The 144,179-nt window shown below is 44.2% G+C and overlaps 1 protein-coding gene across 1 annotated transcript; it reads right to left on the bottom strand.

The window, feature by feature from the left end:
• Window positions 1-37,489: 37,489 nt before the first annotated feature.
• Window positions 37,490-137,056, bottom strand: TBX15 (T-box transcription factor 15). Its single transcript, XM_030020884.2, has 8 exons — window positions 136,598-137,056; window positions 77,373-77,586; window positions 68,047-68,148; window positions 66,094-66,265; window positions 65,554-65,721; window positions 62,043-62,107; window positions 54,356-54,453; window positions 37,490-39,674 (listed from the first exon to the last, which is right to left on the bottom strand). The coding sequence occupies exons 1-8, from the start codon at window positions 136,797-136,799 to the stop codon at window positions 38,890-38,892; spliced, it is 1,806 nt and encodes a 601-aa protein (XP_029876744.1). The 5' UTR covers window positions 136,800-137,056; the 3' UTR covers window positions 37,490-38,889.
• Between the last annotated feature and the right edge of the window lie 7,123 nt (window positions 137,057-144,179).

Here is a 144,179-nt window from a genome sequence, read left to right as displayed (position 1 = left end):
ATTTACTTCTTCATTTTAGTTTAGATCCCAGAAACTACGAGCCCGATTTTTGTCCTTCCTAGAAGTCAGCAAGACTTTTGCGAGGACTGAACAGAGCTAGGTCACAAGAAACCGTGGGTCACCTCATTCCCCATCAAGCCTCTCACCTTCCCATGGCGTCAAGGCATTGTACTTCTGCGCAAGAAGTTAAGGACAAGTTGTCCCTGCAGGCTCCTTTCAGAACTCTGAAAATAAGACTTCTCCTAATATATTTCAATACTAATTAAGTTTTTGCTATTCCTCCCACAGAGGGTTATCAACATAGTTTACAAAGTGTCATCTTTTAGCAACTGCTCAAGAGTTGGCTGTTTCCCATCTCACCCCCTCTGACACATTTACATGTTCTCCTTATACTAACACACAGATAAAAAACCTCCCTGGTGTATCTAGAATATTTTCAACCAAAGAGAAAAAAAATCCCTTGCCAAGTTGTTCAGTAGCTGGAAATGACTTGTCACGTCCACAGACCAGTAATTCTTTTTATTTTTAAATGACTAACCACGCTATGATTAATGGCTCACATAAATGGGCTCAAAATAAGTCTGGCACAAATATAGGGAAGGAGGAGGGTAAATGGGATAAGGACTGGATGTGTCTGCAGCAGGACATTGGTGGCGTGAATGGCATAGCGGGCACGAAGGAAGGAAAAAATGTTTCATGCTATTTGTAGCTCAAAATTGCAGCTACAGATGGTGATGCTGTCATGCAGCAAGGGCTCAGGACACTGAGAAAAGGCAACCTGCACTGCACAGACCGGTCTCTCCCTGGATGCCGGTGTCTCTCTGGAAGGTTCACAGGGCCTCATTGCCCCGATGTACATAAAAGCTGATAGTACCCTTGACTGAGTACGGAAGCTACCTCCATATCTCCCAGAAAGTTTTTGCCCGGTGTTTTACAATACAATGTATTTTGCTATTCGTCTTCCAGAGGCAATATTTTCCAGCTTTTTTTGTCAGCTGTTATCCTGTTTATTTTCAGCTCATATTCTACAGCGATACTTTCGAGTGGAAACGCCAGACGTGCGATCTTGGCAAACGGGGACAAGCGTGTCTCTTCAGGATGCTGTGAGAAGTACAAACTCAGCCGATGCAGTTTGCGGGGAAGACAAAGTTGGCGGTGCGGTAAAGGATGGGGAGGAGGGGGCACTCGTTCAGGCTATTGATGCAGTCTTGGTCACCTGGTAGAACAGGACCCTTCGAGCAAAAATAGGCTTGAATAAATCCACATGCCAGGGCATGCATCTAGCGGCACGGAATGGAAAGCTCTCTCCAGCCTGGGGAGGCCGGGCACCCATCCTGGGAAGCAGAGAGCCTGGAAAGGTCACAGGGATGGAGAACTCCGGGCAGACGGCTGAGGCGGAGCAGCCAGTCAGACCCCACAGCTGAATGAGCGAAACGAGTTTTGACCGCGCAGTTTTGTGAAACCCCTTGCTGCTCGCAACGCCCGTGGCTCAGCTGCGTCCCAGAAATATCCGCTCCTACAGGAGCCCTCGCTGTTGCTGGAAGCGGGATCCAGCTGGCAGGGCTGACGTGGCTGTGGGCTCTCTTGCGTCACCGGTCAGGTTAACGCTGCATTTTTTACAGAAACCCCGTTTGCAGCTGCGAGTGGCAAGCCGTGTCACTGTGAGAACAGTTACCATCAATTTCCAAAGCTGCTTTGCCATTATTTTGTGTCTGAAACAGTTTACAATGACTCATGGTTCCTGAAATAAGAATAACAAGAGTGTAATTTCATACTTTTCCCATGGTGAAATCTCATTAAAAACTGTGAGATGTTTGGATTTGATGCTGTTCGCACCTTTCCACCTCTGATGGCACTGGGGATAGGACTCTGCTTTGGGGCATAAACAGAATTTTGGTCTCCAGGAAACAGAAATCCTTTTGAAAAAAAGTGGGAAGTAATTTTTCTGGGAGCCCAAAATGAAAGAACTCGCAGCTCCCTTTAAGTGAAATCTTTCCCAGTAAACAGTGGTGATACAGAAGGTGTACGTAGGCCTTTGTCAGCAATACGTAAACACCAGATTTCTGCCACAATGCTATAGCAGAGCTCTGTCCCAGGGAAATAAATTTCCTCTTGTAAAATGGGAAGCCAGAAAACTGTGCAGAAGTAATGAGATGTTTCCCAGTTGCTGGGAGTATTACAGAATAATAATGAAGCAATAGAGGGCCTGTCAGTGCTGTGAACACATCAAGGCTGAGATGAAATGTATCATCTTTTCCTCTCAGCTCTCTCTCCTTCTTTTCCCAAGAAACTAAGAAAAATAGCTTCTAGTGAGCTGAGCTTGCAACATATAGACTCATCCATATAGGGGTTAGAAAGAAATGCTCTATGACTTCCTCTGACTTGCTACTTGGGTATTATACATCAAACTCTAATTTAAATATCACCAACTGTATATTAAGCACATTAAGCTATATTTAACAGACCTGGCTGGCTTATATTTCTTTATTTGTGAGAATATGTTTATTTATATATTTATATAAATATGGGGAAATTGAGTATGTATTATAGGGGGTCAGATATTTCCCATGAATATCTTTTTCTGAATGGAAATGTAGTCTTTAAGAGCTCTGAATTTCCCCATGGCATTTTGCTGGAGTTTTTTTACTCCCCATTGGGAAAAATAAAATGCTTTGTTTTGAATTAGCTCAGCTTAAATTGAAATACTTTGGTTTGTCAAACTGAATTAAAACATTTCATGATGGGGCAGTTCAGCTTTAATTTATGTCCACAAGAGTTACTATGTGCCTTGTGGACATTTTAATTTATAGACATCATACTCCCATAATGCATCATAATTGTCTCTCTCATTAAATTTTTGCAATGTACTCTGAGAGTCAGATGGCCACAAAACATCACAGGACGCTGGCTGGGAACTTCGTCAACTGAGAAACATGATGTATCACCCTCATGAGGCATCGCAGCAGTTCCAAGGGACGCACAGTTATATGGAACCAAGCTGAAGCTAAACTTTTTCTGAGAAAGGACAAACTTGCTTTCAGTAAAAACATTACTGTTTCAACATTACATCCAGATGTGCATCCAAAATAAATGTTGATATCAGAACTTTCTGTAGAACAAAACATATAAACTTTCACAACCTTACTGTCTAATAAGTCCTACCTTCAAGGTTTTAAGTGCTTTTCCCTCTCTGTTATACAGAAGCAGGCACTATAGTTTTTGATGTAGCACAAGCACCAGTGACCTGCCATCTAGGTAGAATTATTTGCCGTGACTTGGGTCAGGAGCATGAGGGGAATCTGGTGAATTTCAATAAAAGCTTGAAACCTCCTCATCTCCCCAGGGACATGAGAAATGGCAGATCGGAGGAACCAGAGCACAGGAATAGATAGCTTGTCAAAGATGTTTCTAACACTGAAAAAAAACCAAAATTAAAATTATATAGCACGAAAGTTAAGACTTTCATTTCAAAATATTAGGGAATTCAGAGTCGCTATTGCCTGAGCAAGTCTATGCCTGGTAGTTGCATTCTGGTAAGGTCTTTAATTACATCAGCACACAACACAGGACATAAAGCTTGGAAAATATTTACATTACAGCTCTGGATTAAATCTATTCAGGCATAGAAATGTGACATATCTTGGGGTGATGCTGAAAGAAGGCAGAGGCTGTTGTGGAGTGGGTGCTCAGGTGATGATGGAGCATATAGTTTGTTATGAGCTGAGCGTCAGAGTGCATGGCATAAAGCCTTGAGGCAGCACCGAAGAACTTTGACTTTAGTTGACATTGCATGGAACTACAAGAATCCAGTATGCAATTACCTGGGTTGGCCTTCAGCCAGGACACCATGGCTAAGACCTTCTCTTTTATTAAAAATGATAAGGTAGATTTAGGATAAGATTTTCACAATGGCTTCTGCCAAGCCTAGCGCTCCAGCCAGTGCTGCAAGAGAGAAAGGGCAAGAGCAGTCAGCGCTGCCAGTACCGCTATTGAAAATAACAAGTACGAACACAATTTGCAGAGAGCGTGTTGAATAGTACTGAAAGAGCAGAACAGTGATTTTGTCTGGGTTTAGGATTTAGGGGACTTTTCACTTACATGGGTTTCATTTTTCATTAGGCTGTCAAGGGACAGGAGGATTGCGTCCCTGAAATACAGAGATCCAGACTTTGGACAAAACCAGACAGAGCGTTACGCACAACACCCGATTGCCCCTTCCGGAGCAAAACGCTCACATCCTAGGCTGAGAATACCTTAGTCTGCTTTTCTCTGTCCTTGAGGGAACAGTTCTAGCTATAGAGAAGTTATCTACGTGTAACTGAGAAGTGTGTCAGATCAATTGCCCCTTTAAGGTCTCCCTAAGGATTGCTGTGAGGCAGCAGGCCTATGTTTAGAAGACCTTACAGGAGACTTGTTTTGCCAGGAGAAGTGGTGAGGTTTGCTGTATCAAAATTAGTGTGTGCTCTGGATGCTGCCCTCGGCTGGCCCAGAGACAGAGTCCTACCCATGCTGCTCATGACCTTGACGTAAAATACCAGCTGTCTTCCCTTTCTCTCTAACTCTTCAAGGTCATGAGAACATGAGCTCCAAGGAAGTCGAAGTCAATTCAGTGCCATTCCCGCTTTCTCTGGTGATTTATCTAGAGCACCCCAGAGGAGCGTGCCACAGAGATCCCCTCATTCACGCCTTTGTCTTTCATCTCAAAGCCTTTGCTGGTCTGTATCTGTGTTTATTTAAAAGACTGTCTCAACATTGGCATTGACGCCCAAAGCACGTCAATGAAGAATGCTGGAAAACTACCCTCCATATGTCCCCAAACACTGTCACTGCAGAAGAGGGTCATGGAGGGTGCTAACACAGAAAGCCAGTAAGTCAGCTGCATATTCCTAGGTTAAGGGGAGCCCAGTCCTTCCCTGTTTGTACTGTATCATGTGAAAACAAACAGGGGAGATGATCAGTGCTAGAATCAGAAATGACTGCAGGGAAAACTCCCTCCTCCTTCTCAACTTGTTACCACCCTGTAGCAGCCACGGGATGAAACAGGTCTGGATTTTGCATTTTAATACTCACTTTGTATTTTATAGACCTGGAAATGTCAAAAAAGAACACCCGCTAGAGAGATCCTTTTTTATGTGTCACAGTTTGTTCATGAACTCGCACCAACTGGCTCCATGTGTTGCTGTATTTGGCATCTCCACAGAGGAGGAGGAATCTCCCTTCAGTCCTCTCCCAGGAGGTGACCTCCATTCTCGAGAAATACAGGGATTAGCTGAGCTAGCAGAGCATGTGCATCACGCTGCTGGGGAGAATGGAAAGTGCTGCATGGCTTCGGCGGAGTCCTGTTACACACACAGCACCGACAACTGCAAAAAGAAAGGAAGAGGCCGAGAGAGCACGAGACGGACTGAAGCACACGGGGTAGCGTCGTGGCTGGCGAACGTCACCCTCATGGTTAAAAAGGGCACTGCACTTGCTGCTCGACCCTCTCAAAGAAGGAGATGCACCATCTCCTCGGCAAGTTTGCGTGTTTACTATGAAAAAGGCAATTTAAAGAATACTTTCAACAGCTCCTAATTGCCAGGCTTTGAAAAAGGAGGTCTTAAAACCACAGATTTCATATTGACTCAGTTGAGTGGTGTCTTCTCTACATCTTCTTGTTGGGGAAGAGGCCGTGTCTCACAGGGGCCGTCTGGAGTGCCTCCCGATGCAGAGGCACTGGCACGGGCATTGCAGCAGTAACAGATCTTCCAGTCAGAAAAGTGATCTTAACCCAAATTAGCAAGAAGATCCCTGAGGGCTACTGAAGATGAAGACAGCCTGCATAAATGCTTATGTACTGGGTGACATACTTGGTGACAAGGGAGTTAACAAAAAAAATATATATACCTGCTGTTGCCTGCTTTTCCTAGCCAGGCTAGTAAAAAAGTTGGTTCAAATTAAAGGAAGGTTGTTATTATTATTCTTAGATTGGCTGACATGCAGAATCGGTCTCCTAGACTTATGAATAGTGTCTTAGTACTGAAAAAAAAGAAAGGAAAAGATGAAGGACAATGAGAAAATTAAGTTGGCCATGCTGATAATGCAGGCAAAATATATTGATGTCAAATACAGTTTGTATAGACGCACACACACACAGTAGCACATATAGAAAATATACATCCTGGATTATACACAAAATCAGTAAAACTTCAGTTAGCCAGATTGTTTTAATGAAATCCAATGCAGATGAAGTTATTCAGTATTTGTGTTGCTAATGCTAAATGCCCACATGCTGTCAGCTGATTGTAAGCAAAATGTAAATAAATATAAAACACAGAAATAATTAAAAAAAATATTATCTTTAGTTAGCAAAAGCTGAAACATAGCTCACACTCTGATGTGCTGCTAAAGATGTACCTCTCAGAATGTGGACTTTCCTTGGAGAATGTTTGACCTTGTAGCTGTGATTTTGCACAAAAATGACCGTCATGAGAAGAATCTCCATCGAAATGGTCATAACCATCATACCAGGCAGCAAAATGTGGAGAGCTCCAAAAACTAAAAACAATATCTTCCTCTGAAAAGGAGCCAAGAGCCCGTGCAATTCCTGGAGAACAAAACTTGGAAGGTAGCCCAAAAAAAGATCTATTGCATTAGGGTAGTATACTGGTAGATGTGGCACAGTCCAGCGGTAGCTGAGTAAAACAGTAACTATGAAAGTTTAAATATCCTAAAGTTAGAAGATCTGGCTAACTTGCAGTCAGTTTTTTTTAAGTGGATCAGAGAGCTTTCTGAGATATTGGTTTTAATTTCTTAAGTTTTGAAGAACTGGAAGGATTCCAATGAAATATTGAGAAGCTAGCCTGCTGACATTTTAGAGTGATAAATGGCATAACAGGGGAAGTTATAGGTCAGTTAGGGTGATATTGATGCTGGGAAAAAATAACAGTGGGACACAATCAAAAAACAGTTAAAGTACAGAAATTCAATGAGTGTTAGTCAATGAGGTTTCATGGAAAAGTAATTCTGCTAAAATAACTTCACATTGTTCATTGAAAAGATTGTGTTCCTGGCTGACAAAGCTAATCCTGTTAATGTAGAGTTGAATTCCTTCAAAATGTGATTTTAAAATATTTTGCATTCTGATTAAAAACTAGGACTCTGCCAGGACACTATTGCACATATTAAACAAATTAGAAACCAGCCAAGTGACTGAAAACTGTATTTGCTAACAGGGAATCTTCAGTAAAGGGGTGTGTGTTTCTAACGTGGCCCCACAGAGGTCTGGTTTTGGTCTAGCACTGTTGAGTATTTTTGCTGATAATCTGAAAACAAGTAAAAAAAGTATTTCTAATTAAGTTAGCTGATTGCACAAGATTTACGGCATAGTAAATGAGGATGGGAGCCTCTGATGGATGTGAAGAAAACTGGGTTACTTGTTAGGCTGACAACGGTTGAACATATATGTGAATATATCCAAATACACAGTGCACATACAGTAACAAAAAAGTACATATGATGTTTATATGATGGGAAGCCTCATTCTCCAAAAAAAAAAAAAAAAAAAAAAAAAGCTATGAAAAGGACAGTCAAAGAGTGAGGAGATTGAGAAATATGACCAGGTGAGAAGACCTGCACCTAGGGGAATGCATTCGGGGGGGCCACAGAGAGGGCAATGGGTGCCTTATACCTCATGAGAAACAGTTCGGGGTAGTGCCACTGCGAATCCCAAGAGGAATGTGCATGGTAGGGCTGGGAAGTGCTCTCAGAGCAGCTGTACTGGGGCTGTTTCAGGGGGTGCTTTACAATTACACCTCCGGGGAAACCGCTAAGCTGGGAAAGTTCCTGTGTTGTACAAGGTCACGCAGAAATCTCATATCCCTGAAATAAGTTCTTGAACTTGTGTGCTCTGAGCCTCCTGACGAGGTAGGCTGACAAGAGCTCTGCACGGGTTAGTTGGGAAGGAAGCTGTGAGAATGCCTCCCTTGAGAGAGCGTATGCAGTGATAACACCGCCAGACAATTTCTACCTTCTTTAGGAGGAAAGTGGCCTTTGGACGCAGCTCATGTTTTTAGGGAGAAAGCCTGGAAATTCTGGGGGCAGGAAAGGGCAGCATGAATTGAGCAAGGATATTGATTAGGTTGGAAGGCTGGAAAGACTTTGCTTGTGCCTCAGAGAGCATCAGCATGGAAAGGATCTCTCAGACTTATACAGTATATGATGTCCTCTGGAAAGCGGTGAAGTAGGGAGATGAGAATTCAGTGGGTCAGCCACAAGCCACCTTACTCATCCTGGTGATAGCCACTAAAAGGCCAAAAAGGAACAGGCAGGTAGACTATGGGCAAAGACTTAGGAGCAATTTTTTTCTTGTGTGTGGATCTCTGCCTCGTCACCTATGGCAGAGTAGCTAAAGACCCTTAGACCTGGTGTTAGATTTGTGTCGCCGTGCTGATGCAAAGTAGGCATCAGATTTATGAAACAGAAAGGTTTGTTGCTGGCAAGGGCAAGGTAATTCAGTTTCTGATGGGAGCCTGTGTCGTTATGGGCTTTTAGGAAGGAAAAGATGATGATCTTTGATAACCTCACATGAAGGGCCACGTTTTGAGAGTGACCTTGACCTGCCCTTGAAACTTGCACCTGCTGTTCTGCAAATACAGACTTGCTGGGGGAGGGTAAAGATTTAGTCTTTTCCATTTCTATAATTTGATTTTGCAAGCAGAGATACAGCCAGGCCCTTCATGCAAGTCAGTAACAAGTTCACAAACACATAGGCTATACTGCTTGTCTGCACACAAGCTTACTGTGTTTGAATTTTATGGCGTTTGGGCTTGTGATTTCAAAATAGATCATACCCCATACCTGCACATGGCTCAGGCGGGCAAGTGAAAATTCACAAGCCATTTTTGAAACAACTTCCAACGTTTGCATTTCATTCTGTCAAATGAACGATATGAGAATTTGCTGGTAATGGCACAGCTGGCAGAATAGCAGATCCAAATCTGGTAGGATGCTTGGAGTTGCATTCGGGTAGCCTGCACTGCGGCCACACAGATGGAACTGTCCAAGTAAAGAACAACTCCAGCTAACTTCTAGGAAAGGGTTTGTGTCAGATGACAAAAATGGTTGTAAGCATGGCAGACTTCCAGATGAGTGAAAAGACCAAATCTGTTCAGTGTAGAAACGAGAGATGGAGGAGGGGAAGTGTTAACGAGCAAAGGGCATCCCTGAATTTGCACGGCAGTATCACACTAGGTTAACCTAACCTAAGGAGATTTTTTTTTTTTACATAGTTTATAATGAATACATAGTGGTCACAAAAACATCTGAGGACTGTGTCAATAGTTAAATGAGATTCAAAAGTGGGCGTGGTGGAGGAGAATAGTGAAGTTATGGTGGAAAATAATGTTTTTAAAAGCAATAATGCTATTGGATATCAAAAAGAGGAAGAAAATATGGTAAGAGGTCTTTTCCTCTGAGGTGGAGTAAGCCAGAAAGCCTTCTGAAAATGGTCAGAATTTCAGGCAGTAAGCTGTGAATAGAAGGAGAAAACTAGTGTAAGACGAGGAAGAAAATGGCTCAATGCAACGTAAGGAAGAAACAATTTAATGTAAGTAACTTTGCCAAGTGAGGAAACAGTTTCAATACAGTTTTGGAAGAGGAGTGGAAGATATTTATAACTAACATATTTATCTAGGGTGTCTTTTGCTTGTCCCAAATCTGTTTAGGTATCATAGATTGGAGGTGACATTCTATGGAAGTTGGAAATTGAGGTAGAAAATTAATTTGAAAATAAGAAGAACTCTCATCATCTTATGACTAAGAAAATAGTCACATAGAATATGTCCACGTGAACAAAATGGCAGTTATGTGTATCTCTTTCCAAGAAGATCTGTACTTTCTGACTGCACAGTGTGTCGGACAAAGCACCATGAGGAACAGAAGAGCTCCTCATGTTCAGTTTCACCCCTGTAGACTTTAGCTCGCGACGTTATAATGTGTTGCCTCTTGGTTTCACGTGCACACCAACGTCTCCAAATTTCTTGTGGACCTGGATAGCTTTTACTATTGTTGTGTTGGTCCTAGTATAGTAGCATCTTGGTGTCACTTGTAGTGTTTAGGCACTTGCACCTGTAGGGTTAGTGAAGCATGTGCCTTCTGGGGGCTAGACGAAGAGTGGTATTTCTTGGTAATGAACCTACAGCAGGAAAGACATTTCTCCCTGGAAGACTGATTCATTGAATGGTCTATTTCTAGCACCCTGAGATAAGGAGGCATAGAACTGGGTGGTGTACCCCAGCTCAACCCTGGGAATTTGAGACTGCAAGTTGCAAGAATAGGGTTTGTTTGCTTAACAGTGCATAAGCAGCTGTGTTTTACCCTGCGCTTACATGAGTGGACTTGCTTCTTGAAGTCTGGGTGGCAGCAGCCAGCAGTCTGAAAAAAAATGTGGTGTAGACTAGTTGTGTTATGTTAGCTGATGTGATCTGGTTTGGGTGGCCTGTGGCCAATGAAGAGGTTATAGGACAAACAGTTGACTTACAGTGGTGCATTTTCTGCCATCCCTCATGAATATGTTGTCCCTCTTCTTGGCCTTCTGGTGGCATAGAGGCATTGAAAACCTCTCAGAGAGCTGAAGCTCATTCCACAAGGGCAGTAAAGCAGATGGGCTGCCCAGAGGGGTTACACAACGCAGCCGGAGCAAGCCCTGAGCAAACTGGTTTGTTCTCACAGCCAACACTGCTTTGAGCAGAGTCTTGGGCTAGAGACCTCCTTCAGGTTGGCAGGATCCTGTGATTCTAGGTCACGGTCACGTCTTTATCAAGGGATCCCAATTTACCACTTTCCAGGTCCTGACTCCTGGGCATGCTCTGACTATGTCCTGATTGCGTGTCTGGATGACAGCTGGTATTCGCCAACCCCTACCCAGCCTGGTTTCCTTTGGAATGAGGGAGATGTGGTGTGCTTTAGTAGGTCTCCTGGCCCGGATAATGGAGGGGCTTTGGGGACACAGGAGTCTTTTGTGGGGAGAAGCACCCAGAAGTGCTCAGCACCCTCAAAGGACCTTCAGAAAGGCCTTGTGAGCAATCATGGTACCGTCCGGTACACCGTTAACGCCACAGCCGATTCAAGTAAAGGTCATTTGCTGACGCTGAATCTGTCACTCTCACACTTACTGGGTCCCCTGGCAGTTCAGCCTGCAAGGGGAGCAACCTCCGTTGATTTACCAGTGGCAGAAGGCAATTGCTACCTGCGAGTGCTGGTGAAGATTGGGAAGGCCTCACACGTCAAGTGGGAACAGACAATGCTCTGTTCTTTCATCCAAATGACGCTCTCGGGCACCTGAGGCTTATCTCCCGCACATTTTCTTCAGCCCCTGAGCCCCCCACCCCGGCTACCTCCCATCCTCTGGCTGCTGAGCTCCATCGCTCCCGCGCAAAGCTGCAGCCCATTTAAATCAATTCTGACACCCAACACCTCTCTGTTTTCTCAGCCTGCCTGCCCCAAATATTTCCCTCCAGCCTTGACAGAACGGGTATTCACAGGGCAGCTCCAGAATAACAAGTTTCCATTTTTGAGACGGTTGTATGGGGAGCTTTGTGGTGTGGCAGCTGGCCAACGGGTGATCATTTAGCCAGGGGAGCTCACTACTGGGTAGTTAATTTGACATGCAGAACAGAGTGGTTAGGTTCTCTCCGAAGTCCAGTCAGACACTTCTGGGTTCCCAGTATTAAATTATACCTGATGTGCAACTCCAAAATATGGGCACTTGAGTGCAAACCTTGACTTCGGTGAGGCTGATCAGCCCAGCAGCAGCTCATTTGCTCTGACACAATCAATTTTCTCCAGCAGACTCTGGGACCATTAGCTGCTTTAGAGAGAGATGCGAGTTGCACTAGGCTCTCCACAACCTCTGCATCACTAAGCTGCGAAAAATAAAGAGCTGAAGACATAGTGGTGACGAACCCATAGATATGAGGCTGGGAAGAGCAGGACCTCTTGCAGTGGTCACAGCCCAAGACTGAATTCACCCCTTTTCCAGGAAATATAGCAAGTGTAGAAATGAGAGCATGGTTGCAGAGATGGATTCCCACTTTACACATGCGCTTTCTCCATCTCATTTAGAGCTTGGACTGAATAATCGTTATCACCACATGGTAGCTATCAGGGGCTAGCTGACACGTTATAAAAGCCTAATGTAGCCAATGCACATTGGAGTCTTAGCCAGCACCTGAATTGTTTGCCAGAACACTTTTGAGATAGACTGTTCTTGTGGTATTTGTATCACTGGCAAGAAGCAGAAATAGAGGAAATCTGGAAAACATTTCTCAGGGAAAAAAAAAAAAAAAAATCTGTGAAGTGTTGTGGAGTCTAGAGGCAGATAGATGGTACTGAAATTCTGATTGCTTATTCAAACGGCTGTGGAGCTTGGGAGTCTTTTCGGCCCTCAGACCAGTATTTCACACTTTCTGATTGTGTTAGCAGTTGTAATCAGTTGGTTCTTTATTTTCTCTGCAATTCTTTGGCCGCTCATCTTGCCCAAAGCCTGCGCTTTGGCGTTGCTATCCCTCTAAGGAAACAGGAGAATTGTGCGTACTAAACTCAGCTGCTTGGAAATAAGGGGAAAAATATTTAGACTATTAATAAAAAATGTATTCTTCTATTTCATGTGGCACTGGCCTTTCCTGTTCTCAGTGCTGTCCCCAAACTGCATGCAGCATCCTGAGGTCTTTAGGGAGCATTTGCTGTCTGATTAGGCAGTTGCATATTAGGATGACAACTGGAACATAAACCAAAATAGCCATAAAGGAAGCAGAACAGTCCCTCTGGGAGAGATTTCCATTGCCATTCATATACATCTTTCACACAGAGCTAATTGTGAGAAGTGCTACAACATGACTACTAGAGCCCTGTGATGGCAAATGGAGAAAAAAACTGACTCTGCATAAATACAGTTGGAATCTGTAGCACCCATTCACCAGAAAATTCTGATATTTCAAAATATTTTTCATCCTGATGAATGGATGACAAAATACGGTTTTCCACCGCACCAGAAGTAGAGACATCCTGACTGACCTCTGCCTGACATTTCTTACTGAGATGAAGTTTTTCAACAGACCAAAACTGTAGCTGGTTTATGAAAAAAAAACCGAACTGGAATGTTTCCACAGCAAGGGCCAGTTCAGCTTTTTTCCAAGTCCCCAGGCGGCATGACAGACCTCCTGGGACCCTCTGTGTCCCCTGCATCCTTTGTGGGCAAGGATCTGTGTTGAGCTTCCTCTTGTTGTTGCTCTACCATGATTCTCCCAGGCTTTTTCATTTTGGTGAAATAATACTTGATTGATTTGAATTGCTTGTCTTACTTTTGGGAATATTTGCATTTTCTCCCCTGCCTGGGCAAAGAGAAACTCGCCAAACATCTCAAGCAAATTTTGTGGGAAAGCTGATGTAAAATCCCTTTAATCAGTAGTGTGGAAAGGAGTGTATTTATCTTGTAAAACCCTGTGGTCAGATAACTTTCAATGAGAAATATGAGCCTGGCACTCCTTCGAGTTGTGCTTGATAAAAAAGGGTTGAATATATTTTTGTCTTTTTTTCTTTAATTTTTACTCACTTCATTAGAACTTTACAGTAGAAAATTACATCTTTACACCTTTTGCCTGGAAAACCCAATGGACCGCTGGCGAATTAGCCAGACTGTGCCTTTACAAATATGCAAAGAACCTGAGTAAGCGGTAATGGAAGGAACTTCTAATCAGACTGCTAAAAATGCCATGTGGCAGAATATAAGGAGGAAAGAGGGAGGCAAATGCATAAGTCCCAAGAGTAAGAGGATGCCAAGCAAGAATGATGGTGCATCCAGGAGGGAAATACATGTATTGTGCTAGAAGAGTGTCAAGTGCCCTGTGGAGAATTCCCACCACTCAGCCCCTCTTGATCCCACAGAGCACACACAGTTCGGCCACACGGTATCCAGCGATTTTGAATGTTTTGTTGTCATCTCCCCGAAAAGCGATCCCTGAAGTCCCCACTCTCTGGCCCAGGCTTGCACAGCCACATTTATAGCAGAGTTCATGAGGAGTACTGGAGCAGACCCTCATCCCTTTACATGGGGATGTACCCATGGCTTCTTGTACCCATTTTAGGACTTTTTAATAATGTTGTGATCACAACTGCATTATTCTGAGACCAGTGTTTCTCACCATTGTGGGGAGGCTGCTTCAGAATCAATCCTTTCTTCTTGTCTCAGATATTTGAATGGTCTCCTTCAGGTTTCTCTGTCCACTTCCACAGAGACTATCCCATACCTTGGGATCTTCCAGCTGCTATGAAGCCTGAACAGAACTGGATTTCCCCGCAGGACACAGTTAACACCTCTGGTTGGTAACAAAGCTGTACCTGTAAGGTAAGTAAAGAGTAAGAAAGTGATTGATGTTTGGAAGCAGCAATCTTGTTTGTCCCTTGTTTTAAGCTGTGGTGGCAGCTGAAAGTCATCAGAATGGACCTACCTTGTTCTACAACACCCTTTTTTAGGATGTGAATTGAATGCCGTTGTCGGTGGGAGTTGGGCTCTTGGCTTGCAGGACAACTGTTTGTGTTACCAGGCCTGGGAAAAAAAAAAAAAAAAAAAAAGTTTCAGTGGTCAGGAAACCCTTGAGGGAAACAAGAGCTACCTGTGCCCTAAATGACTGTCTGCAAATGCCGCACGGCTCTCCTGCTGGGTGCTAAGTGACCACGGAAATGCACACCATGGTCACACCACGTGGGAGCTGAGGAGTGCTGTGCTGACACGGCCCTTACCCCGTGTGGCTGGAGGCTTTCGGCACCTACTCTTAAAGCTTTTGTTCCGAGCAGATCACCTTTCTGGGAGGTTGCTTTGTCACTGGCAAATATGAGGGGACGTGGTACCAAGGGGTAGACCTCTGTTACCTTTTAATTCCCTGCGATGTGCGTTAAGTCTGTTAGGTTATGGAAGTTAGTAGGAGAGTTGGTGTTCAGATGGCGGTGGAAGAGCTGTCTGTTTTCAGGTGATGTGCTCTTAATGAGAGATTTTTGGAGCTAGCTCTTCTCGGCGTTTCCTATCACCTCGTGACCTACCACTTCCCTTTTCCTCCCAATTAGTTTAATTTGAACATTAGTGTTTGCACCTTAACCTCCCGGTCTGCAGGGAGTGGGGAGAGGACATGCATCCGAGTAAAACGCCAGCAGTGGCTGATGCCATAAATCAGAGGGATTTTAGAATCTGATGACAAACCAAATTCCTGTCAGAAAAGAGCAGAGCTGACCCCTCCCAAACTGTCATCGAAGACGGGTCATAAAAATCACAGCTGTCACCAAAGCATGCCGGGCCTCTGGGGGACATGCCATCCTGGGGACTCATCTGCTGCCTCCACGGCCAAATTCCAAGCCCTCAGGCACATTCCACTTGACATTTTGTCACATCTCTTGCTGGTGCATCTGTTCAGGGGCATTAACTCTTCCTAAATCACTTTATCCCTTTTTTTTTTCCTCAGAAAAAACAAGGCTATGGGAGATGTAGAAGTCCGAGCAGTGGTCTGTGGCACAAAACAGAGTCCAAATGTTTAAAAATTGGCAGCCTTCAGGGTAACTAATCCTGTAGGCCATGTTGTTACAGTAATAGCACCAGAAATAAAACCTGTGTTCACATAAACTTCAAAAAATTATTTTAACTCACACTCATACACCCAAAATGATAGGAAATCTTCCCAGTTGCATCCCCTTGAGCTTTGGCCACAGGCAGAGATCTCTTTCCAAGGGACATGGGTGAGTGTGAAGTCAGACCACGATGGCTATGGTTGACCTGAGATGACTGTACACTCAGTAGTGGCATGTAAAAGCAAAGACATTGAGGCACCTTTCTCAAACCAGTTGATGGGGTCCAAGTTCTAAGATGCTTCCGTGTACATGAATTAAACGAATTTTTCTCTGTTCCTCCTGTGCGCGAGATAATAACCAAACTGCGTGACATCAGTCCCAGAGCCAAAAAACTAGCAGTCCTTACAACTAGGATGGCATAAGTCTTATGACACAGGCATTAAAATTCACAATTACAACTTGTCCAGCAGGGATAGCAGCAGAGAGACCGTGCCTCCAGACATCAGAGGGGCTGTAATGTATTGAAGAGTCACTGTTGTTTCAGAATCACAAAATTTGAATGTATGTGGGCTAAAGGTGTAACTAGTTTCACTGAGGATGGGGAATGACAGACATCTGGCTGAGAAGAACTTGGGGAGTATTTGCTGGACTTTTCATGTTACTAGTGACAAAACTTCTAAGAGTTTCTAAAAATAATAGGTGTAATTTCTTTACAAGCAGTATCCTGCATCTGGGATGAAGTAGCTCACTACCAACTCTTGTGCTGGACAAGGAGTTAATAACTAACGTACGCATCATTGATAACATCACCACCAGTGACAGCAAAAGTGTATTTGTCATGTGCAAACAGAATTGCATGAAACAGTAACTTAATTTTTATTTAAAACTCCAAAGGCCATTTCCCAATGCTTGTAACTATTTCTGACTGGAAAACTTGGAAAAGCTCAGCTAAGCCTGGGAGTCCTTTGTGGATCCCCTACCACATGAATGCTCTCAAGAAATCATTGTTTGCATGTGGAAAATGCTGTTTTGTTCAGTATGGATGGAAATATAGCTGAATGGAAATCACGCTGGTTAAAAGACTATCTGAAAGTAGTGATTAAATAACAAGCTGTCAGATGAAAAAATCGAGAAAGAGAAAGTAGCAGGTGGTTAATATGATTTATAAATCTGAAATACATGCATGAGAAGTCGAAATAAAGCAGTTTTTAAAATAAAAGTGACCAGCGATGCTTTAAAGCAAAGATTTAAAAATACATTAGGAACAAGAGAAAAAAAGCCTTTCTCAGATACAGGTAGCTTTAACAGCAAAATTGTAAAGTCAGAGGTGTTCAGTCCACATTGTATTTCAGTTCTACAGACAAAATAAAGCAGGAGGGTGGGGTTTATTACGTATGATACTATGGATGGAGTAAAAAGTTTGAGGTCTGTAGCAAAGGAAGGTGGAAGACGGAACCTACTTAAATCAAATAACAAAGTTTCTTGAAGTAGTGAAGGGAACTTCCTGAATCATACTCTTTTCACAAATCTCAGAAATCTGGGAAAATCTGGAAGTTTTGGAGGATTCTTACTTTTGTTCTGGGGGTTAACAAAGGATAGAGCTATGGGAAAATCTTGAGGCTCACAAATGCCCGTTCAGTTTCCAGCATGAGAACCCACAGTTTGGAAAGCAATGGTTCAAAGTCACATGCATCGAAGTTCTCAGTAAAATAATGATGTCCCTTTGCCCTCAGTATGCTGAAAAACCCCTTCAGTTCTGTCCGACTCTCTAAATGAGCAACAGCTGAAAGCAAATACAGTTCATCACGATTTCCTCTAGTTGCCTGCAGGTATCAGAAGGGAGGTTTTCTTTGGTGTTTGGCTGACCAGACATGTTCTGGTGAGTTTTCTGGGTTCGGGGGGAAAAGTAATATTTATTTTCTTGCTTTGCTTTTTTCCTGAGGCCTGAGAAATCACCTAAAGTCAAAGACAGCTCGGGCACAGGGCTTGTCGGAAGCTTGTGCCGTGCCTTGCCCTTGGCTTTGGTCAGGCTTTGGTCTTGGAACTTAATGTAAAAGTAGCTGGGCAACATGCGCGTCACAAGTCAGTGATATACAGGAGGTCCCAGCAGACGGCCTGGTGGGCTCTTCTTTCCTGTGAATCTCTGAAAATGCTTTCAAGAGTAACTTGAGAAGGTTCTGAACAATTACTAAAATTAAACATTTTAAGGTCCACAAACCAGGTACATTTTACGAGAGAGCTTAAAAGAGACTTGCTGAAGAGCGCTCTGAGCTATTCCTGTTGATATTTCACATGTCCTGGAACACTGAGACAGTTCCAGATGACTGGAAAAAAAGCTAGTTGTTGTTCCTGTATTCAAGAGGATAAATGGGATTGCTCAAGCAAACACAGGCACATTAGCCTGGCATCAGTCCCAGGGAAAATTATAGAAAAACTCATAGGAGACATGACTGGTAAAGAATTAAAGGATACTGATGCAATTAAAGATCATTGGTGCAATAATATGGAGAGCAGATCCTGTTGGAAAAAATTAAGATCTCTTTTTAGAGAGTGATTACAATGTGTCTGATAAAAGTATGTTTGCTGGCCAAAGCACTTGATTTTGTGCGATGACTTTCTGATGTAAGCGTCAGCTGATACAAATGTCTGGGTTGTGCTTGTTGGTGAAGAATCTTCCACTGAACCTTTTTTTTCCTTCTTTCTTTTTTTTTTTTTTTTTTTAAATAGGAGCTTGTTTTATATAGGATTTTTCCCATTTGGAGAATTGAAACCATATGTTTTGCTTTTCGTGTATATTGAAATATTTCAGTTTGCTAAACGGAAGCAAAGCTGTACTTGCCCATGATACTGCAAAGTCTAATCACAAATGTAGATGTAATATGCTTATGTATTTTCCTATTCCATCCTAGGGGTAGGCTATTCGGTGGGGTACGTCTCCATGAAATGTTCTTGTGTCCATCCTGGGCTGACCGCAGCTCTGTCTGAAATCCCATTCTTCGTGGGGAAACGATGAGGAGTACTTACCTGGACAACTTCAAGTTTATCAAGCTACAATCAAATGACGCAGACTGTGGATTCACTCAGCGGGCCTCTGGAGTTAGAACAGCAAATCTAAAGAGGTAGTCAATAGCTTTGAAAGCTCCAGACCTCGGACGTTGGAGCCTAAACCAACCAAATGGAAAGAAGAAAGACAGGGTTTACAAGGAATTTTCCCCAGTAACACCTTCTTTGCTAAGCCTTCTGCTGCAAAAGCCTCCTTTGAAAGCAGCTGGCTCAGGCGACCAATGCAAAAGTGAGACTACTTGCACTCCTGCTGAATTATGATAGCAGTGCGCAACGCTTCCAAGGCTCCGTAACATCCTCTTTGCTCGCACCCCAGCTTCGTCCTGGCTCAGGCAGCCTCTGCCCTGCATTGCTCTGGAGGTCTCACCTCCGGCAGCACGTGCGGAGTGGTGGACGGGTCGGAGTACTATGGTCCTACAGAGCACAGTGGAAGGAGATCAGCGCAGGCACCCTTCCACATTAGCTTGAAGTTTGGTCTTTAATCGCCTGACGTTTTGTTGCTTTCAAAGGGCAAAACAGAGCATAAGGGTCTTTGTTCCCATTCCTCTCCTTGTCGCCTCTGTGGCTTTCTCGGTCTTCTCCCTGTGCTCAGCAACCCCCGGGGGTTTTTCCTTCCCTGTTCCCTAAGGATCCTCCTTCCCAGACTGTCCTTCCCCTTTTTCTCTCTTCCTTTGGTCCCTTTCATTTTCTTTCCTAGCCACCCCTTGTCTCCAGCCTTCCTACCTCACAGACTCCCAGCTGGCAGCTTTCCACATTCCTCATCCTTGCTCCTGCTAGCCGCTGGGTTTTAACCTCTTGGAAGCAATCTCTTCTCTCCCATATCCTTTAACCCGTTGCATCTGGAAGCTGGTGCTGACACAGCTGCAGCGGCAGAAGGGACTGCCAGCGACCTGCCCACTCCCATGGCTACCACTGCAGCTTCACAGCTGTTATTCTGCTTCCAGCTTCCAGGTTAAAGGGTGGAATTTTTAATTTTTTGGGGGTAGGATGGGGGTACTTTGAATTTTGCATCAATTGCCATTCATTAGTTATTCCTGAACTGCTCCAATCCAAAAGGAAAGGAAATCATATGCAACTGTGTTGATCCTGGATTTGCCACTTTCATCCTTCAAAAGAAATTTGAGAAGTTGCACGCATGTGGCAATGAAGAACCATCACAGAAAGGGATAGCATGTTACAGAGCAAATATTGACAGATATGCAGCAGATATCTGTCCCACTCCTCGCTTTTGCTCTCTCTCTCTTTCCCTCTTCATTCTTCTATCTCAACAGCCAGCCCTGTTTCTGCTTTCTTCCATCTGGCAGCTCTCAGAATAATCTCACCCACCTGTTAAATGAGAGAACGTCAAGTTAAATTTACAGCAGGGCCTGGAAACAGGATGCTACAGAAAAGTATTTTAATTAAAATCCTCTAATTGAATGCATGCTTCCTTGTGAAAAGGGAGCTGCCAAGAAGGGCCTGATGTCACCACCTCTACCCCCATTTGCCACGAAAGGAGAGCAATTGAAACCAGCTCTCAAGGTGGAAAGAGGAAAGGGCATTTCCAGGGAGTTTTCCAGGGTCACCCTTGCGGTGCCGTTGGATGGTTCGCGGGAGGTTTGTCCCTTGACCAGAGTCAGAGCTGAAGATGGTACAACGGCTCTGCTACTTCTGGCCAGGCACTGTGCAGGGTAACAAGCTGCCACGTGTGTGTAAGGACGGGGCAATATCTGCGTGAAACCTGAAATCTGGATAGAAATCCGACAAATATAAAGCCTGCCTCTGACGTGGAGATCGCCATCGCACAAACTCTCCTGGGAATGCTTCGCGCTCCGCTTTGCTAGGCAATCCAGTGGGATTTTAAGACCCGGTTTACTGCGGCTGCTGGAAGAGATGCATGAATGGAGAGCAACATTTTGATACGGAAAGGAAGATGGAAAGACGCAGCAAGAGACAAATGTCTGGGGTTCCCATTTGGAGAGTCTGGATGACCACATCTGGTGCTTGTGGCTGGGGCAGTGGAACCCCATCTGGACGCGCCGTCAGCCTGAGATCTGCTGCAGAATATTAAATGCAGCATTAATACGTTAAACTGCGATTGTCCGGTAACCGCACAGCGCGCGGAGAGAGGAATAACAGACCGGGTATGTTCAAACAAACAAGAGCGGGAGCCAGGAGGAAGTATTTGGGGAGAAGGGGGAATTAGCAAGTGCTGTAGAACTGCGTCACTGCAATGTAACTCTAACTCTTCTAAATACTATGCAAATCCATCGACACTATACACTTCCTGTAAGCATGAAACCTCTGACTTTTATTTCCTTGTTAGACAGTAGTTAACTGTTACGAAAAGAGAGTTACAGAGAATAAAATGCACAGTACATGCCTCTATCTAAAGACATAGTAATACTACTAACAATTCACGACATTCTGCAATATTTACAGGTTTTTCCATTAAGTTGCCCACAACACGCGGGGGGGAAGTTTGGCACCACCACATGCCTGCGCCTCCAAGCTGGTAAAGGTCATTTCCCAAGAGCCTCAGGTCACAGAGGAGAAAAGTTCCCGGCGCCCTCAGGTGTTTGCCAGCCCTCCTTCCTTGACAACAGAGAATCCTTTCATAAAACACATTCATTTTATGTTTCGATATTTTTATGCTTCATTGGCCTATTTAGAAATTGGAAAATCTTACATCCCCTCTTGAGAAATCTGGCAGGCATGTTTGGCTCATGCTGGGAAAGCAAAACCACTGGCAAACCCTCCAGCCTTTGCTAAAATTTAAAACGGACAGTCCAAGCGCTAAAGGCATTTTGAACACCCTTTGGGAATGCTGGGGACTCCAGCATAAAAGAATTAAGACCTCGGGAAGGGTAAATCTTTTTTCCACAGCAAATTCTGGGGTGCAAGAGTGACCTCCAGACCAACGGTACAGCTCCCCAAAATAGTACGTAGGTCAGGTTTTTAGGGTAATGGAGAATAGAGAAGCCAAGACTTTTGTCCTTTCAGCTTTTTGAGTCTCACCTACATCCTTCTCAAATGGAGAGTAAGCCTAGCAGCAGCTCTGAGAAAGCGTGGTTGAGTGCAGTCACAGTTTGCACACCAGGAGCAGTATTTGCCTATTCTTCAGCAATTCATGTCACCAAATGTGCTCTGGAAAATGCTCAAGCATTGCTTTGGTGGTGAGGAGCACAGCTGGTGGACCAGGAGTGCAGGGCCAGTGCTGCAGATGTGGGGAGGCTGAGAGTAGGGACAGGGGTTGGAGAAGCTCGTAGGATGGCTTGGAAGAGAACTGCTGACAGTAAAGATTACTATGCCAGGCAGAGCTCGAAATGAGTATTTGTATACACACAACATCTTATGCAACCCAAGATAATGGAAATGTCCCATACATGCTTACCACTTTTTTTTAAAGAAACACCTGGTGAAGATGCTCCACTGTACGAAGAACAATTCTAGTGTTGAACTTGTGCACAAAAATGGAGAAATGCCCTTGAGAGACTGAAAGTTTCTGTAACACTGCTTTATAGCTGCATTAACCACAGTGCACTATAAAAGGTATTAAATGAGCATGGAAGTAGGGTTCAGCTCCTCAGCTGATGAAACATTTCTGTAGTTTGCAAAATTTGCATTTTTTCTTCCTGCTAAAAAAATCTCAGGAGTTTGCAGGCATACAATGAAATATTAAGATTCTGCCTAAAATCGTCTATGTAATCTACAGCACCACGAGTGTTCAGCCATTCGCTTAATTTGGACCAGATGAATCTCATGAGTCATTTTCAAGCAATCAGAAGGTAACAGTTCAAGAGCAAGAGACAGCAAAATATAGCTAGTGCTGTACTACAAGCCTTGCACAGCATACGCACAGAGTGCCAGGAATATCCAGTCCTGCCCAGTTGTTATCAGGCTGTTAAGCTGATATATAAAAGACAGTGAGAAGTGTTGTCACTTGCAGCGGGGATCAACAAGGCTGACTGAGCTCCAGAGCAGTGACTATAAGTAGGAGAGGCAGTGCCATTTTAAAGAAAGTTTTAAAAACAGAATAGAAGATAGGAAAAGAAAGAGAGAAGAGAGAAAGAGAGAAAGAGAGAAAGAAGGAAGGAAGAAAGAAGGAAAGAAGGAAAGGAAGGAAGGAAGGAAGGAAGGAAGGAAGGAAGGAAGGAAGGAAGGAAAAAGCAGAGGTCAAAGACAGCAAGGCTGAAAGGAACTTCCCTGCAACCATTTAGTCTTTCCCTAATGCTCATGGTAGGGAAAAGCTAAGTGTGAGTAGTCACAGCGACTGTGTAAGACCAGGGTGCTGTTTCGATGAAGCAAACACTCGCCTGGTTCCAGCAGCGCCCAGCTGAGGAACCGTCTGCAAGGGGAGGCGAGTTAGGTCAATGGAGGGTTGTTTTGGGTCTCCTGTTAAAGCTCAGCCCTCTGCTGTGGTTGACCTAGAAAAGCGGGGCGATGGCAATGAAAGGGCTTCCAGTCGGTAGATGCTCGTAAGAGACAAACCCTGCCAGCATGCGGTGATGCTATCTGGCCGCCTTCTTGTGGCTTTTGGCAGCCTCAGTAATTGCAGCCAGCGTCTGAGAAAGTCGTGGCGACTGAGCTCGCCGTTCCCTTCTCGAAGCTGTCACTCCAAGTTGGGTGTGAGGCCAAGCCGTGTGGCCAGAGGCCTGTGTGGGTGTGAGAAGCTGGCCCTGTCTTTTGTCAGCCTACGTCTGCTCTTTGGGGACACAGCTCCAATTTTTAACGCTGCCAGCCTGGTATGTCTCACCGCTCCACTGACCGTTTTTAAGGAAAATGTTAATCACATGTATTAGTTACAAAGAAAAGACCGTAAAGTCCAAACCACTCAGGTTAGTAGCATTGTTACTGGCACACTCTGGAGCTTAAGGCACGTCTGAGTCATTACCATCAACTAAATGAGTGTAATATTTTCAGTGAGGAAACGTTGCATTTTGCAGATGTTAAGGCTTTTAATGGAAGAAGCCATCTAGCGTGAGGGCATCTCGGGGGATACCACGTTGACATGTATGAACTGCAAACCAGAGATATGGGTGCTCCAGGAGACCCTGGTGAGGCGCTGGAAGTCACCCCCGCTGTGAACAATCTGTGTGACACCGCTGAAGGGCTTGTTGGGCGATGAAAGTTTCCAGGCTGCTTCCAGCCGCATACCTAGAAGGTATCAAAGTGCTTGAACACTTTGGGGTGGTTGAGGTCTGGAGAGCGCACCAGCGCTTTCCATTGCTCAGCAGTTGCTTACCCTTCTCCCAGAAGTGGGTGCAAGCTCCAGAGGAGTGTCCTGGACCCATCGTTCCCACCCTGCATCTGTAGCCACCCTTCCTTCTGCCTGTCCAGGACCACGTCCCCGAGGGACTAGTTTTGGAAACCTGATAATGTAAGGGAGAACCCAAGGTGTTGTTCAGAGGAAAGGTTTGACTCTTTCCCTAGCAAAAGAAACACAGAGCTGTAACGAAAGCCTACCTGTGCTGGAAATTCCCAACCTCTCCAAGGCCCTTCCTTTGCCTTTCTCACAATTTTCCTTACTGCTGTACTCCCCTCCTCTCCTCTGCAGCCCTTCACCGTTCACATCCTCACTCTGAACCACTCTGCCCTCTCTTCTTGCTATGCCCCACATTTCTCTGTGCTCCTCAAGCTCACCCGTGTCACCTACGTTGCTTTTGGCCTCTTCCCTCCTGCACCCCGGACTCTCCTGCGTGTCCTCAAGCTGTGACCTTAGCTAATTACAGCTCCCCATGTCGCCCTCGCTCCCTGCCCCTGCTCCCCAGGCTCTCCCTCATTCCCTGTCTGGCTTTCTAAGAAGTTGCCCTTCCCTCTGCTTTTCTAGGTTCATTCTCTTCTAGCTGTAAGGTGCCTGCCAGCCTCTTAGAGGCTTTCATTTCCAGGAGTATCCAGCCGGTGAAAGACTATTGACGTTTTGGCTGAGGACTGGCTCAATCCAAAGTTACTGGGAGTGACTGCTCTGTTGGTCAAGAGCCTGATAGAGAATGTTGGAAGATGGAGCTGGTTTGGATACTGTTGATTTGCGTCAGCAGATCCTGAGGGAAAAATATCAATACCGGATAATTCAAGACTCATTAGACATGGTCCTTTCTCTTGTTCTTTTCTTGGGCTCCCTGCTTTCTCCTGAAAGTTGTTCAGCCTTTCCTCTGTCCTAGATGACTTTTGCTTTTCTTTTTTCTTACCACTTTTTCCTCCCTGGTGTTCAGGTTATAATGAGGGATACATTAATTAAGTTGAAAAGAAATGAAAAATATTGAGTCTCAAAAAACACCCTCAAGACAATGTCCAATCACAAGTATAGAAAAGGCTGATCTTGAAGTGACTGTACAAATCACAGAGAAAGACTCAAACCCAAACTGCATATGAAACTGCAAACGGGGTGGAGAGGGAAGCAAAAGGAAAATGCATGACAAATCCACATGAAGTGTCCCAGACAGCTTTTGTCTGCACAGAAATGGTTTTATGGGATTTGCTGCAGAAAAAAAGGAACAAAAAAATTAAGGAGTTGGGTTCAAAAGATCAAGTTGCATTTTCATTGATCTCAGACTTGTAAGAGCTGCCCCATCAATCACAGTTGCTTAAAAATTCCTATTAATGGCCTCAAGTGCTGGGGCCGCCCATATGGTTCATCTTTGTAACATTTGGGCATCTCCCTGGGAGCAGTGTGAGATCTGTCAGTGTCAGAGCCAGACACTCTGCGCTCATCCCTCCATTCCCACAAGTGGTGTAAGGAAAATAACTATCACTACAAGGCTGAGGAGCTCCATCTGATCCAGGACAAAAGTAGCACCAGAGGATGAGAAAAGAAGAAAAACCAAATTATTTCCCTTTCAGAGATACTGGGGACAACTGCAGACCTGGGTAAAAATCCCAGTGTGTCATCCAGGAGGTGTATGGGACAGCTTCAAGCCAGGGTGCTGCATGGCATTGCACAGAAATAAACGCCTGTTTGCTTTTAAGGAGCTGAGAAGAACATGGTTGGTGGAGGCTTTCAGACTGGAAAGGAAAACTAAGAGGAGAATCCCCTAACATTATAGTGAATGATGTGATTAACACCATGGTAGGCTGGAAGTCTTGTCAGGTACAGCTCGAGCTTGTCTTGTCCTGAGGAACAAAGTCAGCATGATGGTAAATCACTGAATGGTGACTTTTAGCCAGAGCTTTGTAGGAGTACAGTCAGGAGCTGTGCTCCTCACTGGTAGCTGACTCATGCCCATGGGCAGCAGATGTGCTTTTACTGAGCTGAAGACTTTGGCCGCGGGCTTTGGCATATGGACATCCGTATTACTATGGACAGAATACTAGGAATGTGCTTGACGCTGAGCACATGTTTAAGATTTTCCCCTATTCAGAGGACTATCCCATCTAGCCAAACTGACTCCACGCTCTTAATGCCATCAGTTTTCCTTGGAGACTATTCAGATCCAGAGCCAAAATTCAACAAACAAATCTGTCTCTCTGACGGGCACAATTTATTTTTTTTGTGGTAAGTTCTCCTTTCTTGCATTGGGGGAATTGCCATGAGGATACATTTTTGAACTGGATCTTCAACTCAAGTCCACATTGGACTTAAGCAGCAACAAAATAACTCAGAAATGTACACTGAAAATAAGTGTGCTGCAGCCTGACTTTGGCAAGAGTTAGAGCATTCACTTTGCCACTGTTGTCCCAGAAGTTGAGTTGAGTTGTCAGAGGATGGAACACCTCCCCTATGAGAAAAGGCTGAGAGAGTTGGGGTTGTTCAGTCTGGAGAAGAGAAGGCTCCAGGGACACATTTCAGTACTTAAAGGGGGCTTATAAGAAAGACGGGGACAAACTTTTTAGCAGGCTCCGTTGCGATAGGACAAGGGCTAATGGTTTTAAACTAAAAGAGGGTAGATTTAGACTAGATATAAGGAAGAAATTTTTTATGATGAGGGTGGTGAAACAGTGGAACAGGCTGCCCAGAGAGGTGGTAGATGTTCCATCCCTGGAAACATTCAAGATCAGGTTGGACGGGGCTCTGAGCAACCTGATCGAGTTGAAGATGTCCCTGCTCATTGCAGGGGGGGGTTGGACTAGATGATCTTTGGAGGTCCCTTCCAACCCAAACTATTCCATGATAGGTATAGTTGGACAGTTTTTAGAATCTGAAATAAACACCAGGGACCAGCAGAATGCTGCTTTAACAGTTAAGCTTTAAATGTGAGCAGTGTCTGTTAAACATATTTGTTCCCCACTGTACTTTTATTGAAATGGAATGAAGCTGCGTCAGGGGAAGTTCAGACTGGACATTAGGAAAAAGTTCTTCACTAAGAGCATGGTCAGTCACTGGAACAGGCTCCTCAGGGAAGTGGTCACAGCATTAAGCACATCAGAGTTCAAGGAGCGTCTGGACAACACTCTTAGTCATATGGTTTAGTTTTAGGTAGTCCTGAGAGGAGCAGGGAGTTGGACTCGATGATCCTTATGGGTGCCTTCCGTCTCGAAATATTCTACGGTTCTGCTTTGTGACAGAGCAAGTAGGAGCCATCAATACGGCCACGAGGTCCTTTGAGTTTGCAGGGTCTTTCTGCAGAGAAATCTGCAAGGCAAGAAGAATATTCACAACCCCTACTCCCCTCCTGCCCTCGATTTGCCCCCAAATGGGTCACCATTTATTAAAAAGGGGGAAATATCTGTAGCTAAACAAGGCCAACGAAGTGTCAGAGAGTGATCAGCTCCTCTCCAGGTGGGCTGAGAGTTACCTGGGATGCACAGCGTAGGAGCTGCTCACACCAGGCATGGGCTGAACGAAGGTCCCACTCCCGCGGGCTGAGCAGAGGCAGAACGAGTAACGCTGTGAGAAAAGTCTTTGGCCGCAGAAGCGGGAGGAGAGCTGAGATGTCAACGGTGCCAGCCCTCCCTCTTCAGAGAGCCAGCAAGCGAAGGGCTTGCAAGCAGGAGTAAAGTTAAACTTGTTGAGCGGAGGTCTGCCGCATCCTGCGTGGGCAGGGACCGTCTCCTGCTTCTCATCCTTTGTACACACATGCACGCGCATAATTCCATTGCCATCAAGCTGTTTACAAGCAACAATGCTGAATTTCAGTGCACATTCACTATTTCACACATTTTCATCTAGTCTGCTTTTTCTCAAGTGCTTATGCGTCAAATTTTTGAGGGGACAAGAAATGTTGCCTGCATTTTCTGGACATCTTTTTCTTGCCGGTTCTACAAAGTTTCTGTCTTTGTAGCTTCGAGAAGCCACTCCGATTATTTTCTCTTGGCCAGTTTGTGCTTGCAGGAGCAAGAACACTTTTTCTGGTGGCTGCCTCAGGATCCCGGCACAATGCCATAGTCTATGAGATGAGAAATGGTGACCTCATGAATAGGGAGATGGAAAAGAGGGGGCGAGACTGAATTTTTGGTTTTCTACATTTAAATCCCATCAGGCTTTGTGTTTTCATTTCAAATTCTTTCCAAAATACTGTATCTATTTTCCTCCAAGATACTATGACCGAAATGACTTTACGCTTTGCCTCCACTGATTATTTTTCTAAATAGAAAGAAATTATTTGTCTTCAAAAGGATTTAAAACTCATTCAACGAAAAGCACCCAGAAATAAAGAAAAAAAAAAAATGGGAAGATGCGAGTGCTGTAGAAACAGGCAAGTCCCCAAAAAATTAAAGTTCCTTACACGTGGCCAAGTTAAATAAGAACTGGAGAGACACATGGTTCTCCCCCCAGCACCCCTGAACTCTGGGGTGTGGGCTCATGAAATGCCTGGGAGGCAAAGTTGGCCCCCATTGTGTCTTGTTTAATTTGGCTGCTTGAAGTACTCACTTTTTTTTGTAATTTGGCTCTTCCTACAGCTCTCACACCTTCCTTTAATGTAAATGTCCTTTACATTTTCAACGTGCCTTTTCCCCAGCCCTCCATACCATATTATTTGGACAACTGTCTCTTTTTCTCTGTGCACCTACACAAGGCTGCTGGCACAGGGCTGTGTTTATCCGCACACCGAGGGAGAGTAAAACCAAACTGAGGAGCACCGTCGGCACAAGTACTGTCTTTCCAGGGGTGCCCTTTTCAGCTCTGCGTGCTGGTAAGGAGCCGGCAGTTGTGCCCCAGAGATTTCTGCTGGCCAGCAGCAGGAGTGCTCTGGAGCAGCATGCTATGGTCCAGTTTTCCCACCTGTGCAACCCACGGCCTTTGCAGCCTCAGCTGGAAACGTTCACCACCGCCTTGCCGTGGGTCGATGATAAAATACTAAGCCCGGTCCCACTAAGCCTGCATGTCTGGGTGATGTTGCAACAGCGACGCGAGAAATATTGCTCAGACTACCGATGCTTGGTGGTGTCAGTCATCACACAGCATGCTCTTCCTCCCACCTGACCTAAATTTTGAAAGTATAAATCGAGCAACATTACCTTAAATACAGTACCAAACTGGCAAAGATGGGGACTTTGTCATCGCTTCTACCAGTGATTAGTTTTGCAATAAATGGAGCAGAGACTGGTGTAGGGAATGCATGGCCAAGGGCAAGTCTTTTGTTTAGTTTACTGTCTGTAAAATGGGGCTACCCTGCCTTGACCAGCAAGGGAGGTACAGGGATTACACAGTTACTCTCTGCCTTGGCCATGGAAAGCAGAGGATAAATTTTCAAGTACTATCACAAAGAGGAGGTTGTAGGTATTTTTCTGGCTATATAAAGCAGCAAAAGGTCTCTTAAAAATTAATCAACATAAAATAGAACTTAATGGAAAAATCTGAAATTATGTTTTGTTGCTGTATGAAAGTCTTTATTTACACATAAATGCCCAACAAGTTTGCCGAAAAGCAGTCAACTCATTCTCACACTGAAGGAGATTAGTCTTCACTTGCAGCATTAGAAATGTGTTCACCCTAAAGCATGTACCTGCCTGAAGGGGCAAGGCCCGAAGTGGGTGAGAAAAATGCAGAAATGGAAGAAATGCCAGCTGTTGAGACCAGACCAGAAGGTTGTGGGACCGCATCCATCCATGTCACTGCAGAGTCTCTTTCAGGGGCTGCTGGGTCAGGGGACACCGTGCCCATGTCTGGGGACAACATCGAGGACAGAACTTACATTCTTTCTTCTGTACACCACCAAAATAGTCCTAGAAGAGAAGCTCCAGCTGCAACACCTCTTCGGGGATTGAACACCAGCAGCCAATAACATTTTTCTTTCCGTTATTGCTGTGCAAAAAAAAAAAAAAAAAAAAAAAAAAAACAAACCTCGAGAAGGAAATCTGAAAAAGTGCAGTGAGAAGCCGGTGAAACTGAGAAATGGAAATGGATGGCTGGACACTTTGGGATTGTTACAGGCAGCTCTGGTTCAGTGAGATTTGCTGGGCTGCTGCTTTGCTGGTCTGGGAGATACATTAGAAGATGATATTTAGAAATCATAAATAATCTTATTATATTGCAGCTGTTAGCATTCTGGGAAACATGGATAAGTAGTGGAGAACTGAATTAAAGAACGCCCCAGTGGCACAATTGTGGCAACAGCTGAAGGGAGAAAAAAAACATAGATATTATGGATGGATGAACCTAGAGAATTTTTTAGGTTTGGATTCAAGCTCAATTGATTTTGTGAACTCCCTGCTTGCCTTGTAGGGGCAACTCATGGATGCTGTATGTTGCTCCTTCTGTTGTAGAACTGTTGGACTTCTTAGAAATGGAAAATAGCATTAGCACTGGGCATCTAGTCCACAGGCCACCCAGGACTGCTCCTGCAGGACTTTCCCAAGCTTTAGAGCTGTGACTGTTCCAGAGCTAAATTCAGCCTGTCAAGCTACTTTACTTGGTATTCCCCTTGAATTTCCCTTTTCTTGCTGTAACTTCTCTTCACAACTTGTTGTATATGACAAAAAGTAAATCATTGCTGAAACTCAGTGTCAAGGGGTGTCAAACTGCCCTGAACACATTGATTTGTATATGGCTATGGCTGCGTTTCATAGATATTGTTCATTGATGCCAACACAATGAACACTGAATAGTCTACCAGCTTAGGTCTGAAAGAGATGGACATCAGCAGATCCCGTCACATCATCATGGCACGCTCATACACTCACAAGGTGAATATGACCTGGATATGAGAAAGGAGAAGGCAAAGAACTAAGGCCATATGACAGCTAAGCTTTGCTCCCTCTCTCTGCCCCTCTCGCTTTTTACTATTTATAAGCCATAGTTGACAGCTTGAACTATGGTCACGTTAGACAGATGTTTCCAGCCCTACATTTCTCCTCTGCCATTACACAACCTCCGCACCATGTCCTGTGTGGTGGAAAACACAGACCCCAGAATTATTTAGTTTTCCAGTTTGGATTTGTGCGTGAGTAGACCTGAGACAGGAGCCATGGTCTTCATTTATCAACAGAAACCAAGTATGATAAATCAAGAATCACTATTAAACAGGTTTTTAACTCTAGAAGTTCTTTGAATTAGATTGTTTACTTCCCAAATCACAGCAGTGATGGAAAATGCTTCCCAAGTAAGTCTCCTGTTACAGGGACCAACAGCTGAGATAACTCCTAACACTTCATGGTGTTTGTGCCACCCTAAATAAAGAACAAACAATTAGGCATAGCATAAAACCATTTATGTCTGTGTGTAGACAACGTAACCAATTTTATGTGCTTTTAATTGTGAATGTTTAGTGATTAGTTGCCCGATACATTTAGTAGCTATAAACAGTGTATACAATAGTATATACAGTGTAAACAACAAATTTAATACAGCACATTTTATGTTTAAGGAGTGAATAAGTTTCCTTTCAAAGGCTGATTATTTTGTTAATATGTTCTTTATCTTTGTAGTCAGAAGCTAGAACATCATAAGCTCCTTTAGACAAGTTCAAATTCTCCATTCAAGAAGGAGGTCAGTTTATTATTCATTATCCAAAAGTGTCTGAGCTATTCACAGAACATCTTTACAGACTCTATGTTGTCCCTTTTACTATGTGTGCAAGGCCAGTTCTTTCTTATTTTGGATGTGTGCACTTTATTTTTCATTTTTATGTAGGTTTCTTCAGGCTAGCTCAACCTCCTTTTACATAATCTTTTATTCTTTTTACTTTTTTTCCTTCCATTCACCAAATTTTTGTGTTAGTTTCCTCTGGTCTTCTGTAAAACTTGACTTTGTAATGTTCACAGAGTTAGGAGTTGGAGTATTTTATGGGTAATACTACAGCTGTAGGAATTCATGTAAAAAAATGCAAGACTGTATAGAAGTGGAATTGATTTTTATTTAGTTTTCTAAAAAAAAAATTACACTGCCAGTGCGCACATGGCACACACAAGCTCCAAAATATATGTCTCCAAGTATTCTGGGCAGATAACTTGTATGCAATGAGCGATTGCCATCGAACATTCACCTCATCTTCTGGCTTTCTTTTCACTCGTGATAATGCATTGGGTTTTGGACGGGTCTTTTATATGTTTCAGGAGTCACAGATATTGATCTTTCACCTTGGAATCTTGGTTAATCGCCCATTGTAAATCTTGGATGACATTGCTGCGCATTGTTTTCTCCTTCCTCATTTTGGGTAGCTTGCTAGTAAAGCTTGGCTTCTTGTTGGGGTTACAGTAAGAGAAACGGCACGTACAGCGTGCTGACATCTTGCTGCCATTCTCCCATAACTGGATTGCAGGTTTTCTGCCGTTGAGTCATCTGTGCTCTGATTTTGGTGAAAGCAAAACATCCTTCAGCGTTTACCAATTTCACTGCTGTTGATCATGTCCCTGGCTATCAGTACAGGCCGTTCTTTGAATCCTTGCTCTCATGTTCCTCTAGCGTTTTTACACACGCGTCTGCGTTCATACTTTTTTCTAACTAATCTTAATATTTCTGTAGACAGACCTTTGCAGAGCAACGTAATATAAACCATAGAGTACAGCGTGGGCCCTGGTTCGGATGGTTGGCACGCTGTACTTATGTTTATGCTGGGTTAACTGGACTGCAATTTGTTCCAGCTTTACTGGGAGAGGCAGATGCAGGTAATTACAGCACATCTCCAATCACCACATTATCTATTTAATATAACAAACTGACTGCAGTTTTCCTTTACGCCTGTTCCTGGGCCAGCTACACCAGCTTAAAACGCAGCTGTATTAATGTGCGATTACCTGACTGCACGCTAAGGGAAATGTTATAAACCAGCTCAGGCAGGAGAGGGACTCGAAGCCACATCACCCCTCCAGCCACCCCCTGATTCTTACAAAGGAAGCACTGGGAAGGCGGTGGGCGCCGCGGCACGTCCCCGGGGCTGTCATCTGTGTAATCCGGAGGGAAAAGCCATTCCTAGGCGCAGGCACCTTCACTGAGAATGACGACGGGCAGCCGGTCTTTTTGGCCGAAGCAGTGCCACCCTCCCCATCACCCCAAGAGAAGGGCTGATGCTCTCTGCTCACAGCCCCCCTCGGGCCAACTCTGCGTCTCTGCCGTACGGCTGCATCCAGTCACCTGGAAAATAGTGCCCCGAGGTGCGTACGGTGCTGGATGCTCCAGGGGAGACTTGGCCTAGCAGAGCCTAGGACCGCTTCCGAAAGCATCCGAGAGGAGCCCACAGAAGTCACCCTATCTCAGCAGAGAAGGGCATTATCCAGCTGAATGTCAGAGCTTCCAAAATGCTCAACAAATTTAGAACATTACTGGAATAAGAACAGCATCTGTAGGAACTTCAACCGGTGTAAAATTATACAGGCTCCTAATCCTTCTCTCCCACAGCATGCGATGAGTTCCACATTGAGTCAGAAAAACAGACGAGCTCCGTGCTCCGGAGATAGACTGTTGCACAATTAACCCTACCCTGGAGGTTTATTGCTTCTCCCCGAATCTGCCGGTGCCGACCACCATCCAGCAGAGAAGCCATGCTCATCATTGGGCTGTCGCAACACATGAAATGCTCTTTTCCAGTCTAGTCCTCCGTTCAGGCAGGCTAAAATTATTGGGGACTTTTATTGTAAAAAGGAGCTAATATTTAAAGAGGTGTGCTCCATACACCGCTCCTGCCATTTGTCGTCATGGTACTCTTCTGGGGTGATAAGCAACAGTTACCGAGAGAAAAACAACCCTTGAAAAGAGTTCCAGGGCTTTTAACTGTATTCTATACAGTTTCCTAGATAGTAATTACAGACAAATGAGAAGGAGCAGTCAGAAAACGGAGCGAGCCGCTTTTCCAGCAGAATTTTTGTGGGTCGGCAAGAGGCTACACAAACCCCTCCCAGCCGACCAAGAGACAAGATCACAGAAACGGTCCCATCGGTGGACTCCAAAGGCTGGGTTACAGACCTGGCCAAAACGCCCGCTCCTGCAGGCTGCTTCTCTAAAGAAGAAAAAGTGCTGAAGGAGTCAGACATTCCTTGGACGGGAACTGGCTTATTTATAGCAAATTATCCCTCGGCCACACCAGCACCCTCCTCACAAAGTTCTGTCACTGCTTTTAGAGCTGCATTTCTAGTGCATCCATAGCATGTAATTGAGATGTTCAGGCGTTCCTCAGCCCAGTCCTTGGGTGCACTTTCATGTTGTTGTTTTGTTTAGAATGATGCCCAACAAGCAACATCCATCAAAACTCATCTGATAGTGCTAGTCTAACATGGGATGTGTGCTCCGGGTCAATGCGCCTAGCCGTGGTGGGGAAAAAAAAATCTGAAAACTTTTTTTTTTTTTAACGGCAAATGACTGTCAACCCTCACCTACATCAGTAAAGCTTCACCCAGCATGCAATAAATCAGCCACACTAGCAGATCATCTGCTGTAATTTTTGCTGTAGTATATTTAACATAATGTCACAGGCTGTGTACCTTAATTTGTATTTATGTTTCCGCCCCAGGTATTTTGCTACACTATGTCGCACTGGAGTGCAACGTCCTGGTATTGCTGAGCTGCACTGACTGTGGTCACGGTAATATTTATGTCCTATGCCTGTCAGTGTGTTAAGGAATGAAGCTAAATAAACTTTGCAAAGCTGACAAACCTGCTCTGATTATTTTCACCCCTTCCCTTCCATTTGTGTAACAAGTTGCCAGGTTTGCATTTGGAAGAGCTTATGCTGCAAGATGAAGGATCTCCTATCATCAAGACTTCCACTACCCTTTCTGGCATTTGGATCAGGCTTTTAAAAAAAGGTACTTCCTCAAAGAGGTATGTGATGTTTCACCTTTTAAATTTGCAGCATCTAACTGGGAGGTAACAGAGCCTTCTCTGCTCCTGGACTGGAAGCCAGAAGGCTGCACGGGCTAAGAGCAAATGGGTCAGCCCAGCAGTGATGGAGTAAAGACCCCCTGGCTTCTGCAGCTCTTAGTAGATCCTCTGGTGTCTAATAACATGCATATGCCAGATGAAATTTGGTGGAGGGAGCTTGCATGCAGGATACCTGTTCCTTGCTTCGCTTCTTTGAATGAGGAGATGTCACGCGGTAGCCTTCCCTGCACAGGGAAAATGAAGGGCCCCGTCCTCCTCCCTTCTATCTTCTAAAGAAACACATGAGAACTTACATCTTTGCGACTGTGACCACACTATCAAAGTGAGAACTTACATCTTTGCGACTGTGACCACACTATCAAAGTCGCTTAAAGTTGGCCGAGGGGTTCGAATGTTCGTGGGGAAGTGGGGAAGGAAGGAAGGGGAGAGGAACCGCACAACTGCCGCCTCTGCCCCCCACGCACACATGCTTTGCAAATGAGCAATCAAAGGGCTCCTGGATGAGAGCGTGACCATGCCAGGAGGGCTCTCAAGGTTAGGGCAGTCACCCATGGAAAGGGAGACTTCCCGGGGTGGCTGCTGTGTGTACTGGCAACCCGGGCCACCCACCAGGCGAGCTGGTCCCAGGTGGATCTCCCAGACTGGCCCTGGTGCATCTCTCCCATTGCCCATTGCCATCACCTCTTCTCTGGGAAGCCTCAGCAGAAAGTGGCAAATGGCTCGGAGCCTTGTGTCCCTACAGGGGTGGCAGGGGGAGAAGAGCCACTGCGGTACGCAAGATACCTCTGTCGTACCCGGGTCCACTTCAAATTCAAGGCTCACCTCGTGTTTCTGGGGGGGTGTCAAGGCCTTAAGCAGGTTGTGGGCTCAGGGGAGCGTCATCCTGGAAGGATTTCACCCGTGCACCTAACTGAACACTAAAGTAAATCATTTTAACGTGCTTTAGCCTGTTATTTTTGATACTGCCCTCCAAACACTGCTCTACTTTTGCTTTGCACAGTGACAACCTAGGAAAAAGTTTACTATTTTTTTCCCATTTCACTGCTAGTTTGGTTTTAATCCTCATAGACTGTCAGTGTGACTTCCACACCAGTCATATTTGTGTACTTACAACTTTACATCTTGGGACGGGGAAGCCTCTCGCAGGTTTTTTCCTGTTGTTTTTCAGTCTTGATGCTGAATATTCTGATCCTGAATCAACAAAACACTTAAACATATGCTAAGATGAAGGAATAACTATCTAGCTAACTAAGCTCTCTCATTTTATATATGTGCCACAAAAGAGCTAAATAAATAGGTCTATAAATAAGGTCAATAAATGCTCACCCTAAGGTCAATAAGTTTCATACTGAAGGCAATTGGATGGAGTAACGTTATCTCAGTATGCTGAAGAGCTTGGTTGGATCAGGGACAGGGTGCTCAATGCCTTGAAGGATGACATTGCTGAAGAGTCTGGGTGACAATTTCAAAGCTCTTCCCCATGGATTCCTACTAAAATGCATGGAAACTGGGATTCCATTTCTTCACACTAATATTGAAGGTTGTGCCCTACATCTGTCTTTTGCTTTCTTCAAAATTAGAAACGTGTATTTTGATACTGAAAATGATTTTGATTTTGTTGAATCACATTCTCTTAGCGGAAATACAGACTCACTCACAAAGAATGAAATGGAATAAATAAGAAAGAGCAATCTAATGCAAATAGCCAGCAGAAGGAATAAGTGGTTCACACAACATACCGTTAATCTGTAGAAATCACTGCCATAGGATGGAGTCAAACCCAAAAGCACGGCAAACCTCAAAGCACAGACTGAAGAGTATTTCTGAAAGATTCTGAAAGGACTTTAGAAAGGCTATAAAACTCCCTGTTTCAAGATTAAACCACGAATTCATTATTAGGGGTAAACAGAAGATAATAAGGGGAAGGACAGATTCTCTCCCATCCCTAGTTCCTCCAACCCTTTTCAGCAGCATCCATGGCTAGACACAGTAAAAGGCGGAATACAGTCAGACAGACTAGGCACAGAACTGGGAATGGTATTGGGCTATTTATCTTCCCCTGTAAAAATAAGAATGAAGAAATGCTTGCAGAATTTATCTTTCAAGGTCTTTCTACCTTCCTGGCACTTTTTCAACTCAGAAAAAAAAGTTTATTGACACAAGGAAAGCTGTAAACTCTGCAGCCATATCTTACAGTCAGGTTTGCGGGGGTCTTCAGCTTTCCCACTGCTTTCAGTGTTAATGTCTCAATCTCATATTAGAAATGTAGTACAAATGAAAAATTGGCACATACCCCAAAATGAGATTTAAAAATAAGAAACAAATCATACTGTTATTTATAAGTATTATTTTCTATACTGACTGTGAAAAAATATTCTGAGGAGCTTTTTATTAGACTTCAACAATCAAAATAGCAACTCTAGCTGCCTGTAAGGCACACTTCCTGTGAAAGCAAGCACCTTACAGATCCCAAGCAGTCAATTTTTAAAATTTTTTGAGATGGCAGAATTTTTATTTTTATTGTAATATTGCCTGGACTTCCCAATTTAGCACCGTGTCTTCCTTTCCCCTCTTATGCAAACACGCGCGACAGTATTTTGAATATGTCTGTCTCTGGAAGACCACTGAGGAAGCCTCACAGACAGAGAAAAACACAGAGGGAACAATTGCAAAGATTTATTTAGCGCATTCTGTGCTTGGCACTTAGAAACAGAGTTCCGTGCATAGGGCAAATCTTTATACACCTTTTTCTTCATACATATTTTACATACCATTTTTATTGCCCTCTTTTATATTCATAATATTGAATCCCCCACTAGGCATATAAATACATTTATCTACAACACCTCACAACAAATCTCAATAATATCTGTATTCTGTTACTTGGTATTTGCATTTTCACACAACTTAAATGCATAGCTTGCACCAAGCTACAATTGTTTTCTTATTTTTAAAGGATTTGAAGGAAAAAAAAAAAGAGAGAAGAAAAAAAAACAGAAAAGAAACATGTCAAAAGGCAACGATCTATTTGGTTAAACAGAGATCATGTGGCAGGCGGGAGGTTGGCGAATACTCGACCTCACTGTTACTGAAATGCTAATGGTTTTCTACGGCAACTCTTGCATGCAAGGTGAGGGAGGCCGGCTGCACTTCTGCAGAGCAGAGCTCTCCTTTCTCATTGCTCTTCCCCGTGAGCTCAGTCTGGACAGTTTTCTCCCATTGGGTTGAGTGCTATGGGACACGTTCCCCACCAAGGTTGTCATCCGTTTGGTTTGGGCGCGTCACTTCGGGTCACGTCAACAGGAGCTGAGCCCCCCTCTCCCCCGTGCAGCTTTCCAAAGATCAGTCCCTGCTTATGTCTGAGGCTCACTTGTGGGTTAAAACTTTTCTCTCTCTCTCTCCCATCTCCGTCTGCAGGCTGGGTGCTGGTAAGCTCAACCCTTGCAAAGAAAGCGCCGGTCGGGCAGAGAATCCCATCTCCTCCTCCTTTGGGAGGAGAAGTTCCAGCCCAGCAGCACCACTCCCGTGCTACAGTGGGAGAAGGACCCACGGGCCACTGTTGGCTTCAGAAATGGGCTGAGCCGCTCCAGCAGTGAGGAACGGTTTGGGAAGGGAGAGGTCTTTAAAGCTATGGGCAGCGCAGCTTCCGAGGACGAAGCCTTGGGAGACTGCCTTTCTTCGACACCTGGAGGAGACAGCACAGGGGCACGGCTCCCTCCATGCCGAGAGCTCACACTAGCTGAGAGTTAATGCATAAACGGTATATTCGGCTGCTTCTCTCCAGCTTCCCGTTAAAGTCGTGCCCTTCTCTCTGCAATGTCCAGAAAGAGCAGACGCTCCGTACCGGGTCTGGAGGCCCTGGGCTACAACAAGCTGTGATGGCTGTCAGTCGAGGCTTTCCACAAGGTTCTGTGGCGCATACCTAGATGGCTTGTGTTCTTATTTATCATTACAATACTAGTTCCACTATAAGTTTGAAGGCAAAAAGGTACTGGGATGGGTTTACCCCTGGAAACGACGAAGGTCCGGCTGCCTTCGATGCCAAGGAGAGGCCCGGCTTGTTAGACCATGTGCACAGACATCTGTGAGGAGGAGCCCTGAACCGCACCATACTGTCTGTTGTCACAGGCGTTGGCCGTCTGCTGGTTGCTGGAGGGAGGGCTGATCATGTGCATCCCGTGATCCATCCCCGTGGAAAGGTATTGCCTCTCTCCGAAGGCCCCGCTGGACGGGGAAGAGCAGAGTAAAGTGCTTTGGGAGGTGGTGAGTTTCTCCGGGCTCGCCGCCAGCCTGGGGGAAGCAGGGAAATTGTATCCATAGAGGTTGTAGGGATTGTGCAGGGAGAAGGCGTTGTAGGAGCTCTGTTGCATGTGGCCGCCACCGAACATGTGTGAAGAGGAGGAGGTGGAGGCAGGGTTGCCTGCTTGCATGACATACTGAAACTGGGAGCTGGGGAAGGATCCCAGCTGGCTGCTGTACGCCTCCATCTTGCTGTTGCTGGGCAGGGAGGAAGGAGTCGGCATTCCTGAGATCAAGGATGGAGTCCTCTGAGGCATGAAGGTTTCGGAGGGCTGCGAGGCAGAAGCGGTGCTGCTCTGCAGCCGGTTGTAGCCACCGTCGCTCAGCCCCGGGTAGCTCTGCAAGGCGGCCATGTTGCTTCTGGCGCATGGGGGGTAATCAGACAGGTTGAGGTTGCAAAGCTGACTCTCCCGGCAGCCGACGTTGAAAGTGTTGGGGGCCAGATGAAAGGCTGGAGGGGAGCAGGATGGAGAGAGAAGGTGAGAGGAAGCAGAGGGAGATGGGGTCCCTGTGCTGGAGGTGGTCGGGGAGGTGCCTGTGCTGCCTCCTGCAAAACAAAACACATGGGAGGATGTTCAGAGCCCGGGATCACATCTGCAAAACGAGACAGTCTCATTAAAAAACAGCTTAGTTTAATAAAGAAACAAGGGTGGTAAAATGGCCGCTGGAAAATTCAGCCTTTCTTGGCAAGGGCCCTCACTTTATTAATAGCATCCCTTGGTCTTTCCTGCTGCTTTTTTGTTATGACTTTGTTTTTCAACAGAGGTTTTCTTCCCTTTTAAAATAGGAGAGGGAAGCAAGCCTGCCACAGAACAATCCAAGGTAGCAGGAAAAGCTGCGAGGAAGCACCACTCCATCAGTCAAGAGATCTGCCATTTCCAGGCGTCTTTATCTAGTCCTTTTTTGGTGGGGGGGGAAGTCTTTTCTCCTCTCTCCTGGTCTGCAGGAAGACCACCAGTCAGTGAGCGGTATGGCCGCGCTGCAAACATGCTTTATCATCCGCTCAGGGGGCTTGCGGTGGGAAGTAGCTGAAAGCATGTTGGATTTCTGCACCACTCAACGTTTTTTTCAGATGGCTCATGGTGCAGCGGTACTGCTTTAAGCCAGAAGTAACACTAAAATGAAGGGACAGAGTTTCAAGCTATAGCCTGTTCCACAGAGCGGAGAAAGGGGATGTCGCAGGATTTTCAATCATGTGCTTTAACTTTAAAAGCGTTTCCATATGTTGTATCACTGGTGTTAACAAAATATTGATATATATGCATGTCGGTAGTATCAATGTATTATACAGTATTTATACTATGAATGATAGAATTTATTATTTTGCACAGCAGGGATGCTCACATGTTCTGACCTGGGAAAACAATACTGCGTAATACTACCAAGAACAGTAACAAACTGAAAGTAAGTGATATGAAGAAGCTGATGGCACAATTTTGAACTTGAGAAGAGATTATTTATAGGCAAGATTCTGAGTTAGAGGAAGCTTCCTTGGTCAACCAGGAAAATCAGTTCTGTGCTCAAGGGAATGCAATTTTCTGGTGTGAAACTTTTTTTTTTTTTTTTAGTTTGAATGATTCTTTTTCTATGAGATTCCTTTTCTGCATTAGGGCAACTAACACTGAAGACTCTCCTAAAAGGAGCAAAGAGGTGCTGGTGAAGAGATTTGACCAGGGGAGAAGTAGAACCAGAGGAACTAGGAAGACAACTGGTGAGGCAGCATTTTGGACAAGCTAGAATATGATGGGTGAGAGGCAAAGGGACTGGAAAAGAGAGCATTGGAACGGGCAGCTGAAATTTAACCAAGGCAGAGATTGCACACTGAAGACCAAACGTATGGGACAGCTTTCTCTTGTGTCACCTTGTGGAAGAAAAACAGCAGGATTTTGAGACCAGTATAGGTCTGCTGCAAAATGGGGGAGGAACTGAATGCAGTGCTGCTTGATGAAAAGAGAACAGGTGATGCTAATGGTTAAGAGATGCGTTAGAAAGACAGGTTCCGTGTCAGTATATGATGGTGAGAATGTAAGTGAGATTACATCTGACTCTTTCTAACACATCTGAGATGAAACAGAATGGGGCATTAGAGTCAAAATGTAACTTTGAGACATTAATAATATTTGGGATTTTTAAATTTTAAAATTTTTTGAAACAAGAGCCAGAAAAAAGAAGAAAAACAGCCTTGGGTAAGCATAGCCTGGAGTGGCTGTCGTTGACCCAGGCAGCATCAAGAAAATGCAGGTTTCTGTGTTGCTAAGTCAAAGCAGTCATTCCCATTACCAGCCATGGGGAGGAATGCTTATTGCTAAGCCACTGACTCCTTTTGTCATTCATTCAGAAGCATAAAAGAGAAGCATTGCGTCAAATCTCCATTAAAATTAACAAGAACATTTGAAGTTTCAAATGGCATCATGGACTCTCTATATTCCCTTCCTGACAACACTGAAATGCTCAAACTTGCTAGTGCGTTTTAGCTCCAGACTTCAAAGACTTTTTGTGTGAATTTCTAATTTAGCATTTGTTTTAAAAGGTACACTTCCCTGGTTCATTTAAAGCCTCTGACAGTCAGTATCCGGCTAATTTTGTTGTGGTAAGTTAAGACGGTACCTCCTCCAGCCTTTCTCTCTGTCTCTGTTACAGGTTGCCAATCCTGCAGCAGGGTCAGCAGAAGGGAACGTCTGCCTCTACACAAGCAGTTTCATTGCAAAGTCTATTTTAGTTGAGGTCGCCAATACAGGTGAGGTTGAACCCAGGTACACAACTACAGACACACATTTTCCTGTTAGCCCTGCACTAAAGAGGGTAACCTCCGACAGAGAGGACAGGCAGACAGCTGAGTTCATATATCATCACTTAGCTATCAAAGCCCAAAATACAGAGGTCACATAATCACAAAACAAATACAGCACGAAGTGAGATGTATTTAACCCACAGTAATCCCGCACTTGATTCTTTACACCACATATTTCATGAACAAACTTCAGTCGGTGACTTACTTGCTGACAGTGTCTGGAGAATAAGTAAAAATACGTACGTATAGATGTATGAGCATTTAATGATCTGTTTGAAATAAAATACGTAGAATAAATGATTATCTGCAATGTCTTCATTTCAGTCTTCCTTTACCCATAGTTAACCTTTAAAAACTATGCAGGAGAAGAGCACACACACCAGTTACCTCGAGCATTAGGCTTTAAACGTCTGCTAAGGAGTTATGATTGAGTCGTACCCATAACCTGAGGCTCTGGCTCCACAGAGTAAGAGTAAGTGGAGATCTCTGATTAGCAATTGTGAGGGTTGCTTAATGGTTCCAAAGCTGAGAATTGCACATTTCAGGTTATCCCCAAAGAGTGACTGAAGTGATTCTGCTCTGAATTATCCCTATTTGCGGGCCAACAGAAAAACCCTGAAATGACAACACAGCAATTAAGAAACAAAGTAAAAAAGATTTTCTTCTTTTTCTCCGTAACTTTAAAATGATGACGAGGTGAGAGATCTATCAACAGGAGCAAACGCCAAACCTGACGACTCTCTTTCAAGAATGCTTTGCTGCCGATGCCAACCACAAGCACAGGACACGCCACGCTTCTGCTGCAATAGAGCATAACGCAGAAGCCTGAAGTTCCTGATCATTGGCAGAATAATCTTTACACCTTTAAGTGGAATGGGAAAAAATACAAAGCAAGGCTCATCTCGGCTCATTCAGGCAAACAGCTCCACTCTGCTCTGAACGATTTTTCTTATCCATCTTTGCTGGCAGCACTAAGTATGGGCCAAATGCAACCTGGACTTTTGTGAAGTTATAACTTGGACTGTAGTTGTTACAAAGTCAGCCAAATACCCCTAGAGATGGCAGCAAGCCCAGCAAGTATATCCACACCATACTACAGTCTCAGATATGCAGATGTGTATGTCGTTTTAATGGAAGGCATGGATACAAACCAATCTAGTTAAACTGATACACAGGGCTATGTTTAGGTCTGGTTTAAGTCAACTGAAACCACATTTAAGCAAGAACAAAGTGAATCCCTCAATAATTCTCTTTTCCTTTTCTCTACCCACTGTTGCCCCCGGAAATAGCTGCCAACACCAACAGCATTTACCAGTAATGTCACAGTATGTCTCACCTCCACACTTATCACGATTCCCAAGTGATTAGTTACTATTGTGTCCGGTCTCCAGAAGACTGTTTCTGGCCCTGCATACATCAGCCCCACATATGTGCAGTTTACAAGTCACATTTGTATAAAATACAAGGTTCATAACTTCAAAGGCCTCTCCTTTGTATCTGAGGGAGGTGGGAAAAAGAAGAATGAAATCATGGTGGAAGACAGGGAAACCCTGTGGAGAGGGTGGGATGTAAAGGCAAATCTTCTTCCTCATGCCAGTGTTTCCTCTTGTGACACCATATAGAAATGCTGGCTGTGCGCCAATGTCAAATACCTGCCCACAAGGATTAGGGAAGAAACTACAGCTTCTCGTCTGGGTACAAATAAGAACTGCCATTAAAATTTCATTTCAAGTAGCTTATGACCAGTCTTTCCTTCCTGCCACCCGTGTCCTTCTAAGCCTTGGTAACCGTGCTGTCTCTCTATATGTTCCCAATAAACCCTTGCTTTTGCTTTTACCTAGACTGAGTTTGTGTTAACGACAATTTCAGAATAAACTGCAAGCCCAAACATACCCAGTCCACGGGTATGATGTGCCTTAAAATGAGGGGCTGAACTATTCTTGCATGCCAGGGGATCTGAAAGGCAACAGGGACCAGTTCCACACAGGGCAGGTCACGTAGAGGACTTCTAACGCTGCAGTGTAGATGGAAAACACATCTGCCAGCAGCCAGCATTAGCCAAGGGAGCTTTCTGGCAACAGGAAGATAGCGGGGAGAGCATCAGTGCCAAGGGAGTCTGAAGCAATTGTGCATGGAAAATTTTCTGGGATCTCTCTTACAAATGACACCACACTAGTGAGTTGACCCACAACTTATCCCAACCTCCTTTATCTGAAAGGTGCACATAAATCATACTTTGGAATCCGCTCCAGTGTATTTTCATTGCTAATGTTTCCAGGCATTGGTTGCTACCATCACCTGCAGTGCCTCTGTACAAACTTCTCAGTCCTTGAAGTCCTTGCTTAGTGCAGAGGAGGAGAGCAAGCGCAAGCTGAAGCTGCAGTCGGCGCAAGATATCTGAACATGAGTGCCATGCCCTGTGCAACAGCAGAGTCTCATCTGACAGGCAAGAGCTTTAGACTAGTTTGGGCAACTTGATCGCTGCCATTATCTGACTACATCAGCAGCCTGCAGCCGATGGTCACGCTCAGACAGCGATAACCTGGCATTCACTGTCTCGTTAAGAGCAGATGTGGCTGAGGGTCCTCAGAGCTTACGCCTTGACTTTCTAACAAGGATGTGAACCGGGAGGTGATTTGTCTTAAGATTTTACATTTTGATGTGTCAGTCAGCACAAAGTTATTATTCTTTGAGTGCAAACGCTTCCTAAACAGCTCAGCCCACTTCCACCTACAAGCTAGTTTAGCTTATTATGGCCACAGATATGAGCTGCAGGTTCAGCATGGCCAGCCTACGGCCCGGAGGCCGTACTCAACCCAACGGGACAGCGTCTGGCCCACAGCCTCAGCCCAGCCATCTCCTCCCACCTTCAGGTGTGAGCAGGACCTAGCCCAAAGGCCAGATGCTTGGGAGCGATAGGTGCACGGCCTCGCCGATCGGTCTCCTGGAGGAGCCGCAGCCCCTCTTCTGACACGTGCCCAACATATTGGCATCTCCACCACGCAATAGGCATGTGTCCGAGCACCTGAGGGTGCGGGAAAGAGGGGCTGTGGCCACTAGTCATTCGTCTGGCTCATGGCTCTCCTCCTGGCACTTAACTTGAGCGAATAAGCCCTCCTGAGAGGCAGTTTATATGCACTTGGGCACAGAGCCATGCTAATGCAGCTCTCCAGCTTTCCAAATGGAGCTGGCCGGGAGCTGGCATGTGTCTGGCCAGCGTGGAGCGCAGACAGAGGAGCCTGTCCATGCAGACGTACTCTAAGTCACTCCTGAAAGGTCTGATTTTTGTGAAGACTCTACGGACATGTACACACGTATGTAAAGGGACTTTCTAAAGCGTGGGAGAGACCAGCTCTTCACAGTTTTTTGCAATGTTCTACCCCTGGACACAATAGTAAATAAATGTGATGGCATGCACACGGGAAAACAAATTTGAACAAAAAGGTAAAATCCCATTCCTGTTCTGTGCACTCATACATCCATGCACCCTAAGTATGGCTTACGAAACCTACTCACTGTCTTCCAAGTTACTGCACCTTTGGTCTCAGAACAAAAATTAAGTACTTGCCCAAAGATGGAAATCTGAGACAGTAATGAGGGAGGGTTTGTGCAGATTGCCAGGTGATCTGACTGATAGATTATGAGGCCAGAGGGTACCACTGTAATCATCTGATCTCACGTCCTTTAAGGGCCAGGCCTAGCACAAACCCGGATTCATTTCTGCTTCGAGCAGCACATGCCTCGGTCCTGCTTGACGCCTGCTTGCATCTCCAGGCATCTAAATGCCACAAAAATCAGGTGTTACTCCTGCTCTCACATATCATGACAACATTTGCCTTGCAAGTATAACTGACAGCCCAAGGTCTCTCTTACTGTTACTAGCTTTCCAAAACTCAAGCCTAAAACCTTCAGGACTGAAAGATTCTTCATCACATCTTTCCTGCACCATCCCTACCCCTCTGAGTTCCCTCTTCACCACCCTGGGAAACTAAACAGCTTTGATGCCTCTTCCTCATCCTCTCACCAAGCAAGGGCAGGGCCACCTGGTCGGTGACATGCTGGACTCTCTCTTCATTCTTTCCCCATTTCTAGGAATGAAAACTCCATTTTTGTCTTCACCGAATGTAGCTGCCTGTTCTCTCTCTAGAGTCCTTGGCCAATTATCAAATTACGACTCCGCTGGTAAAATCTTTAAAAGGCCCAAATGAGACCCGAAATCTACTGCATGCCAAGTTGCTGGGTTGGTGGAGGAAACATAAAGAGTGCTTTGTAGTTCTTTGAGATACAGCTCACACAGCTCAAAAAAGATGGTTACAGCAATAGATTTAAGGAGGAAAGTATGTACTGTATGGCACAAAAGTGAGGAATGAAAGGAAATTTTATTTAAGGTTGGTAAATTATAGAGAAGGACCTTTTTTATAAGTTTGCCTCAAATTACGAGAATCACTGGAATTAAGGGTAAATCTAGAACAACTCAGAATAACACTTTACTTCCCTTTGGCTTTTACAGATTTCTGCAACACAAACTGAGCAGTCAGAAAGTTAGAGATAAAACTTGCTTCAGCCATCCTCCAAGATAAAATATTTTCAAGATCTAATGGTAAAAAACAAGCCTTTTTTCTAATGTGGACAAAAAGTACAATTCAGGATGTCTGATTTCCATTCCCATCTATATCCAGAGCGCCAAGAGAGCTTTCCCAAAAGTGAGAGACAACATCCCCTTCCCAGTCCCCCCAGACTGTCTTTAATACAAGGGTGTCTGCTCCTTATACAAGCACACGGTATTCTTGGGCCAGCTCCATGCTGTCTCAGGAGAAGGCCTGTTGGACGTGACTTTCCGTCTTGTGTGCAGACAGTTGTAACGCGGCGTACACAACACTTTCGTAAGCTGTACATCAGCTCCTACAGAAATGTCTCCTGTTTCCCTTCTTCAAGTACAGACAGATCAAATCAGCGCAGGCTTGGAGGATGAGGAGCACCCCGCTTTAGTGGAGAAAATTGCTCATCACATTTACAACCATCAGCTGGACGCAGACATTGAAAAGGGGGTCATGTTACAAAAGCTACCCCAGGAGATGACACTGAATGAACACAGGATGTAGAAAAGGACTCCCTGTGGCACAAATCCTTCAGAAAGTTACAACAGAAGCTGCTGCAACTTTGCAGCTGAGATTAACTGAAATTGTGGCCATTTCTTTGGTGGTGACAGAAGTAAACTGAATTGCAAACCTCTCCTGCCAATCTTGATGGAGTCTGCTTTGGGCCAACACAGGCCCTGGAAGCTCCAGCACATTAAACGATAAAAAAATATGATAAACAACTATAAAACCCCAGAGGCACTGTGGTTCAAAATTTCTGAACTGAGGAAAAATGTTGTAGTATTGTGGCAAGCTCAAAGCACATGCCACTTTCTACTCATAACAAAATAATGTGCCGCTCTGAGGAAATTGTGCAAATCTTCAAAGTATCATTGTCCCCCTCCAGTTACTCATGTGAAATCTGATCACCACCCATGAGATAATAGAGATTTAGGCTTCAGTAATTAGACTTTGGGGTAAACACCTCCCTGGAGTAACAGAGTGCTTCGGGCTCCTTTCGGGTCATCAGGGAGCGGCACAGACTTTGACTCTCAGCCCTTCGTGTCACATCTGGGAGGGTATTCTAACTTTTCACTGTGAAAGATGAGAACTTGAAGCACCAGAAATGCCCCTTCCCTAAAGAAAAACTATCTGCAGCTCAACCGAGAAGAAGCTGGAACAGTTTGTTCCCTGTTGCTTCGTTTAAATGAGGCAATCTACGAGCCATTTAAAGTATGCAGCAGAAACCAGCGCTTGATCCCAATAACTCTGGCAACAACTGCTCTGTTTCCAATCTCCTCGTCAAGGTCAAAAGAATCAAGAAGATAATTGAGACCAAACCCAGATATCTGACCTCTGCCAATAGCCTAGACCGTTCACAATTGATTTTGAAAGGGAAGCAGCATCCAGATTATCCTGGTGGCATTGCTGAGAGAACCGATGGCTGCCGTCGGGAGGCAAGTGGCCAAGCAGATGTATTTGTAGGTTGTTCAGCCTCCTTTGACATCAGCAGCTCCGCTCTTCAGCAGACGCTATTTTGGGGATCTGGGATCTCAGATAAAGCCAAAAGGATCTTAACAGTTATTTGCTTCTTTCTGCCTCTAGGTGCCTGTGATGCCTTCAGATGAAGTTCTGGAGAGCTCAGTCTTCCCTCCACTTGACACCAATACACATTTGTGCATTCATGATGTTGTTTTCAGATGAGTGAAATCAGGGCAGGTCTCTGAGCACCACCCCTGACACAGAGAAGAGTATTATAGCAAAGAAGAAATGAGTAACAAGCAGTACAGACAAACTTTGGCAAGACAGAGGTGATGCCTGCCCGAAAAGGGTAATGTTTACAGACAGGAAAGCTGGAAAAGCAGCAACGCCTCAGCTTAGGGTATCTGCCTCCCATCTGCTGATATATCACGCAGCCTTAGGGTCTGTCTGGACTCATCGCTACTACAAGAAAACATTGTTCCTTTCGAGCGGTATATGAGAAGATTGAACTTCTTCCCCACAGAGGAGAGGGAGCCTTTTGTGCATATCCTTGTCAACACAAGACTGCAGGCTTACCACGTTCCCTCTCAGAGGAAGATGGTAGGAACTGTACTCAGTCGCCAGTTTGTACACTCATGCTGCTTTAGAGCATGCCTGCTGCTACCAGAGAGCAACAGCTCTCTTACTGGTGAGGAGCACACCCCTGTTTGCCTCCAGTAGCCTTTTAGGCAAATTTCAAGCTCTTGATGCTAATCTCAACAACCATTAATGACAATTTTGCAGACTCTAACAGGTGGATGCTCTACCTCAAGTCTCCATTCCAAGATCAACGCAGATACTCAAGTTAATGGAAAATGGGTTGAATCTACTGAAAGCAATTAGCGGAATCCTAAGCAAAGGCACTTATTCAAGCAAAGAAACCCCATTTGAAAGGAAAGCTGCCTTGAGAACTCACCAGTCAAAGCTAAGATATTTGATTCTTGTGGATTTTGTATGCATGTATCAAAACAGTAAATTAATGGTGAAGTAAAAGTTTGTGTGCTGCAAACCTGCTGATATACCAGATTGTGTGACTCTCATACTGGTCCTGAAATTCTACTTAGGAGGCAATTCTTTTTACCAGCCACCAGGGTACCTTCGATTTTATTTCTTGCATAAATCATCAGCTTTTGTAGGAAGGATCAGATACTGAACACTATTCTAGTATTGTCACAGTGCCTTTCTAGTCTCTATGTCCTGGCAAAACTTACAGTCACTGATAGTGATCTGCTCATCACAATATCCTGTGGGAAAGTCTATATCACATAGGAGCCAGCAATGGCTCTTTTTACTCTTGGAAAGTGACACAATCCAGAGTTACTGGAACTCTTATTTTCTTTTTCCCCCCTCTCTCCTTTTTTTTTTTTTTTATATTCCCTGTTAAAATCAAGAAACTGAGCCACATATTTTTAATAATGAGAATCTGGATGAGGTTCAATCTAAATTTTGAAAATATATTCCAATTAAAGACTTTAATAGATTCTTGGCTTTCCCCACATCTCATTGCCATGTGCATTCAATAATCCCAAGCCCCCTTTTTCCCTAGTAATAAGTAGACTGCAGAGTGGGTGACATCATTCTCCAGAAGGTCAGCCTCTCCTGGACTGCCATTTTCAGAGCATTTCTTGCAAAGGTTTTGTTCAGGGTGGACTTTTTTTTTCCAAATTGGCTGCAGATCTGCTGTGATTGTGTCAAACGTGGTGCTTGCCCTTGTAAAGCTGCGATGACTTTCGGACTGAGTGCTCCAAAAGAGAGGTTTTGTTCTCAGGCCAGTGGGTTTCACTGTCAGAAACGACATGTTCTTCTCCTTGGTAGGAGAATATGGTGACCACTCAGGTCACAGACCTGCAGAGACTAACTGATGCACTTTACTTCAACAGCAACACGTGCAAATAAAGCCCGTGGACCGCTAGAGTCAGCCACACCAAGCATCTGTGTGACTGGTTGTGTTATCGGGCTCTCCAGTTTGTGTGGCAGCTGAAACCTATCATTGTGTAGATTAGAAAGTTATTTAATCCCTGTATGAAACAGCTGCATCCAGAGCGCCGAGTATCAATTTGGTGTGTCACTGTGGCCCTTGCTCAACATACAGCTTGGGCCAAACAAATGAGCAAAGCACTAGGATGTATGTTGAATGGCAGAAAGGATAATGTGGAAAAAATTATAATACCTTGCGATAATTGTATCATGTGGATGCATCTGGAATACTCTGTGCAGACTTGTTTTTAAAGAAACGATTAAGGACGTGGAAAACTTCCCACTTGAAGAGAAATGAAACGACTAGTGCTATTCATTGTGAGAAGCACAGAAGAGGGACAAAAAAACCTGTGAAACAATTAAATGTATGAAGAAGGTGGATGAGGGGAAACTTCTGTTCTCCTTATCTCTTAACATCCCACAAAAAGGGATGAACAATCAGTTAGAGTAGAAAAATCAGAGCCACTTGAATGAAGCATGTTGTTCCACACAGTTGTGTCATAAAAACATGGAAGTTGCAGTCACAAGAGTCTGCCAAGGATGGGTGACACAAAGCTACCACGTATTCTTCTCTCTGCAAGATAGTTTAGGCCGTAAAGATTTGGTACTTGATCTTTTGATCTTATACCTAACACAAAAACATAGCACTACACCAGCTACTAGGAAGACAATTAACTCTACCCCAGCTGAAACCAGGACAGTGTACAAACTGAGTTTTCATTCTCAGGCATCTTCTCCATCCAACAACTCATTCTACTTTTTTTTTCCTGAACCTTCTTCATTCTCTTTCCATCCTTTAAAAATACATACAGTAGAAGATCATATTGTAATGGCAGTTTGCAGCTAGGAAATTCTCTCCCCACCGCTTACCGCTTTTTTTTCTACACCAATTTTTATCACAGTATTACATACACTATCCCTTGCCTGTGCAGTGGCTTATCCACTGAGACCTCCAAATTCTTATCAGAGCCAACGCTTTGCAGCACATTCAGTGGGTATGTATGTATGTCCTACGTTTTGTTTCTAGACACATGATATTGTAGTTGGCCGAACTAACAGCCACGCTTTGTTTGAGCGCATGCAGGTTACCAAGCAATCTCTATTGCCCTTCATACCTTTGTCCCCATTATTACTGACCACTTTGCAGTCTTTATGAGATTTGTACCTTTTAGCAACTGCACTGTTTCATTTAGTTCTGGTCAAGTTAGTACTGGAACCAGTCTCTGCAGAGCAACACTGGGACTATCCTCCCTGGATGGTGTATTCACGGTTATCATGTCAGCTTTGAGATCAGTCAGATAGTCATTTCCTAATATACACTAATGCTAGCTTTTCCAAGCTGGCACATGTGGCAATAAGTTAAATGCTCTCCAAATATCCATCACACCTATACAGTTATTTCTGTCAGTCAAATCTCTAACCTAACCAAATAATTCAGGTGGATTTGTTTGGCAAAACTGTTTTGGAAAAGGCAGATAACAATTTTATTTCACGAAAAAATTACCAAGTGGCAAAAGAAAAGCTAAGAATCCATAGCAAACCATAGCACAGAAAAATCTAGCTGGAAACCAGCAAAGGGACCATATTTATGCTGCTGAAGTCCCAAGCTTCTGCCCCAGAAAGCATCCATTTTCCTACCACAGTAAGGGGGACTCGTCTCTAAAAAATCAAGGCTGAATTCCACAGTTCCTACAGGGGATCTGTTCCAGCACTTCACTAGACTTTATATAACGGGAGCCTATCACTTTTTTCCTATCCATCACAGACAGCATCTTATTTCAGTACTATTATGTACTCTGTCCCTCCTCACCAGGCTGAACAACCATAACTCACTCCTCACTGGTGATGTTTCTTCCTAGGCATGTAGCCACTTTTGCTGCTCTCATCTTGTCTCTCTGCAGTAAGCATGCACTCCTTAAAGCTGCAGCGGACACATCTAGTCCCAAAAGTCTCCTGTAGCCCCAGTGCAGCTTCCCAACTAACAATTCAAGGGATAAAATGGAGGCTTGCAACTCCTCAAATTTATTCAGAAATGCCACATATTTGCCCAGCTTTGGAGACAACAGCATGATCTAGAATTAAAGTGTCCATTTATTAAAATAATACCCTGAAAACTTCTAACTCATAAACATGCAAGGGTATGAGATAACAGCATGCAGCTCAGAGCACTAAAGCTTCAGGTGGGAGAGAGGAGCAGAGTCCCAGGCAAGTCCCTTACAGGAAAAGACTGGCAAAAGCTCAGAGGATCTGATGTGCAATAGCTGATGCTGAAGTCAGCTGTTAAACACCAGTGATTTACTCACCTGTCACACACTTCATGTGCTTGAAAGCAAGGGGATGAAGCGGTATGGACACTGTACATCCTGCTCATCTTAGATTTGGAGGGAAGAATCCCATGTGGCTTAAAGCCACCTCAGCATTTCTTGCTCTTTCTGCCAGCAATTCCAAGACCTCCAGACCAACGTATTTGTGCTGGCCCTTGGGGGCTGTCCTGGCAGCCAGAAATTAAAACAGAGTGTGTTTGTACCTTGGCTTTGCACCTATTGCTGAGACCGGGGTCAGCTTGCTACAACCACCACTGGAGAGGTGAGCACTATGATGGAGGGAATATTTCTGATTCATTATCTTGAGGTCGTTTCACATGGCTAAAATGCAGTGCTCAAAAGCACAGTTTTGTAGTCAGTTAAGTTTTGAGACTGACCTAGGGACACAACTTTAGTTAAGGGCTTCCCTAAACCTAGTGGTCTGTGGTGCGGTGGTGGTGGTCTGCACAGAGCCGGCTGCTCACAGGGTACTGGCTTGCTTCCTGATTTTTCAGCTGCCAAACTATATTAAAACAAGCTAAAAATACATTAAATAGTTTCCTTTCCTAATATTACCTTACCACGTAAGCAATAGCTGGACTTGCCACTAGGACGTTATCTGATAACCGAGGGGAGGGGAGGGGAGGCGTGCGAGCCCGAATAGGGGGAGAGACAGAGGAGGGAGGCTGCTTCAGCAACCGTGACCAGAAGGAGAGGCCATTATGTTTCTATTTAGGTGGGTGATGAAAACGTTTCTGAATCCCTATTTTAACCCGTCTCTGACCACACACCCTACCGCAAGCGCTCCTCGACACAAGCCCCTGAGCTTGTGCGAAACCTCTCCTGCCCCATGCTGCACTGTTTAAGAAGGGTTGGGTGGTTGTGTAAAGACCGTGCATGGAGAGTCTGACACAGCCAACGGGAGCGTGGTCTGTCCTCCTCTAGTGCTGTGCCATCAGAAAAATTATTTAGTGGGTTAGCTGGGCTCCGGGATGTTGCACGGGGACCTGGAGTGGGGAATGGATGGCCAGAAGAGATTCCCTTCTGATCCTGTCCTGGTGATGGGCAGCCCCAGCAGCCACTGCTGCTACCCTCCCTCTGGAGGAGACCATGCCATCCCCAGAAGGATTCGAGGTCTGGTGGGAAGTTTTGGGATGATGTCAAGCTCAAGTGTGAGAGGCTGGAGAATATGCTACACAGGGCATGCATTTGTTTTTGATTGTTTAACATCACAGGTGTCACATTTGAGCACAGTTTTGGATTGGGGTTTTTTTCTTGCATTTATATTGGAATAAAAAAACTACGAGGTTGCCCTGATACATCTGTTCCCAGTGATCACTTTGTTTTTAACTAGAAATAGCTGCAATGAAGTGAATGGGGAAGTCCTATCTGTGCAGGGGAAAAAAAAATAGTAACACAGCCTGAAACTAGAGATGAAAGCCCTACTTAACAAATGAGAGATGTAAAGGGCAGAAGCTATGAAAAGACACAGCATGAACAAGCGGAAAACACTTGGCCTACCCAATAATTCCTCCCAGCCTTTTACTAGCAGAAAGCCTCTCCAGCAAGGCCATCGGGTTTTGAAAGCGAGGCAGCGTGATCCTGGGGGGAGGCACGTTTCTGGTCTCCTAAAGCTTCCAGAGGACATACACCCCTTCCCCTTATGTTTCCACACAAATAGCAGACCCTAACTGTAAACGGAGAACAACGTGTCTGACATGCTGGAACGTTTTGTCGGTCACTCTGTGCTCTCTTTGCGCTTAACTCAACTCATGCCGTGTACTTGGGCCGGTTCTCCCAACCCTGTGCTCCTTTCTGCTCATTCTCCTAGCTCTTAGGTGCACTGGGAATACCAAGGAGATGAAGCGGCTCCATTGCACCTCGTAAGGCACGGCCTGTCCACGATTTCCATCCACCCTCTCTGCTGTGTCCTTTCACAGCAGTCAAGAGCTCAACAAGAAATGTGACCCCACCAGATGCATGGCAGAGCGTGTTGCTGCTCTTCCACCCTCTTCTCCTGCTCTTTCCACAGCTCTTTGCATGCCCTTTGTATGCTCACCTTGCTGCTTTTGCATTGTAGTGAAGTCTTCAAAGGTGAGAGTGCGCACGGGGGGCCTCCAGAAGGCGTAGGTCTCCATAATGGCCTCCAGCCCTGTCCTGTGCAATGAAAATAAGGCAAGGAGAGAAGAAGAATGTCAGTTAGCTGGCAAGGGTATCAGCACCAGGGAAAAAGCGCTCCAACCTCACTTGACAGACTGCCAGCGGCCACCGAAAGGTCACCTTGGCATCTGTGAATTCCTCAAGCAAGCCTTCCCGCACAGGTGCTAGCCACTAGAGCAAAACGAAATTTCCCCAGCCCAGGATTTCAAAAGCTCCTAACAGTCTTCCAGCCCCTTTTTCTTTTTTTAACAAGGATCCCAAACTTTCTGTCTGCTTTGCAGGTGACACAGGACCGTCAGCTCCTCAAAGCATGCTTTATAGTAGAGCGGGCTTCCACACTTTGTGGATGCAAGCTGTGATGCAAACGAGGGATGTCTGGAATTCAGCCTTCAGAATCCGAGAGATTTTGTGAATTGCCTTTCCCTGACACCTCCTAGTTGTGGACATTGCTTTGAAGTGCTATGGGAAGCTGTCCAAAAGGGAGTCTCCTTGGGTTTTGACTTCAATTAGAAATGCATAAGAGGTTTTTTATAAAAGATCAGTGGCATCTCTGCTTTGGGTCCCTAACTCATGGCAAAGACAGTACCAAAGAGAAAAAAGCCAAAAATCAAGTGAGAACTTTTCCTCTTGAAGGGCTAGGGTCTCAGATATATTCTTATTTTCACCACAGAATGCTAGCTCTGCTGAAAGTCTCTAACTCCACAGGCTCAGTGAGGACATAGGTGCATTATCAGGGAAAGACCCCCATGTTCTTTATGAGACAGCCCCCTGGAATTTCTTCCCAGGAAAGGTTCTCTTCTCTGGAAGCTGCACATTGCTCTGTTCCCCATTCCTCACCTTTCCCTCTTTTCCAGCGGCAGATTGTAGCCCTCGCACTGACTGAACATGACTTAGAGATGCTTCGTCAAATGCGAGAACATATCCCCTTTCAATGCAAAAGGCTCTAACATCTCCAGAGCCTCTCATCAGATGCTGAGCTGATACTGGAGCTGCCTTTTGCTTCTGAAAATGTCTTTCTGCACGTGCCTCCACTCAGTTAACTTTCCAAAGTGTCCCCGGAAGCTTGGATGCTTTAAATACATTGGAGTTGGCAAACCAAACTCTGTATTTTAAGAGGAGGTTTAGAAGAGAGGTTGTTGCATGGTGTTTATTAGCTGCTAAGCTGTTAGAAGTAGAAACAGAAGACATCTCTGCATAGCAGTCTTACACTAGCGCTGAGCACATTACAACAAAACTATTTGGTTAATACAGTGGCCTCTGCCAGCTCATGGAACTGGGAGACAACAAGGCAGTGCAGAATGTGAACCCATCTGCTAAGCCGGGCTCTGTGTGCAAAAGCAGCTCTTCGACTACTGGTACCACCCCCAGGATTTCCTTCGCTCCCGGGGTGAGAAAGCCACACATGTTCAGACTCCATCTGCGTCTTGACACATGCAGCTAGGAAGAGAACGGTACCTTTTTGCAGCCTCGTGAAATGATCCCCAGCCCAAACACCAAGGGAGGACTTTCTGGTACCATATATCCAAGGGGCACAAAATGCCCTGAGCAAGTTGCAATGCAACAAGACCTGCTGTTGAAAGGACCTGCCTTGACGATTAAAACCAAGTAATACATCCAGAAATGCAGACTGAAAGTTCCAGCTGTGCCAATCCAGCTGCTCTGCGTCTGCCACAAGGATCGTGCAGGGAATTAGGGAGGCCAGCACACTGAAACCAGTATTCACACAGTCTGGCTCAGTCAGATCCCCCACTCTGCATCAGCATCTGACTTCTAGCTCTACTCTCGTGACTCCCAGTAAAACCCAACCCCTAACAGGAGGTGGCTCAGGGAAACAGTAAAGGCAGGTTAAAGCTATTACCCCTGCCTCTGCCTGGAGTCTGCATCGTTCTCAGCTCAGCTTGACTCACAGTTCAAAGTTTCTAGCTCTCCATCTACCACTTTCCCCTATATCAATACAGTTCTCGCAAGTACCGTATAATTTGTACTTCTAAAAGAAAAGGAAAAAAGAGAATAGTCAGGAGATAATAAAAAGAAGAAATAAGAGAGTAAATCAGGAATAATACACTGCTTTTAAGGGTTGGATCCCACTGCGCCTGTGAGCTGATAGAGGGTAAATGGCAGCACCGAGTGCAGCTTGCAAAGCTGCTCTATTCCTGTCCTGTATACCAGGGAAAGGAGAGATGCCAGCAGGGACCCACGTCCTCCCGCTCCAGGGGAGCAGATCTAGAACAGTCCCTTTGCTGTGGACACAGATCCTGTCACCTTCCCCTTTCCACACTGCAACTGCCAGCAGCAACACTGTGGCTTCACCGGATTCACAGATTGCCCCTGTAATGCTGAGGGCAGCACTGCAGCCACAAGGTACCTGAAAAATGAATGCCAAACTCCACAGCTGGCTTAAAGCCACTTCTTTCCTCTTCCTGCCCCAAATGAGAGTCCTTTACTTTCCCAGAGGTGTGCACATGTTGGACATGCATTATAAAACACCCTCTCTAAGTATGCAGGTGACAGAGCTCAAAGTCATGTCCAGTTCTCCTACGCACAAATTTAGGTCCCTATATACTAGATCCTCCTTTTTTCCCATCTTTTGGTTTGTTGGGTTCTTTTTCTTTGTGCAGAATGAATGTTGTGGGTGTTTTTGAAAGAGTATCTAAGCAGAACACATCCTTACTGAACTTTCACATCGTTCCATGCATCAGACAAGATCCATGAGATAACAGCCTCATGTGCTAACCTGCTAGGCACCTACCACCCCATGTATGGAGTCTTGCAAAAAAAGAACGTCCAGCCATGCAAAAAACAGCTTTGGTGAGATGGCACACCACCTTTGAGTGACTGATTTTATAACTCTATCCCTAGCCTTTCAATATATTTTTTTTTCTCCTTTCTGTGATGTATTCCTATTTGTGAAAGGTGAGGTGAGCAGGTGGGAATCAAGAAACTCCATCGCTGTCAACTCTAACACCCCTCCCTCCCATAGCAGTTTATGACATTGGTGTGGTACCAAGATATCCAGAGCCACATCGCAGACCTCCACCACAGGGCACAAAGGTAGTGCTCTCTTAGGCAGCAGAAATACTGGAGTGCTATGCTGTTTTGTGTGTGTTCCAGCCCCTAACAGGGAAAACAAACCCCACTTGGCCCATGAAGAGAAATTTTGGGACAGCAATAAATGCTGACAAAAAAAAGAATTGTTTTCAGCATTTCTGAAATCTCAGCAACTTCTTCTGGGCTTTGGTGAGGGCTGCTGGTACCAAGTGTGCTGAACATTATCCATGTGGCATCCACTTTCTCTTCCAAAGAACTGCACTGAAAAATTGACTTCAAACTGTCTATCAGGCCATAAAGCCTCCCCTCTCACACCAACTTTATGAAGGAAGTAAAAAAAGTATCAGAAGAGGACTCACTGCCAGCTTTATTTTAATAAGGTCAGTCCTTTAAAAGGTATCCAAAATTTGCTCTCTCTTTTTCATTCATTCTTTTATTTTTAGTGCTATAAAGTTTTAATAATAGGTAATAAATGAAACAGTTCCATTGTCTGAAAAATGAAAAAAGATGTACAAGCTATCTGTGCACCTCCATAATCCATCCCATATGGCCGACCTTGCCATTCCCGCTGCACGTAGGATTCAGGTCATCGTTTCATTGTTCACTGGGGAAGCCAAACTATTGGCTCCAAGCACCCTCCTGGCTCTCTTACCCTAGACAAAAGCTCAAAGAGCATTTCCAACACAAACAACTTTTATTCACCTCAGCTGCCCACATCTGAAAGGAAAGTGCTGTTGCTTGCCTTCAGCTTAGGGTTTTTTTCTTCCCTCACCCTGCTGGGTTTCCTGACTGTTGTCCCTTCTGGCTTCCGCCTGGATAAGGAGCTCCCCCAAGCATCCCACTGTCAAATGAACTTTACTCAGTCTCCAAAAATAGGCTCTGTGGCATTAAACCTGCACCCTCGCTACCCAAACATTTGGCTAGCTGAGCTCCATATGTCAAAAACTCTGGTTCTCAATCTCTTGAAGTTCAGGAAACCACCGCAGTAAAACCTGCCTCGTATATACATTACGTAGGTATCTTTTCACCACCAGGACCGGTTCTCTTGTTTCGCTTTTACAGATGCTTCAAGTGCTTTTGCAGATAAAGCAAAGAGGAACCAAAAATCATGTAGAGGTAATCTCTAATAAGAGGGAACTAAGGCTCAGCCTTCTAACACAGGCTAACTCCCTAACTCATCAAGGCTGACGGCTAGATTTCTGAGCACCATTTGTTAACATGGTTTGAGTGCTCCAAGACTGCAAAACAACGTCCAGCTGCCGAGCAGTTTGCATCCTTCCCTCTGAAATACCTCACTGCTCCTTCTCCCAGTGCAAGGACTGAGGCAGTCAGCTGTGAAGGGAGACAACCATGCAAGCAACTGAAGGAGATCCAAGAAGGGGTGCGTGAAAAGATCACACCCCAGGTGGATACAGGCAGTTACATCGTGATGGGGTGTCCCCAGGGCAGCAGGATTTTAGCAGTCTCTTGTGCTAATGAAGGCAGAGCACACTCGTAAGGAAACATACAGGAAGGTTGTGAGCTGATGGAAGTAAAAGATTTAAAAGGGAAACTAGTTTTAAAAACAACAGTCAACCCTGTCATTTCTGCAGCAGGCAACAACAGTGAAACAGTATCAGAATAAGAAATAAGCGAAGGAAAAACATCCATCTCCATTTCATGGAAAAGCCTCAAGCCAGAGCAGAAAGGAAATGTCCTAGAGAAGAGGAGGCCTAAGAGCTCCTCTTCCCCCACCATGCTCTGCTTTTTCCAGTGTTTGGGTTTTTTCTCCATCATTTGCTGGCAAACTCTAACCATGGCTTTGATTCAGTATCCTGATGTTGCTGGGATACGACGCCCTGGAGCAGTCTTAGACATTCTGTGGCCCCTGCTGCTGCCACACTGTTTACTTTTTTCCCTGTTTAAGACCTTATACAGAAAACCTCTTGGATGTATACTACGCTTGCCTGCTTCGCAAATGGCCCCTTTTTCAAATTACCCTGTTTCTTTTTCAAAGGAGGCCTACATTTTCGGTGGGACGTTCTCCAGCTACAGCCTGATGCACCGTAGCTGATCAAAGTTGTTGTAGGGACATGGGAAGCTACGGAGCGTCACAACCGTCACTCGAGTTGACCAGTGATCCTGAAGAGATCAGAAAGTCACAAGGGGAAGAGAAGCCAACCAGCAGTGTTAAGTCCCATATGGAGCGTCCTTTCCACACACAACTTGGACCTTAATGCTTTTCTCCCTCTTATGTGGACATCCATGTACAGGTCCTTTTTCAAGGGAGCAGCGGAGCGGGTAGTGTCCTCAGCTAGTTGACAACAGCGGTGCAACCTTAGCCAGACCACTGCTTGTGAGGCAGGCGCCTGACTGCTATATATGCTTGCAAATACCTTTGCCTGTTTTTTCTTCCTAAAGCCTCAGGCTGCTCTCTTTGATGTGTAATACCTTAAAGATTTTAATTCCTCTTTACATCAGCAGAGAGCCTTACTGAGCCCTCCCCACAGCTGCAGCCGTGTAGCAATTTCCTGCCCTTTCTTAAATCAATGAGCTACAAAGATCAGTAATTCCCAACCTTTTCAGGAAACTGTCCAAATTCACTGGGCTAGGACCTTATTAATGCCTTCCATGTTAATCTAGCCCACCATGTACCTGGAACTGCATCAATCCCTATTCTAAGCCCAGTTTCCAGCACAGCTGTATCTCTGCACACAGGGAAGATCTTGTACCCAGGGCATATACTACTTCCCCCGTGCAGGAGAGGAGAGCAGAGTAAAAGTCACATATGCCTCAAGTATCAGAACTAACGCTCACGGCAGGAATTAAGTAAGGGCCGTACCATCTTTTTGCATAGTTACAGTAAGGTAAGAACAGAGGAGCTGAGCTAGGAAGTCACTAGGTCAGTAAGATGTTGTCTTTATGATCATGGAGCGTGCAGCATTTAAATGGACGATGGGAAACACGGGGCAGTTGCCCATTCACTGAACGCTTCCCATACCAAACTGTGAACGAGGTAGCAGTCCTGGTGAACACACACAAGAGGAGCATGCAAGTAAAAACTGAATTACAGTGCCCATGGGGACAGCAAATGAGGGCCATGCACATGACTTTTGCTCTGGTCTGCGCACTCAGAGCCTTGCTTTACAACCCTAGGGTTCTTGTAATGTAGTCATATATGTCTAATGCTATAATTAATTTAATGTTTAAAGCCTTTGGCACACTGATTTAAAGGATACCTATTTAGATCTGCTGCACACTCTGCTGAATTCATGAATGGCAGAAAAAGTTGAAACTTTTTGTTTGGACTTTCATATTCTTTTTTGATAACTCTGTAATGTCTTTTACTAATACAAAAGGTTTTTTGATTAAAGGTCCTGTTTTACTATTGCGTTCTTAGAATATAACGCATTCTAAATAATGTTGAAGGTGTTCTACTTAACCTTTTCATAAAAATCCTGACAAAATTAAGCAACAGTCAAAGTGAAACAACTTGACATCACTGGAGAAAAACTGAAATTGTTTGAAACTAGAACATTTTTGCACTTTCATCCTGCAAACATATCAGAAACTCAATTTTTCTTCTAATGTAAAACAAGCATTTGTGCTCCATGGTTTAGAATTTCCTCTGAAAATGAAAATCTAAAAATTCCCTTCAGCCAGCTCTACATATGATAAAGAACAAACAAAATTGTCTAGGTCCCCTCTCCTACAAATTTCATTATTTTGCACAGTGTTATCCTATGACCTATTTGTCTGTTTTACAATCTGCAATCCTCCATTTTTCTATCTCTTGTTCTTCACTTTAGTAACAAAAAAATTATTTTTTTTTTAACAAACTCTACAGTACCTTTACAAGGTCATTTATTTTATCTAATTCTTTGGACATCATGGCACCATATCAGTAATACGTGAACAGTTTACTAATAACTTATCAGAGATGCTAAAGAACATTTTAATTGTGTTTCTCAACACCAAACGGAAAAGCTCAGAGGAACATGAAAATAATAGAAATGAGCATAAATAAATAAATTATCCAACAGGAAAAAAACGAACAGCAAAACATATGTACAGAAGAAAACAGCCTTGAAAGTAGTGGTAACAGAAGGAGTACTGAGGTAGCAATGAACAGGAAATTAAACATGCGACAGCAAAAAAATACAGTCACAGAAAAAATATTGTCAAGCAGGAAAGTGATAAGCTGTCTTTACAGATATGTTGTCTAAGAATATCTAAAACCCTCTGTCAGGGTTTGGGACTGCAGGATCCAGGCAGAGGTAGAAGCAGCACTGGAGGAGACTTCTGAAAAGAAACGGGGCAGTCTAGCTGGCTGACCTGGAAAGTATTTTCTAAGGAAGCCATCATTATACATTGGATCTGTTTAGGTAAAGTAAAACAGTCCTTGTATTTCCTCTAAGAACTAGTCTACAGCAAATTTCTCCTGTAAAAATTAATTAGGATCACAAAACGCCTTCCTTGGCCTTAGACACACGCCCTGTGCACTCATCAGGGGAAGGAGAGAGGAGATCAGTGAGGAAACACAAACAAGCTCCTCTTACCTGTTTCTCCCAGAATCTCTGAAACCTTTAGCAAAGGGGTTTCTGTCAATTTTTAATCTGGTGATCTACAAAGGAAGAAAAAGAGAATTAGTTGATCTCTCCCAACTTTTTTTCTTTCAACGAATGAAAATTACTGATGATTACCACTCTTGCCCAAACCACCTGTACGATGATCTTTCATATTTATTTCCCCAGACCTATATTACAGTTACCCTTCCGTTATCCATGAACAGATTATCTGCTTAGCAAACGAACAGTGCCAGAGGCAGAAACCTGGCAGCATCGGGAAACCTGGCACAGTGCTGGGGCTGAGAAGCCGTTCCCGAAGGAGAAGTACACCTCGTACCCAGGTGCAAAACCCCAGGAACTGTAACTCATCGGCAGCCATGCAGTTCAGGAAGCAGGCATACTGCTCAGGTTTGCTTGGTATCTGGGTTATCCCAGCCTCGACACTCTAGATATCCGGCAGCTGGATGCACTCCTGGACCTTCAAACAATGCTAAGGAGAAGAGGCCAAGCAAAGCACAGGCTACAGCCTCCAAAGACGGCAGCTGGCCACCCAGTCACGTGCACAAGGTGCTGCTCTTCTGGCCAGCACCTGGGTGGCCCTGCAAGGGTTTTCTGGTCTGGAAACCATCTTTTTTTTCTTTTTTTCCCTCCTCTGAACAAAGAAGATGACAGCTGGACTGAGTGCTTTGGGGGAATCTTCCTTCCTGCTTTATTTTTAGGCATGAATTCCATGTTGGTAAATATGGAAAATAATATTGGGATTTTGACCTTGCAGCCCATGGTATCATATGCCCTGTCAGCTATTCCCCAACCTGGTGCAGCATGAGAGTTTCCCTCTGCCAGCCTCACCTTGTCCTGCAGACCCTCTCTCTGGAGTGAAAAGAGAGCGAGATCTCCAGATCCTATCAAATTTGAGGTGTTTTTGCTGAAACTGCTCAAAAGGGACTAGTTTAATACAGACTGATCTGAAACGGATTTGCAGGTGTTTTGCTTCTGTCAGAACCAAGCCCTTACTCTGGATATTAACCTCAGATCTGGAATGCAGCTCCTATTTTTGCAGAAGCTTAATTTGTGAACTTAATTTCCGCTAGCCTGACTTTGCAGCTGTCCTGGGACTTGTGTGTACAGAGACAGATATGTTCTGTGGAGGATGGAATTACAGCAGAGGGAATCCCTGTGGTGGATTTGCTAACATTTTACAATTGTTTCCAGAGATGCTTCTCCCGGTAAGGCAAAGTTTTACAGCCACTGGAAGGCATGCAGGCAGATTCAGGGGATTTAAATTTATTTTTAATGAAAAGGTTTCTCCAACCCATCAGAATCTCCTTTATTTGTATTATAAAAATCCACCCCCCAATTGGGGGACGGTGTGGGCGCAAAACACCCGAATGCTTGGAATTCAGAGAGACAGGAAGAAATTTCAGTGCTTCCTTATGGTGAGGTGGCTTACAGAGCCAGTGCCTGACAGAGATCCCTCCCTTAGCACCTCCCTTACCTGCGTAATTATAGTTCTGGTCATTAGGGAAGACTGACAGACTTCTTTCCTGTCATTTCTTCTCCCTTCTCTATCCTCTTTCCATGTCTGGTCTACAGTTAAAAGTTTGTGGAGTACATGCGTTTGGGCAAGTGGGGGCAGGAAATTTCAAATGCTGCAATGACAGCAAACCCACCATTGTGTTGTAGTATTTTTTCCTCCTGGAATGGTTGATCCATTTTGGATCCCAATTTAAGTCAATTCAAGCGGATCAGACAGAGAAAAATTTAGGATTGAGTATCCAGAAGCAGTCATGAGAGCACTGTAAGCACGTGTGCTCTCTCTTACATGTTGCAAAATAAAAACTCTATAACAATTCACTAAATTTTTACAATTCACAGTTGTTACGAATTGGCTAAATATTACAATCTGCCCTGAGCTGACTTGACATGGGTCTGTCTCTCAGTACAAGAATATTTAATATAATGACATCCACTGAGTTCATGAAGTCATTCTCCAGAAGCACAGATGTTGTCCTGGAAAAAATATTTACTTCACCACTTCTGATTCAAGACCCCTCTGCAATTTATGGCAGAAAACTGTATAACCTGTTTCCCTAACAGGCTTGATAACAGATTATTTTTCTTCTAAGCCAGTTTGGACCCTCATTCTAGCTTATAACAGTACCTCGCACTCTCTAAGTGGACACACTATTAACACAGCAAAAAGCTTCACCAACTGAGATTCTGTTTCACGTGGCTGGGAAAAAATTACCTTACACAGCCCTTTTAATGCCATCACAACCCCCAACCCAGTAAGGAGGAGATTGACAGGAAAGGGAAATGGGATGCGCACAGTACCTCTCACCTGAGAATAAAACAGGGAGTATGTGTACACGAACAAGAGAAGAGGAGCACGCTGAGCCCGAAGCGTGACAGAGGTGGTCTGAAGGCTAATGGGAATCCCTGGGGCAGAGGCAGCTGGCAGATGAGCAATACATAAGGAGAGTACAAAGGGAATGGGTGCATATAAGGAGCTCTCAATGTGTGCAACAAACATGCCTGCAGAAGCGATGAAGCGGGCCACCTCCTCAAAGACTAGGACATTGTCTTTCACTGGCCACTGAAGGAGAAGGAGGAGCACACGTGTGTAAGCCACAACGAGGCCTTTCCAAATCTCCTTTCTTTGCTGGTGTCTCAAATACTTACATTCTCAAATGCTCACGTTTTCCTAGCAATTAAGTTCTTCTTAAAGATATCATAACTTTGGGGAAAATAGGGATAGACAGGGAATTTTGTAGTCAAACACTAGTGTGCACTGAAATTACATTTCTTAGTGCCATGAAGTCTAGTTTAAGAAAAAGGGCAGAGTAGTAAAAAAGCTCAGTAGTCAAGGTCTCTACAGATAGGATCCCACTGTGGCAACATTTTTTCCTTATGATATCTGGAGTCAATAGTAACACTCTCTCCACTGGGAACTGTGCAAGATCTGAATAAAACGTGAATTATGCATGAGAATTTCAGTTCATATGCAATACAGGGACTGCTGCTGCTCATGTTCAAAGACTTCTTTTGTCAGAAAACTGATGAGATTGCACTTCTCTAAAATTTTTTCCTTCACTGCTAAAAAAATCCCACAACCATGTGTTTTCTCTGTGAGGTAACAGATCTGGACTAGTTGTATTGCCTTAAAATTACAGTGGGGACAGGACACTGTAGTTTGTACCATAAGACAGCAAGAAAATGTGAACACAATACATCTCTTTATGGTTGATCTCACCTATTTACTTTACAGTAAAAACTGCAGGCATCTCATCTGCAAGGTGGTTTTCTGGCTAGATACCTCATGTCTACACATTATGCCATAGTAAGCATTTTCGTTCTGTGCAGAAAAAAAACAGTGAGCCTGTGAAGTGTACACTCTACTTGAGCTACGTTTCTTCGAGAAGTTAATGTTTCAAACATGAAGAGCACACTGATATTTATATGAACACCCAACGCAAAAGGAGCCTGAGGCATGCAGCTTTACCTGTTGATTTTGGTAGGCTGTCACTGTGGTGAAGACAGTCTCAGGGAAGTTGAAGGTTTTCACCCCATCTCCTGAAGGAACTGGCTTTGTAGGAGAAAGATCACTGCTGAAATCCTTGCGGATGACATGAACACGGGGCTGGTACTTATGCATTGAATGTAAGATTATCTGAAGAGAAAACAAAAGGAGAAGGAAAAGGATTTTTTTTTTTTTCCGAATATTCTACCCTACAACCAGATGTACAAGGAAGCAGGGATGGAGTAAGGGCTAATATGAAGAAAATTACCCTTTTCTTACAAGTATGTATGAGACAAAGTTTGTGCTATGTGCAGAGAGAAAGGGGCTTTATTGCTCTATAGGGTCAGGCAACATTTTGAGGAAAAGCACTGAAGTGGGGAAAAAAGCTCCATAATTCTGGAGAGTGGCTACAGACACATGTGCCCAGCAGGACACAGGAGCACCGAAGCAGCAGCAGCACCCTTTTGAGTCTGAGAGGAGTGAGGCTGGGGCACCAGCCACCAGGATTAGCTTCTAACTTACGTGGCCTTGATCATCAAGCTCGTTGTTGGTCAGCTTGAGCTTGTCAAAACTGACCACCTGCCTCATCCAAGTGTCTCCAGAAGCCAGCGAGTCGGGGTGGATGTAAACCCTCGGGGGCACTGGGGAGTCAGCATTGCCAGCCACCATCCACTTGGAGCTGTGATACACATACCTGAAGAGGAAGGGGAGATGGCTAAGAGAAGTTGTCACTCACTCACTGGAGGAACATTTCCAGGGCTCCCCCTCCCCTGCCACCCTACCGCACGCACCCCAAGCTCTCATTTGCAGTCAAGGGAGAATGTGCTTTATTGCAACCTCCTACCTTCCAAATGAAAGCCAGATTACCCCTGAGCCACTTGTTCAGACTTGATTCCTTATTAAAACCACCTTTGCAGTTATTTTCCCTGTAAAACTCTGCCACATGTGCCTTCTCAACTCCTTAACCCTCTCTCAGCCAGAGTAAGAGGCGAGGAAATACGGTTAAACAAAGCCCTCTCTGAAAATATTAATAAATACCCTGTGATTTCCGGAAATCTGCACTGGCTGCCATGCCAGACTGTGCAAAACACATGTGTCTTCACCCAGAAAGGGCAAAATCCAATGGATACCACTAGAACAACTGATAAAACAGAATTTCTGGTTTGAAATGTTGCGAAATAGGAAATTCTGTATAGTATTACAAATGTTGGGATTAGAGGAACAAATAATTTTTGTGTTCCTGGTCGTTTGTGATCTTTTGTGTTCCTGATCTAGCCATCTTATACATGCCATAAATTTCTCTGCCAGAGCTTTGCCTAGACACTTTTTTTTCTTTCTGTCCTGCGGCTCCTTCAGCCGAAGGCATTTCACAAACAGTCCTGCTGACACCTCTGAGTTCTGCCCTGTTCTGCCCCTCACTGGGTCTCTACTCGGCTCTGCTAAGCTGTTTCAGTCCTTACCTACAAACAGTGACTCATTTCCTGTATTTTCACAAGAAATGCAAAAAAAAAAAGAGTCTGTTCCTTCCACTGCTACTTTGCTCTATGTGGCTGCACAAGGTAACAAGGACAGAAAAAAAATGTAAGACAATATATTTATTTTCGATGTTAATGCTGTCAGAACCACACTCAAAGAAAGGGGAAAAACATCAAGCTGAGTATCAGACGCTACCTTGATGCTTCCCAGGAAAAGCATTTTCCTGAGAAACACTGCACAATCTGAGAGCAAAAATGTAATATTTAGCATTTCAAGCAGCAGATGAATTCTTGAATCCTTGGAATGTGGTGCAGCCAAGACTATTTGGGGAAATGACTTGCTCTCAGGAGTCTTTTAATGAGTATAGATAAATCACCTCTGTCTGGATAGTTTTCTGGGATGCGGAGGACCATGAGTTTTCTGGAGTACTTTTTAGGATCGGAAGCCCATTAATATCAGAGAAATCTCTTCTTCCTGTCTTTCAGCTCAGCAGTGGAGATTCACCAAAAGGTTTCTCAATGACTCCACACTGTAGGTCAGAGTCCATATCCCCTGTGGCTACTGTACTGGGCAGTGAAGGCTTTTAAAACAAAAATCACCCAGTGCAGTTCCGGCCAGACCTGAGGTGCCCATCTTAGTTCAGCTGCTACTTGCCCATTCCTTTCTCGCTGAAGTAGCTTTAGAGGCTTCAGACTCCCCATTGATAACTCCAGTTATCGGTTTCCTCAGACAGTTGTTGCTAATCGTGTCGATTGTGAAATGCATGCCAGGGATCTCCCTGATTAAAAACTGCTATTTGAAGAGAGCAAGATTTAAATCCGAAAGTGCAAGAGAGTATAATAAACCTCTGGGTTTGTGTCTCACGATTCTGGTCAAATCAGCTATGTTGGTGTAAATCAACACGGTCTCCTCCAGCATACCTTTGCAATGGTGTATAACGGCATGTCCATTGACAGTGAGTTATCACAAGGTTCCTACCTCTGCACCTAAAAAGCTTACCTGTATCGCTTGTTATCCACAGGCACAATGTCCATGGCAATATAATACTGCTGGTGAGGATCCAAGCCTGTAATTTTCACTCTCATGGCTGGAAACATTCTCCTAGGAAAAGAAGAGTAGAAATAAGGAAGAAAATGGTGAATAAGGGAGCTGAAGGGGCTCCTTAGACTTCTCGCTGACACCAGCAGCACACTGCTTTACACAGCCCAGTTCTTGGCATGACTCCTCTGGGCTTGGTGTGGGTAGCAAAGGCCATGCTGGCAGTGGTTTGACTCTTCAAATTTTTCCCACTTAAGAAAAAGGGTAGCAGGATAGCAGCCTGTGGGTAACAATAAAACATTCCCAGTCAAGCACTCTGTTCATAGCTCCGAGCAGACATTGCTGCTGTGGTCCAGACAAATTGTCCTCTCTAGGCATTTCTAGAATGAGAACCTTCTTCCTGCTGTTTTTCCTGCTGACCATCCATCTATAATTCTCTCAGTTTTTCCATTAAACGCAGGATCGCTTTAGTTCTCTTTTTTGAGAAAATCACATTTCAGTATAGAGTTTGATAGTACTGGAGTAATATTCAAAGCAAATCCATCATCCTGAAAGGTCCTCTCACTCTCATGTTTATAGTTATTTAAGAAAAAATGTCCCTCAAATTAATCTGCTTATTAGGCATATATTTCACATTTAACAGAAACACTGGCATTATTGTCATGGTTTCCTTGAAGTCCTGGTAGTATTTCATGCAGTCTTTTTAATAAGAGTTGTCTTTTCTACATCATATGATCCAGATCTGTCTTAAGCATTTTCTCCTGATAGGCAAGTTATGAAACTCTACACCAGCAAGAATGAATTCCCAGCCTTTCTTTTCTTGTCTGAGCACAGGTTTAGCTCTGCTGTGCACTAGTCACTGTTCTGGATGTGTTTGTAGCTAGGCAATTATTTCAGAAGAGAACAGCTCAGAACAATTTTAACCTCAAAGGATGTCAGTGTTGCTGTGGCCATGGCATAATTTCTCCTTCTTAAAAATTTTCTGGTTGCCAGTAGTCCAACTGCCATCCTACACTTCCCTCAAACAGCACGCTGACTGAATTGTTTATGCCATATCATATTTGCAACTAATGCGGTATTTTAATGTCCTCATAAAATCTGAGGAGCAAAACTGGGTGTAGTGCAAAAGGAAACGAGCAGCAGAGCCCTGAAAGAAATCCCGTGTTGTTTCACCGACTGTTAACTCAAACCCAAGCTCTACTTGAGTGGTTTCTCAGCCCTTATCGGAGAAAACCTTGAGCTGAGGTCCTACAGGATGTTGTTACTCAATTGCATGACTTCTGCCCAGAACATACAGAGCTTTGGTAGGAGAAACTCTGGAAGTACTGGGTGTTCATACAAAATTACATTCTGCTCCTCTGATACGTAGATATATCCTTATGGAATGAGGGTGGTTTGGATGGAAGGAGATATTAAAGGGGAATTTAAAATCACAATGCCAAAATCGTGGAAAAGCGTACAAGAAATGTTTGTCCACTGTGTCTAGGGGCCATCCCTAGAAACCATCATGCCTCTTTCCTTTCTATTTAGTGAGGAGCAGTGAAATGTCAGGGAAGAAGTTTTCGATCTCCTCCCAACATTTCTGTTTCTTAAAGTATTACCAGTGGACACAGCCTGGAGGAGGAAGAAAACAGGAAAGTTTATGTCAGCATCTCCAAACATGTCTCAAACTTTGCACTGAAGGGGTGTGACCATGAGAAGCTATTTTATTCTTTCCCATCCAGGCCACATATACCCACTTGCAGAAGAGGGTGGGAAGGAGGAGTTTGGTGCTCAGCCTTTGCCCTACCCACAGCTCTTCCGTTTCAGGCCACTGAGAAGGAAAGTTCTGACCTATTAGTAACTGCATCTGCCTTGGAAAAGGGCATTTATCATGGGGGGCGGGGAGAGCACCACCCCACAGCCAGCAGAGCACAGCTAACCCGAGTTATGAGACATAAAACTGTCAGAAAAATTGTCTGCAGAAACCCTTCAAGGAGAGAGCAGATTTGTGCAACTGATGGTGTGAGTTTGCTAGCTGAATCATTTGGGGGGGAAAAAAGGAATAATGGATTAGTCTTCGGTGGCTTAAGGGCATTACCTTGTTTCTACCACAATGGCTCATTAAATCTGCTGAGCCAAATGGGTACAGGATGTGGCATTTTACAGTCCAGCTCTCCTTAATTGGAGAGAGGTGGCTTGGGAGCAGCTTAAGAGGTAGGTCATGTTTCAGAGGGTTGATGAGAAACCCAGGATTAAACCTGAGTCTCTTTGGGTCTAACTCCACACACTCTATTGGGAAAATTGAATACCGTGTGTCCCAAGAAGCTCTCTCCAAATCTGCAGCCCCGTGTAGAGTTGCAGTATAGCCTGTGGGGTTGTTTGCTTATGAAATACCTTGTAAAAGATTACCGCAGACCATTCAACAGGCTTAGAGGCTAATCTCTAAAATGATCGGGGAGAGCTCCACTGATCCCACTGCTTTCTCTAAGGTTTAAGTGTACTTTTAAAGTTTTGTAAATTATTACTGTTTTTCTTTTCTGTGGGTGTAAAAGTAACTCAGGTTTCTTTGCCATAAGGATGTGGCCTGGAACTGTCACAGCAGGTCTCCAGCAGCACTGCTGCGTGGAAAGGGGAAAATGGAAAAGGCAGAGGCAAACAGTGGCGACTCAGGGATGTACTCAGGTGTAATCCGGGTTAAGTCCTTGTGCTCTGTGTTTCCTCTTGCCCCCCCAGAGGCACCAGCCCTATAGAAAACAGGAGGCTCAAAGGTTTGGAAGGAATTCAGGCCATTTGAATATGAGAACCTTTCATCTAGAAAGATACCAGCTAGCTTTATAGTCAACAGCTAGAGACATGAAGGCTGTCTGTTTTCATAGGGAACACGTGATGACATCTGATATATTTTAGGAGGAGGTTTTATATCAGCAGCAGTTTGGGATGATCAGGTTATTTATATGTTAGCTTTACCACTCAGCAGGAAAAGTCTTCCTAAACTTAGAATGTGAACTTACACACAATAGCCTTTTAGGGGAAATATGATGTGATACAAAATAAGTTATTACAATTATTTTATAACTACTTAGAAGTGTTTTAAAAAGCATTTTTGTAATAACCATGTGCCTCAGTTTACTCAATTCCTGTCTCCTTCCATAACGAGAATGAGGTTTATGAAACTCTGAATGTGAAGAAAATTAATGATACATAAAGATCTCTAAAACTTGATTAAAATAGTGTTTGCCAGCACAGTAGTGTACTGATATTAAGAACCATGTTTGGGAACTTTCAGCAATAGAAAGAAGTAGTTGGATTGTGGCAGCCAGCATTATTTTTTTGTTGTTGTTTAAAATTTTCATTTAACACAAAAATACAGCTCAATTTTCCTTTGTGAAAATTGTTCAAAGAAGGAGGATCACAGGTATATCCCCAAACTGGATTTTTTTTTCCCCCCCCCAATAGCATAAAGCTTCAATTTCTAACCCACAGGGGTCTCAAGGTGCCAACTCTTACCCTTGCCCCTCAAACCAGCACATGTGAAGCTTGTGTCAAGTTGGATCTGTCTTCATCAGAGCATGGGCCAGATGACCTCCAAAGATCCTTTCCAACATAAATTCATTCTCTCTTTCACAGCTTAATGTTAGAGAGGGCAATTCCCCATTGGGGGTAAGAAATTAAAGGTACCTGGCAGGTTGTCTCAAAACACAAATGCAATTCCTGAAGCTCTTCAGACATTGGAAACACTCCTGTACAGACAGCTTAGTTAAGTCAGATTAGAGTTTAAAAGGACTGACACAATTTACTGTACAGTTTTCATGACTGTTTAGTGTAATGATTCATACACTGTGTAAACAACAACTTAAATAAGATTAAATTTGCTTAAGGTTGACATCTGCTAAATGCAAACCCCAAAATGAAAGGATGTACTCCTCGGTTGTAGCAAAAGACAATTTGTCTATTGACAGTAACAAGCAGAGTAGTTATTTCCCAGTCATAAAAAAAAAAAATCTGAGAAACTCTGCAAAATAAACTGTTTTAGGTTTGCAGATTAAGTGTGCACAGCATTTACAATGTGCATGAGTTTACAGGGCAGCCTGAAGTTATCCTTGCTATTTTATACCTCATATTTCCTTGCGTTTAAGACTGGTGCCAAATGTATATTTCTTTATAAAAACTAACCTGTGAGAGTGAAAGTGAGGGAAGAGAAGGGAAGGCAAGGCAAGGGAAAGGAGGCAGGAATGCCTTTCTGTTTCCCTCTGCAGCATGGGATCATGTAGAGGAGATGTTGGTGTTGAGAGGAAAGGCTGAGGGCAGGGTTTGGGAGCAAAAGGATTTATTCCTTATGAGGGAGAGGGAGTCCAGCAGATCTTCTCAGTAGCTCCAAAAGGGGACATTTTTCTGGAAGGTGGAGAAAGCCCACTGGGCCAGGACCTCTGGGCAGCAGTTTGGTAGCTGTAACCTGCCAGTCCTTGCTCCGAGAAGTTCACTCTATGGGCCCCTTCAGCATCAACAGAGCTTCGCAACAAAATCCCTGCTGCTGTCTCTAACTGAAGAGCACTGTGGGGCCCTTCCTTCCTTCCACTGGAAAGAAAAAACAAACCCATTTGGTAACAGCCTCAAGTACATGTTTCAAACAACTCTGACTCATGGTTTCAGGGAGGCAAAGAAACTCCAGAGAAAATACCATTTAACCTATCAGGAGGCACAGAGGAGTCAGGAGAGAACAAGGTCACCTGTTCCACTCACTGCTGGCTTTTCCACTCCTATTTCTGAGCCCAGCCTTAGCACTTAGGTTTGAGCCATCCCACAGTACAGATGTGATTAACTAGGATATGACAGGTGAGATCATTTCCCTCGTTGTTGAAATGAGATCCTGGCTCTGTGACAGGTAGAACCTGGGTCTCCAGAGGAACACCTCCCAGCTGTGTGGTCACACTTGGATAGCCACCTCCATGAACAGTAGGCTATGCTTCCCTTCCAGAGCAGGACTCCAAGCACTCTTCATAGTGTATTGCCCCAATAATAGGTGCGCATTGCTTTCCCCTTTGGGCAGCATTTCTATGCAGCAGTTAATTAACAGTTACCCCTGCAGCTCAGGTGACCATGGACTTTAGCTAGGGATTGTAGGGAGGTGGGGAGGGATTCAGATTCCTCTGCTGATGTTGCCAGGGTACGTGCGTGATCACTGTTAGTGAAGGAGAGTAGAGACGAAGAGTTAAAGATGTTTTTAGGACTAGTTGCTTAAATCTGTATGACCTGGGGCTTAAGTTGAATTTATTTTATTTTGCATAGAGTCTAAGGTTGTCTTTCAAAGAAAAAGGAGATAAAGGTGATTGCAGATTGAATACGCTGCAGCTGACAAAGCTATCTGCATCTTTTGCACAAAGAACAAAGGAGTCTTGTTATAAGCATCCTATTAAATTCTGAATAATAATATTCTGATGGAAAGGAAGAAAGGAAAAGTTCTAAGAGGACTTAAGTGGGTTTATGGAAACAGATAAAAAAAGACATCTATAAATAGAGCATCAAAAAAAGAAAAAACAAAACAATTAAATGGGAGTGGGAGTCTGAAAGTTAAAAAGTGGGGTAGGCCTCACGCAGGCAGGATATAGCTCCAGAAATATGTTTGAAATGAGAACGTAGGTTAGAAACTAGCATTACACAACAAGAGCAGAAAGACATTGCGGGGTCAGGCAGGAACCAAGCAGTGCCTTACTAGTCATAGAAAATTAAGGAGCAGCTGTAGTTATAGGCAACTGAGTCTGTAATTATAAGGGCTTTCAAAACAAGAAGGTCTTACAGAACTCAAACAGGGTTTCCAAACAGAAAGCAACAAGAGCAGCAAAATCTTCCCCGGGGAAGGAAGAAGTTGCAAATTACACTGTGCATCTCACAATTTCAATAATTAGCAGGAAATCTTCAGGACGTAATGCCAGTTCTGCTATTTTTGCCAGAAATCATACAATCTAATCTATGGGATGCCTCATATATCATGCATCCCATATGGAGAAACAGGACTGCTAGACTCCGCCCTCATCCAGCACATACACATCCTCTCTGAAAGAAAAATGTTTAACCTGATAGGTTAAACATTTAATCTGTGAATTGTATCATATCTATAAGGACCATCCCCAATAACCAGATGTACTACCTAAAGAAACTGCCCAACTCTTCATTATGCTTTGCAATGGTGAACCCACAAATGTAGTCAGCAGAAAAAAAAATTCTCTACAGTATTGTTAACATCACTTCTGGAGAAGAACATCATCAAGCAGAAAAAAATACATATATTTAGTAGCTATATAGATTTTGTGTGGACAGCCAGTGATTAGCCAGTTGGCCATCAGGACTCAAATAGTTATAAGCATCTCCTTTCAGGGAGAAAAGATATTATTTAGGATTGTAAAAAATATATGATTTGCACAGTAAGTTATGACTCTGTGTTGTGATACATGGTCTTTTGTAAGTGGAAAAATTATCAAGACTGGAGCTTGCAAAGGCACTTGAGAATGCTGTTAATGGTGTTACAGAAAAAAATCTTGGAAAGAGAAATATTCTTTACAATCCTTACAGGTACCCTACATCTATTCCCTACTAAAAATTACCAAAATACATATTTTTGACTCCTTAAAATAAAGTTAGGGTGTCTGTCTTTCTTAACATGTGCTGTTGAACACCTCTGACAGCTGCATAAATAGGGAAAGAGATATTTCATCAGAAAATGCAGACCAAGGTTTTCCCCAGAGCATAGAGATCTCTCCTCCAAAACATGAAAACCAAAACCTTTGAGCCAAAATCTAAGAAAATCAAAACAATTTTTTTGGTTTTTATTTGGGGCCATGTTGAAGCAAAGAAGAAAATCAGGCAGGGGAAGTAAATCTGAATGTTTTGGTTTGGGATGCTTCTTTACTAAATGGGGGTCATTTTTCCTGGCATGGTGCTTCACAGGAATCAGCTGCATCATGTACCCGCATGGAAGGAACTATGTACATCTTACTGTAATTCTTAATCAGCTTCCTCTTATTACTGTGTAATTAGGGATATGTATCTATTGTTTGTTATGAAGATATGCAATGTGGAAAGCTGTATTTGTCAGAAAGCCAACATGAACAGCAAGTTCCATGTTCCATTGCCGACATGAAACATTTCAATTCATAAATGTCGGAACAACAGTTTTATCTCAAAAGTGCCAAAATACATAGTTCCAATCAACAAAGAAGAGTTTAGAGCTCGAAGGCAGCAGATGACAAATTTCAACAAAAAGCTGTTTTTTAAAAAAAACCAAACAAACAAAACAGCAATGTATTCAATATTGTAATTTCCTAAAAACTTATAGGAAACTAGAGAATCTTTTTTGTATATGTGCATCAGTCAGACCAAATAGAAATTCTTTATTTTTTTAACTGATCCAAAGTATTTAATTTCATTATGTTTTATTTCCCCAGAATATTTCACTGTGTTTTTCTCCATGAACACTTCCTTCTCCAGGACCCCTGCCAATGCTGCCAAGGTTTTCGTGAGAAGTTGCATTGAACTATTTGCAAAATTGCAGTGGCATTGATGTTGTAACTTTTTGGGTGACTTTTTAAAAATAAATAAAAAAAAAAACCAAAAACAAAAACAACCTGTAATCAGGGTATGGCTTTTTAAGATCCCAGCAAGGTCAGCTAGTTCATTCAGAAATATGCGAGCTCTGAGATAGTCTTCATACCACTAAGCTCTGGGCATTTTAGTGTACACTGGTGTTGGTGGGCTTTGAGATACTTGTGGTGCAGTTAAGTCTATCCACTCCATGTATCATAAGAGAATTAATTATAGTTAATCCAACAGGTTACAATATATTATCTTAATTTTCTGAGACAGCATGGCCCAGGCACCAGGACAACAAAATCAGAAGCAAGGAACATGGTTCTGCCAGTGTCATATTTAATGATGCTGGACAGATCAGTTAATCTGTTTAGGTCTCAATTTCACCCCCTATGAAAAGAGGATAATCATAACTTTCTCTGCATCTGCTTTGACATCTCTAGAGAAAAGGTGTTGCATAATAGCAAGTGTTATCATTCCTGTTACTTTGCTTCTTCCATTTGAGACAGAAGGGCAAAACCAGCAGCCCACTCTGTGGTGATGCAAGATGCTTCCTGTGCCAATGAGATCGTATATCTAAAACTGGGAGCTAATGTCGTTCTGATAATCTTCTTCAGGGATTATCTGGGTTGTTTGTCCGGTACAACTTTCCTCAAATTATCTGGACTTCCTGGGGCTACAGAGCAATAGTGCTCACTTCACAAGACCGTTAAACAACAAGTCTAGCTGTTCTGGCAAATTCTGAGAGCCCAGGCATGAAGCAAAGTTATAAAGACCAGAGCACGCTGTTTTTTTCCCGAAAAACTTGGGAAAAAATTCCCTTCTGCGGGCCTGCGGGAGGGGCAGAACAGCTCCTGGGGCGGTCACGTGGTTCGTTGCCAGTCGCCGGCTCTGTCCATGGTGCTGATTCCCGCCTGCCCGGCCTTCATGGGAATTCAAACACCAGTAGTAAGGTGGGAGTAAGGAACATGACGTCAAGGCAAACATGGCTAAAAATCCTGGTTTGAGGGGTCTAGAAATTTACAACTAGCTTCCAGTTGTGTTTTGGCAAGCAGACTTCTAGCCGTTTTTTAACAGGAGACAGCAATAAAGATCTTACCCTTGGCTAACGGCGTGGCAGGGTGAGTTTTAATTTTTTAAAAAAACTGGCTCATTAGTGGCTCTTCCTAACCTCAGCTGACGTGATACTAGTTGCAATAGCAGAGGGAAACATTCAGCCCGCACATTTTTTTATACAGGAAGTCATTATCATTTTATCTATTTAGAACCGCAGGAAGACATTCATTTGGTGCAAAGGTGAGTTTGAATTTCACTGAATTTGAGATTAAATCAACTGGCTCCTGAAGTGCTATAAGAACTTGAAAGGAAACTCAAATGGCTCACCCCCAAATTCATAACTCATCTTAAATTCAGTACAGCCAACAGTACAATGATCATTTCCTGATTTATTTGCTCAGAGGAAAGACTATCCTCAACAGTTTCCTGCAGCTGCCAGTTCTCCTTTGGAGTCGCTGATTCAAGCAGTAATATGAAACCACTTTACCTGTCTTAAGAAAGCTAATAGGAGATACAGCTGTGAAACTCTGACAGCCATTTAATTTTTCCTGCAGATTTATTCCTTTGGCTTACCAAGAAGAAAAAAGGGTTGGTTTCTTAAAAAAAAAAAAAAAAATTCAATTTGTTTTGTTATGATTTAACTAGACAGAAAGCCAGAGATATCTTACCTGCCTGCTTTCGTGATGATCATCTCTGTCCCAATATCATGAAATCTTTTCCAGAGGTCAGCACACTGCAGCTCTACCTGGATTTCTTCCATGGATGAAGGTGGAGGAGGCTGAGGGCCTGAGCCACCAGATGTAAGGTCAGAATGGGAGCCAAATGAGCAGGACGTCCTTTCTGCCAGCACCTCTGTGTCTGACCCAGTGCTCTGCTCTGAGTCTGCAAAGTAAACATGCCAGGTAAGACACTTCAGTTCTACCTGCTGTGAGTGGTAAAGGGAGGGAGTAGGAAAGCCAACAAGGGAAGTGCTAAAAAACAGTACAATGGCCTTATATATATATATAAAAACACATATATATTTATGGATTGTTGTGATTTATGGCCTGATTTGGGGCTTTGGGTTTCCAACATGACATCTGGCATTTTTGTAAAGTTTTAGAAACAGCTGAAAAAAGAACCCTCAACATAAAATATAAATAGTAAGGAACAATGCTGGGAATGGAGTACAAAATATAGATTAAAAAAATAGAAATGAAAAAAAATAATTCAACCCATAGTTTCAGTCCAAGATTAGATGGGCTCACTGGAAAACTACATTCCATTTAATTGAATATACTCCCACATTACTATTGAAGAGTTGGTTATTTTTAAACAACACATTTTTTTCTTTTTAATATTCTTGTCATCAAAAATAATGAGCATTTTTTTATTTTGCTATTTGGCAGCACCATTTTGGAAATGTGTTTTATTTGCTCCTATAATATCTTTTTTGGAACAGTGATGTTTCCTGGGAAAATAATTGTGCAGCTTTTGGTGAGGCAAATGCTCTAGGCTACTGAAGGACAAAAAGGGGAGATAGTAAACATATGGAATATGTTACCAAGGAAAGCAATTGAAGCAAACTGCAGAAAAGAGCACACGAGACAACCACCTCTCTTTATGGGGGAGAAGGCAGCAGCTTGCTCAAAAAATAAGCAAACAAACAAAAAAGTGAGGTTGGACTAGTTTAAAAGTCCAGGTTGGCATGTTGAGTCAGATGGCCGTTTCTCTGCAAAAATATCTCATGTAAGTATGTATGTATTAGGTCCTAGATATGGTCCTAGTTCTCATACAATAGGGCTATGGTGGAATTTTGCAAATAGCAGTGTTATTTTGCAACAGGGTGCACACTCCCATTACATCAAAATAATTCACAATACATTCAGCAAAGCAATGTGTTTATGTTTTGAACCTGATTTTTAAAAAATTGGCACTAGTATCAAATAGATGATTGACAGAGGAATAAAGTGGTGTGAAGCACTATATCAAATGGCTCATTAAGAGCTCTGTGGATTTCAAAGAAGGTACAGAAACAATACTTTCGTGTCCTCATTGATCACATAGCTACAAGCATCCCAGTGAAGGAATAAAACAGCTATTTATATGTATTCTCTACACTTTAAGAAAGAAAGAGATACCTCTGTCTGCAGGGGAAACTTAAGGAGACAAAAAGTAACAATCTGTGTTAAAAATGTGATGAAATCACCCCAGCTTAAATTCCTTCCATACCAAGCAAATGCCAGAAACTCTTTAATAACCCTGAGGTCATGCAGGCTAAGTCTCTGATTTACAGTGTTTGAGAGACACTGTCTCCTGGAGCAGCTTGCACATCAGTGCAGAGGACTATAGCTAAGAAGAGGCTGGAAGATGCCACCTGCAGATCCCAGCCCTACCTCCTGCCACATGGAAACATTTCTGGAAAATTCATACTGCTGCAGTGCCATGGACATAAACTGTTTGGCCGACAGTATATGAGAAACTTCCAGCCCCAAGTGCCATCAGGAAGCATTTATGTTCTGCAAGAACCCTAGGTGATATGTCATTGGATAGTGGACATTGTGCTCAAAGGACATTTTCGTTAAACTTTGCCAACAATTCAGACAATCTGCCAGTACAATGTAGAAATTCTGTAGGACATTAGAAAGGTTCGGTATGTATTGCTCCCAATCCATTTTGAATATGGAGTCCTTTATGTCTCCCACTGACTTCCAAGTTGGGCTGAAGCAATAACAGGTCCATCCCTCTAAAGGAGTGTCTCAAACCTACCAAGAGAAGATTGTTACGTGGAGACCAGTACTACACCCCAAACTGATATCCTAGACACAAGCTGATTCAATATAATACGAAATAACCTGCTGGGGTTCTGTGACCACAAGACAGAGAATCAATCTGAGAGTACAGAGGGGCTGAGACATTTGCTCCCTGTTTCAGGAGCCCAGTGATGCAGGAGCAAAGTAATACTTATCTGCTTCCTCTAGCTAAAATTACTCCGCCTCAAAGGGTTGGAGCAGGTAAGCCTGAGTAGGGGTCACGATGCTTAGGGCATTTGTTTTCCTAGTGCTGGTTAATCACTTTATCCTTCAACCAAAAGCAAGAGTATGCTTCACAAATCACAGTAAGACCTTTTTGTATATCTACTCATGTGCTGAACCATTAACCAAAAGTCTTACATCTTCTCTGAGGTCCTGAGAAAGTACAGGTAAACTACACTGGGAGTCTGAAGAGAGCCCAGGGAAAAGCTTCCATTATGGAGTCGTCCTCCCCAAACGAGGTACTAAACTGCAGATTTGAACCTAAAGAGACTGGTTCAAGCACTCAGCAACTCTGCGCACCCTCTGAAGCAGTACGGTAAATGGCCAACAGATGGCACTTAGCTAGGTGCTGTCCCCGCATCATTCCAGCATTCCCTGGACAGCCTTTCAAACTGGGTACGTGGCTGGAGCCTTGGGAATTGACTGGAATTGCATGCTGCAGAAAATTAAGTATCAGAGGCTTAAGGCCCCTTCACTGATTTTGTGCTGATATCATTCCACTGACTTTACAGACTTTTGGAGGGGTTTTTTGACAATGATGGAAGTGGAAGGAGAGCCACAACCCTGGATATAATTTGTCATTCTGGTACAAATCAAAAATTGCAAAAGGAATTCACTAATTACTGATAAGCCAGTATCTACCCAACCATGCAGTACCACACATAGGAGAAAAGAACTTTTTTTTCTTCCAAGGACTATTATTTTGTGCCCTGAACTATGACCTATAATTACCCCCAAATTAGTGCACAGAACAGCAAGTACCTCTCCTTCCTCCAATTTTGGAACTGGGAGAGTCAGAGTCACTAGTGTTGCCGCTCTCAGTTCAGTCTCGGTAGGCACTGAGGTGGGTTTTGTGTTTTCTTCAGCCTTTCCTGAGCTAAGCCCTCCTGAATGGTGTCATCCAGTTGGAGACACTGACTTCATTCCAGACCCAGGGAATTCAGGGGAAGTTAAGTGCATCTGACATATGAAAATCATCCCTAATGACATCCAGCTCTATAAGACTCTGACTCTTAACTAGAGTTCTCTACATGTGTTAGGATTCTGAATTAATCAAGAGACAGGTGTCAACATCTGTAAGTGAGCAACATACAGAGGTGTACAGCATGAACCAGTCTCAATATGTAGTAATTAATTGTGGTGGCTAGCACAGCTCAAGCCACTCTGCTGCACATATTTGCTCACAATGAAACAAGACAGGAAGAAGATCTGAGTTTTCTTCCAGCATTTGAACTGGGAGCTTGGTTTTCTTCATCCGCCAGCTTCAGTGGGGTACAACTTTGCTAAACTCAAAGACATTACTTCTACTTTAAGTTGGTGGAAGCAAAGGAGGATTAGGGAATAGCTCCTGAAGCTCTGACAAAATAGAACATGCCTGTGAACACCTGGAGGTGCAGAGTGCGGCTGGCACTACCTACTGTGTCTGACTGAAGGACAAAGAAATATTTCTGCAGGGGATAAGCTTCCTACCATTTCTTCTAGCTCCAAAGTGACAAGATAAGATTATTTGCCTTTCCTTAAAGGGGTGCCTTGTACAAAAGCCCACATGCTGAGTTCAAGGTCCGGCCACAGGGACATGCAGGATCTCCCCCATGCGGTGGCTTCCTTTCAGAGTTAAGAGACCTTCTTAGACTACCACCATAGGAATGCTGGTTCTCTGGTGCCGTGTTAGGTTGCAATCCATGCCACTTTTGGCATGTGTTAGGCAAGTAGCAATTAAAACAGTTTCATGGTTTTCTTTTGCTAGGGTAGAGTACAGTCCTTGAGAAAGGACACTCCAAACCCAAACTTATCCATTGCTGGCAACTAGCAAAAGTAGGAGTAGTTACAACCAAGGTTTCTAAACCTACAGTATTCCACTGGACTTTCAGTTGAGACAGTCTCAGGTCAAAACATTCCTCATTGCTTTTACAGGCACCCATGAACTTGCACTTTCTGATCCTACCTACTTTTCTCTACAAGGTCCTTTCCCTCACCTGTCTGCTTGAAGAAGGGCCCTTCCTGCTGCACCATAGCTATCAAGGTGAACATGTCCAAAGCTCCTGCTGACTGCACAGTTTGTAGCACTCTGCCTCTTTCATTTTCCCCTTGCACGTCTCTTCTAAAATCATCCATTTCCACTCTTACTCGTTCCTTATGTTCTTTTTTTCTCATGTTTCCACCAATTATTTCTGCTGTTCTGTGGAGTGGTGTGTAGCCAGAAGAAAACACAGCCATTTTGGTCTGTGTGGAGAAGGACACGGTGACCACAGGGGAATGCCAATGCTTAACTTCTCCAGACTAATATGCTTTCCCCAGAGACAATCCAGAGAAAAGTTCCTAAAATAGTGTCCCTTATTACATGCAGCTTGCTGGACAAACAGGCTGACCAAGTGGTGTTGACCATGGGACTTGGCCTGATCTGTCAAAAACAGACTCTTGCAAGCGTTGTATTTCGAGTAGCTTGAAACTATCTAATGTGACACTACTGAAAAGTTCATGGAGAAGACCCACGGGTTCAATGTGCAAAAAAACCTCTGAGGCCGGAAGTGTAGCTCTCTTTCACTGCCACTGTGCAAAAAGGCTGTTCCCTTTCTACCACCCTGTTGGATGGCTTCCTCTCATCCCTTCTTACCACGCTGACCATGTATCCGGCTGCTGCAGTGTGTTGGACCTGGAGGAGAGGAAATTTCTCAGCACTTTCAGCAACCTTTGAGCCTACCAACAAGACCACAGGGACACTTTCAGAGCTTCCAGGGATACCGTGGCCATTGCTGAGATTACAGAGGAACATTGAACTAGTTCAGATTCCTTTTTTTTTTTTTCTTAATCCTTCTCCCATTTCTACTATCTTCAGATCGCCCTGGAAGTCCTCAGCTCATAATTTCTTTTGATCCACAAATTCCCAGGCTTCTTGTTGGCAGATTGGCAGGAAAACACCATTCTCACAAGGATGGTGACTCTGAGGTCAGCAGCCCCAGTGAGTGCCCCAAGATGATGGAAAATAACCCCAACCAGCTTCCTGCACCAACACTATGTGTCCTGGGATCAGAGCCCTTTTACACAAAACAGTGAGCTGCTACTGCCTGACTTCTTTCTACAGCTCAGCTGCCTAGTATTCCTCATGTACATTCCCTGCTTTTTCATCAGTCTGGTACAAGAGGCAAACTGGTATGTGAGACATTAAAAGACATTAATTTCCTAAGTAACTTCATACATGGATCTTCAGCAGAATTTTCTCTGCAGCTGGAGCACAGCAGGGATACAGCTCCCCTTATTTAACCAATAAAACAAAAAGAAAGGACTCAGTTTAGTCCTTGGCCATATCACGCAGCTTATGCACTCAAATGTTTTACTCCAAAGTATCAAAGAATGTAAACTACAGGAGTGAGAACAGTGACAAAAACCTTATATACATAAACACCACCTACCCAGAGGAGCGCAAAAAACTTATTCTCTTTCTCTTTTTTCTTTTTCTTTTTTATTTTATTTTATTTGCATATTTGTAGATGTCTAATGTAGATCCTGTCAGATTCCATTAGCATAAAGATTTCTCTTGGGTGGAATGTGGCAGCTGTTACAAGCTGTTGGTTTTTTTTTTTTTAACTGTTTATTTTTGTTTGCAAAGTTTGTGAACATTTAGTGCAACAGGTGGTCCTTCCCTCTGCCCTGCAGCCGATTTGCTGGCAATCAGGATCTGCAGACTACAAAGAAGGTACAAAATCCTGGACATGCATGGGCAGAGAAAATTTGGGAGACATCACTCCCCCCCCGCCATGAACTCAGCTGAAATTAACAGAGCAGACACTTTGCTTTTGCTGCTGGTTGCAGACAGATCTCACAGTTCTTTTTATATTTCTAATTTTCAAACTGGCTACTGCCACCCCACAAAATCAGTGGCATAGGAACCATGCATATAGCAGTGTGACACTACTGGAACCCAGAAACAAAATGTCACAACCCTACGAAGGGGAAAGAGCAGAAACTCATGAAGTCCGAATGGTTTGGAAGAGTAGAAGTTCATATGGCTGCTAGTGCAACTACTTCAGGCATACAACTGTTTTACTCCGATAACTAATACTTGGGCAGAAGCTAAACCAAAGACCTCAGTAAGTTCAGAATTAGACAAGAAGGCCGGTTGTGGCAAAGACAGCAGGAGCAGCAGAGAAGCAGGCTGGAGTTCTACACAGCTATTCAGATCAGCATGGTTGCATTTTACACAGCTGATCCAGCAATTACTCTTGCTGTAGGCAAAGGTTTCTAAACACTTCCCACGTGATTGTAACCACGTGCATACGCTGCACACAACAAACAACACAAAGATAGTTCTGCAGGTGTTTTTATGTATTGTCTTGTCCCCCTGAACGGTTTTCCATTCATTCACAAACCCTACTATATTAATCATGCCTTCTTCCAGCATTAGGCCCATTATCAACTACATATAGCTAGAATTTGTAACTTGTCTATTACTGACAAGAGTCACAGAACAGTTTGGATTGGAAGGGACTTTTTAGAGATCACCTAGTCTATCCCCAATAATATTTATTGTTATTACATTAGTGATTACAAGTTGCAACCAATATCAGGGTTTACTGATATGGAGACAGTACAAGATTGTCCAAACCAAGAACTTCATCTCTACTCATGCTGCATTGCAATCTGAGACAGCCAAAAGAAGCATTCAAGTAGTTAATTTCCAGCCTAAGACCCTTTTATGAAACCACAGCAGAACAAAATGGCAATAATATCAGCAAGTCTTAAAAAGACAAAACTAGAAGATGTTGTATAGATGGGAAAATGTTGCATAGACAAAAAAAGAGACCTGATACAGTCACAAGTGAAATCAATGAGAGACAAGCTGATTCTGAAGTGAAGAATTTCTCTGGCACTTTAACCTCAAAGACTTCATCCTCCTGAATTAGTTTTGTAAGGTGTTTTCATAAGATTACTTGAGCCAACAAAGTTTGTAAAATACACTCAAGCTGATGGCTGCCCTCACCAAAACAAAGACTGAGTATAAGGCCAGTATGACATGGAATTATTACACAGCTATATCCCCATGGCAAACAACTGGTAGGAGAACATAAAAGCAAACACAAAGACAAAAAAACACAGTGGCTTTGGCTCTAAATGCAAGTCTTGCATCAACTTGACTGTGCACTGCCAAGAACTGACTGCCTCTGCCTTGGCTTATTCCATGTAAGACTCAACAAAGGGACACAGGACCCAGCAAAGAAAAAAAAAAAAATCACCCCGATTCACTGGTATGCTCCAGCTGCTCTGCTCCACTCCAGCAATGCAAAACAGCTGTAAACCTGGTTTAACCAGCAAGTTAAATTCGGTTTATGGCTTCTCAGTATTGGCAAAGAAGTACAAAGCAGCTGGAGTTTACTAGTATACTTAGCCCTGGGGGTTTGCCCTCAAAAGTTAACTCTTGCTCCAGCCAGGAGAAAGAATATCAGCCACAGTTGAACTTTAACATGATTTTTTTAATCTCACAATCTATTGTATTTTTCAAGAATGCTGAGAAAAAGAAAACTTACACATTTTGCCAACATGCAGTTTAGGACCAGACATTCAAGAGACCAGCTCCAGTTTCAAGCTGCATCAGCTAAAAAAGGAGATGCTGGCTGCTGGGCTCTGAAGTCATCCTTGGCAAATACAAATTCTCATTACAGAAGTGTAAGCTAGGTGACCAAGAGAGTTCTGAGTAGTGTCACAGCATAGGATTTCTTTGTAAACTTTATACCCAATCCCACCATATTCTCTCAGGAAAACTGCCTGCAACTCATCAGTCTGTGCTTTAGACTATCCATCACAACTAAAAATATCCCATCAAATGGATGTCAACCAAAACCCTGTTCTACAAACCCTCCCATCTCTGGCCTGAGGTAACTTATTTGCTCTAAAAGTATTTTATAAGCATAACCATTCCCCAGCAGAGGCTTCCGGCAATCATATTTCAGGAGAACAAACCCCACTGAAGTAGCAAAACTTGAACTCAGTGTTTGATGTTGTATTATTGTCTTCAGGAAAGCAAAAAATAGCTTGGGTCTTCAGTATCTCAGGCTAGCTTTGAGGAAAATGCAATTTGAAATTTCAGTATAGAAGAAACCAAGAGATTCCTACAATTCCCTGAGGAGATCCCCTGCAGCTATCAGTCAGCATTGCCTTAGGGCAAGGAATCACCAGCACAGCCTCACAAAAAGACTGCTCAGTAGCAAATATTCAGAAAGCCCCTATTTAAAATGGTAAAGGGCTTAAGAAGAGCACGCAGGAAAATAAGAGTCAGTTAAATCAGGAGATAAAATGCAAGAGCATAATATTCACAAAAATGCAGAAGAACACAGAGAACAGCAACCTTTAAAAACATGAGAAGTACTAGGGAGAAAGTGGGATGTTATTAAAAGAAGAGGGAGGTGAAATTGATGACAACTTTAATCTGGCCAAGATCCTGAACTGTACAGACTACAAAGAATTTGTCTGGCCAATGTCCAAGAGTTTGTGTAAAATTAAAGAGTGGAAATGCACTTGAAAGTTAGCGAAAGCTAAAAAAAATAAGAGACCAGGCATTAGATGCATTATATGCTGTAGCCCATAAACATAGAGTCATTATTCTTATAAATAAAACCATACAACAAATATTTAGAGACCAGCCTAAACCAAAATGTTGGCTCTAAATAACCACAAATTGTGCAGGAGTTTGAAACTAGATCCCAGCTCTGTGGCAGGCCCTTCCCTGATGGGAACGGGCACAAGCTCTGGGACAGTCTGTTTCTGGATTCTGCGGCTTGGACTGCTCTCTGCCAGCCAGGAAAAAAACCTCATTCGTAAAAAAGGAAAACATGACACAAGATTAATGCTGCAGAGGTATCTATTCTCTCTGAGACCAATGTGAAATCACCGAGAAATTTAAAATGACCATGAAGCCCAGAAAATATTGCCATCTTTTTTAGGTATGAACACAGCTCAAACAAATTAAGATTAACATTTTAAATATTTGCAAGCTGATATTTGGTGGCCTACAAACCACAGGGAAAGAGACATTACATGTGTTTCCCTATACCGTGGTGGTTATCATGACAGCAGTATCAGGGAGCCAGCTGGCATCTTAATAACAAGAAATGTCCAACCCTTTCCTGAGTCCTACTGAGCTCTTGGCACTGCTGTCACATGGCAGTGAGTTCCACCGTGTAACTGTGCACACAAGAAGAGCAAGAGTCCTTTTTCCCTTTAAAATGCTTTGTCTTTTTAGTATAAGTGTTCATTTGCTGCAGTGTTATAAACAGATAGATACCACTCTGCATATTGCTTGTATTTCCTTTCTAAACGAAACCATTGCAAAAGGAAATCATAAGGAAATTTCCATGGGAATGGTTTCACAAGAAAAATACAGTTCCGTTAAGCTGAAGTTTCAAGTTTAAATTGTTGTTTTGTTCACAATCTACAAGTTTCTTTTGGGAAAACAGTAATTACCAGGCTAGTCCTTTTGAACTGATGTTTGGGTTTGTAATAGTTCAACAAATCATTAACCTACATTTTTTTCATCCACATGCTACATTAGCTAAGCTGCCCTTCAGACCCCCCCATACCCCTTTCTGAAACAGACTTTGGAAGACTGTCTGCCCTAGTACAATTTTGGTTGCCCTCTGTCTAAACTTCTTAACTGTAATCCAAATCCTTTCAGATTTTATTCATAACAAAGCTTCTCCTTGACTCTAAACATTCTAATTGCTCACTCTCTGAATCTGTTCTATTTTTATTACATACATGCGCGCGCACACACACACAAAGACACATAAGTATATGTATGGGATTGAATTCTTAAAAATTTATTTGGCTTTTAAATCAGTGATCTGCCACTGGCTCACATAGCAGAAATTGTAATGTTTTCAATGGTACTTTCCGTCGGGAAGTTTCTTGCAACTTAACTTTGTTTGCTGTTTTGATCACCTCTGCAGAGTGACCAGATGTTTTTACTAAACAATGAGCCTGGGGCATTTTCACAAGTGATAAACATATTCTTCCTTTTATTTGCTTCACATACAACTGACTTGCATCCAAACCAGCCAATTTTCCTGCCTCTGACTATGTAGCCATGCAGGTGGGGTTGAAAGAGAAGATTTTCTATAAACACCTGAGCACGGTGCTGATTTTTTAACTTCTAGTGTTTCAAGACCAAGCCAGGAACATAAAAAAACTACTTTTAAAAGTGACAAAACAGGGGATGGAGTTGGTATGAGTTCACAGGGGACAGAACCACGAGAGACTGAATAGGTTACAGTGCTGCATTACAAGAGTATGGTGCACGGACTTGGAAAGGATGCATTAGCGACTTCAATCCAGCCTCTGTTATGGAAGGCAGCCGTGTCATATAAAAACAACTTAATTTGAAATCTGAAATATCAGACACACATGCCAAGCCATAAATGGCATCTCCCCTTCAACCAGGAATGTACCTCATATCAATTTGAAACAGTTATGCTAACAACTTTAAAATAATCAGGCAACTTGCAAAAGTAAACGATGCTTAGGATGAGGTTGTTCACAGAAAGTGTTAAAACTGTAGAAGTTTTCAAAGTTGCAAAAGCTGACGCTTCACTCCACATCCAGGGAGTGGTACCAGGCACTGATGTTCCAGAACATCTTAATAATTAAACCACTGCCCAGATGAGCTGAAAGATTGATGTAGGCAGCCCATCAACAGCAGCTGTCGTTGCCAGAAGACAGGGAAGGGGATGCTGAAAGAGACCTGGGGGTAAGAAAGAAGGGATGAGTGGACTTCCAGACTATGTCATTTGAACAGACAAAATAACCCCCTGCAATTCTGGGCAGTGCATAAAAAGACAATGCTTCGATGAAAGCCAGGCTGTGGCTGCATTTAGCAACGAGGGCATGAGGAAGCCCTGTACCTAGAGACTCCCATTTCACATACAGCAGAGGAAGGAGACGCTGAGTTACATTCCTCCTCAATCCGGCAGACAGGCAGGATGGGGAAGGGACGGGGGACAGAGCACCACAAGCTTCATGCCCGTGCACAGAAGTGGCACAAAAGCAGGTATAAACTGTTCCCCTATGGAGCAGCAGTGCAATAAGGAATGAGGTCATGGCTGAGAGAGACTCCAGGCCCTCCCCAGCTCCACCGCAGTAATTAAATTAAATTAACCCTACTCAAAAGTCAGACAGTCTGGACAATCTGAACATCAGATCTTGAACACCAACCATTTCATCCCACAGGTCTGCTCCTGTCAGGCTGCATAACTTGTTAATGCAGACGTTGCCAGCAACTGAATTACGTAAAAGATCGGTATTCTAAAATCCCACAGCTTCCATGTACTTCCACAAAGAAACAGCAGTACAAAACTGGTGGCTTAGCCTGGAGAATCAGTCTCAGTGCATGTATTCTTTCCTTTTCCCTTAACATCCCTGCTCCTTGGATGTGTATTTGTGGCTTGGCTTTTTCTCTTTTCTTTTACTAACTGTCTTCAGCTCAAGCTCCCAAAGTCACATCCTGACAAACTCTGCCAACCGCAATCCCACACGTCAAAATCCCTCCATGCAGTCACACGTACTGATTCCAGGAAGCGCACACTGCTGGACTTTGTTGCCTTCCACTGAGCCACCCTGATTTACGCCTGGTGAAGCTATGGTCCCGAGTGTAATGATACCTACACTGCACAGTTGTCCCACATGTGTATATCCTATTATCCAAACAACAGATGCACCAGCATGCATGCACACACATATTCTAACATCTGGAGATCGCAAGCTAACTGTAATAACTCCATGAACTTCATTCATCTTTACAAAACTCACAAACACTTCATCTATACATCCACTGAAGAGGTGCATAACCTTTTCCACTTCACTGAAAGAAGTATGTGCTCTTAACATGGCATTCACAGTCACACACGGAGAAATACAACCAAGCACTTGCACTTACTCTTAAAGCACACATTTAGTGCCTTCTGAATAACAGGGCATGAATGGCTTTTGACACAAACACTTCACAGGTGTTGCACATAATCTGCTTACAGATATACACCTCTCAATTTTTCAGTCATACCTGTACCTATGCCTACATGCCCTTACCTGCTATGTTGCTCTCTTTTCCACTTTCTGGCTAGAAGTCATGCCAGAATAAAACTGATAAAAGGAAATGAAGAATCACATCCAAATATCCATATATGTTAACTTAAAAACATCCTACTGCTTAACACTAAAATTGATGCTTGCATAATTCAGCATTTTTGGATGCTGGAAATCTCCGGTCTGTTTTCCTTTGTTTCTTTCATCCACATCTAATCTAAAAGATATGTTCAAGGAGAATGTGGGCAAAAACTTCTGATAGTTTGTGTTTGGTATTTATGAAAAACACTTTAATTCAAAATGCTTGTGCCTGCCTGGCTCTCAGTTCAGCACCCCGGAAACAGTGGGATGCCCCCCTGTGATGTTCTCAGCAAACTCTACCTTACAGCAAAACATGCTGGAAAGTACACAGTCTGGAAGCACCAAAGTTGCAAAGGGCTCAGGTTTGCCAGATTCCCCCAACAGCGATGTCAATGCATCAGGGGTGACCTCAGAAACCTGTTGACTTCTGTGACCTCAGATAGCATCATTTATGGCTGTCAAAAACAGGGCTAGTAATTTTCTGTGTGTATGAATACCCACACATTTTCAACCATGCAGAACTAAACTATTTTGTAACCCATTCTTTTAAAACCTTTAAAAGCATGTACTACACTTGGAAAATTATATGCATATTTTGTGTTTATTGAGGTTTTTTCCCAACCATCTTCTCTCCAAAAAAGTTAGGTTTTTTGACAGTAGGAAAAATGGCTTGCTATATCTTACTGCATATGAGAAGTGTGATGCATACTACTGAATTACTTTAGAGCTTCTGGTTAGAAAATAAGGATGAAAATTTTTATGTGGAAAGGAAATTTGCAAAATTCTCAAAATTTTCCATCTCAACTACAGGTAAGAGCGCAAATATTCCATGTATTTTTGAAGCAGAAAACAACAAGAATTTACATCACCATTAACTTCTGCTTTAGCCTTCAGCGTATAAGTTTAAAATAATCAAGTTTCCAGATCTCAAATGTGCAAAAATCCCTGACAGCTAAATGAATATGCTTTAACCTAATGGCAACTTCTCAGCATATTCCACGCAGAAGATCTTAATGAAAAAACACGTGACTTTTCTGATATACAGATGATACCTCACATCCTTGCCAGATGCTGCTGTAGATTTATCTTACTGGTCAGCTCAAGAAGAGCAGAGAGGCAAAGCAGAGTTTTAACTGTCACTGGAGTTTCATTATGAGTGGGGTATAAGTGCACAAGCAGCCAATTAACCCATCCCTTATTGGGCCTCTAAACATATTATTTCATCACTTAATTTATTGCCTCTGGTGCTTTTGTGCATCCTCCCATGCCCTCCTTATTGCTGAAATGCTGCCATCTGCGGCTCAAAAGTTCCTTTCGGCCCTTCCTGCCCTACAGCATGAGGTGGTTGGAGAGAAGTACTAAATTAATAAGAGATCAACCAGTTCTCAGAGGGGAAAAAAGAAGAAAAGTATAGTTTCAAAACAACGTACTTTCCTCCCCCTCCCTCCACCTTCTCTTCAACCATACTTCTGTCACCTTCTTCTTGTGTGGTAAAATCTGATGTGAAAAGCAGCCCAAGCTTGTCTCTAATGCTGCTGAGCTTGACCATGTGGCTACAGGAGGAGGCAGCAATTTCCTCTCCTAGTACGGTTGCGAAGCCCCACAGTGATGCTTCAAAGCGAAGCCTGGAGCCCAGCAGGGTCTGAGAAGCAGCTGGGCTGCTCTTCCGTGAGATGCGTTAGGGAAGGCAGAGAAGGAGAGGGAAGGAAAGGGAGAAAACAAGGATAAAACAGAAGCTAAACAAATGTACAGAGTAAGAAAGGAGAAGGAAGAGGCTGAGGATTAGGACAGCCTATTGGAATGGGTTTCTTGACACCAAATGCTGTAAAGAGAGGAGAGTCCAGGAAGCATTATGACCCCATACCTTACACCTTCTCACAAAACACCCCGGCAGAAAGAATGACAGTGAGGCAGGCTAATGTCCTCAATGCCATACAATTCTTTCCACAGCTCTTGTCAGACAGTCTTGCTTTCTATCACTGGCTGCAGGTCTGATCTGCTGAAGCAGACCGGATGATTTCCTCCAGTGTGTGCCAGGTAAGTAGGGACCTCTTAACCCATCTCAGCAGCTTGCTTGCCCACTTCCATTTCATGTCAGAGGAAAATATGAACATAATAGAAAAATGTGGGGCTGCTTCAACAGGATACCTTTTGCTGCATGAGGCACCCAGAATCCTGGCTGGAGACTCTGTTCTTTGTTTAAATCTTATGGCATTTAGGTATAAAGAAACGAGTGCTAAAAAGCCTTTCACCCATCTGCAGACTCCTTCTCCCAGCTCTGAGCAGACACCATGTCTCACAACACTCCTTGCTAACAACACGGTACAGTTGCAGGCAAGTTCCACTGAGGCATAGAGGAAAAAAAAATAAAACAAAATTAAAGTGGCTGGCTGAAATTAAATGGTTATTTCCATGGCTGAATCTCAAGGTGTCTTTGCAAAATGCCAGTTTTGCAGCCACAGGTGTCTTTTAGCTGCTAAAACAAGTCAGGATATTTACAGAAAGGTAAACTAATGCACTTTGGTGGCCTCGCTGGAAAATAGGAGCAACACATTTCCCCGAGAAGGCAGCAAAGCAAATCCAACATTACGTCTATTACATCCTCTGCTTCTCCATTGCTTTCTCTGCAGCTGGGGCAAACCCCTCGCAAGCCCATTATACCAAGTATTTGAGACAAAGACTGCTAACTTCCTTTTATGCGTCTTACCATTAAAAATGTGCCTTTCTTGCAGGGAAGACACAGCTAGAGAATAACAATGCCACTGTTTACTGAGTGGGAGGAATGGAGAAGGTCATATCCATGAGACATGCTTTGTGTAATAACTCTGGTGTTTCTAAATCCAGCAAGGCATCTTCACGTGGACTTATAGTCCGTGGAAACTTTTGGGTTACTTCAATAGCAAGCGTGATGTTGGGTTTGGTTTTTTCTTAAGTAAAGGATACCTTACACTGATTGTTACTGAATTTTTTTGATTAAGAACCTCCCATGCAGAGAAGCCCTTGGAGCACAAAGCAAGTGTGCTGTGCAGAATATTGCTAGGGCAACCCGTGGTGTTCCACCCGTCTCCATCCCACCCACCAGTGCTGCACTCATCCACCCTCACCCCCCCCAGAACTTGTACTGCTCAGGGCCCTTGCATTTCAAGCAGCAAGTGGCACTGTTTAGTTGGGTTTTTGCAAGGCTCTCCCTCCTTTATGAAACTCACGCAACTCAAGTTTCAAAGCCTTTCTCAACAGATTTCAGTAAGCCCACACAAAGCTTTGTTTGGGGGTCCACCGCAAGCCTTCTCAGCAACAGCACACCTCCACCCTGACAACCAGTAAGTGTCCCAGTCCTACCCGTGAGGTACCACAGGAAACCATTGTCTGACTGGGAGAGAAATATCTTAAAAATTCACCCTTAGAATTCACTCTCCAAAGTTTTTCCCTGACATAGTTAACCCAGCCTGCCCCACAAAATATTCCTCATTTACCAGGCCAGAGATTCAAACGCTGTAAAATGGCGGGTGCAAATATCTTTCTGTAAGCATCACGTCTGCCATGGAGCAACTTTAGCCCTGGTCAGAGCTCTTACATGAGAGTCTACCTGACCTCAGGCAATCATTGTGCTAAACCACTGAGAAGCACACAGAAAGAGAGCAAGAGAGGACAAGACTGAGCAGCCAGTTTGTGCAGCAGCAGGAGGAACTGAGACTCATCGAACTCAACTTACAGAGGGACCACTGTGCATCCATGAAGTTGGGGATAACTGTCATACACCCTGAGCTGGGCTTGATCCAGCTTCTGATCTGCAAATATTCCATGTATTTTTGAAGCGGAAAACAAGAAGAATTTACACCACCATTAACTTCTGCTTTAGCCTTCAGCATATGAGTTTAAAATAATTAAGTTTCCAGATCTCAAGTGTGCAAAAATCCCTGAAAGACTCAGCAACCCACTAGCTATGTACTGAAGACCTGCTGGTGCTAATGCTGCATTTTCAAAACTGAGACTAGCTTTGTGGAAAGAAATTGACTGAACCAAAGCTGAGATTTTAAAAGCCTACCCAAATGGTCTTCCATTCTCTGCGCATAACAGACAGCATCATCTTCAGGTCCAAGTGCTCTCTTTGCCACCGCCTTAACCTTAAATGGACACTGCATACATGCAAATAAAACACCTAGCACAATATTCACATGTTTATGACAAGAGAACATACTAATAATTGCTCCAGGAACGTTACACTTTTCTTTCAGGTAAATGTACATTTTTATCAAACTCAGGAGGGCTTAAAGCAAAAATGTTTATACTTACACCTACTTTTATCTAACTCTTAGGGCAGAGCAGACAGGAGAGCCAATAATAGGTAAGCAGCATGTTGCTACTCTTTACATGAACAGAACAATACTGCAATTTACAATGACGGAAGCATAAATCTACTGGTAGAAAGCAGTGGGCATCAACTTTTTAGTTTCTACCCCCGGCCTAGCATTTAACATCAAAATGAGCAAACATAATAAAGACCTATTAAGACTGCCAGTCAAGAGTTCAAGGGAAGCCTCTATGTCTAAAAAAACCTCTCGGGTCTCTATCCGAGCTAAAGCAGCAGTTGCTTTTCATGTAACAGCGATAGAAGTGTCAAGAAAAGCCACGTGTATGTCAGCCTGCAGAGGGTGGTACATAGTACCAATGGCTATTAGGCAAGCAGATAGTTAAAAGGAAATGTCTTCTCTGAAATGCTCCTTCTGGAAGACTGCATGAAAAAAGAATGAGACTGACCTTTTCTAGGACAGACATCTCACTTTATTTCCAACTCTGCCGGATCCCCACACTGTCTGTGAGATCTGCGATGAGCCATTACCAAAAATTACCCAAGCCTAGAGGTTTGAGACCTGGGCTCATAAGGAGAGCTGGAGCTTCCTCTGGGTTTCCTGCATAACACATTTCTCTACGTGGCTCCGAGAAGTCCTTTCTCTTTGACTTGTTTTCTTAAAAACCATGTACAGCCAGTAGCCTGTCTCTGCAGTGTGAAACTGATGCAACATGAGCAAAACCTGTGCCTTTTTATGATAAATCCGTAAGATCTGCAAGGTTTTGTCAGTACTGGCCTCTTGTCTACTGCAAGTTCATTACACAGTCATGCCACAGTTACATTTGTGTAAAACACCGTCGTGAGACTAAACTTCCCATCTTGTCACCTGACCCCTCCACTGGACCACATCCCTCCACTCTCTTCCCTTTCTCTAGTACATCATACAAAAATGAAAAATCTTCTCCTTTCAAGGACCTGCTCAACCTTTTCTGTCCTCCCCTCTTACCCACAAAAGACATTGAAAGGCTCGCAGTACCAGCAGTTATTCCCAGAGCACCACAGACCTCAGCAAGCATCTCCGTGACTTCTACAGAACCTTTCACACACAGGAAGATACATTTAGACAGCCAGGTCATTCTTCTCCCTCCAACCCTTCCTTCAGACTTGCCCCCACCAGACCCATATGAAAGCCCTGGGAACAGTTACAGTACAGCTGAGCTCTCCACCGTCACCCACTGAACTGATCCATGTCATCATCTCATGGGGAAAAAGCTCTGGCATAACGATGCGCCTGTAATTAAACTCCTACAGTCTAGTTTAAGCATAATTTCCATAAACACACATGCACACCAGCAATTGTGAGTGAAGGACATCACCTGCAAAAAACACGTCACTTTGTCTCATTAATTAACAAATTAAGCACAGAGGTGCTGGGGCCCAGCTGTAATGCACAGGCACCAGGGGCCAGAGCTGAGATCGACCTTCTAAACTTTCCCCTGGTTTTTTTGCCTTTAATACCTCATTTCCTATGACATTCCACTAATGCATGAAAACCAGTATTTTCTTGCAGGAGGCAATGTATTTAAAAGATAAGAATAACTTCCCAGTTGCCTCAATTAAGTCAGGCGATGCTCTACAAACTTCAGCATCCCTTTGTGGTTCCCCCACTCTTGCTGTATACAGGACTGGGCAGAGGAGCTTGGGAACTGGCAGGGAACTAAGCAGGAACTCTGAACATGAAAACCAACATGCAGTGAATACTGCTTCTGTCCCATCCCCACACACTGACCCACTGAATGAGTCGTGCAGACTGTCAATGCAAGGACTGACTGTGTGCTACTATTTCAGCCTCACAGCAAGAGTGCCACAGCACTCAGCTTCAGAGGAACTAGAGTATGTGTACCTCCAGCTATAAAATGTTTGTTTAACTGCTATATTGAGCTGCTGGAGTGGAGCAAAGCAGCCTTCAGGCTGCTTAGCACCTGACCCACTGTTTTTTCTGATTTTATTATATCTCTTTTACAGTATCATTGCTATTTCACACTTTATTTCTTTCACAATGCTTGGACTGTCTATGCATTCCTGGTGATTTATTGCATGTGATTTCCTCCCATTTATTTATGCACTCAAATACTCCACAGCTTTTTATTTCAAAGGTTTGCAAAACACTCGAAAGAATCTGCCAGAAACGTACAGCTCTTCAGCTAAAAGCATATTACAGTTCATACAAATCAGTCACACAGGCCAGCACAGTCTGCCTAAGAATGAACAGAGCTTTCAAACTTTATAAGGCAACGTGGTCGCCTTGACAGTACAAACCACCAGAAAGCAAAAGCCTCTGTGGGAGCACGGACTGCTTTAGTACAAATCCCAATAAATGCTCCAATTTCTGCATACAATTTAAAGCAATTATATGCAGAATTTCTCACAGAAAACTATTATATTGCAGCTTCTTCAATGAGCTCAAGCAATTTCTTACTTATTTTAGACCAAGCTGGTTTGAGGGGATTTCCACAAGGGTTACACATGCGCAAGAGCAGAGACACACATCTACTTACATACAATGCCCTCAAACCCCTGCCAGGAATATTTCCCTGTGCCTGTGCTCAGCTGTGCTAGAAGCATCCGGGGGAAGTCCAAGCTGAATCACACTTACCAGAATTGCTCAAATCTGAGCCATTCCCTCATAGAGGCTATGATTAATTCACAGTTGCTACCTCAAAGTAGCAGTAAATCCATTAACAGTCACCATCGGCCAGACTGCCCTCCTGGGCACACACAAAACCCTCACACAGAAGGCAGAGTCGGGCTCACTGACGGTGCCTGATGACTTGCACAAACCACCTCAAGTTATTGCTTACAGCACCGCTATCGGCTTTAGAGTAGATAGATCTACCACACAGTCTGAAAACAATTTCAGTTTGCTAACGCTAGCACCAGTTCAATAGCTTTCGCACCCACACATTTCACTGAGAAAGGACATCCCGGCCTGCACAGGGCTCTCCCGGGTGTGGGAGGAAGAAGCCAGGCTCCAAGGGAAAAGAGATCTGAAAGCCGCCGTGGACAGGAGAAGCCTGGGCAGCAAATCCCTTCTTCCAGCCTGTATCCCTTCACACTCCTCCCTGTTTCCTTGCCACTGGCAATGCGCTGATGCTCTCTAAGGCTGCATGCTACCACCTGAGCTCTTAGCAAAGCAAACAGACACAGCAGGCAGTTTCCTTGCTCCGCTCCTGAAGTCAGAGCATCCAGCAAGGACCATTACAGGAGAAACCCAGGTGAATTTTAGGTCCAATTCAGTAACTGTCTCAGGAAAGGTAATCTTCAGACCTCCTAAGCCAAACACTCCAAATTTTAACTTTTAATATCACAAAAACCTGTTCCTTAGAGATATAGGGCTGTCTGCTCTCAGTAGTTTTAAATGGAGCAAGCAAAGTACGATAGGGACAATAAAAGCAAGGAGAATACAAGGAGGAAAAGGGTAAAAGAAGCAAGATGAAAAGGACCTGGAAGGACACAGTGGGTGGAAATAGCTGATGTGGTGATGTTATGGGGAGAAAAATAATTTAAGGGAGGGGAAAAGAAAAATAAAAACAAAAAGCCAAAGACGTAATGAAATAAAGAGGGGAAAAATAAAGCAAAAAGAAAATCTGCCCACACATACACAAAATAATTCAGTGACTACAGACTTACTAACCAACACATTGAATCACTGAAAACATTCTCAAGAATTTCCTATGTGGCTTGGAAGCCAACGCACACACTCAGGAGACACCTCTCCTGCCACAGGGAAGGCTACAATACTTTTTATTTACTAAAATTAAGGCTTTGACTGTAGGATTCCCTAAAAGCTCTGTTGGCTCATATTCACCCACAAAACTCTTAAGACCATCCTGAGTCCAGATGTTTTCAGAGGAAACAGGTAGAAACGCTGCAGGTTGCACAGCAGTAAGAAAGGGGAGAAAGCACAGGAGAAGGAGAAAGGGAAAAAGCTAGAGAGATCAGTGGGAGAAGAGATTAGGAGAAGAAGATACAGTAAAGAGCTATAACAGCACAGCTTTAAAAAAAGCATAGAGCAAATAATAAAGCAAAATAAACATAAAGACATTGAAAGGACATCAGAAAGACATAAAACTATGAAAGAAAAACCTAAAGAGAAAACAGACTATGTAAAAGGCAAGTCAAGCTGAAATTCAGAAATTACTTTGACACGCTAAATGGTTTGAACACCTTCCCAGTGCTCCCTAGGTATAATTTCTATACGTCTGCAAGATGTCCACATTGCATGAAACAGACAACCACATTCAGGTGGGCACAAAGCCACATATACTGGATTATGGAGGAAATCTATGAAACTCCTTGTCGTGCTTTCAGCCCAGCCAGTAACAAAGCACCACGCAGCTGCTCACTCGCTGCCCTCCCCAGCCACGGTGGGATGAGGAGAAAATATAAAGGCAGGCTCGTGGGTCGAGACAAGGACAGGGAGGGATCACTCCCCACTTATGGGCACAGGCAAAAGACAGGCTCAGCTTGGGGAAGGAACAAAATCGATTTAATTTACTACCAATCAAATCAAAACAAGGATATTGGGAAGCAAAACCCAGCCTGAGAACAGCTTCTCCTCAGCCCTCCCTCCTTCCCGCCTCAACTCCGCTCCTCAACTCCCGGTTCTCTCCCCCTCCTCCCCGCGGCGGCGCAGGGGGACGGGGAATGGGGATTGGGGTCGGTTCCTCACACCTTGTCTCTGCCGCTCCTTCCTCCTCAGGGGGAGGAGGACTCCGCGCTCCGCCCCTGCTCCGCCGTGGGGTCCCTCCCGCGGGAGACAGTCCTCCACGAATTTCTCCAGCGTGGGTCCTTTCCGCGGGCCGCAGTTCCTCACGAACTGCTCCGGCGCGGGTCCCTTCCACAGGGTGCAGTCCTTCAGTCACAGACTGCTCCAGCGCGGGCTTTACCACAGAGTCGCGGCCATTTTGGGCGGCCTCTGCTCCCCTCCATGGGCTGGGGGACACAGCCTGCCGCCTCACCGCGGGCTGTGGGGGCATCCCCTCCTCCTTCCCTGACCTCGGTATCCACAAATGGGTTCCTCTCGCATTCCAATCCCCCTACTTGCTGCAGGTTTCCCTCTTAAATCTGTTCTCCCACAGGTGTTTCCACTGTCACTGACGGGCTCGGCCTGGGCCAGCTGCAGGTCCGACTCGGAGCCATGGAAGCTTCTAGCAGCTTCTGACAGGAGCCGGCCCTGCAGCCCCTCTCCTGCTACCAAAAAAACCTGCGCCACACAAACCCAAAACACTCCTCTAATATTGACTCTTAACCCACCGCTGTGTTTCTTTGTGTGCATTTAACTCAATACAAAGTAATTCCAGTTCTCTCCTCAATCACAACAGTTACGTCATCTACTTCCATGGCATTTTTTCCTCATGTACAGTGATAGTAGAGATTCCTAATTATTCTCCATTGTGCTCTCTTTCTACACAGGTATAGCTCAGACAGCAAGCCAAAGAAGAATGAGCTCTCCAGTGCAATATACTGGAGAAAATACTTCTACATCTCCATTTCGAATTAGAAAGCTCTTGCAGAGGACCTTGGAGTGGACCGACTCAGACAGCCAAAGGCAGGACTTCCCCTGCGGTCCTGTGGAAGTTCAGGTAGAAGCGATTATGGATTATTGGAAAACACGCAAAGATAACATCCAAGACAACAGATGACAGCACGAAACCACTGTCATATCATCTGGCCCCAAACTGAGGTATGACCTCTCCCTTCTCCACCAACAGAAGCCTCCAATATCGGACAGCGCTCGCAGGAACCCAGGGGTTAAAACCGCTCGGCTGCCCCAGCTTTTGCAACTGTTAATCCAGCAGAGGAACGGGAGAAAACATTTTGCACTGCCTTCAAAATTCCCCTGACAGTAGGGAGAGGGCGGGTCAAGATGCCTTACACAAAATGAACATTAACAACAGATTTTATTGCGGTCCGCGTTGTTTCTCCCCTGTTTCCTCATCCACCAATACCTCTGGATCAAAGGAGGTTGAGGGACTGCCAGCAGAAGGCTTGGCTGGGTCCCACGGTCCTCTAGCACCAGTCTCTTGAGGAGATGCCGGTCGGTGCCTTACCAGGCTACCGGGCCGCCATGACCCCTCCACACACGCCTTCCTTTTGCACCCTGTGGGGACTCTCGGTAGCAGAAACATTTAGGAGCATTTGTAAAACAGGGATTGTGACTGAAACACCCCGGATGATGCCTAAAATGATCTTTAAATCTACGCACCTTCGGCACAGTGCTGAAGCACGTAACTATGAACCGCAATGACCCCGCTCACCCTGCATAGCCACCGTAACCCGCAGTACCAAACTAACTCTGGAAGTCCTGCCCTGGCCCCGAGGGGAAAATGTGGGATGAATACCTGACGTGCCAATTCTTTGGCTTTTTGTTCAACCCGGGGAAGAACTCTGCGGGGGTCAAGCAGCGTTTCTCCTGCAGTAGTCCTCCTCCTCCTAACTGGGAGTGCACGGAGAGGGAGGTGGGAGCAGATGGACCATGACACAAAGCTCATGTCATCAAGCAAGACCAAAAGCTGGCTGCCCGCCCGCTGCCCAGCCACGGGGATAGGTGTGGGGGTACGCGTGCGTTTGTACCTGCAGCAAAGGATCTGCTGGGAGAAGGAAGGCGGCAAGGAGGCTGCCTAGTACTATTAATTTAGTAATACAAGATACCAGCATTTTTCTTGACTCGTTGTTGTTCTAGCCCACCTGAGGAAGTGATGGTAAAATGAAACTGTGACTGAAGCTGGTCAAAACATGCTGATGAAATCAGTTTTTCTTCAGAAAATGTAATTGTGTAAAAGTAGAAGTGATTCAAAGACGTATTATTATTGTTTCATAATTGAAACTATGTCTAATGCCTTGTTTCATTCTGATGATTACAACCCTTTTTGTACTGACATTTATAAAAATGTCATCATTAAAATGTGCATATATTTTTCTAAAACATCTTGCATATTCCCACTTACTAAAATATTTTAGTCTGTACTGCATACAGTGTTACAGGAAACAGAGGCAGAGCTGTGGAGTAAGAACACATGCTGGAATCATCCCGCGGATGGAAGGAAAGGTGAGCAGCTCTTGTTCCCTTTCCACCGTAACACTTGATTTTGCAGGTGCCCTGCTCTGCTGCAGGCTCCATTTGGTGTGGGAAGGCTGTACGGCCACATGCCTGTTACAGTGTAAAATGTCCTGAAAGAGCAGGACTGCTCTCAAAAACCAAAGTGTTAGCAAGGACACCTCTGTTCCCCACTCTTCAATCATTCCTTGGTTAAATCCATTCAATTTCTCAATTTACAAGCCAAGCAAGTTTGGAGAGGGGTTTTTGTTTGTTTGTTTGTTATTGTTTCTCTTGGATTTGGGGGGGGGGGTCTAACCTTGCAAGCTGGCTTGGGATTTGAGACCCAAGCTGAGCTTCTTCCAAGAGGTTTCCCTCCACTGAAAAAGATTTCATTCTTGCAATTGCAGCAACACCTTTCCTGATGGAAAGCAATCTCACTTCTCTTGCTACTCAGGCTCTACTGCAGCAGAAGAAATAGGAAGTTGTAAAAATACATTTTTTTTTTTTAAAGTAGAAATTACTCTAAGAGCAGCCCTCCACAAAATAGAGGTATTTGCACACAGCGCTCCTAAGATTTTTAATTTTAGCACAGGTTTTTGTTTATTTGTTTTCTTATTTGTGGCGGTACAATTTATAAGCAGCAGCTCTGCCCTCTGACTAAAAATCACTCTTAAATGGTCCTCAGGACATAACCACAGAAGTAAACAATGTTTTAGAAAGCACTAACTCATTATTCCCCAATTCCTCTAAAAACCTGTGCTGCAGCATAATCTTAAGACAGACAGTACCATCTGTAAGCATACCCTAATGTAATGCAAAGCCTGAAGAAAAGCACTTTCTTTGCCATTAAGAGTGAAAACCAACATTTCAGTGTCAGTGTCGTTTCTTCAGGATTCCCTAAGTGGTGAATCCAGCTCCTTAAAACTCCTCCTATAGAGCAAGCAGGCACAAGCCAGCTGAAAGTCATCTGCAGCGATCTTCTGTCCTGCTGTCTTATTTTTGTTCGAGTTTAGTGAGGGTTTTTTTTTTTTAGCATGAGATTTCGATGGAACTGAAAATATCTCATAGCACAAACTCTGCAGCATGCTGTGAGTAATTTACAGCTGCCAAAACCATCTAAATCAAATCCCACGAGGGATTCTTCTTTCTTCAACCCATGCATGTTAGAAAACAAAAATGGCCAGCAGCCATCCTCCTTCTCCTCCTCCTCTTTGCTGAGCAGATTCCTGCAGCTGGAGCAATGTCATTGGAAGCTGCACTTATGGGCTCCAGGGCAGAAGCACAGCGCAGTTTAGATATGCAACATAAGAAGTTCAATTCATAACAACAGCTTCACCTTTTCTTTTTTCTTTTCCTTTCCTTTTCTTTTCTTTTCTTTTCTTTTCTTTTCTTTTCTTTTCTTTTCTTTTCTTTTCTTTCATTTTATTTTATTTTTTCTTTCCTTTCCTTTCCTTTCCTTTCCTTTCCTTTCCTTTCCTTTCCTTTCCTTTCCTTTCCTTTCTGTCTTTTCTGTCTCAACAAAAAATGGGACGTGGGAGAATTTCAGAGGTGAACCCTGTGGTCTGAATTCTCAGCATTGCACAGTGTGCTGGCCGTAAAATTATTTGTAATCGCCATTCATCCGACTGCACGCAAAGGCAGTTCAGGCATAAATTAGGATTTAATGTCTAACCGGTGTTCTGCCTCTATGGTTTTTGCGATTGCGTTCAATTAAAACAGATTTTTAAGGCAAACACTGAGAAATCTATAAAACACCATGCAAACCAAATAAGCACACACAGTGATTCAGGTTTTTCCTCCAAAAAAACCCACAGGCAGTTTTGAAAAATGTGTGCTTTGATTTATTGATTGAGGAAGTTGTTTCTCAGGAGGTTTTTTGCCCTCATTTTTCAATTTTCAACCTCCAAAGAGAAGCCTCAGGACTATGCATGAAGGGTAGCGTGTGCAAGGTGGGAAGTTCACCTTCCATAAAATGCTGGAGAACATCTGGATGAAAACCAGCAGAAGACACAAAGTATTGGATGAAGTCCCGGACCATACAGAAGACAGAGAAAGCAACAGTTAGCCAGGATGACAAAACATTTCTTGAGGGTACGTTACCAAATGGAAAGAGCGAACTGAAGCAGAAAAGCAGCAAAAAGAAACAATGCCATGAGAGGTTTTCAGAAAAAAAAAACCCAAATCTATTTGCAGAAGGACTTGGTGAATCGTAAATGTCACATTTCATGAGTCATGGGCAAAACCCCACCAGCCAGTATCATCGCTGCACTTGCTCAGCGCAAAGGAGCCCAAACGGAGACATGCACGGGGCCCTGCAGAACAACAGACAGAGGTGATAAGGAGGATAAACAGAGATGCTGCTGCCAGCAGCACCTGCTCAGCTGCTCTTCAGTACAAAAGAGACTGTAGGGACTCTGTCGAGAAGGTTCAAAACAGTTCCCAGGGTTTCCTTCAGTCCGCTCCTCCCGCCCCACTTCCCTGCCCACCGCTTGGCCCGGCTGCTCGGGCCAGGTCCTGAAGTCTGGATTTAAGCCTCTGCACATTTAGTTATTCCAAATAGCTTTTGCTACTTATTAAAGGCCAATAATAGTTATTCTGTGGACGCTGACAAAAAAATGTTGTTCTGAAAATCCATATGGGCAATATATGTGCAGCCTGGCTATAAACTGCTAGTTTCCTATTTTTTCCAGCATCATACTGTTTTCCCTAGCTCTAGTGTGGCAGACAGGCTTTCCCTTGAATTTTTCCTCCTCTAGAGGACAGAAGGTTTCCAGCCTTTCACTTTGTCTTGGAAGGCTGAAGCAATGAAGCTGTCCTCCTCTTGTAGAGCAGTATGTGATACTTCATTCGCTTACACTTTTTGTTCCCCACCAACGCCGCAGAAAATATCTGTTCATCTTCCACTGAACAATGCAAATCGATAGTGAGAGATGCTGGCCGGGTTTCTGTGTGGGACGATTCCCGTAACCAGGTCCTGTGGTCCGCTCCACAACAAAATGCAAACTAGATTGGTTTTTTTTTTTAAAGAAGCTTCTCATTGTCTTCTGTGTCCCTCAAGCCAAAAGCAATTTTCTCCAGCATTCTTCATACCACTGCCTGCATGGGTTGTGGTAAAAGTTCATATATTTGTAAGGTCCTATTCAGAGATATTTTCAGCACACCAGAAAATGAAAAACATTTTAACAGAGGAGGAAAAAATTAGCAACATATTAGCTAAAACTGACTTCCAGTTTAGAGCCATCAGCAACCGCTGGTATAGTTAGTGCAGAAAACCTTTCCGGTTCAGGTTTGGTTTTGCTCTGTAGTTCACTCTTACGTAGGCAACGTGACCTGAATTATGCCTTCCTGATGCTTCCCTTATGCAGGAGTAGTTTTGCTCTTCAACTTCCCAACCCCTGTTTTCCATTATTTTTATGATGATGTTATTTTTCATACCACTTTCCTTTCCGTAATGACTTTTTTTTTTCATCATGAAAACTTCTGTACATGTTAATTACAGTGATTTTCATGCCTTTCCTCCTTTACCAGGACAGCAAACTGCACTTCCAAAAGATGGGCATTCTGCAGAATGTCTCATTTAGCCTCCTCCCTCCAGCTTCATACAGTCTGAGAAGGTTTCCTTCTCGCATATATTAGCCCCTCTTACCACCAGATGCTTGCCTGAATGTAATCTGTATTTGAAAAACTCCTTCTTTGGCTTCAGAAAGGTTCTATTAGAAAGAATTATTTAAGCATTGTTACTAAGTAAGCCAACACTAAACCTTACAGGGAACTCTCCAAGCTAGGCAAAGAGTAGATGGTTTCACTTTTCCTTAAGTCAGCTTATTTTTTAAATCAGCCTCAAGAAAACTGGAAAAAAATATTCATGCTGCTTTAAAACTTACCACCTTTATAGGAATTTTTCTTCAAGGGACTATCTACACAGAGACATTCAGGAAAACTATACTAAACCAATGAAGTTGGTATTTTAAAGTGGCTTTGCAAAACTGCATTAAGCCACTTAAGTGGAAATCCCTACTGAGAATGCAGACGACCCTGATCTCATTTTACTTACTTCATCTCTAGTGAATAGCTACCCAGGATTTCCATGTAAATTAGCTAATACATTAAAAATTAATTCATATTAACTTTCCAGCATATCCCTCTGTAGCAAAGTCCTTAGTTAAGGTACTTCCAGTATTACCATTAAAGTCCAAAAGGTTTCAGGAGCTCCTGAGTAACTATTTGAGTACCTACCAACTGTGTCAATGAAGAGAAACTGTAACAGGCTAAATACGCTGCTTTAACCATGACTATTTAAAAGAGTCCTTAAACCCTGTCATCTGTGGTGGTGATTATATATACTTCCAACTTATTTCAGCAGATCAGAAGGCCCTTCGTCACGTGTGCTAAATGCATAGGACAGAGGCAGTAGGAAGACAAGTCCAACAAGAAGACTGCAAGCGGTAAGCTGCCAAAACAGCTCATTTCATCTGCAACCCGCTCACTGCCCAAGCCACAGGGATCGTTGGAAAAGAAACAGCAGGGAGGGATTTTCACATAGAATCATTGATTGTTCTGAATGTCCACATGTACACTCTATAAACTAGGCTATGGCTTCTGCACTCCCCCCCACATACCTATGGTCCACTTGGGAACGCGCTGTGCCTGCATGTTTTCTGCAGGGAAGGCGTCAGACCGGTCCAGCCACGCATCGCTGTAAATCCACATCTAGGTTTTTGCTCCTGCTGTCCCACACTCTGGACATGTACAAGTGGAATGTACAAGTTCTGGATACTTTCGATGTGGCAGATCTACATTTGCTTTTGCAAAATTTCAATCCTTTTCTTGCTGTCCTCTGGCTCATTTACTGCCCACTGTTACTCACTCTGGCAGACTCAGAAACCCTTACCTTTTTTTGGTAATATAAGGATTTTCAGTCTCTCACACTGTAAGTACCTCTAATGGCTAAGAGAGATGAGAAAAGATCTTGGTTGTGCTGCCTTTCATGATTTAAGAGGTAATGCTGGTGTGTGTTATAAAAAACTTACATTTTGGATCAGTTTTAGCCTATGCTGTTTTCTTAAGTGAAATGAGTGAATTTGAGCAGAACATATGCCTGTTTCTAAAGACAACATGGGGTTTGGGGATGTGTTTTACATGGAAGAAGACTGGGAAGTGTTTGCTTTTTAATGAAGCAAAGGAAACGATCTCAGAAAATCCACTTGTTTCCCTGTATTTCGGTGTTCCGTGCAAATGCAAATGTATGCATATTCATATGCACTGACACCCATCCAGTTCAAACCAAAGAATGCAAGAGAAGCTTTGGTACCACCCGTTTTCCCCTTCTCTAGTTGTTGCCTTCTCCTAGGAAAAAGGAGAAACAGCAGTAGTTATCCCTGCTGCTGCTGCATCTTCCCAAGCTCCTTCCCATGGGAGGGTAAAGGAGTTGTATGGCCGGAGTCTGCCCACCAAAGCAGCGTGCTCATGGGACAAGCCTAGAGAAACCTTAAAAGAACATGAGCCGGCTGCAAGTTGTACCAAATCTGAGTGGAATGGAAATAACCCTCTGCAAAATGTCTAGTTCTTGTTCCAACCTACAGGCCTGCAGGAAAGGAGGGAGATTTCTGGTTTAGGATGTGTAAACTGCGCACCAGACCTTCACCTTGTCTCTACAAACGGCTGAACCATTTTTAGTCCAGTTTTGAAAAGTAAAGAAAATCACCCCTGAGCAAAGAGCAAGCACAATATGTTTCAGAACGGCCCTCTAGGACTGCAATAGAGACCATGGTGCTACCTATTTAAGTATTTATATCATATGATATTTCACACAGTCACGTGCCAACATTTCAAACCATTCCATGGAAAAAGACTATATTCTGTGTTTTATGCATGTTTTGCGTTTTTTACTGCAGAGACATGTGGAGCCCTCAGTTCAGTTGTGATCTCTGCTACATGCACCAGGCATTTTGTTCTTAATTCTGTCTCCCTTGTTTTGTATTACCAGAACCAAAAATTTATCTTTGGTCTCCTATTCATTTGTTGATATCCAAGATATTACCATGTGTTATGTTGGCTATCTTTTCTCTCTACACTAAGTAGTTGCAATTTTTCAGTCTCTTAGCCTCTGAAGGCTTGAATGTCAGAAATCATTTCTGTTCACCAATGTTTTGGGGGGAGGGGCTGAGCAGAAATTAACATGCATCCCGCAGGTGGTTGTCAGTTGTAAGTGAACGTTCCCCCTATTTCCTCCTTTCCCCTGGCATTTTCTTCTAACACTGACCCGAAGAAAAATGGTTCCCTCCCATATGTGTTTAAATGTATGCAATTATAGCGATTCCCAATTGCGGGTGGGAAGAGCAAGCTCAGGAAGAGCCTATGGAAACCAAATTTTATATCCTGAACTGAGCAAATATCAGGATTTCCTCCAAAGCTTGAAGATGGAGGCAGCACCCTGCCATACAATGGAGGTGACTTGGTAGCCACCAACCCCAGGTCGCAGGATCAAAGAATGAAAGCCCCGTGTCCGCATGAATGGCAGCAGGACTGAGAGCCCCCAGTCCCGAAGCAGCTGCAATTCTAGTATTACAGCAAACTATTAGCACGCACCAAGGCTTCCTGATAGCAGGTGTGAGAGCTTCCATCCAGATAATCACTTTCATAAAAATAGTTTGCTTGAGGGAGGGGACAGAAGATTAACACTTTTTGTGGTTAACAGTTCAAGGGTCAAATTGTGTTCTGAAGCCTGACCTGAAAGTTGGTTAAAAGTGCAGGGGTATTTGCATTTAGAAGCAACTCCTTTCAGTGTCCCAGTACAATTTTGGAGGAAAAAAGTAGAGGTCCATAGGAACCCATAGCATGAGGGAAGCAGTGGGCAATGGAGGCAATTTTGGCTAGAGCTTTAAATGATCTGAATGAGTCAAGGGTAAATTAGCCAAAATCAGCAAGGAAGTCTGCATTAGTAAGTATTAAATGTACCAGGGAATTTACAGGCATAACATTCTTCATCAGAAAACAGCAATAAATATTAGCTTGTAGCCTATAAAACTAAGAATGCTGAATTAATAAGATCAATGCACTCAGATACATTAATATAAATACAAAATAACAATTACTCATGCCTGGGACTCAGAAGTAAGACAGCACCATGTAAGAATGATGAAGAACATTTATATTTATTAGCAACAGGAGGATGCTACATAAATTCAGATCAGTCCCCTAGGAGTAAGCATATTCAACTTGGCAGGGTGAGACCACTTGTGCAAAACAATTCTGAGACTTGGCTGAAGAGATCTCTGGGCCTGCTGTGATGGTCTTGAACGTATCTTGGAAATGCAGGGGAACGCAGAAGGACTAGAATAGTGTCAGTACGAAGTGAATGGGATGAGCGGAGGAGCTCTGCTGACGAGCCTGATATTCCTTCTGGGCAAGAAGAACGCGAAAGCCGGGAAGAGATGCCATTCATAAAATAACCGAAGAATAAAGATATAAATAAAGCTATATCACATAATTCTATGGAACATAAATCTTGTTAAACAGGACATGCTAAAGCAGGCAAATGCAAAGTGGTATATTTAGGAAGAAAGAATGGGAGCCAAACCTACAAACGGAGGATTGTGTTTTGAACGATGGAGTGTCTGAAAAGGGGGGGGGTCACAGTGACAAGCAACACCATATGAACTCCCAGTGTAATGTTCTGGGAAAAAAAAGTAAGTGCGTTTAAACTGGGGAGTATTAAGTGGGATTTGAGGTAGTTTAAATCTAGATTTTTAAAGTTTTTTAAAGTAGCAGTACTCCTACTGGGATACTGTATACGGTCCTGTGCACACATTTTCTAAAGGATGTTTAGAAGTTCGATGGGATGGAGAAAAGAAACAGCAAAATTACTTCTGGTCTGGAGAAAAATGTGTTACAGAGATAGATGTAAGGAGCTCTGCCTGCTTTATATACCGAAGGAAGACAGGGTGAGTTTATTACAATGCAGGGGTATGCTTACAGTATAAAACATGAAATAGAAGAGAATTCTTTAATTTCCTGGAGGAAGGAATGACAAGAACCAATGCAGGAAGGTGAAGCCCTTTTCTGAGGGAAAGAAGACACATGTTCTTAGCAGTGGGGTGGTATCTCCTGCTGCAGGTGGTGCTGAGTTCTGCAGCTTCTGAACCTTTCAGACAAAGCTTATGTGCTTTTCTAGAAGATACTTTTTAGCGAAATAAAAAGGTAACTGAGTAAGATGCTGCAATCTGTGATAGATGGAAAGGTAATGAGACAATCTAATGGTCTCTTTGGTCCTTAAACTCCATATATCTAAACTGCTGCTTCTTATCATGATTAGAAGGTAGGCGGGTCTCCATGGATTTTCATCCAAGTAACCAAGAATGTTGTTAGGGCCAAAGACCATTCCTTACTCCACACAAGGATACCATAAAGCTGTAGGCATCCCGGATGATTTCATTAAGAAGAAATAACTCTTTTAGTCCTTATGCTCACTGAACTTAGAGGCTTTTGTATTAAAGCATTGAACAATGAAGAAGCTGGTGGCTTTGGATAATGATGATGACTTCAAGGGGGTTTCACAGCCCATTTTCTGCATGAGGCTTTGACCTTCTTAATATTAAGAGAAAAAAAATTAAATAGAAGTTCAACATATGCATTTCACCTAATACCATATGATCACAAATATAGAAATGCTTTGTACTGTAAAAGAAACATATAAGCTGCTAATGCCATTTATTGGTAGAAAACAGTATAATACTATAGCTAATCAGCATAATACTAAGAAAATCCTACAAAGGCCGCTAGAAGCCATCAGTAGGTTATTCAGTCTACGCTCCTTGTGGTCTGCAGCGTATCCCTGCTGCTAGTGGAAAAGGTTTGATCTGCAGTGTTAAAGTACATAAGGTACTTTTGTTTATTTGTATTAAAAATAAAAAGCCACTATTGTGAAAGAATGTTATTAAAGCTAGAAAGCCAAAAGTTCTGAGTTTCACTACAAAGAGGATGCAGATGTCACAGGAGTGGTGAGTTATCTACCCTATTCACCTCCTCTGAGCTTCAAAACCAGCGGGAGTTTGAATCAGAAATAAAGCTGAAAAAAACCTGAGAGGTAAAGCAAGTTCCTTTTCCTCCAATGCAGATGGACCAAATTCCATAACACCCTTCACCTTCCCCCACCAATGGCATGAATCCAGAGGATCTCTGTTAACAGGAGAGGTATTATCAGGAGTGCACGTCTGCAGCAGCTTCCATGCTAAAGACAGCTCTCGAATAGATGGGTATGACAGTAAATTTGCAGCAAAGCCTGCAAGAGTAATTTAATGTTTGCATTAGGTCCTGAATTAGGTTGCTTTGCTATTCCCTTTTGCATCCCGGTGCATTTACTGTTCTAGCTTATCCTATACTCTCCTCTGTAGGCTCAGCTGAAAAGAACAGGGAGAGGTATTTTTCTGCTTGCACATTTGTCGTGCTTTACATCTTGCAATATTTATGGCTTTGATGTGACTTTTTAAGGAAAAGCTTACACTGGGCTTTGCATGGGCAAATTTGCCACATTCTCCCACTTCATGATTTCATCCAAACCATACTCCAGAAGCTCTGGTTTTAATATCCTAATGCATTTTTTTAGTTCAGAATCACAGAAAAATCAATACACAGGAAAGCAACACCCTCAAACTATATAGAGTTCCCCTGTTAAATTACCGTCTTCAAGCTCTCTTGATCAGGTCTGATTTCCTCTTTAAACTCCTTTAAAATCTCTTATGAGCCCTGGATATCACTGTAGAGCATATCCTGCTTTCAAACATGCTTTCACAACTGCTCAGTTTCAAGAGACTTAATAACAAGCAGCACTTCCCCCGTCTGGGCAGCAGAAATCTCTCTAGCGAGGCAGGGTGCCTTCCTTGCCTTGACTTTCAAAGAGAGCAAAAGCTTTGGGGACACCCAAAGTCTACTGCCCTGCCTAGTTACCCCGGATGGTGAGGCCCCCTCCATATGTACGAAATAAAACTCCTAGTAGACACCCTGCTCTTGGTGGTGGGTGCGCAACGTGCGGAGGCACCGACTTGAACGGGGCACGCCGCCGCTCAGGTTCAGGCAGTGTTTTAAACCCGGTCCTTCGTTTGATTTGAATGATCTGCCTCGGATCGGCAGGCAAAGAGCTGCTTTTTGTGTCGGCTGTCAGGCGGGCTCGCAATGGACCCCGCAGGCGAGGCCGGCAGAGCTCTTAAAATAATGGTGCTCTCCCTTCCCTACTCTGTCAGCATCTCTCTCCATTTTGCAAGCACCTTCCACTTTAGGGGTCAGTACCTTCTGTTAACGAGTAATTTTTGCTCACTCGACTTTGCAGGTGTGCTCCAAAGGGCACAGGACACAGCAGTGCTTGGACACCCAGAAGGGTAGCAAGAAGGTACTTAAGACAGGAGAAATTCAGAATGGCTAAAGTTAGCTCAATGAATGTTAGGGCAGCGATACAGAGTACGAAACACATGAAGCAAGGAAGTAAACCAAGTGTAGTAAGAAGCCTGCAAAGTTATCTGAAGGTTTGTCGTCTCCTCTATTAATAAAAGGGGATACTTGCTATTGCAACAGGCAGCACTGAATTGTTTATAGAAGTATCAGCTAAAAGGAGTAGAATAACAGCCTTTAAGTTTAAATGTTAGAAAAGCAACAGCTGGAAAGGCAGTAGAACAGATGATGCAATTCAAATGATGCCTTTAAATGTTAAATGGTTGACCAGCTTAGGTCAACAAGTTTTACAAGCAATAAAAAAAAATATAATAACACAACTGTACAATTACAAGAAGCTCCTCTGCAGACCAACAATGAAAGCTGCTTGAGATGCAATATGAGAACAGACACCATACTGCTCTTCGGGCCATCAAAAGGAAAAGGGGTGGCAGTTTTATTAGTCGAATACCTCCTTTTCATCCTAAAAGCCTGGTGTTTGAAGATGGCAGATATATTCTGATCAAAGACCTCTAAAAGGGTAACTTAAAAGAGTGCATACTACATACTGTTCCATCCAGGCACAAGCCTCTTCCATTTCACTTTTTTTTTTTTTTTTTTTTTGAGAATTTTTAATAAAATTTAGGACAGGAGAGACAATTACAGTCAGTTCATGAATCCAGCCCTTGATAGACCAAGGTGACCAGGATTTGCAGATAAGAAGGTAACTTAAAGCTAGTGACCTTGTTAGATGCTGGTAATGTTCGAAAGGCGGTAAGCTCTTAACTCAGGGGATGCTCTTACTGTTGTCAACCGTGTGATGCATATTCAGGCACTGATGTGTTCCCTGTCACTAGTAGCTTGTTAAATCCTGTTACTTTGATCTCTCTGGATGTAATCAGTCAGTATCCTTACTCCCTGTGCCTAATTTTAAAAGACTGAAATTTAAAACAGATTATATTGATGGCAACTGGATGGAACTCTGCTTATAACTTAGGGCAAAAGAAATATCTATAGCTTTTTCAGAGTTATCTAAGAGAAAACAGTAAGCTCACTGAGATAAGAAAACTCTGTGGGATGCTTGTAAGTCAAGGATAAATGATAAAGTTACCAGTACAGCTTTCCATCTTAAAAGATCAAGAACCAGTGAAGAAAAAGGCCTGGTGGATCCCTTTCAGTCTGAGATAAGCAGAAAGGTACTAAAAGGTTTTGTGAAAAAATGCATAAATCCACAGGGATTGGAAGGACTGGATTTCCTGCCAATCTGTTAAACAGAACCAGCCTAAAAAATGCATAAACCAAAACATTATATAAGGGAAAGATGGTGGACAGGCTTTAAAAAAAGCGGATAATATGGCAATTTCTTCAAAAGGGACAGCAATGGACATCTGGTAACATGTTGAGAAGAGATGCTGGGTGATTTGAGACCAAAAGGTTTTATTGATCGCAGGTCAACTCTCCAAAAGCCAACAACTTTTAAATTGCTCTAAGGACTTCTTTCCCACAGAACCACAAGAAAAATACAGAATTCTTGGATAACCCACTTAAAAGGAGGAAGTGAGTACTATCATCGAAGTCTGAATGCAAATAAGGCAGCAGGAACAGATGGGTTTATGACCAAATACAGTGTCGTTAGACCTATTTATCAAGATCATGCAAAGAAGAGGTAGTTTCTCTTCCAGAAGAAACAAATAAACTCAAATTTTAAAACCCAGATAGTTGCAAAGCTTGAAAATTATACAGGTTGGTCTTCTTGTCTCTGGATGTAGAAATATATTCAATTAAATAACAGGAACTTCCAGCCATGGCACTAAAAGTATGATTTTGAAGATACATTGAGGATTTGCACTTATGCTCTATAAAGATCCTACAGCTCGTCTGTTAGTGGATTGAATGTCTTCAAGAGGAAGACAGTTGACGAGGCCCTGCTGACAGCTGACGGCTGTTCATTTTGGCCACAAGGAATTAAGGAGAAGTCTCAAAATAAAGCAACTGGGGGACAGATGAGAGACCGGACCTGCGATAACTCTCTGTGAAACCTTCAGCACAGGAAGCCTCATAAGCAGTGGTGTTCCAAACACGCAGATACAGCTCGGCTTCTACACATAAAATTGTTAGTCAAGATAAAAGGAAAGTGTTGGGTTTCTGCATTTCCCAAAAAAAGCTCAGATACAAAACTATTGTGGATTAAAGATTCAATGAGATACCTGGATAACTCAGGTCTTTTAATATGTCATTGTGGATTAATCTGGTCCAAAATATAAAATTTATTTAAGAAAAAAAAAAGGAGCTTTAAGAAACAGAGTAGGAACAGGGATTTCTGAGATGGGCTAAAAAAATATATTTGTGAAAATGAATATACTCCCTCACATTCTTTTCCTGTTTCACTACTTACTTGTATGTGTACCAGACAGCACTTTAAAGACTTGAAAAGCTGTTGTCACGAATTTCATCTGGCAATAGACAGAGCCAAAACCGAACAGCTCCGTACTATTGAGGCCTCCCACAATGGGAAATCTTACAGGGCTGAAAGAGCAGCACATTATTACAGAGCTCAGCTGAAATACGGAACTCGGCTGAAGGATGTTTTATACTTGTGGGCAAAACCATATTTGTAGATTGATACGGAATGAGAATGGTGTGAGGAAATTTCTGAGATGAATGCTGCATAAGAAAGAGATTAAGGACAAAAAAAAATAAAGCCACCTCTTGACTTGGCCTTCCTTGATATACAAAGATAAAGAGGAAAAAACTCCTTTCCCTTCATCTTTCCCCATTTACCTTCCTGGTTAAAAATAAAGAATTCTTCACTCAGTCTAATGTATAGTTCTGTTTGCATTATGACAGCTGTCACCCATTTAGAAAGATTTGTGATAATAAAGTAAGAATTCCTCTCTTCTATCAGCAATAGCAATCAGCAATAATCGTATAAGAGCTCTCATCTGACCTTTTTGCCCTTTTGAGCAACTGACATAGGTGAACTCAAGGAAAAATGGAATAATTTCTAAAATACATGTAATTTTAATGGAGAGATAGATACGTCAGCACAGAGAATGAGAGAACACGTAAGCTACTCATCTTCCAGGCGTGATTTGCTCAACAACAACTTTGTTAAAAGATAGTTCTATCTATCCATCTGCCTCAGTAGCAATTCAATGTCTATTCTGTGGCAGTGACTTTTCCCACTGGAGAACCTCTTGAGATGCAAGCTCCTTTTCTGTCACCCTGGGTTGTGTCAGGGACCCAAACATTCTGGGACGACCTGACCAGAGCCATAGCCCTTGTAGCAGACAGCAATATCCCCTTGGACCTGCTGGGCTGCCTACTGCCTGCTCCTCGCATGGAGTTCATTTGGTGCAGAGGGAAGAGAGGATGTCCCTCTTGCTGTGAGACCCTAAGCGTGAAATGATCAAATGTGGAAGATACCAAGTCTCCTCCTTGAACCGGCTCTCTCCTTTCCTCCTTCAACACGCAGCCTGCTAATTCTGGGATGCCTTGGTAACAGATGGAGAAGCCCATCAGGTCGAATTTCTAGAAATTAGTCAGAAGAAGAAAAAGTGTTTGTAAATCCAGATTCTGTTCTGTACTTACAGAAAAGGCAGAAATTCACCAGGTAATAAATAAGCCCAGGTCCCTAGCCATGATATTTTTTATGAATAATATTGATTGTTTACATATTGCGCATGTATTATTCACATACTACTTTTCTTTACATTTGCTAACAGGTGTAATTCTTCCGTTATGTGAGTGGTATCATGTTAATGGTTTTCTGAATCTTGTATATCTTGGTTTGCAATTTCTGCATGTTCTAGCTGTGTTTTGGTCTGGGTTTTTATAGTTGTCTAAACAGAAAATTGTCTTTGTTTTTGTTTTTTTCTTTAATGGAAGGTAAATAGCTTAGGAAGTGCCTGGCCTGATGATCATGTGCCAGACAACATCTGGAGAGAATTATCAACAGTAATGTTGCTGTAAGCAAGATGGTCTAAGAGTATGAGCATGGTGAGTTTTCTCAGGAAAAGCAAAGGAAGAAGATTCTGAAACAAAAGGGGGAAGCTGGACAGTTGGGAAAAAAATGAGCTGAACAGAAAAAATAGCTTAAAGTAGCCAGGAACAAGCAAGAAGGAGCAGGGTTGATGTACCCAAATAAACTATATGTTTTAATGATGGATACTTCTTCCTAGCCAGGCAGGTACATCCTTGACAGAAAAGGTGTGTCTGGCCAGGAACCTTCTTCTGGGCATTTCATCCCAATTTGCTTCTCTGCAAAACCCTGGAGTGAGTAGGAGAGGTCCTGCAGTGTCTTAATAGACCAAGGAAGTAAAAGGCACTAGACGTGCAAGATCAAATTAAAGCCTGGAACCCATGTCTCGAGGTCTTGTGGATTACTGACAGGCAGTCATAGGCACACAGAAGAGATGCAGCCCAGTCTGACCTCATCCGTATGGCTTGCACTGTGCAATTCTTACTTTTATTGAATAAAAATAAAAGGAATTCGTCTCAGATTACACAGATAATGCCTATCTCACTGCTGTTCTGCCCAATTGGCTACTGTATTCCTACTTCTGTCTTTCTGGGTCAGCCTCACATAGTACCAACAAGGGAAAATTCACTCAGGTCACTGGAACTGATTTATAGCCACAAGAATGTGGATTTTGTCTTTGTTTTCCTTTATGCCACTTCCCCTTTTCTCTACGGTAATTTTTTAAAGATTTTTTTCCTCTAACATTCTTGGGCTTCATGTGCCTGATACTGCAAAGGCAGATACAACTAACTTCAAAGACCAGTCCAACTGCAGTTGTGGCCTGCATGGTATGGGTCTGGCCTGCTGAGCTCATGAAAGAAAAGTTTCATCTGTTTTGTGGATCGGGCTCTTGACCTGCCATAAAAATAAATGCTATCTTCTACAGTTATTAAATGGCAGACTGTTTCTTGTTACTACTGTGGTATACGTGTCTCTTCCATGTGCCTGTCATTAAAAATAATAAATTGGGTTCCCTTATCTTATGGAGATCTCTTATTTTCCCCTCCCGTTTTGATCTCCTGTTCATTTCCACATAGTCTTGCTGACAGACGTGCACAGTTCAGATGATGCAGCAGCCTTTTTCCCCCTGACGGTAGAGACGCTAGCAGTTCACACCTTCATCTAATGCTCCACTTAACCAACAGCACACTCTGAATGTGTAAGAGAAGCAAGGTAAAAAATCCTGCACGATATAAGAGGAAATAAAGTTGCATACAAAGATGGTATTCCTGCTACTCTTCACCATTGTTAAAACATTAATTGATTGTTTAATATGCTGCTCATATGCATATGCATTTTGTGTTGCTCTTTGTTAGTTAATTCTGTGTATATTCTTCCTACGCCATGAAACTGCAAGTGTCTACTTGTATCGTGCAATAGCTGAGCAGGATCTTGAGTATTTTAGAGATTGAACTCTTTACTGGTAACAAAGTTGCTGTTCTGAAATGACCAGTTATCAATTATTACTAATATTTTCCATGCAGTCACTTCATTGACATACAGCTGGTACTTAATAACAGTCCTGGCCCTCCGGACTTCATTCCTTATGCTTCCTCCAGCGAGCATTACACTTCACAGGGATTGCACCACAAGACACAGAATTGTTTTTCTGCCTAGTTATTCACCAAATAGCTGCATCAAAATCAGCAAACCTCCTTCTGCTTCTATATATAAGTTGATTACAGTAAGTTTCTTTTTTGAAGGATGGGAATTCACGGGTTTTGTTGCACCAGAGAAGATGTCCTTTGCCCTATCCCACCCCAGGCACCTAAACGCCCCATTGATTTTACACCGTTAACATCCATTGCAAATGGCCACTCACGCACTTTTCAGGATAAGAAATCAGCCAAAGGCGCTTTCTGTCTTGAGGATTTGTCCTTTATACCCTTTTGTTATGGTTAGCTTAGTTCCTCAGACCTAAGTTCTTCTGTGAAAAAAGCAATTTTTAAAGCCCTTTGTTTCTTTCTGTTCGATAAAGCACATTATGCTACATTTCAGATTGTCTCCTTGAAGTCTTACACTATTTTTTTATCAAAGCAGCATCAAAATATGAAAAGTAAAGCCCCTCAAGATATATTACTGATCACTGTGATCACCTTGTTCTTTCATACTAGCTACCACAATCTTATTTTCATGTCAGGCATTACACTGTCTCTGAAGTTCTACTAGTCAAACGCATGAAAATGTGCTAAGAAGTTGTGCTGCTGAATATGATGTGACTTCATTAGACACGTGCATGTGCTGAGATGCTATCCAGGAACATTTCTCAACTTTTCCTGTATCATTGGCCACTTTGAAAAAAGAACAACTTATGGACCAAACCAGATGATGTTGCCACAATGGTTTTTCCTTACAATCAAATAAAAATTTGCCAAACATTTAATGTTTATTTACTACTTTCCTGTTCACATCTTGTTTCCTTTCTCACAACTGTATTTGTGTTTTCAGGGTGTTTCACACATGACCCATAAGTTTGGTCCCACAGCTATCAGATATAAGGACCGCTCCCATTAACTGTAATCCTGCTACCATTAACTGTAATATGTGTAGAAGCTGGCTCAGTCACAATTACATGGAGAGTCATTTGAAAAATGTAGAAATTAACAGTATCGGTGGGTTTAGCTCTGTTTATATTGAATTCATCTGCTGAGCATCTCTTTACATTCCCTCCATGACATTTCCATGCATTGTTCCACTCTCTCCCCAGTGTTCAGCTAGAAGGACAATGGGAGAAAGCAGTTCCACATTTCCATCTATCTATACACAAACGGAGTCAGCCCATGCATTCTTTTCTTTCTTATTTTTTTTCCCCCAAAAAAAGCTCCCAGGGCAGGAAAGGAATGCTGGATCAGGCCTGTCCATAGTCGTGTGTTCCCTAGCATCCCACAGAGGGATGTTGTTGCTATTATTTTAACAGCAGATCTCTGCTGTTGTTGCTATTTTAATGGCAGATTTTAAAGCTTCCGCTGACATTGGTACAGACCCTGAAGCTCAGCTAGAGAAAGAGAGGTGGTGAGCAGATGGTGATACAAAGGAGGAATGTTGTATCTATAAATATTCTGGTGAAATTCATATCCAGTGTTCCACACAAGAGCCAACAAACTATACTAAACCCTTAATATGGGGGTTAAATTAGTCTTATGTGGTAAATGGGTTCTTAATCTGGGTTTCCCTGCCGGGGAGATTTTCACTCAGAGGATGTAACCATTTATATCAAACCACTGAAAAAATTAGGAAAGGTTAATTCTGTATTAATTATCATTAGAAAAACGTTAACATTTACCAAGCAAGGGGAAACGTTTCCTTCTGAGTTGTCAGGGCTTCTAAAACAGCCCAAGGGAAGGGGCAGTGGCGAAGGCACAGCGATCTCTGGGAAAATGCTCCTGAACTGTTTGTCAGTCAGCATTAAGGTTATGTTACAGTACATCAGTTGAATGTGTAACAACTCAAATCTCCTTCCGGAAAAATCAAGCCAGTAAAATGACATTCGTAAAACCCTAAGGTGTTTTAATAATGCAGTTTAATACATTGAACTTCTCCAACCAAGAGTTAAGGCTGAAGCTTTGCATTCAAATGGTAATCTTCATTTCACCGTATCTGAGTGTACTTTAGGTATCAGATAATGGGTCTCACGCACACAGAGGTTTATTTATCATTGATTGAACACGCAAGTACTGGCTGAAACAAAATGAACAGGACCAAAACTGATAGAGCCTAAGTCTGGTTTAAGGTCAAGCAGCAGGTAAGTAGCAGGGCTTGAGGCCAAGCTCGGCTGCCCGCTGTCCACAGCCCCTCTGCCCTCGCCATCAGAAAGCGCAATATCCTTCAAACCAAGGTGCCAAGCAAGTCTGAAAACCACCTTATGGACGGCTGTGTGAATCTGCAGAGTGTCTACATTAACAGGTTTGAGTTTTGATGTTCTGTTTACATCTGCAGGTGCTAATTTGGTGGCTAATCGGGATATACTGCATTATGTTAGCCACCTCTCTCCTTATCGAATATTGTGGGAAAGGAGAGGAAATGATGTGTTTAAAAGACCTATGTCAGAAACAAAAGGGCACGGAGAATCAGTGCCTTTTAGCAGCATGTGCATAAGCATTATGCAGTTGGTTTTGTTTCCTAAAGTGGCACTCAGATCTGAAAGTTGAAGAAGGAAGCTATACAAATGACCAAAACTCTGTGAAAGTGTGGAACATTATTTTTTCATCATCCTTTCATAAGCACATAAAATAACTCTGGCCTAAAGCATCTCCTTTGAACACTGAGATAGAAAATGTAAGGGGATAGATTGTCTATCTATAGATCAAATGTTTTAGCTGTATTTCTTAGGAAATTAGGCTCACAGGAGGCCATCAGCTGGTCAATTTTCCCTTTCCCCTCAATATTCTGGACCCACTGATCCAAATTGACTCACTGGTCGGCTTCAACCAACTTTGACAGAGGGATAGAGGTCTCAAAGGAATTAAATTTCTACAAATTCTGTGAAAATCAATGGCTAAACTAATTAGCACCCTCAACTAAGAGGCTCCCTTGGCTACTTGCACTATGTACTCATCCAGGCAGAACATCCCAAGACAGGTAGTAGAGGAGTTGGAACTGAAACTGGGATGCTATGGGATATTCAGGGGAAAGTACATGAAGCTGAAAATGTTGGTAAACAACAGGGTATAGCCATTGGGGGAGAAGCAGGAGGAACTAACATTTCTGTGATGGGGACATCAGGACATAACGCAAGTCATTTGTCCAGCTGCTTGAAAGAGGCTTGCTTCCTTCACTGAAATACCCTTTAAAAGTCATCAAGAATTCAGGGCCCAGAAGAAGAGCAAAACTAGGCCTTTGGAGCAGAAAATGCTTATAAAATCTTCCTGAAGTGCTGCTATACAGTCATTCGTATTTTATTTTACAAGATCTAAATACTGATGTCTCACCTGTGCTCTGCAAATGGCTCTCAGAAAAACAGCTGCACCAGTGTGCGAGAAGAAAGAACAAGAAATAAAGATTGCCTCTCTTCTTCATAACTTTCCTGCAAATTAAGTCCAAAAACTGAGTACCAGCATACACCTTGCCCCAACTTTTATCTCAGGTTGATACCCAGAAAGAAAGATAATTTCTCACCTAACAGCTCAGCCCGTTATCATTCCCATTCTTCACGCTGGGTCTGATAGAGGTTTGTGCAGTGACTTTACCTAGCTCTGTAAGATGACAGCAGGTTTGCAATCTTTATCTCAACCAGCTCTAGCACAGTTAAAGGTAGCATGCTATGGCTAGATTTTTCAGTTATGGTCATGCATACCAGTATCATACTTTAAATCTTGATAGCATCTTTGAAAGCATGTAAATGATTTAAGCACACTTTTTTTTTTTCCCCCAATTTCCAATGTAGTTTAAGCTTTTAGGTTCGAGTAAATGTCTACATTGCATGTGATGTATTTTCCAGCTCCCAGTGACTTCAGTCAGACTATTTGTCTGAATAAGGACACATCAGGGGGTCACAACTTCATTTTGTTTAACGTTCTGTCTTATGTTGCCTCCATAAAAGGTGACTTAATAAATACTGTAATTTCTGAATGGCCTTATCTCTAAGTTCCATCATCAGAACTGCTAAATATGCAAAACAAGATCATGCACCAGGGAAATAAAGTCAAAGTCCCACTGGAGTTCAATGGCAAGCAACAAAAGGGCTTGACAGTTTTACATTGAAAGGGAAATATAGAATGAAAATAAAGAACCTGATTCCTCACCTCACAACTACAATAATTTCAATACATGCTATTTTAATAAATATTTCTGCTTAAGACTATACACTTTTAACATGAAAAATTACAGTCCTCTCTGAAGGGTCTGCCCCTTACTAGAGTTACACATCACATCGAGCGTTTCTATAACTGAAGTATTAAAGAAATGTACTTTACTCCATACTCTCTATTGTTTACTTTGTGCCACGGACAGAACCCTGTGCAGTTTCCATTTCCCCTACAATTAGGCGCCGATCCTACAAACACATAAATGTGAGCTCACCTTTCCTGCTGGGAGGGATTTTGATGGGAGACTCGCCGCAATAAAGGACATGAATACATTTTGGCAGGATCAGGGCCTCAGATAGCAAGGAGGAAACCGGCTAACAGAAACCACCTTTGCAAACACAAAGAGGGAAAGATCCCAGGAACAAAAATTAAAGTTTTATACACTTTTAAATGCCAGCCAGAGTATTTAAAGGGAGCAGAAACTCGAGGACTTCAGAACTGATCTTTTTTTTTTTTTAAAGCTGAGTTGAAAGTGTCCCTTTAAGAATTTATGGCATGGCACAGCCAAGGATTTGCTTGGTTTGGCTTTTACTAAACTATTATTTTCTTTTGCTGAGAGATTCAGCGACTAAAAGTGCAGCCTTTTCTTCCTCACAGCTGTTTGCTCCCATGCTATCGAATATTCTCCCTCCAGCTTTTGCCCTTGCCTTGCTCACAGGCTGTAAGGGATGCAGGAATTTCGGCTGCTCTGCTTCAGTTTAGCGGAGTGATAATCTTAGGCAAACGCTTGCAATCTGTCTTTCATTAAAAGAGTTTTTTGCACTTCTGTTTAACACAGGGAATTTTTTGAATTGCCCTTCTAAAAGAGGATTTCACCTCCACTTTTGCCTGGAGGGAAACCCTTGCTGCCACAAATATATCTGCTGGATAAGTGGGAATGCTCTGGTTGTCGAGCGGTTCTCACCAAAGACAGCAGACAGTTCTGCCTTCAGCTCCTGAAGATTAGGTACTTGCTGCAAACTTAATTGGATAAATCGATGCATAGAACAATGCTTCTCCCATTAAAAAGAAAGGGGGTTTTTTTGCTGCCCTATACAAAAACAGGTGTTTAAATTCCGTTGTAAAATGAAAGTAGCTTTCATTACCAAATGCCTGAAACCTCTTGCAGAGTATGATTCTCCTACTTCTAGCATCAGCTAGAATCTGTCAAACGTAAGACAAGTAACTCATACTTGTTGCCATAACAAACTGGAAGTGCAAAATAGGAACGGAAAAGATAGGTATTTCTAAAATACTTAAAATATGTTAAATGTTCAAATTCAGGGTTTTAGTGGCCCTAGAAAAACAGTCTTATTTTTTAAAAACATTATATCCAAAATATTATTAGTATAATATATACATGTCCATATTATAAATGTATCTATAGAGAGAGGCTTATATACATGCACACAACATGGAGAAAGTATATAGCAAGCAAAATGGGATTTGAACCCAAGTTCTTTGCTGTCTCCGAACTGGTAAGAGCAGTGGGAATATCTTCCGTGCAAAAAAACCCCAGTTCTTAAACAAAAGAAATCCTAGAACAAAAGCAAAAAAGAGAGGGAGAACTACATTCACTAAAAATGGGGCATATAATTTTTGCTATAAGTCACTGTTGCTGGTAAGCTTTTGTTTAAATACAGTGACAGGAGGCTAGAGTTCTCAGCTGTTTGCTGAATGTGGCCCCAAATAGGTATCTGCAGACTCTTCTGAAGAGAAACAAAGAAACAAATATTTTAAAAAAACTTTTGAAAGTCATGTCCTTCTAAAAAATAACCTTTGTATCTGTGCGAGGGTAGCCAAAATTTAATTGAAGAAAATGAAACTGTTAGATCTCCAATTTTGCAAATCCCTTGTGTGAGGGACTCAATCACTGACTGATTCCTATGCTTTCCTTACTAAATCAGGATGCATTTCAAGCCAACAATTTGAATTGAGAATCCTGTTATTTTTAATTGCTCTGCCAACTCTGCAAACTAAGCCTTCAGCTTCAGATTGCTCCCTGCCCCCGCAAAAGAGAAACTCCTGCTTTCTATTCCCTTGTTTATTTTTCAGATATACAAGAAGAAAGGGCTTTTCTCCCAACATCTTAGACAGAGGAAGAGGAAACATATCTCAGGAATTTCTGATTTTTATTTTTTTTCACAAAATATTCCTTTATAAAATGGAGATTTCACCCAACACCTCTGTTCTACTCCACAAAACTCTACTTTGATTATTTCTTCATTCTTCATTTAGGGTTTCCACTGTATTGAGATTTGAGTTCCTAATCAAATATCGTCGAGCATCCCTTTGCATTTATTATTAAATGACGTCAAACTCAGACCACAAGTAAAATAATGACAAATCCTGGTTGAAGTCCCTGTTTCCCTAAGAATGGAGATACCAGGGAAGAGTTAAGAGCATTTGACCTGCTGTGCTCAAAGCAGCAAAGTCTGGCATATGAAATGAAGAATCACATCTTAGTATGTACATGGGAAAAAATTTAGCCAACCGCAGTGTAAACGGTTGGTGCGAATGTTGTCTTATTAAAGGAAGGTGACTAACCAGCAACACCTTCAAAATATTATTCTTTGTACAACTGTAATGTCCCGAAGCCCTGGATGCGGATTGACGCTCCGCTGTACTGTTAAACGTAGGCAAAGGAGCTCATCGGGCTGTCCCAAAGAGCCAACAGTCTCACTACGTGCAACAGCCCAAGTGCTAACGATGAATCACCTCTCGCTTCAGAAACAAAGCTAGATAAGCATCCTGATTTACAGGAGAAAAGTCATGACTCAGATGAGTCAAAAACACTGCAACCGTGAATCTGGAGTAACGAAAAAGGAAGCGGAAATAGGGAAAAAAAGACTAAAAAAAGAAACACACTTATTTTTCAGGAAAGAAATACAAAATAACTAGTATACACTTCTTTAGATGACCATAAGAATAATAATAAGCTTTTTCTTCCCATTTATCTGCCCAGCAAACATCACTGCCTAAATGCTACACTGAATAGCAACTATCCGAGATGTAATTATTTATATTTTAATTCAGGACTGTCAAGCATTTTAATGAATACTCAGCAATTGTCTGACTATTCATAAATAAAATTATTAAGGGTCAGTCCACAAATAAGTATTATCATTCAACTACAAATAACTGTAATAAGAAACCTTTACTACTCTTCGTAATTCTTCATTTAAATTACGTGGCCCTAGCCAGAGTCACATTTCCAAAAAATTTTGCTGCTGTGCAGGAAAGCTGCCTCCCTCTTCCCACCACTCCCAACCCCAGGAAAAACACATAAACAAACAAAATAACAAGTAGAAATTTCAAGTAGAGGGGGAAGACTGAATTATCTGTAGTAGATGATCATCGTAAGTCCAGTTTAATTACTTCCTTAACAATAAGAAATGTGCTATGTGTAATTTAATTAGCCATTAGAAATTGCCTCTAGGTATACCTATATAATAAATAACCACACTCATTGCAATAATGACTAACATGTTCTCTCGGGCACATAAAAAACTTCTGTATATTGACAACTTAAATATATAATAATATAAAGCACTGAAATATCTGATTTTTATATACAATGGAAATCAATAATGTACAGCCAATGCAACCGCATAATAAAATAGACTTAACTCCATGTGTAACATCTATTGATTACAAAAAGGCTGAAGGCCTGCGTAAAAGTAGCAAAAGTAGCAAATAGGATTTTAAGAATTATTCTAAAAAATCCTATCGAGTTCACTGTAAGAGAAAATATTTCACCTAGAAGAGGCTTTATAATTTTACCTGAAATTCCTGGTTTTTTCACATCAAACCCTGGAGAACAAAGACCATGCGAAGAAACCTTGTTCTTTTTCCTGAAAGGTTCTGCTTATTTGAGAGGTTTTCCCTTTTTTCCCCCAGGCCTCTCACATACGTAAGCTACACCAAATTATTACGTTTGTCTGGTATAATGTACTAAGTTGCCTTCATGAACTATTTTGAACAGTATATTTCATTTATGGGAACCACGCCGTTCATTATTTGGGGGAGAAAAAAAAAAGAAAACAAACAAAAAAACCCAGGAGGGTACCCAGATGCAGGGAGAAAATCTGAAAATAGTTTCTAATTCCTCCTCGTGCCGCGAGCAGCCGGTGGGTAGGAAACGAAGCCCTGGCCCGCTCCCGTTCCTGCCTCATTCTCCTCCTTCCTTCCCAGCGGCGATCCCCCTTTCTGCCTGGTTTTCTACTCCTTTGCCCCTATTAACTTGTCTCTTCCCGATTTCACCACCATTTCATCCCCAGGCGGACAGCGTACGCGCGCGACTCAACGTGAAAACGAAGCTAACGCGACAGCGAGCCGGTCCCTTCGCTGGTGCGTTATGTCCCTTGTCCCCAGCCAGCGAGCCCCACGGAGCGATACGGGGCACCCGGTCCGCATCCAGGCTGAGCTCCAGCACTCCTATCCTTGATCCGTTATTCCTTTACCGTTTCTCAGCCCAAGGACAAGTTGGCACCTACAGAAGCCCCGGGACATCCCAGTCCAGCGGGTGTCGGAGAGCACAACCTGGGACAGGGCATCTGACACGGCAAAAGGACGGAGGCAACAAACGCCCCGGACATTTTTCATCCCCTTTGGGGGCCGAATTGCTTTTCTGTTAAAGGCTGTAACCATACCAGATTACTCGCTCGTGTGCCCCATACGAACTCAGTCAAGCCTCTCTCCATTTTTTCTACATCAATTATTCCCAAATTACCCTGGATAAATGATGCTCAGGACCTTAATGTAACTCAAGCAATCAGTCTTGTAACGCTCTTAATAAACAGCTGCTTCACAATCGAATCTTTCATTCTGAGAAGCAGAAGGAGGTTTTTTTCCTGAAGCTGCATTATATGACTATATTTTCACAAAAGCTATTAATTATTGTCCATTTCTGTAACGGCCCACTGCGAGGCACTTCCACAGCCGCCCTCCCTTTCCCCAGCCCAGGCGCAATTTCCTGAGCTATGGAGTAAACAGAATTACTATGTACAGAATAATCCGAGCAGTCTCTAGCGGGGCAGTGTAGGCTTTCTGCCGCTCCGTCAGCGTCGCAGGGACCTGCGTAACAGAACTGTGATGTTACAGTCTTATGTGGGTAACACTCCCCAGCATTGAAGTGAATAACGTGACCGGCTTGCCGCTAGGCAGATGGAGACTTTGCTAGGGTTGTTTGATGGTAAATGAAGACTTTTTTTTATTTGCTCCAAGGAGCCTAGCACAGGAAACCCCCAAATCCTACAATAATAAATCCTCTATTTATCTTTTAAATTCTGGAGCAAAATAAAAACCATTAGGCACCCACCGCCATGTGCTGTATTCTATATTTTCCCAGCTTCCTACAACCTTCTGGCATAAAAAGATTAAGTTTTCTGAAGTAAAAAACAACTTCTCAGTTTAAAAATAACAGCCTCGTTGCCTTGTATGGAGCACTGTTTTATCGTATCACAGAGTAAAAAGGCAGGAGCACTTAGAAATTGCAAAGACGGGCATAATCTGGAAACCCGTATCTGATCCGACCTGATAGTTTCCACGCTATCAGGCATTTGCAGGAAAGCTGAAGAGCAGAGGAAAACATGATCTTTCCATAGCATAAAAGTGATCACCCAGGCATTAACCTCACTGTCACGATTATTTCACTCATACAGACTGATGCAGTATTCCAGCAGATGAAAAAGAAATCTCCATACCTAAATCAAACTTATTCCAATCCTGACAGTTACGCTGAAGGGGAGGCTACTTTTTGGCTATCACCGTCTGCTTAGGGCATCTCAGAGCAGAAATCAAGCGAGAGGTCAAGATCTCCGTGGCGATTACACGTTCTTAATGCCACCGAAAATAAGGTCACAAAAGCTGCGCCCTTGAAAATGAGCACCATAAAGTCCTTTGAAATGCAGAGGCTCAGCACCTCGCAGAATTGGGCCCTCCTTTAGCAGCTGCCTCCTAAGCGTGTTTCCCCACAGCCTTCGCCCCACTGTATTTTGCAATGTCATAGGGCACTTCCAATCTCTTGGTTTTCTAGTTTTTCAGATGCCTGATACATAAAAGAACAAACTCAGGGGCAATACACATCTTTGCAAGAGGAGATGTCAACTAAAAATTTAGGATTGCCAATCCCAGCTGTTGCATGGTATTTTATTACAAGTTAAGGCAGCAGCAGAGTCCAGTACAAACTCAAGGCTGAAGCCTGCTTTTAAAAAAGCCGGTGCGAGTGTTTCCATTAAGGTCTGAGGGGGTACAAGGGAATGCTCAATAGGTCGCCTTCTACTATTTTTTTCACCCTGAGAAGGAAGAGTGCTTAAAGCACAATAAAAATACATGGGCATTTTTTCTGTGCAAAGTGCATCTACATGCAAAGCTGAAAGAGGGATGACAAGGCAGCGCTGGGGTAATTTCTTCATCACACTAAGTGATGCTTCTAGAAGTGATGACAATAACACCTATGAACATTTAATAACTGACCTTTTAATAGGATCCTCTGACCAGGACTGAGGACAATCCAGTGCGGCAAGTAGGTGAAAAAAATGTCTATCTGTGAGTCTCTCCGTCTATTCTCAAGGTCCCTTCTTCCTCAGCAAACTCAAACTTGCAGAACTGATCTACAGGCATTTCAGGGACAAAACAACAAAAACCTATTTTTGAAGACTCCCTGACCTACTCATCATATGCACCATTCATTTCTAAATGCTACGATGTGTTCTCCAGAATTATTTTGTGTCTGTAAGCATCCATGCAGTCAGCCAGCACTTTTGGTATCTGATTTAGGGATACTGCTGTTAACTGGTGCAGCTTCTTAAGAAGTCTACGATGCACAGTTCTTCACTCTCATTAAAAGCAAAGACACTCTGGTGTCTTCAGTTTTCCCCTTAGTTTCAGGGTAGATTTCTGATCAGGGAGTTCTCTATTTCCGGAAGCTCCTAAAAGTAGAGGCTTGGTTTTGTTAATTCATTGGTCATGGGAAAAATGTTAATGCTAGCCAAGAGTGCATCCAGTCCCTGAGTGAAGTCAAAGAACTGTAAGTCATTCATAATTATTCTGTGTGCCCTGGCCCACTGATTTTCAAACAATCTTTGCTGTGGCTGCATTCGTATAAATGTGCTGATTATTAATATGATTTGTGTCAGTTCTTAACCAGTCGGTTAAGTACTCTTTAGAAACTGTAAATCGGTTCTTGTAAAGGCGGTTGGCAATCATTTCTTCCCAAGCTTCTTTCCAAGAGCTACACGTGTGGACGTTGCTGAAAATGTCCATTTAACAATACTGGAAGATTTCCTGCCCAAAAAGCAAAAGCCTTAAGAAGAATGAGCAGGTGCAGATGCGGTGCAGTGAAACTGTCCGCTATGACAGGGACTGAATTCTACAGTGCAAGAGTTTAACTGAGCTTTTTTTTTTTTTTTTTAATACATATATGTAGTGAATTGACCAAGAAAATAGAGCTTTGGAGAAATGAAAACTTATTTATGAAATCCTGCACAATTTGGCAAATAACTTTGCTTGTTAAAAGAAAAAAAATGGGGAAGCACTTTTGAATGTCCAAATGCTTGACTTCATTATTATCTAAATGAAAATGCCTTATTTTTTTAATTGCAAATTCATTTTATAATTTCTTTTAAAAATATTTTTTAATTAATTTAAACAAGGTTGTTTGGGGATCCATTTTTTAAATGGTTGCGTAACTTAAAAATGTGATGTAGTTTGATGATACAAAAATAAATATTTAAAGGCTGGCCAAAACCTAAGTTTTCCTGTTTCTCAATAAAGTGAAAAAAAAAAAAAAAAACCAGCTTTTATTCAACCAAACCTAAATGCCTCCTTACCATCTTCACTTTTTTTCTGCTCAGTCCCCAGATGAAAAATCCTCCTCTGAATTCCTCAGCTGCTGGGAATCAGTATGGGCTGGCCTAAGGCATTTGCTAGGTGCAGCCTTCCCTCTAGCAGCTGTAAGTTTGCGTTTGCAAATATACAGCAAGCATGGGACAACCCACTGTCACGGGGCTTTGACTCGGACAATCCTTTCACCATCTTCACAGTACTGTCAGGTCAATAGCTCATCTGAGCAAATGGCATATGGAAATATTATTATAAATATTATTGTAACAAGTGCTTTTGTCACGTCTTGGGTTGATTTACTGATTCATTGTTTTCTGATCTTGCAGAATATGCAATTAAAAGATGCCCCCGGCATGAATATTGTTGCTAGAACTTGAATTGGCACTACGTTTCCTCTCAGAGTTTTAAAATTTCTTAATCTGCTTTCAAAGATATTTCAACTTCATTTTACCATAACACAGTGTTATCTTCCCTAGCCCTTCTCACTAAAGCACACTACAGCTTTTACCCCTAGAAATGCAATGGCATTGTATTTTGAGACAGCAGATGCTTCACAGGCAGAAAGGTTGGAATCGTAACCTATTTTAACCAGTGTTGGAAATAAGCAGCAAAAAGCTACACCATTTTTTTTCTCTGAAAATAAAAATGTCTCGGCGTTGCTGCACAGTGCTCTCCACCCGTGGAAACTTTAGTTCAACTAATAAGCCAGAAAAGCCAAATCTTTCAACGTCCTGCTATGCAGGGCTGCTCTGGGCAGGATTAGGCTGGGAAGCCCCCAGTCACTTGCCTTTCCCTGTACGCCCAGGTGCCCGCTGCTGCTCTTGCTTAAATCTGTCAGGATTTAACCATAACTTCCCATCCCATTACCACAAAGTAAGTGTATTGTTCAGGAGGATGTCAGAGAGCTAAGGGCTAGCATAAAATCCTGGAATTCCATCAACAGGCACTAGCAAGCTCAGCCTCTCTGAGAAACTCTGTTGATCTCTGAAATGTTGTTAGTTTTAGAAAACTTCAGCTTTTTTCACTGAACTTGATTTTACATCACAGGTGTAAACTACAGATCTCAATATGGACACTTGGGGTGATTTAAATCACACTTGAATAGATTTGACTTGCAACAGGAACTGATGTAAACGCCATATGAGCCTCTTTCAATATATCCAGGAATTTTCCAAGCACTCTCGCACTGATTTTAGTGCATTCTTTAAACTAGCGTAAGCTTATTAATCTAGATCAGAAGGCAGGGGAAAAAAAAGTTAAAAAACCCCCACACTTTGACCTTTGAAGACATAAGACTGCAAGCAAAGATTCATACAGGAATCCAATTGATTAAAATAGGAATGGTGATCTGCTTGAACAGAGGTGACTTAAGTGGCACCGACTGTGTTGTAAAACAATGCAAAGGCTCTTTCCTGAATGTAGCACTCTTGGAAGACATCTTTCAACTTTTCCATCTGAAAAAAGCATCAGTTTTCCTTAAAGACAGATACAGATAAAGCTGGACACTTCTGCCTGAGGAGAGGCTAGCTGGGCTGATATTTGATATAAGCGCTCAGTCCCAAGTGGGAGGAGGGAGAAGTGATTGATGGTTTGTAAGGAATTACTTGACTTTTGCTTGTAACAGAAGCTTTTTGGATTCTCCCGAAGTTCTTGTCAAAGACAAGTAATGTCTTTTGAAATAGCAGCATTCCCCTTCCCAGCAGATGGAATAAACCTGCGTAAAAAATGCTGCAGATTTAAAATACATACAAAAGAAAGGAAGACGTTGTTTGACACGCTGCCATTTTTCTAACACTCCGCCGTTCTGTAAGGTTTGTCTCTATTATTCTGTTACCTGCCCTCTTAATACAGCGTGAGCAATTCACCTCTCTGCAGGAAGAGTTTCACAAACCCAGCCGCGGGAGTTCACCAATTCAGTAAGACGCGAGTTACCGCAGAGACAAATCCTTCTCGCTCTCTTGTCTCCTCCGGCTGGCTCCAAGGTCAGAGTTGTACGAACTTGACCAAGGCAACCCTCTCCCGAGCTCCCCCAGGGCTCTCCTGGCTCTCATCTGGACAGCTCCATCTGCCTCCTGCAACTCTCTCCTCTGGGAAGGGGGAGAGCATTAGCTCTGCGGCCAGAGCACCAGGGGAGCAGAGACATTACGAGGGTCAGATTTTCACGTTTCCTTCCATCGCGTACGCAAGGGAGCAATGGGTCTGAGCTCGGTATCCCCTCCTTAGGAGGCAAACTGATGATCCAACAGGTGGAATGAATTCATACAATCCCAGTCACACGCACGTTCGTTAGAAAGACCTCGCATCAATAAAGCCCGGTCCCAAGCACTTCTGCCAAAGGCAAAGCTGACGCTCTCTGCCTTACGCCTCGTTACGGAGCATTGCTCCTCGGCGAGCCTCAAGGACCACGCAGAGGACGGTGTACACCGATTCCCCCCACCTCAGGAAAGAGAGGAGGAAAAGTTCTCTGCCAGCTCTTGAAATCCTAGCCCCGTCCACCGAGCACTCAAACAAAAGCTGAAGTGAGAAACTACGTCAGGAACCAAACTAAGTCACTCCCTACTCGCGGGTTTAACGGGCGCTGCTCAAAAAATGGGACTTCATCAATACGAGCATTCAGAAGCAGTGGTATAAAAAAAAATTTACAAAAATCACGTATCATCAATCACATTTCTCCAGCTCTTAAAATTTGTTTGCCCTCTCCGGAGGGTGGGTGGGCTGCATGGCCGGTGGAGGGTGTTTTTCCAGGGGCGAGGAGGAGCAGGTACCCTGCGGCAGAGCGGGGTTGGGATGGTTAATCCTCCCACCTCCCAGGATAGGCAGGAGAACCCACACGCCGTGGTAAAAGAGATGGAGGTTTTACTCTTGCCAGCCACGGAAGGCTTTGTCAAGCTATCGGATCTTAATCTTATGGATAAGCAGCTGTAATAAACACGTTGTAGGTCTCAAAATGTGTGCCGTGTTGTTTTCTCTTGTTGCAAAGCTTCGCGGTAGTTCGTTAACGTAGCTTTAGAAAAACACACGGAACGAAAAACAACTTGCAATGCAATGCCTTCGCGGATTGACTAAAATAAAACTCTCGAAAATGTTTTTGGTTTTGTTTTGGTTTGATTGTTTGTTTGTTTTAACCGACGCGTGCATTTTTAATATATGCCATCAGAAATACCGACGGGATGCGTGATATGAAGACGGCACTGGCGAAATTCGTTTCCAAACTCGCTAGCGTGTTTCTTTACGAGGAACTGCACCGTCCCAAAGCCGAGAAATCCTAAATCTTTAGCCGCACCGTTTTGCTCTGCCTGCGAAGCGCCTGTCTAGCGTCTCGCCGTGTAACGACCCCGACCGCCTCAGGGAACAGCCGTGTTTCGGGGGGGGAGGGAGGGAAAGGCGTCCGCGGGGAGACGTGTCCCCCCCCCCCCCCCCCAAAAAAAAACCAAAAACATTTTAAACTTTCGACGAGCAAAGGAGCGCGCTGGGCTCTGCCTGGTCTGTCCCCGCGCCCCGGGGGTGGCAGAGGGAAGGGCCGAGGAAAGGCACGGCTGTAAACGATGGTAAATAATATATACATCAAGGGAGGCAACGCCTGCCCCCCCCAGCCCCCCCGTGACCTTTCCGTCGCTCAGGTTTAATCTATAAATACCCAGCAGACACCCGAGCCCATTGTTTTGCTGCCCTCGGAAACCAAACCTGCCGAGGGGACGGAGGGCTGCCCGCCACCTCCTCCTCCTCCTCTTCCTCCTCCTCCTCCTCCTCCTCCTCCTCCTCCTCCTCCTCTTCCTCTCCGCAGCGGCGGTGAGAGCCGAGGACCGGCGGAGGATGCGGCGGGGGCAGGAGCCGGGGGAGGCTCCACCGAGGGGCCCACGCGTGGAACGCCCCGAGTGGACGGGGAAAGGGGAGGGAGAGGGGGAGAGCCGCTGTAATCCCGAATTCCTTTTCCCAACTTCGTGATTAAAACCCGCACGTGATTAAAATCCAGCCTTAGCCCCCTTTTAAATGAGTCTCGTAAAACAGCACATTAACTCTGGCGACAAGATTCATGGCCGAGACATAAATAACTCGGATGCTCGGGAGATATTTTTTACAAACCTGGGGGATTTTTCCGCTGGCTTTTCTCACCTTTCCGCCCCCCCTTCCCGGCCACCTCCCAAACTGCCCCCTCGCCTCTCCCGGGAAGATTCGCCCGTGGGAAAGGTCCCTCGGGCTCGCCAATATTGTCGCCCAAGGATTTGGGCACGGCTGGAAAATCGCACGTAAGGAGTGAAGGATTTCGCCAAAACGGGGAGCTCTGCCTCCCACGGGTGTCCCCTGTGTGTCGTGTGTCCCCCCCCCAAGGCTGGATTTTGTACACGGCCCCCGAGGGCGGCCGAGCCCCCCGCGCCGGGAGAGCCACTCGCCGTGGGGACGGAGTCGTGACGGACGCGTGGGAGAGAAATCCCCACAGCCGTCTGCAGGGAAAAGAGCTGCAAAAAGGAGAGCGAAGCCTTACTCTTCCCTCGGCGGGGCTTGGTTCCCCGCCGCGAATGGTTTTTTCAGCCCCTCTTGAACTGGAATTGGGGAGGGGGGTTTATGCGGAGAGATGGATAAACCCGGCTAGGCCGATTTAGGTTATCACAGGAAAATCAACACAGAATTTCCCGGGGTGTACTGGAATATTTGGGGCCTCTCTGTAAGCACACCCGTACCAATAATATCTCCAGCAGAAGGAACAGCCCCGTGCTATTTCCTACGGTACTCGGGGGCAGCGGCTTTGAGTTTTGAACCTTTGGGACGCTATAAAAAAGCCCTTTCCTAAATTTTTTTTTTTTTTTTTTTTGCTATATCGCTGGAGATTTGGCGAGTTTAAAATAGTTTAGGTGTAAAGTTTGTTCTTAATTGGGTCTTGTAAAGATGGAATTTGGTGGCCATTATAGAGCCGCTAATCAATTTTCACCCAGCAGCAAAGGTACACCGCGGAGGATTTAGGTTTAATGAAGTGACTGTGCAAATTACAGTCGCGGACTTTATTTAAAGTCTATCAAGCTCCTAAAAATGATTTCTCAAACTGTTCTTGATTTCCTTTGCTTTATGAAAAACATCACGTTTGCTTTCTAAGGTTTCAGGCATTAGCAGCCATTCTCTCCCGCTCTCCAGTCTGGCGCAGGGGGAGTTTTCCCGTTTTTTCTTTCCAATTCCTGGAGAAACGGGCAAATTAAACTTCTAGACCGTCCAAAAATATATCCTATTGCGGCTAAAAATTAACGAGAAACGGCTCTAAAAAAAGAAGACTGATGCACATATCTGCTCTGTTATTGGAAAGCAGATTTGGGTCGTTCCGTTCGCGTATTTCGTGTTTTGAACGGGGAAGACTCGGAAACGGTCAGCTATTTTTTTAGCGGTTGATATTTTGATGGCTTTTGTCCCTTCTCCTTTAGGCCCATCGCTCCTCTGAAAGAGAGGTCCCAGGCAGCAGATTTACCGATTTCTCCTTAGGATCCGCACCGGGAAGGGCTGCTGCTGTTACAAGCAAAATGAAATGCGGTTCCTTGAGAGCGGAGCGGGGCGAGATCTCCGGAGTTGCCGGTATTTCGCTCTCTTCAAAAACACTTAACAGATTTTTTTAATTTTTTTTTTATACAGCAGATATTTTTTACACCTCGATTTCTAATTCTTTCTCCCCCCTTTTTTGGTTTGGTCTGGTTGTTTTTCTGCTTGGTTAGTTGGGGGTTTTTTTTTATGCTGGGTTTTGGGCAGCTGATGCTTCTTGATAGCGCGGGGAATGTCACGCAAAAAAAAAAAAAAGAAAGAAAAGAAAAATAAATAAAAAAGATGTTTTCTTCTCCAAGTGCAGCAGAGTGGACTTGGCGCGAGTGGAGGAAATTTCTGCTCTTTCTCTTGCGGGATCGCTCCCAGAAATCGCTTGAACCCTTTTTCTCCCCCCCGACTATGAAAAATAAAGAGAAATTACCTAAAATTCGCTTTCTCCGCACACTCTAACCGGGAGAGCGGGGCCCGTTCCCTCCGTCCCATTTGAAGGCGCTGGGGCGCGGGGCGGGGGGGCGGCGAGAAGGGCGCGGGGGGGGCAGCGAGCTTTTCCCCACTCGGGGTGGGCGCGGGTCCGCGGCTGCTTTTTGCGGGACCGTCGTTCTAGGCCGGAGGGAAACGGCCCGAGGCGGGGAGTGGCGGGGGGGGGGACACGGACACGCAAGAGCAGACCGAGGGTTTCGCTTGAAGCCAAATGATCCCTCCAAGCTACCGGCTCCCCTTTAAATAAAAATAAATAAACAAAGAAAAGTTTAAAATTAAAAGTACAAATACCACGAGGGAAATCTCGTGTTGTCTCTCCCCAAATACCGTGCAGCCGGCCAAGGGACCGTACGCCCGGGTCCCGGGAAGCGCCAGGCTCGCTACCGGGGGCCGGACTCCTCGGGACCCCCCCCCCCCCTCACCCGTTCGTTACCCCCGTTCCCGGTTGAGCCCCTTTTCCCTGCCGGGAGCAGCGTCCCGGCGGGCCCGATCCCGGGGAAAGGATCGGGCCCCCCTCAGCCCGTCGCTGCCGGGCTGAGCCCGGCCCGTGGGGGTCTCGGGTGGGAGCTCGCCGCCGGGCGTGGGTGTTTTGTGCAGCGGGTCCCCGCCGCTCCGAGGAGCCGGAGCCCCTCGCCTGGGTCTGGGGCGCCTGCCTCCTCCTCCTCCTCCTCCTCTTCCTCCACCGAAACCTCCGGTTAGAGCGGCACGGTCCCCGCGGGACGGAGTCGGGGTGGTGGCCGGTGTCTCGGAAAGGCACACGGAGGAGGAGAGGGAGTGATCCCTCCCACGGGGATGCGAGGGTCGTGCCCCACTCCTCTGCTCCCGACCCACGCGGGACCGCCGCGATGGTCGGGAAGCTCCGGGGCAAGGCGAAACGCGTGTCCCGAGACACCCGGGAAGGACTATCGCGACCGGCAGGCACGGAGAGGGAGGAGAGAGGGAGAAGGAGGAAGGGGGGGGGGACGACACGCCGTTCCCTCCCGGGGAGATCATGGAGTTGTGGCGGGGGTAAGAGCCGCAGTGAGTAGGAGAAAACTCCCCGTAAACCGAAAAAAAAAAAAAAATTAAAATCAAAATCCAAGGAATCTCCGCAAAATATATATATCCCCAACCCCCCCCCCCCCCGCCTTTTCCTCTAGCCCCAGTCCCGGGTGTTTTCCGGGACGCCCTGCCCGGCGCCGCTCTCCCGGCGGGCAGCTCCCGGGGAAGGAGCGGGGCTGGGGGGGGGGTCTGGGGGGGTCCCGAAGAGAAAGGAGTTGCACTAACCGGGATTGAGATCCAGGCACTGAGTCGGGTCTTCATTGTCCCCTAGCTGGCCATTGGGGCTGAGGCTTTCCATGGACAAATCCAGCCCCTTGTCCTCCCAGTCTCGCAGTTTCCTCTTTTTATTTGTCCCGATCAAGGCTTCTACCGAAAAAGCGTGCGCTCGGGAGCTGAGGGCCACCGCCGATCTTCGCCTCTCACTCATCTTATCCCCCAGCCCAGACCCCGGGGCAGAGGAGCGAGCAGCGGCTGGGAGCGCAGAGCCCGGGGACCAGAGGCAGAGCCTCTCGCCTCTTTCTCCCCCCAGCCCTCCCCAGCTGCACCCCCAGAACGAAGGAGCCCTCAGTCTCCCGAAGGCACTACATGAGGCTGCAGATACTCCGTAGGCAGAGCCGGGAGGGTGTGCTCAGCCCAGGTCCCCAGCACTTGCTCAGAGGGGCTGCAGGCTGGATTTCATCTTTTTTTTTTTTTTTTTTTTTTTTTTTTCCCTTCTCCCCTTTCCTTCTGTCTCTCTCTGATTGATCCAAACTTCTGGGATTTTTTTTTTTTTTTTTTTTTTTTCCTCCAAGAGTTAGGCAGGCTGCGTGCGCCTGTCAAGAAAAAAAAAAAAAAGAAGAAAAAAAAAAAAAAACCCCAACTGTTCCCGGCCAATAGGAGTTAGAGATCGGGAGAGACCCAAAAGCTGCGACCCAATGGGGAGGGGAGGGAGACTCGGGCTTCAGGGCGAGGAATTTTGGCCATCTGAGTCCTGGAGCACCGGCCGGGAGAATTAACTGTTTGAAGAACGGGGAGCCAGTAGGAAACCCATAGCTCTAAATGCAGAGAGGTAACAACTCCCGCACTTCTCTCCACCGCACCCAGGTTTCCCAGGGGCTGCCGCTACCGAAGCCCCACGCAAAACACCCGAGAGGGGTTTTACCACCCGGGGGGGGGGACCGGAGGAGGGGGTGTTTTGAAAACGTCATTCATGCCATTTTATTACTTGCGCTTGAATCGGTGTTTGGCCCGACAACAGCAACGTCTCGGGGCGGGGCGGGGGGGGGGGAGAAATTTCCCTTCAAACCGATGCGTGTCCGTGGAGCGGCGGGGCTGAGCGGGCGGCGTGGGCTGGCGTCGGCAGCGGGGCAGATAGAGCCAGACACGCCCGGGCAGGGGGAGCGCCTTCTCTTTGGGAAGGGGGATTTTCTTCTTGATCGATTTATTTTATTCCCCCTACCCCACGCCCCCACCCACCCCACCCCACCCACCCCGCTTCTTTTTGTCATTTGAGCTACAGAGAGAAGAAACCCGCTAGGTACAGATCCCGGCCGGTTGCCTGGATGATATTCAGCATTTTATTTCTGCTCGCTTATTCATTCTGCCCTGAAACCCTCCAGGCTGTGAGGAGGGTCCGCAGCTGCTCCCACGCTCCTCGGTCGTGCGTGGGGGACCCCGCAGGGAAAAAGAACAAGGGCTGCACTTGAGAAGTGAAGGAAGCAGCGTGTGTTTTCCTTAGGTGATGGGACCACGGAAAAATAGGTGAAGTCAACCGAAACACCGTCTAGGGAAAAAACAGCAGGGAAAGCCGCCGGGGGTTAATTCGGTCCCGCGGATCGAATACAGGTTCCAAATAAACAATAAATAATTATAAAGTAAGGGAGGGAATTAATATGGATGGAGCCACGGTGGAAAAGCGGCCGAGGATACACACCAAATTTCAGGAAGGGATTATTTTTGGCTGGTGTTCCCCCGATGTTCCCAGCGCCGGGAGCAGAGCGAGATTTTTTTCAGGCGAGTTTTTTCCGTGGGGCTGGACACAAGTGAAGGGGGCAGGCGGCGGGGGGCATGTCTCCCTTCTTTTAGCTCCCGGTGTGACCCCACGGTGCCCATGCCTGCGCGGTACGGCGGAGCCCTTCAGCCCCCCCTCTCCGGCTCTCCCCGGCCTGACAGCAGCCCGCCGGGGTTCACCCGCCCGGAAAGAGATTTCGGATGAAAAGCGAGAAAGAACCCGTTTTTTCGGGAAATCCCGGAAAAGCTAAGCCCTGTTATCTAGGCCGAGGAGCAGGTTTTGTCCTCATCGCCCGCTCTACACCCCCTCGCACACATTTCCCCCCCTCCCGCTCCTTTCCCCTCCCCTCTCGTACATCGCCTTTGACAGGGCTCAGCGCCGGGCACAGCGGCACTGCCACACGGGGTGTCGTGTGTGTCCTCTCGTGTGTCCTGTGTCCCCGTCGTGTGTGTGTGTGTGTGTGTGTCCCGGCACTACCCGGCTCCAGTGGCGGAGCAGCGGGAACGACAGAGACAGGGGCTGGGAGGGAGCCGGCAGCGGCACCGGCCGAGGAGAGGGGACCCGGAGGGGGCACATGCCTTTCCAGCGGGGTCCCCCGGCTGTGTGTCCTTTCCCCGGTGAAGAAATGTCCCCCAAATAAAAATAAAAATAAAAATAAAAACAAAAACAAAAACTAAAAACAAAAATAAAAATAAAAATAAAAAAAATAAAAAATAAAAATTAAAAAACCACGTTTCCCTATTTCCGAAAGCCTCGGAAACACTCGTCGGGGAGACAGACACCGAGGAAGTCTTTTAAAGAAGCTGGTGGGAGATTTTAGAAAGAGAGCCCAAGAAAACAGAGGATTATTTATAGCGTTTTAGGGAGAGGAAATGGTGTTGGAAAGGCAGGGCGATTTAAACGAAATTTGGGGGCTGATATGAGAGCTCGGAAATAACGTTTTCCACAGCGTTAAGTGTGGGTTTACGGGTCGACAGTTTAAAGCAGCCCCGATCCCTTTTGGGTCTCTTACCCAGGGGCTCTCCACGCTGGAAGCCGTGTCAGACCACCCCACGCCGGGCCCTGGCAGCGGGACACAGCCCCCCCCCCCCCCCCCAGCAGCAGCAAGCAGAAACACGACGGAGTTTCCATGCCGATACGGGGCTTTTCTCAGCCCCCGAGCGGCAAACGGCGTAAATCCGGAGTCGGCCTGGGCTTAATCTGGATTCAGATCCGACTCTGACCCCCAGCCGCCAGAGATGAATGCGTCCCTTTGCCTGGTCTTTATTCCAGACCCTTACTCGCAGGGGTAGCTCCCATTAAATCCAGGAAACTGCTCCCTGGAATAAAGTGGCAGGAGCAAGGGTCGCAGGGCCAGGCCCCGGGGTTTATAAAGAAATCATTCACTCCTGCTTTCCAGTTGTCGCAGAACGAGCCTGAAAATATTTGTTTATATATGGAAATATTTGGGAAAAAAAAGAGAAATAAGGGGAGCCGGCTGCAGGGCGGGAGTGCTGTCCAGATGTGCTGCTCGCAAGGGCTGAGCCCAACCGGTTTCAAACCCTGCACCACAGCGAGGAAAACCTTACCGAAGGTCCTTTAGCCAGACCTAGCCCGGGGATTTATTATTCTTTATTTACTTTTTAAAGTTAGTAATTGAAAACAATGTTAAAACTAGTCAGCGGGTGCGGGCTGAAGGCTGTCTGATAACGTGAGCGAGTGATTTACTGGACTTTAAGGCAACGTCGATTATCTTTTAAAACGGACCGGAGGATTTCGAGGCTGGGCTCTCTCGTAAGAGGCGAGTTTAAAGCGAATACAAGTCGCCGCTTGGAAACCTGAGTGAGGTGATGTTCCCGGGGCTGCGCGGGGTCAGTTCTTGTGACTGCGGGAAAAAAATACGCCTGCAATTTATTTTTATGGTCTGCACAAACGGTATTGTTGCGTATTATTAACTAATTCATAATTATACCCCTATTATGCCGTCGATTCGTTCCCCCCCTCTCCCCCTTTCCCCCGGTTTTCTCAGGCTTTGAGAATTGAACCACCGCAAAACATTTACAGTCTCAAGTGTTTTTAAATAGGCTTTGTTTGTGTTTTACAGAATAAAAATCTCTATTAGTGTTTAAACAAACACCATGCCAGTCTCTTAAGCCTTCCAGATGTTTGCAATAAAATGTCAGGTTTTGCCTTTGGGACTCGAAATAAAATTTAACTACCTTCACCCTGTAATTATTCTCTTAGCTCTCCCTTCATAAATTTATCTGCTTTCTATCAGGAGAGAAAAAAAATCCGATTATACTCTTGGACTATAAAAAACAGCCACTATTTTCCCTCCATTTTACCAGGACTTCTGCCCGGCTTGTTTCGGCACCGCAGACCAAGGCGCGTACGTTATTTCTGTCTGTCCTCTTTTCGGGGCGGCATAAGGAGGGCAGGCAGAGCAGAAACTCATCGGCAGGTTTCCTGCGCTTAAGGCAACAAAATGCCCCTTGTCCCCGGGCCTGTCGCCCCCCCCCGTCCCGTCCCGTCCCCCCCGGGGTCCCGGAGGGGAGGCGAATCGGGAACTTAAATTGTCCCTGAACTTCCTCCAGCTCCGGGCGTCGCTTCTTCGCAGGCACTAATCAGACCTGACTGCATTTCGGAGCCTCCCCGTGGAGCTGGTTGGAAATAGGCAATTATGATGAATAATTCAAACAAAGCAGGTTCCCCTCGCAAACAAAGACGAAAGTCCGGGCTAAAGACCCTTCTGCCTTCTCGGCTGCCAACTTGGAACACCACAGGCGGGGTTAAAAGCCCTGCATTTTGTATTTACCACGCCAAACTTCAGAACAACCCGGAACGATAAGCGAGGCTCTAGATGATCTCTTTCTTTATTTGCCGCCTACAAAGCCACTTTGCCTGGCTGTCAGCAAGGTCGCGGAGTTTCTGCAGCTTCCAGCTTTCGCTGCGTGCATAAAACCCGCAAATACCCACAGGCGCGCTTGGTCTTCGCTCCCTGCGCCCTGCGGTCCCCGGCCACAGCCTGGGGGTGCCCCCGGCCGGGACCCCCCCCGCTTCACACCCATGTGCGCCCCGGGACCCCTTCCCGGCTGCTCCCGCTCCCGCCGTCCGCTTTTTTTATATTCATTTCCCCCCTCCCCGAAGGAAGAAACCTTCCTCTGCAGATTTTCCCCCTGCCTTGCGCTGGGGTCTCTGCTGACAGGTGAATTCGCGTTGCTGCAGCTCTCGGGTGGCAGCTCCACGGAGGGCAGAGGCCGGCAAGCCCGCTGGAAGAGAAGAGGTCTCCCCCAAAAAGTTGCGCTCCTGAGGTTTCCTCGGGGCCTCCTTTTTCCTGCCCCTGCCCCCGTTTGCAGGTGGACTCCCGGGGGGGGGGGGGGGGTGGCCGGAGGGAAGGGAGGGAGGGAGATCTGAAAGCGGTTTTGGGGTCTGGTTTGGGTTTTGGTCGTGGGTTTGGTTTTGTTTGGTTTTGGTTTTTTTTCCCCCAAGAAATAAACCGCCCTTAGGGGATTTTGGAGATCTAGAGGGTTAGGGGACCTCGGAAAGAGCAGAGAAAAGCCGGCAGCGGGGGCTGTATCTAGACAAGCTCTAGGACAAGAGCTTCAACCACATCCACTGGCAGAGCCCCAGGGCACATCAGCCGCTCCCGGGGAGGTTGCCCTCCAGGCGACACAAGCATCTCCCGGAGGCCGAAGGGCTCAGCCCTGCCCGTCCTTGGGCTCAGCACCGCTATTGCTCCGACCCCGGAGCGGGCCGGGGATGCCTCTTCCCTCTCTCGCCCCACGCCTCGCCGCGGCGCGGCCAGAGGGATGCGAGGAGCACCGGGAAAGCCGGGCCGGGCCCATGCGAGAGTCCCGGCAGGGAGATTTGAGTCGAAAAAGTGACTTTTCTCAGCCGGGAAATCCGTTTCAGGCCGGTAGCAAACAGCATTTACACGACGGCGTGTTGAAGAGCTACTTCTGCGCAGATTATTGCCGCTATTATAATTTGGGATAGATTGAGGGTTTTGAAGCTTTGGTGGTTTTTCATGTTTTGATTTTTTTTTTTTTTTCCCCAGCCCCAATGCAACCCTCGGCTCCCAAACCCGCAGGATGGAGTGTGATGGGTGGGGAGATGCGGGGCTTCACCCGCACACGGGGCTCACACCACCTTGCAGCCGCCCCAGTTTGAGGTTGCCCGGCTGGGAGGAGGAGGAGGAGAAGGAACGGGAGCGGCCAAGCCTGCTTTCACCTCCCCCCGGGGCCAGGCCGGACCCACCTGGCAGCCACGCTCCCCCCACCCTTGTCGTGTGTGTCCCCGATTGTCCCCACACCTCGCACACGCCGAAAAAAAGCAGCGTCCCCCAGAAAACGCTGCGGGTCTTGCTCACAATGGCTCTCGTATGGGGCACTGCAGGCGGACAACCGGCCCCTTGTTACCGAGACGGGCTCCAAAGTCCGCTTTTCCAGGGAAGAAAGCCGAGCTGCGCACAGCATTTCAATGTGTGTTCAGTCAAAAAAATAAATATAAGGGGAATTTTTTTTTTTCTCTTCAAGGCACAGCTCTTTGAACCAAGAGAGGTCTGTGTGTTCCCCGACCTCATACATGATGTGTTGGACTGTAAATAATCCCGTTTAGGACCGATCCTAAAAGGGAGCAGATTTTAACGGGACTATTCAAAAGAGCGGTGGCTGCGGGATGTGATCATCCTGCTATGGAAAAGAGGTGGTGATCCCGCCGGGCTATCAGCGCTGGGTACCACCACAAAAGCAGGAGAGCGGTCCCCGGCCTCCACGACGAGCAATGTACGTGGCACAACCCCGGGAACTTCAAAGACGGCTTATTTCGCCCCTCGCCCCACGTCAAACGCGACTGCTGTGGAAAGCAGGCACGCCAGAAACCCGGCTCCTGTCCCCACGAAACAGCCATCATCCGCCGGGCCCCGGCCCGGGCTCTCCTTCTCCACCGCAAACCTCGCCCGCCCTTGCTCCGCGCCCGGAATTTACCCAGATTCATTATTAAGCGAGCTTTTATTAGTTTCTAATACTGTTTCTAGTAACCATAAAGCTGCCGGGGACTGGGTTATCCCAGGACGAAATTTTGGGCCCTCCCGGGAGGATTTGCTCCACGTTTGCCGAACGCCCTGTCCGCCTCGCAGGGCTTTTTTCCCCGGCTGGAAGATGGAAAGCTCGGAATCGCACGGAGGGCGACTGGCGATGCCGCCGTGGGGCACCCCCTGATCTAGCTGAACCTTTATCCCCCCGCCACGGTGCAGCCTTCTCGACCCCCCCACAGCCCATCCCAGTAATTCCCAGTAAAGGCACGGAACCTACAAAGATCCACACAAACACACACCCCGCGCTCCAGCCCTCGGTGCTGGCTGCTTTCTTGTCGGGGTCACTTTCTATCGCGATATTGATACTAGGAGTGAATTTATCTTCTCGCCATCCCGCCACCCCGGCAGCGTGTGGGGTGTTCCCCCCCGCCTCAAGGCCTTTCCCTGCCCCCGGCGCGTCCCCGTGGAAGGGGGCACGGAGTCGCCCAGGGTCAAACGAGCGGCGTGTGGCATCCCCGGAGGAGGAGGAGGAGGAGGAGGAGGAGCCCGAGGGGCCGAGCTCGCAGCCCACCCCTGGGGAGCATGAGAGCCCACTCCCGAGCGCTTGCGGGGCTGGGACGGTAAGACCGGGTTCGGCAAAGCCGAAGCGAAGGCAGACCGGGAGCGGAGCGCTTCCCGAGGTTACCCGGGCTGGACGCAACAACCGGGAAGGTTTTCGTGTGAAACCAGAGCGGTCGGGTTCAGCCGCAACGGGCTCCGGCTTTGGGAAAGGCACTGCTGGCACCGGGAGCCGGGTCTCGCCT

Source organism: Aquila chrysaetos, chromosome 7, assembly GCF_900496995.4.
Source record: "Aquila chrysaetos chrysaetos chromosome 7, bAquChr1.4, whole genome shotgun sequence".
Taxonomy (NCBI): Eukaryota; Metazoa; Chordata; class Aves; order Accipitriformes; family Accipitridae; genus Aquila; species Aquila chrysaetos.
Note: the sequence above shows the minus strand (reverse complement) of the source record. Positions and strands in the feature narration are given on the sequence as shown.

Bases quoted from the DNA above. Each gene is read 5' to 3' on its own strand.
- TBX15 (XM_030020884.2), bottom strand. From the start codon at position 136,799: ATGAGTGAGAGGCGAAGATCGGCGGTGGCCCTCAGCTCCCGAGCGCAC. The intron at 54,454-62,042 runs GTAAGAGGAGCT...TTCATTGCACAG, and splicing joins AGAGATTCTGGGAGAAACAG to GACAGGGCTGGAGGCCATTA. The intron at 39,675-54,355 runs GTGAGCATACAA...TTTGTTTTGCAG, and splicing joins TACAATGCAAAAGCAGCAAG to GAGGCAGCACAGGCACCTCC.